The following is a 144,179-nucleotide window of genomic DNA, read 5'->3' as shown; positions in this document are numbered from 1 at the left end:
GTGTTTCCTTGTATGCTTATTAATTTTATAATTTTTCCAACAACACCATATATTTTTTTGGAATGGTTGCTGCTGTTTTGTGTCACTCACTGCATGGCCTTGGCCTGTTGTTCCTTACTGTTGCTACACCTGCTGCCAGTCATGTGACATAGAAGTCACATGATCTGTTGTGTCATCATCCGCTACATATTTATGATGGCAGATTTCTTTTGAAATATTGAATCAAGGACACTGAAATAATGACAGAAATTAGTTATGAGTTATTTAGCATTTTGGTTTTGACATTGATACTGGAAATTCTCTGGTTTTGACTTTAGTTAGCTCTCTGATCAACACCATCTCTTGTTTCATCTCTTATGCTACCTCCATATTCTGTTTCTTTTTTTTTCTTTTTTTTAATTTTATTTATTAATTTTATTGTAATCATTCCATACAAATAGATCAATTTATAACAAAAAAAAAACTGAAGACAAATCAAACCCCACCCCTGAGAAGGAGAGCTTAGCCAAAGGAGATTGCTTAGGGCTTTATAATAAGGCAACAATAAACAAAAGAAAGGAAGAAATATATATAGGTAAATAAAAAATGGGGAAGGAAAATAAATGCGGTAATAGTTATTTCTCTTATTCTAAAACTAGCAAAATACCCGCGCTTCGCAGCGGAGAAGTAGTGTGTTAAAGAGGTTATGAAAAAAAAGGAAACATTTTAAAAATAACGTAACATGATTGTCAATGTAATTGTGTTGTCATTGTTATGAGTGTTGCTGTGTTTTATATATATAAAATACACACACACACATATAAACATATATATACATATACACATATATATACATATCTACATATATATATATATATATATATATATATATATATATATATATACATATACACATCCACATATCAACATATATATATACACATATATACATACACACACGCTTTATGGGTGATGATTGTTTTACTGTTTTTATGTTTATTTTATTTTATTGTAGAATCAACTCCTATCTGCGCACAGCAGGGCAGCCGTGGGCGGATGCGTATGGTGTATTCACTCCATGTTATCGTGCATTGCGCTGTCAGTGGTATTTTGATAAAAGAATTTGAACAACATATAAGAAGCGTATAAATTATTAAACAGTAAAACATTAACATTTAAGAAGTAAAGTTACATTAAGTACTACTGCAGTGCCTTCGGGTATACCTCATTTTTTGTTTGCCCATTACATGCTTAAATGTATACATTTTTTGGTGCACCTACCGGAGAACACGCGACATATAACCGAGCGTGGGAGAAGCATGGATTTTAAACACGCGTTGAGTTCATCTGCTGGTCTCCGTCGTGGAATAACTGGTAATGTTTGACTAAAATCTACAGCGAGTAAAACGACATTACCTCCTATTTTTTTTTTTACGATCTGTGAGATCTTGCTTTTTTCGGTTAAAGGCTTCATAAGCTCTTTTATGTTGTATGGTGTACTTATCCCAAACCATCATCTTTGAATGTTGCAAGACTTTCGCCTTGTATGTAGATCGGGGTAATTACATTCATTGCATTCCTAGTCTGAATCACAATCTGATTGTATGGGTGGTTACCTGGCACTGTAGGGTTGCCACCCGTCCTTTAAAATACGGAATCGTGCCGCGTTTGAGAATAAAAATTGCACGTCCCGTTTTGAATCAATACTGGACGGGATTTATCCCGTATTTTTTTTATCATTTTTTTTTTAAAGCAGCGTCTCATGCAAATCATCCCACACGCATTTTATGAAGATGCCTCCTTTCCTACTTTTGATTGGGTAATACTTGATGTGATCGTTAGTTTGATTGGTGTTTTTAACTGTCCAGTGAGGAGGGCGTGTCTTTTAAGTACAGTCTGCAAAGTGTTGGCACTGAGATGTGGCGTCAGCGCCATAGTTGAAGCCCCTAACGTTGCGGTCAGCAAGTCGGCTAACATCCGCCATGTGCCGTCTTTCAGTTGCGAGAAGCAGATCATAGAATGGTTGAAACTGTTGCCCCTAACGTTGCGCCACGGCGTGTGGTTCGTTTATACCTCGTGTCTTCTCATTAAACTTTTATCTCGCGAATATGTTATTGCAGTCCGCAGCGGGAGCGTTTCTATAAACTTAATTTAAACTTACGTTTTACACCGTGCTTTGTTTCCCTTATGAACATGCTTGTATGCTTAACTCGCTCCGTTCTCAATTGTTTAATTAATTTTTTGCTCTTCGCTGTTTGCGGGTCTTCCTCCATTTCCCCCTACTTCGTTCTTTTATCTCGCGAATATGTTATTGCAATCCTTAACGGGAGCGTTTCAATAAACTGATTGAAAATAGTTTTGCATTTACCTTTTTAGTAAAAGGCGAGCTTTTAAGCCTGAGAAATCACCCCGTAAATGCACACGTTTAATTGGACATGTGTTAATATGTATGGTTACACAGTATTAAAAGACAGTGAACAACGTCAGTTACCTTTGTTCCCGCGTTTGATAAAAGGTGAGCTTTTAAGCCTGAGAAATCACCCCGTAAATGCACACGTTTAATTGCACATGTGTTAATATGTATGCTTACACAGTATTAAAAGACAGTCAAAAATTAACGTCATTTACCTTCGTTCCCGCGTGTGACTCGTGCTGTAAATGTCTACCTTGTTTTTAGTTCACGTGATTACGTAGGAGGCGTGATGACGCGATACGTGACTCCGCCTCCTCCATTACAGTGTATGGACAAAAAATATGTTCCAGTTATGACCATTACGCTTTGAATTTCGAAATGAAACCTGCCTAACTTTTGTAAGTAAGCTGTAAGGAATGAGCCTGCCAAATTTCAGCCTTCCACCTACACGGGAAGTTGGAGAATTAGTGATGAGTGAGTCAGTCAGTGAGTGAGTGAGTCAGTCAGTGAGGGCTTTGCCTTTTATTATTATAGATAATATTGATTAGATCCTGCCAGGTTTTGAAAAAATTCTGTACAGATCCTCTAAATTTGATTTTTTCCAATTTCAAATAATATAAAACATTGGTTTCCCACTAACTTATCAGAGGAGAGTTAGGATTCTTCCAATTTAACAAAATAAGTCTGTGTGCCAAAAGTGTAGTGAATGCAATCACCGTTTGCTTGTCCTTCTCCACTTCAAGTCCGTCTGGAAGAACACCGAACACAGCTGTTAATGGGTTAGGAGGGATTGTGACCGCAAGGCTGTCTGAAAGGCACTTAAAAACTTTGGTCCAAAATGATGTTAATTTGGTGCAGGACCAGAACATGTGACCCAGTGAGACAGGAGCTTGATTGCAGCGTTCGCAGGTTGGATCTTGCCCTGGAAACATTTTGGACAGTTTTAAGCGAGACAGATGAGCTTGATATATAATTTTTAGTTGAATAATTCTATGCTTTGCGCATATGGAGCTCGAGTGAATTCTCTGCTTTGCTACCTTCCATTCCTTTTCTGATATATTGATTAAGAGATCTTCTTCCCAATGTTCTCTTGGGTCTTTGAAAGTTAGGGACTCTAATAGGATTTTATATAGTGAGAAAATGGTGTTTAATTCCTCGAAATTGAGCAGTATTTTTTCCAGCATGGTGGAGGGTACGAGGTGAGGAAAATTGGGCAGTTTCTGTTTAACAAAATTTCTAAGTTGAAGATAGTGAAAGAAATGTGTAGCTGGGAGGTTGAATTTGGAACGTAATTGTTCAAAAGATGCAAATATGTTGTCTATATAAAGATCTCTGAGCATTTTAATCCCAAAACTTTTCCAGGTATTAAAAACTGGATATGTTTGCGAGGGTTGAAAGAGGTGGTTCTCTTGCAGAGGTGCCACTGATAAAAGATTTTCCATCTTAAAATGCTTTCTAAGTTGGTTCCATATTCTGAGTGAGTAAAGCACAATTGGGTTATTAGTATATTTGCGATAACTTGCATTTATTGGAGCGCAGAGCAGGGAGTATAAAGAAGTACTACAGGATTTTACTTCTATTGCGAGCCAAGCCTGTGTATGTTCATTTATTTGTGTCCAGGTTTTTATGGCTTATATGTTTGCTGCCCAGTAATAAAACTGAAAATTAGGTAAAGCCATGCCACCTTCTGCCTGAGGTCTTTGTAGAGTCGCTCTTTGGATACGTGAGTGTTTTGAATTCCAAATGAATGAGGTTATTGTTGAATCTAATTGCTTAAAACATGATTTATTGATATATATTGGAATGTTTTGAAATAAAAAAAGAAGTTTAGGAAGGATATTCATCTTAACAACGTTAATTCTTCCGGCTAGAGTGAGATGAAGGGTTGACCATCTATGCAAGTCTTGCTTAATTTTTTCCATACAGATGGCAAAATTTTGTTGATAAAGAGCTTTATGTTTACTTGTGATATTTACCCCAAGGTATTTAAACTGGTCTGCTATGGTAAAAGGTAGGGTGTCCAATCTAATATTATATGCTTGTGAATTCGCTGGAAAGAGTATACTTTTATTCAGACCGGATATCTTTTGAAATTCTGTTAGTGCTGTTAGAACTGCAGGCACAGTGTTTTCTGGGTCTGATATATATAAAACCATATCATCTGCATATAGAGAAATTTTCTGTTCCAGTCCTTCTCTGACAATCCCCTTTATCTGAGAAGAATTTCGACAGTGGACCGTCAGTGGTTCAATAGCAATTGCAAACAGCAGTGGCGACAAGGGACATCCTTGTCTGGTACCACGTTCTAGCTTAAAGTAGTCTGAGCAAATGTTGTTATTACAAACTGAAGCTTCTGGACTGGTGCACAGTAGTTTGATCCATGCACAAATATTGGGGCCAAACCCAAATTTCTCCAATGCAGTGAAAAGCTGGTTTCATTCATTCATATCAAATGCTTTTTCTGCGTCTAATGATAGTACGGTAATATCTCTGGGGTGTTTGATTTTGCTGGTGAATATATAACATTAAACAAGCGTCGGAGATTGGAAGATAGGTGTCAGCCTTTAATAAATCCAGTCTGATCCTGTGATATTACCGAGGGCAGCACTTTCTCCATCCTTCTAGCTAGAATTTTTGAGAGTATCTTAACATCATTATTCAAGAGTGAAATTGGTTTGTATGATGCACATTGTAACAAGTCCTTATTTTGTTTAGGCCAGACGGTGATTAATGCTTGACGAAATGTTTGAGGTAGTATTTGGTTGTCTCTAGCTTCTGTAAATGTTGCCAATAAGAGGGGAGCTAGCTGAGTGGAGACTTTCTTATAAAATTCTACGGGGTAACCATCAGGGCCTGCTGATTTCCCGCTTTGAAGTGACTTTATAGCATCTAGTAATTCTGTTAGTGTCAGAGGTTTATCCAGTTCCTCAGCACTTAAAGTGTCTATTTGTGGTGTCTGTAATGTATCCAGAAATGCATTAGATTGTGTGTTGTCTTCTTTGAACTCAGTAGAATATAAGGATTTATACTAATCTCTAAATGCGTGCATTATATTTTTATGGTCAATGATTTCTTCTCCATTCGTGTTAGTGATTACTGGTATTGCATTGCAAACTTCTTGTTTGTGAATTTGTTGAGCTAAAAGCTTATTAGCTTTTTCTCCGTGTTCATAGTAATGATGTCTTGACTTACAAATAAGTTGTTCAGTTTCTTTAGTTGTTAAGATATTAAGTATTTTGTTTTTTCTATTGCTCAAAATAAAAAAATTAAAAAAAAACATCTCTGAGCACCTACTTGTAAATTTGGCAGTCGGTAAAGAAGGGATGTGCTTTGTGGTACCTGGCTCGAGTTTCTTTTCCTATTATTTGTTTTTTTGGCTATCTTTTTAGTTTAATATGTGTAGGGAACAGCCCAGACACAGACAGGTAGACATGATTTAAGCACCACAACACGTTTATTTACACTATTTACACAGATGCAACCCAGTGCCGCAGCACCAATCACCCCAAAGTCCAGGCCCTCAATACAATGCCTTTCTCTTCTGGGCCGCCTCCACTCCTCTCCTTCGAGCTCTGTCCTCTTCCACCCAACTCCAGCCATCGAATTAAGGTAGGCGGCCCCTTTTATCCCCACCCGGATGTGCTCCAGGTGCCTCCCAATTGGCTTCCGCCGGCACTCCCCAGTGTGGTGGAAGTACCGGCTCCGACCCGGAAGCACTTCTGGTGTCCCTGGTCTTCTTCCCCCCAGCACTTCTGGGTGTGGCGGAAGTGCTGAGGGCCAGAGCTCCTCAGGCATTTGAGCGCCCCCTGGCGGTGACCACGGGCCCCTATAGGGTTGAGTTTCCAAGCTCAGTTCCCGTGGTCCCCAAAGCAACCAGGGTGGTTGCCCCATCGTGGTCTGGAGGATGTGTAAGCCCTCCTCCGGTTCTTCCGGGCATCCCGGCTGGGTGCCACCGCCAGCCGCTTGCCACATATGTTATTGGCTATATTTTCTTTCTGGTTATCGTCTCAATGAATCTTTCCTAAATTTTTAGTTTTACTCAATACATACCATTCCTGAAGGTTTTCCTTCAAAGTTTTAATTTCAAAGCTTAGATGCTGTGCTATGCATGCCACGCTCTTTTTGTCATGGCTACTCTGATGTCACAGGTCATGTAACATAAGCATCACATACCTCAAAACCACATAGCATCATAGCAGCCAACATTTTAAAAATAGCAATGCCTGTGAAACAAACAGACAAAATGCATATGCCAATAGAAAACAATTTATCAAAATGAGATGCGATGATGACCCTGTGCTGCAGAGCTACGTGAAATGTTAAATCAGTTCGTCCTATTTAAGTGTTTTATTTGTCAACCTTTTTATTTGTACAAGAATCTGGAAATGCTCTTATGGCGATTAAGTTCAGCATTTATCACTTTAAGCAGATGGGATTTCCTGTTTTTCTTGCCATCCACTTCCAGAGTTCATAGTTTGAAAAAGAGTGCGTCTATGATCCAGGGGAGATAAAAAGAGGGAGAAACATCTTCACTTCAAACATCATGATTATACAAAGAATGAAGAAAAACCCACCAGCACTTCTCTGATTACTGTCCGCAATAAGGGGGTCTGTTCCCACTGCTGTCAACTTGCTTTCTGGACTCACTGGTGAGACTGTTTGGGTTTCATTTTTCAGAATAGCTCTGTTTCAGTTGTTTTTGTTGACGCGTCAAGAATTTAGCTGCTTTCATTCATTTTCATCTTCTACAGTAATCAAACTCTGTGTTGAACTTTCTGTGTTCATTGTTGTTTGTTAGTTGTGTTCTTATGTTTCTATTTTTTACTACTGTATTTAGGTATTTTGAATTAAGTCTACTGTATTTACACGTGTACCACGCGTGCATTTTTTTCCCGAAAATTAGTATTAGAAAATCAAGTGCGCGTCATACATGAGGAAATTTTTTTCTGTAATGTTTACTTCTTCTGCTTGGGCTCTCTCTCACTCTCTCTCTCTCTCTCTCTCGCGCACTCGCTCTCTCTCGCTCGTGCTCTCTCTCTCTCTCTCTCGGTCGTGCGCTCTCTCTCTCTCTCTCGCGCACTCTCTCTCTCTCGCTCGCTCTTTCGTCATGCAACAAAAACAGAAGGGCATTTCGTGGAAAATGTGCCCTAAACGCTTCCTATACAATCACAACGTGCGTCGTACATGGGGCAAATTTTTTTCACAATTTTCCTTGTAAAAATTAGGGTGCGCGTCTTACACGAGGGCGCGTGATACACAAGTAAAAACGGTATACAGTGATCCCTCGCTATATCGCGCTTCGCCTTTCGCGGCTTCACTCTATCGCGGATTTTATATGTAAGCATATTTAAATATATATTGCGGATTTTTTGCTGGTTCGCGGATTTCTGAGGACAATGGGTCTTTTAATTTCTGGTACATGCTTCCTCAGTTGGTTTGCCCAGTTGATTTCATACAAGGGACACTATTGGCAGATGGCTGAGAAGCTACCCAACTTACTTTCTCTCTCTCTCTCTCTTGCGCTGACGTAGGGGGTGTGAGCAGGGGGGCTGTTCGCACACCTAGACGATAGGGACGCTCATCTAAAAATGCTGAAAGATTATCTTCACGTTGCTACCTTCTGTGTGCAGCTGCTTCCTGAAGCGACATGCTGCACAGTGCTTCGCATACTTAAAAGCTCAAAGGGCACGTATTGATTTTTGACTTTGTTTTTCTCTGTCTCTCTCTCTCTCCCTGCTCCTGCCGGGGGGGGGGGGGGAGGGGGGGGTTTGTGAGCTGCCGTCTTCAACAGCTTTGTCCCGGCGGTGCTTCGCATACTTAAAACAGCCCTATTGATTTGTTTGCTTTTCTCTCTCTGACGCGCACTCCGTTGAAGAGGAAGATATGTTTGCATTCTTTTAATTGTGAGACAGAACTGTCATCTCTGTCTTGTCATGGAGCACAGTTTAAACTTTTGAAAAAGAGACAAATGTTTGTTTGCAGTGTTTGAATAACGTTCCTGTCTCTCTACAACCTCCTGTGTTTCTGCGCAAATCTGTGACCCAAGCATGACAATATAAAAATAACCATATAAACATATGGTTTCTACTTCGCGGATTTTCTTATTTCGCGGGTGGCTCTGGAACGCAACCCCCGCGATGGAGGAGGGATTACTGTATATTTCCTGTATATAATATATAAGGGTAGAACCCCAAAATACTCAGAATTGTTAAAAAAAAACAAATATAAAACTTGTAGCAATTACTTTTTAGTCACCCTCAAAATGCTCTCCTTGAGGTAAAATACATTTGTCCCATTTCTGGAAACATTTCCTGTACTCCTGTTTTGCTACCGTGTCTAAAGTTTCCTGTGTTTTCTCATTTATTTCTTTCATGGTAGCAAATCTTCTTCACTTCGGTCTCAGTTTTAATTTTGAGAACAAACAGAAGTCACAGGCAGTGAAAACAGGGGCTGTGAAATAACAAGCACGTTGTTTTTTGCTCAAAAAAATCATTGACTGACTAAGCAGTGAGTGCAGGTGTGCTGTCATGGTGCAAAATCCAGTTTTGGTTCACCACTACTCCGGGCGTTTTTTTCCTGATGCTTTCCCATACAAGCCTCAGCAGCTGAACAGTTTGTCCACAGGTAACATACTTTTTATGAACCAGTCAGTGTCAAAAAACTCAATCATCACTGTCTCTTAAAAATGTGCATTGGTGGCTTGGAGAAAAAAAATTTCCCAAGTCCCATTCATGGTTGTAGAGTAAACTCCAGAAATATGCAGATGATCAACTCAGCATGAAGCTGCTCGGCAGACTGATCAACCAGACTGTAGGCTTATGATACCTAACAGTATATTCGATAACTACACTACATTAGATTTTTGTAATTTACTGAGTCACTGCTTATCTGAATCAAACACTATCTTAACATGAATAAAACAGACATATTGTTATTATTTCATCAGTGACAAGTATTCTACATCACAAAATAAAAGATTTAAACAAGATAATTGAAGGTCAGCAATCAAAACTAGAGATTTTAGTTGTACTAGCTAACAGCTATGGGCGGCACAGTGGGTAGCACTGCTGCCTCGCAGTTAGGAGACCTGGGTTCACTTCCATGGAGTTTGCATGTTCTCCCCTTGTCTGTAAGGTTTCCTCCGGATACTCCGTTTCCTCTCACAGTCCAAAGACATGAAGGTTAGGTGCATTGGCGATTCTAAATTATATCTAGTGCGTGCTTGGTGTGTTTGTGTGTGCCCTGTGGTGGGCTGGCACCCTGCTCGGGGTTTGTTTTCTGCCTTGCGCCCTCTGTTGGCTGGGATTGGCTCCAGCAGACCCCCACGACCCTGTAGTTAGGAGATAGCGGGTTGGATAATGGATGGATGGATAGTTAACAGCTGTTTGTAATCTGGCAAATGTCTTAAAATACCAGACAACATCAACTGATTAGTCAAAATTGTTAGGCATTTTGCTGGATGGTGAGCTGCTGTAGGGTAAATGAAATGCTGTGACAGGTTGATCAGATGCAGTTGGACATTCCATGAGTGTAATTTCTTGAATGTTGAAGCTGTACAAAGAAACAAAGTCATTCAAGTCTCAAAAAAGGCTGGTTGCCCACGTAAGACTAGTAGAGGAGCTCACCAGTTCAACGCCACAGCTGGACATGCTCGCCAATTCAGTGCTGAACAGGGCCAGAATTTGTCTCAACATACAGTGTCTCGTCATCTGAGAGAATTGGGACTGAAAGCCCACTCCGCAGTGACCGAGCCTCTCATCAGCAAGAAGAATAGAAAAGCTAACATAGTCTTGGCTGAGGAGGATGTTGTGTGGACTGAAGAGAACTGGTCCAAAGTTCATTACAGTGACAAAAGCAAGGTTAGTTTAGTTGATTCAGATGGGAAACATTATGTTTGGTGTCAAATTGGGGAAAGACTGAACCCAAAGTGTGTGAAGAAGTCAGTAAAGTTTGGTAGAGGAAACATCGTGGTATGTGGGATGTTCTCTGCAGCAGGACTCATGCCTCTCATACAGTTACATGGTAAGGTGAATGGTAATGTGTCTCAGAACTTCCTTCAGCAACATGCAGTTCCATCCTTGGTGAGCATCACCCAATCAGCCAGCCATTTTTACATATGACAATGCCCCTCGCTACAGTGTGAAACGGGTGAAGCAATTCTTAAAAGTAGAGACTATCAAATTGTCGAAATGGCCGGCTCTGGAGAATCTCTGGAAGATAAATGGAGACAAAAGAAAGTTATGGCAAAGAAACCCACTACAGTTACAAAATTGTGGAAGAAGCTATAAGACTTATGGAACAAAATCAAGCCAGAATAGTTTAAGCAATTGGTCATGTCCTGTGGATGCCGATGTGTCAAAGCCTCTACACTTCCTATTACATTTTGAAAGCTGTAATCATCAAAAGGCTTTGACAAAATTCATTTGATCGCATCTTTTGTAATACAGTTGTTAACAGTTCTGGAATTTTGATCACTGTAGTTTTCCAAGATTAAATGTTTTTTCTTTTGTCTTGTTTTCTTTTTTTTTAAACACTAGAAAGATAGTAATCATACCTGCAGATACTATGACTTTAAATTTTGAGCAGTGACAATCACCAATATTTGAAAGATACAATTTTTCCTAAATTGTTCTCTAGTTTTGATTGCTAGTGTGCTCCCTAATCCTAAACCCTTGACTGATTCTGCTAATTTTTTGGTCACCCAACCCCACCATCTAACCCCCCCCAACCTCCCCCCCTCCCCCGATTGTTTTTATTATTCTTTACACTTGTTGTATTTTTCGATGTCTGGGACCTGCTTGTGTGAAGGTGGTTAACATCCATGAGATAAGTAAGGACTGACATGGCCAAGTCCAAACTGTGGCATGTAAATAGCTAATCTCTTTATTACAACTGAAGCAATGTAAAAGAACATAAACAATTACAAAGTAAAATCAATAGCACATTAAAACAAAGCAAATTGCATTAATAAATTAAATATACTGTTCTGAGAAAGCAATGCCAGTACGTCTGTGTAGTAATTTGTGCTTGTCCAGCTTTTGTCGGTTGCTAACATTCCACATACATTATTTATGACATTATATATAAATATATTGTCGGTGTACGGCAGTCTAATATGTCAGCCGATAAAATATGGGAGTGTTTGTTACAAACAAATGGGCTGAGTGGCAGAGGTCTGAAGTGCTAATGAGACAGACAAAATGATTGATCTTTCAAACAAGCCTGGGGCAAATGTAAAATGCAAAGTCAAGAGAAACAAAGTCATAGCTCCTATAATTCTTCCACATGTTCAATTTCTTTCTAGATCTTAATGTCCTTCCTTTTCAATAAAAGTTCAGGAAGGGGGCCCACATTACCTCTTCCATATACAAGATAGCAACGATTAACATCAATAATTCAATAAATGTGTCATCCAGCCACAGCAGCCACATGCCCAGTAAGCACCACAACAATCGGGTGGTAAGTAGAGATTTGCTACACAAGGAGTGTGATTAAAGGTCCACTTCCATCATCGGGTGTGGGTGTGTACATGATGGCACTCGATCTGGGGTTGATTGGGGTGCTTGGTTGATTGCGCACTCACGTGCAAATGCGAGTGGGTCAGTCAGGTGCCTCATTCACACCTCGGCTTAGGCAGGAGACCACGCCTGCACCCAAACAAGCAGGATGAAAGGAGCTTGAGATGGTAGAAACCAAGAAACAACAAAAAAAAGAAAGAGTACCATGAGAAACCAGTATCGGCTGGTTAAGCAGAATGAGCCCACGAATGAGCAAAAGGTAGCGCAGTCGTTAGCCCCACAAAATGGCGAATGTGTTGATGAAATAGCGTCCCCACTGATGTTTCAGAGGAGCGGGTGTAATGCCAGTGGAGTCCTTCTCAGGGGAGAAAAGGAAGACAGGAGAATAAGTGACCCCAAGTGGTCTGGCAGATGGCGACAGAGGCAGCCAAGGTGGGTGTCGGTGAAGAGGGCCGCAGCTGCCAGTCTCCGCTGGCTTCAACGCTTGGGTGTTGTGTGGGGCTCATATGGGACCAGAGGATGAGCATTAAGAACCCCATGACTATGTTTTATTCTGCTTTTATTCTTGGATTATTTAATTGGTTTTAACTCATGAACTGTTCACTGTTTGTATCCATCCATCCATCCATCCTCTTCTGCTTATCCGAGGTCGGGTCGCGGGGGCAGCAGCTTGAGCAGAGATGCCCAGACTTCCCTCTCCCCGGCCACTTCTTCTAGCTCTTCCGGGAGAATCCCGAGGCGTTCCCAGGCCAGCCGGGAGACATAGTCCCTCCAGCGTGTCCCGGGTCTTCCCTGGGGCCTCCTCCCGGTTGGACGTGCCCAGAACACCTCACCAGGGAGGCGTCCAGGAGGCATCCTGATCAGATGCCCGAGCCACCTCATCTGACTCCTCTCGATGCGGAGGAGCAGCGGCTCTACTCTGAGCCCCTCCCGGATGACTGAGCTTCTCACCCTATCTTTAAGGGAGAGCCCAGACACCCTGCGGAGGAAACTCATTTCAGCCGCTTGTATTCGCGATCTCGTTCTTTTGGTCACTACCCATAGCTCATGACCATAGGTGAGGGTAGGAACATAGATCGACCGGTAAATTGAGAGCTTTGCCTTATGGCTCAGCTCCTTTTTCACCACGACAGACCGATGCAGAGCCCGCATCACTGCGGACGCCGCACCGATCCGCCTGTCGATCTCACGCTCCATTCTTCCCTCACTCGTGAACAAGACCCCAAGATACTTGAACTCCTCCACTTGAGGCAGGATCTCGCTCCCAACCCTGAGAGGGCACTACACCCTTTTCCGGCTAAGGACCATGGTCTCGAATTTGGAGGTGCTGATTCCCATCCCAGCCGCTTCACACTCAGCTGCGAACCGATCCAGAGAGAGCTGAAGATCACGGCCTGATGAAACAAACAGGAACAACATCATCTGCAAAAAGCAGTGACCCAATCCTGAGCCCACCAAACCGGACCCCCTCAACACACTGTTTGTGTTGGATTATTTATTTAATATGGAAGATGTTTATGCACTGTACCGTTTGCAGTTTTGTTTCAATTTTAAATAAAAGCACAGAACATTTTTGCACCAACCCCTTGCTGAATGTGTGTGTCCTCATTTGCCCGACTCATCTCAGTTCATAACAATCGACGGTTACAACTTGAAGAGGCTTCCACAGTAAATCATTAATAAATACAAAGAAATAAGAAAATAATTAACTGGGACTACTCTATAAAAATAATAACAAACGTAAATATCATCAAGTAGAATTGGACACTGGGACCAGAGGCGTAGCTAGGGTTTTCAGCGCCCGGGAACAACTGAAATTTGGCACCCTCTAGATGCTGCGCTCAGGGACAGATGTCCCCTCTCGTCTCCCCCCCACTCCCCCCCCCGCCCCCAGCTATGCCACTGACTGACCACAATATGGAAAACAGTCTACTAGTTGAGAGGTCAGCTATATGAGGAGGTTATATACAAAAAATACACAACAAACAGACCACTTCCTTTGGTCGAAAATTGTGGGAGCTAGCTAATTAAGATTTGATAATGGTAACTAAACACAAAAACGATCTGGAGGATGTCATATAGCGGGTCCGCGGCTCCGAAAGAATGGCATTTTTTTTAATAATCCATTGGCCATGTCAGTTTCCGTGGGCACGCTCACGCAGCCACACGGAGTTGATAAGGTAATTGGGGCGAGACACACCTGCATGTGAAGGTGCGATCATTCTCAATCGCTTCATTGACTTCCTGCAGTGATTGAGACACTGCGCCCACGGAGTCGTATAAGTACGGGCCGGCACAGAAGGAGAGAAAAACATAGAGGAAGAGAAGGAAAGGGAATGGAGGTTAAAGAGAGAAGAGGAAGGCAGGAGGAGAAAAGCACCGGTGCGGGAGCGAGTGAGCGAGCGAGTGAGACCAGGCTTGCTGGATAGCAGGCAGCTGGGAGGAGAGCCCCTTAGGAAGAGTGTTTGGCCGACACTCGGTGGAGGCAGTAGGAAGCGGTCGCTCCAGCTGAGAGGTTCCAAGGAGCTGGAGTGACCTGGAGTATGGACGGCTCGCACGTAAGGCCGAGAAGGCAGTGGGAGTCGATGAGGCTTGGGTGGGTTAGCCTCAGCGTGAGCGCCCTGGCCATAGGGGAACCCAAGTCTCGGTCTGGTAAGGTAGCTGTACGGAGTCAGGGGACAGAAGGCAACTGGACAGAAATAAGGTCAGCTGCACCTGCTGACTGAGTGACTGACTCCTCTGTTGCAGGTCCCATATGAGAGAAGCAGGGGAGCCGCCAGTTAAAATGGAGAAGGCACTGAGTTTTTTTTTTAAAGGACAACTTCCTGCCATAGTTTTAACCTCGTTTTAAAGGCTTTGTTTTTTTGGGTTTTACCCTCCATTTTTATGGATTATTTATTTATTAACTTTGAGCACTGCACTTTATTTGGAAACTATTTAGTTTTGATTGTTTTTAATAAAAGCACTTTGCACCTTCCCCTTGCTCCAAGAGTGTTTTGTCCCCATTTGCACAGCTCATCCGGTTACATTCCCGACGGTGTCGGGTTCGAGAAGCTCCCAAATGGGAAAAGGGAGCAGAACCTGCACCATCACAGAGGACCCCCCAACCTCCCTCAAGAGACTGCAGCCTCCATCTTCTTCATCAGTTCAGTTGGCCATTGCTCAGCTGCTTCCCAACATCTCAGCTGTCTTACCATGAGTGAGGATTGTGCTGCTTGCAATCCTTACCTTGAGTTCTCCCTAGCAGAAATGTTGGACCCAACCAACCACACAGCCAGTGCCTGTGCTGCCTGTCAAACCAAACAACAAAGTATGGTGTATGTCAGAACATTGCATTTCATGTCCTTCAACTGAGTTGATCCACCACTAGGTTCTTCTCTCTGAGCTCAGTTTTTAAAGTAGAGTGAGGATCCAGTGCAGTGACATCAGGGTGTTTATCATTTACTGTTTGTGTTCCACATCTTTAAATGTGCAGCCAATGCTTGTGTTTTGTGGATGGAACCCCAGAAGGGAGGGCCACCCTAATGTCACCACTGCTCGCTCCTCCCCGTGTCTGTATGTTGAGGTCAGGGAGAAGAACACAACAGTGGAGCATTGATTGCTGTATCAGTTTTGTAAGAATTGCATTTTTATTTCTTATTTCTGGTTATTGGATTCTTTACTTGTGTTCATTGACATACTTTGGGTTTGTTTGTTGGGATGTGTTCACCTTAAATCGCCTTTTAGGAAAATCATCCATCCATTATCCAACCCGCTATATCCTAACTACAGGGTCACGGGGGTCTGCTGGAGTCAATCTCAGCCAACACAGGGCACAAGGCAAGAAACAAACCCTGGGCAGGGCGCCAGCCCACCGTAGTAGGCAAATCATTTTTAAATTTTTGTGCATGTTTTTTTTTTTTTACTTTTTCCTGATTCTTGTTAATAAATTCTCAGTTTATAAAGATTCCTGTTTAGACTGTCTCTACAGGCCAGAGTTTTATGTGTTTCTCTCCCTTGTGCGATATATTTGGACTTTAATTGGATTTCCACTTTCACAACCAGCTCCCAATGTTGGGCCTGCATTAGCCAAAGCTTGCTGGTAGTAGTTGGGTACTGTCTTGGGTAAGGCCATATCAGGCCAGGCTGTTGAAGGTCCTCACCTGTTTCTTTTTTAGTATTTTTAGGAGATTTTATACCCTTTTTGTCAGGTCTGATAATCCAAATCATAATAAAGCCAGCAGTTTTACATTTTCCCTCTCCTTTAAAGGGCATTTTTGCAGATGTGGGAAATTTAAAGCATACTTTTAAACTTTAAAAGCCTAAGCCTCATTTTGGGCCTGTGCAGGCCTTGAAGCCTGTCTGTCATCTCTCTTTGCATCAAAGCTAAAAGAAAATGTCGGAATTTAGTTGTATCTGGCCCCTTACCAAGATTATATAGAGGGGATGTGATTTATAGCAGATTGCATTCCCTTCACTGCTGGCTAGAAACCTGGTGTGCAAACAAAAGCATAGCGTTTGTGAACAATTGGGATGATTTTTGGGAAAGGCCTGGATTTTTCAGAAGAGATGGTCTTCATCCTAACTGGAGGGGATCTTATGTATTATCCCAAAATATGGCAGCAAAACTGCCTGGTTGACTGATTAGAGCACCATCCAGGCCACAGTCATGTGATCTTAAATCACAGGCTGTTGTTTATCCCACCTGTTACTTTCCTGAAGCTGTTACCCATAATCCTTGTCTTGGGGCATCCAGTAAATTTAGTCTTGATACAAACCTTAAATTAATTGATAACCAAAAAATAAGGTGTATAATTAGACCAAGGGATAAAACCAGACCCTCCACCAGGGGCATCTGTAATAGAAATTTACTTCAAATTAAAACCAAAAGTATATCACCAATTCAGAAAGAAGCATACAGTTTTAAATGCTGCTTATTGAACATTCGCTCTCTTGGCACTAAAGCTGTTTTGGTAAATGATATTATATTAAGTACAAAATCTGATCTGTGTCTTCTCACCGAAACCTGGCTTAGTAAATGTGACACTGTCCCCCTAGCTGAGGCGTCACCAGATGGATACTCGTTCCTTCATAGGTCTAGAGATTCAGGTCGAGGAGGGGGCCTTGGAATAATTCATTGTAACAAAATGCAAATCACTTCTAAAAATTTAGGCAACTTTACATCCTTTGAAGCATTCATTTTAAATATTAAAACAGATTCCAACACAATTATAGTGCTAGTCTATAGACCACCAGGGCCGTATTCATTGTTCATGTCTGAATTTAGCAACCTTTTATCTGACTTGGCTATAAATTATGATCACGTAGTACTGATGGGAGATTTTAATGTACACATTGATGTGGAAACTGACACTTTTAGCAAATGTTTTACTTATTTGTTAAATTCAGTAGGATTTTGTCAGAATGTCAAAGGTCCAACTCATAATCATAACCACACATTAGATTTAATTATAACTTACAAAGTTGAAATTCAAAATTTAATTATTACTCCATTAAATGAAGTTATTTCTGATCACTACTTAATTACATTTGATTTGGTCCTGCCCTTGCGAACACACTCCCAGATTAAAACAAAGACAGTGCGACATCTGGATTGTAATTCTGCTTCAAAATTTATAGATACTTTGAGTAAGTCGAGTGTAATTGTGGAAAACCATTTAGATCAGTTAACATCAAATGTAAACACAGAAAACAATTTAGATGAGCTAACATCACATTATAATGTGACCTTGAGAGATGCTCTGGACACAGTGGCACCCCTTAAAACAAAAGTGATCAAAGCACATAGAAACTCTCCCTGGTTTAATGAAAACACTCGAGCTCTTAAATTAGAGTGTCGAAAACTGGAACGCAGATGGAGAACAACAAAGCTACAGGTCTTTCAAATTGCATGGACAGAGAGTGTTAATAAATATAAAAAAGCCCTCTTTAAAGCTCGGTCAGAATATTATTCTACATTAATAGATAGCAATAATAAAAATCCTCGGGCACTGTTTAGAACAGTGGCTAAATTAACAAATGGAAATTCAGATCAACAGTGCAAAATACCAACAGACATTAGCAGTACAGACTTTATTAACTTCTTCAATGAGAAAATTAAAAATATAAGATCCCAGATCTCTGCATCACAGTACAAACCAAATACTAGCTTAGCAGACCCTGTCTCACATTGCACTCAGCACTTTAGTAATTTTAATCCTGTAACTGAGCAGGAAGTCTTAAGTTTAATTTCTAAAATGAAGCCCACTACTTGTTCCCTAGATCCAGTGCCAACAAAACTAGTAAAAAGTGCAATGCACTTGCAGCGCCTATCCTAAACATTATCAATAGTTCATTATTGCATGGCACAGTACCAGATGCACTAAAAGTGTCAGTCATTAAACCATTACTTAAAAAGTCAGACCTTGACCCACACATACTTAATAATTATAGGCCTATTTCAAATTTACCGTTTCTCTCTAAAATACTAGAAAAAGTAGTCGCCAGTCAGCTTCAGACACACCTTACGCATTACAATTTATTTGAGAAATTCCAGTCTGGTTTTCGCACTGGTCATAGTACAGAAACGGCACTAACACGGGTTGTAAATGACATTCTGATATCCTCTGATGAAGGAAACTCAACTGTAATTATGTTGTTGGACTTAAGTGCAGCATTTGACACCATCGACCATTCTCTTTTACTGCACAGGCTAGAAAATGATGTTGGGCTTACAGGCACCGTGCTCGCTTGGTTTAGTTCTTACTTATCAAATCGATTCCAATATGTACAGAAATGTGCTGACAGTACTCCATCATTATACACAGAAGTTCAATATGGTGTCCCGCAGGGCTCAGTACTGGGACCTTTACTGTTTTCACTGTACATGCTTCCACTGGGATCTATCATTAGGAAACATAATGTTGATTTTCACTCGTATGCAGATGACACCCAGTTATACCTTTCATTTAAATCAAATGAAGTTTCTGCAATGTTGTCTTTAATTAGTTGTGTTAGTGAATTAAAGGAGTGGATGAATAAGAACTACTTGTCTTTAAATACAGATAAAACAGAGATGTTAATTGTTGGAGGGAATGATGCTGATCACAATAATATTTTGTCATCATTTAACTCAATGGGAATCCCAGTCAATTTTACTGAATCAGCCCGCAATCTAGGAGTTATCTTTGACTCTAGCATGTCATTTAAAGTGCATATTACAAAGTTGTCCAAAACATGTTTCTTCCATCTTAAAAATGTTAGGAAATTAAGGCGCTTTTTAAATAAACAGGATTCTGAGAAACTAATTCATGCATTTATCTCTAGTAGGATTGACTACTGCAATGCGGTGTTCACTGGATGTTCAAACTGTTCTTTATACAGCCTCCAGTTAATCCAAAATGCAGCTGCAAGAATTATTACAAGAACAAGAAAATACGAACACATAACTCCAGTTCTTAAATCCTTACACTGGCTCCCGGTTAAGTTTAGGGCAGATTTCAAAATCCTTCTTTTAACATATAAAGCATTAAATGGCCGAGGTCCAGCTTACTTGTCTGAACTTATCATGACTTACAAACCAGAGCGCACATTAAGATCTCAAGATGCCGGTCTGCTTATGATTCCAAGGATTAATAAAATAACAGTGGGGGGTCGAGCTTTTAGTTACAGGGCCCCTAAACTGTGGAATGGTCTGCCTGCTACTATAAGAGATGCCCCTTCGGTCTCAGCTTTTAAATCCCGGCTGAAGACTCACTACTTCAGTTTAGCATATCCTGACTAGAGCTGCTGATTAACTGTACAGACTGCATCTCTGTTGTTAGTCATTAGCACTTAAACATAAGTAACATGATAGTTAGAATTGGATACTAACCCTCACTTATTCTGTTTTTCTTCTCGGTACTCAAATGTGGCACTTGGTGCCATGGCCCACCTGCCAAGTTGTTTTGCCTGTCTAAGGAAAAGTCATCCCAGATGGAGGATCGCAGGAATCGTAGGAGAGAGGGGTCCTTTCATCGGATTGGCTGGCCCAGCACTGTTTCAGCTGTGGAATGGCCAAATGGGGGAGGCAGCTTGAAGGATGAGGTCTCCAGGACTCTATACAAATACAAATCTTATTATGGGATATATCATCTACTGTTAAATTCTGCTCTGTACTTTTAAAATTTATATTTTTTATTTCCTACTATATTGAGAAATTGTTCTGTGTACTGTACTGTATTGTATTGTATTGACCCCCTTCTTTTGACACCCACTGCACGCCCAATCTACCTGGAAAGGGGTCTCTCTTTGAACTGCCTTTCCCAAGGTTTCTTCCATTTTTCCCTACTAGGTTTTTTTGGGAGTTTTTCCTTGTCTTCTTAGAGAGTCAAGGCTGGGGGGCTGTCAAGAGGCAGGGTCTGTTAAAGCCCATTGCGGCACTTCCTGTGTGATTTTGGGCTATAAAAAAATAAACTGTATTGTAAAACTGTATTGTATTGTATTGTTATGTATAGGTTGAGACTGTCTAGCCTGAAGCAGACTACTGAGGCACTGATTTGGCCTATTTGTGTATTTTGTGTCCTGCACCCGCTTTTGTCATTTTGTGCCAAGTAAATCATAGCAGATAGCTTGGCCAAAATCTACACAGATGGTGAAAAAAGGGAATTGAAGCCAAGTGTCTATTAAATAGATAGATAGATAGATAGATAGATAGATAGATAGATAGATAGATAGATAGATAGATAGATAGATAGATAGATAGATAGATAGATAGATACTTAATTAATCCCAAGGGGAAATTCACATACTCCAGCAGCAGCGTATTGATTAAAAAATATATATTATTAATAAATTATATATTTAATATTATATTATATAATATTAAATGTAATATTAATAAATAAATTAATATTATTAATAAAAACGTATTACTATGAGGCAACACCATTAATCATTGTATAATCATTGCTGCCCATGTAGTAATTGTAAAGGTCAAATGTGAAAATGGATTGCTTTTGATGTTGTCCCTAGATTATTGACATGAATGAACTGTTTAGCTAAAATAACTTTCTTAACCCTTTTAACACCTTTATGGAACGAGTTACACACTACCAGACTTGCCTCACTTCCTAACCCATCTGTCATACTTTTCCCCAGGCTCTTTGAATTGACCCAGTGCCAGAGTCCAAATATGAAGCTCGCCAGCGGCCACACAGCAAGTCCGATGGGTTTTACAATTGGATAGATGCATCCAAAGATTGGTGTTTATTTATGGTTGCCTTGCCCCCCAGTTTTAGGGGGGAATTACAGCATGGGAGAGAAAAATAGGGTGAAGTGTTTCTTGGAGGAAATATAGGGGGATTCCTTAAACAAGTTTTTTTTTCATTAATGTGAATTACCTTCCTATGGAAATAGACTTCCATACCTTCCACATTTTCCCCATATTCAAATGCTTGATAAAACCTGCAGGTGACTACTTAATATGCCATAGCTCCAGCCACTCATCTCAAAGCTTGTGTATGATTGGTTAGGCATCAAAGTGGTCTGGGATGGACAGGCCACAGCCAGGGTTGCCAGATGTGAGGTTTTTTTTTTGCCTAATTGGCAACATTTTTGAAAGTGCTGATGCCACCCAAACCCCCAACTCCACCGGTCTTGTCATGTGTTCAAAACATCAAGTGGGACCCACCAGTGTGACAAGTTATGTATCTATGGTATCAAAAGTTCAAGGGTAATATTGTGTATTACAGCCCACACAGACAATATGCCATTCATTGGGCACCTTTAGGTGGGCTTTGAGTTGTCCTTGAGCTGAGGATTCTGGCAGGGCATGGCAACTCTGGCCACAGTCATACTTACTATGTTTAGTTTTTAAAACTTTATTAACCAGAGTCAGAGTTCTGTCAGTCAGTCGGTCATTTTCCAACCCGCTATATCCTAACACAGGGTCACGGGGTCCAGGGGTGGCATTAGCTTGCAGAGTTCTGTAAAATTGTCAACTTAGATTTGTAAGATTCAACTTGAAGCTTTTGTGTACCTTTCAACACAACAGTCACCATGCATAATGACAACTTCCAGAGCATCAAGCTACAGACAGAGATTTAAAAATAAATGGAGTACAGGGAGTGTCTTTATGATTTAAACGATTACCTTTGCTTTTGTAGATTTTTTGTTTTTTAAATCAAACTGTGTCAACATATTATATTTTGGGATATACACTTTTTAGAGTTGTTCCATTTTAAGATGAAACCGTTCATAGCAGAGCACAGAACACTGACTGTGTTTACATGTTTAGATACACTAATCTGGATCTTCTGGAATACTGTCGTCTGTATCTGAAGCATCCTCTGCTTCTGAAACCTCTTCCTCTGTTCCACTGTCAGATTTGTAAATCAGGGTTAGGACTTTTTGGACTGTCAGTCTTTGTGAACCCATGTTCATAATGTCTATGAAGGTTTCCTATTCATCCAATAAACTCCTTTAGTTACAAAATCATAGCCCACTGATAATTGCTCTGCAGTGGATAAGCCACTGCCACTGGTGAGAATTGTACATGGGGTCTGGATCATCTAAAAAGAAGTGTGAATTGTTTTGATGGTTAAGGGTATATTGAACTAGCTGTACCCCTCGACTCTGCCCACGTAGTAGTGAAGCAGGACAAACCTTAAAAATCAATTAAAAAAATGTAATTCTGGCTAAGCAGAAGGTAGGTATGCTCTAACGTCAAACGTTGCCACTGTATCTGATCGTGTTCAGCTCTAACTGGAGAGCATCCTCCACTTGAGGAGTAAAGCACATGGCCGTGATATCTCTGCCAATCAGCAGCTACCCTCTACAACACACATAGCTGTGATCTCTCTCTCAAAAACATCAAACGTTACTCCATAACAATCTCTAGATGATAATGTCTATTGAAAAAACAGGTATCGCTAGCTAAGTGGAGGCAAGGCACACTCCAACATGTGGTGAGAGGTAGACTGACTCACATGGAGGCTGGCGCATGAATGAGGAAGTCCTCACCCCTCGGACCGCTGAGTGTCTCTCGGATTTGTGCAAATAAATCGGTACTGCAAGCGAACTACAACCCCAATTCCAATTAAGTTGGGACGTTGTGTAAAACGTATATAAAAACAGAATACAATGATTTGCAAATCCTTTTCAACCTATATTCAATTGAATACACTACAAAGACAAGATATCGAATGTTCAAACTGATAAACTTTATTGTTGTTTTGCAAATCTTCACTCATTTTGAATTTGATGCCTGCAACACGTTCCAAAAAAGCTGGGACAGGGGCACGTTTACCACTGTGTTATATCACCTTTCCTTTTAAACAACACTCAATAAGCATTTGGGAACTGAGAACACTAATTGTTGAAGCTGTGGAGGTGGAATTCTTTCCCATTCTTGCTTGATGTACAACTTCAGTTGCTCAACAGTCCGTGGTCTCCATTGTCATATTTTGCACTTCATAATGCACCACACATTTTCAATGGCAGACAGGTCTGGACTGCAGGCAGGCCAGTCTAGTACCCGCGCTCTTTTACTACGAAGCCACGCTGTTGTAACACATGGAGAATGTGGCTTCGCATTGTCCTGCTGAAATAAGCAGGGACGTCCCTGAAAAAGACTGCTTGGATGGCAGCATATGTTGCTCCAAAACCTGTATGTACCTTTTAGCATTAATGGTGCCTTCACAGATGTGCAAGTTACCCATGCCATGGGCACTAACACACCCCCATACCATCACAGATGCCGGCTTTTGAACGTTGCGCTGGCCCGGAGGACATGACGTCCATGATTTCCAAAAACAATTTGAAATGTGGACTCGTCAGACCACAGCACACTTTTCCACTTTGCGTTAGTCCATCTCAGATGAGCTCGGGCCCAGGGAAGCCGGCAGCGTTTCTGGGTGTTGTTGATATACTGTATGGCTTTCGCTTTGCATGGTAAAGTTTTAACTTGCACTTGTAGATGTAGTGACAAACTGTGTTAACTGACAATGGTTTTCTGAAGTATTCCTGAGCCCACGTGGTAATATCCTTTACAGAATGATGTCGGTTTTTAATGCAGTGCCGCCTGAGGGATCGAAAGTCATGGGCATCTCTGCCGCTTACGTGCAGAGATTTATCCAGATTCTCTGAATCTTTTGATGGTATTATGGACAGTAGATGATGAAATCCCTAGATTCCTTGTAATTGTACGTTGAGAAATGCTGTTCTTAAACTGCTGGACTATTTGCCCACGCAGTTGTTCACAAAGTGGTGAACCTCGCCCCATCCTTGCTTGTGAACGACTGAGACTTATGGGGATGCTCCTTTTGTACCCAATCATGACAAACACCTGTTTCCAATTAACCTTTTCACCTGTGGAATGTTCATAACAGGTGTTTTTTGAACATTCCTCAACTTTCCCATTCTTTTGCTTCCCCTGACCCAGCTTTTTTGGAACGTGTTGCAGGCATCAAATTCAAAATGAGTGAAGATTTGCAAAACAACAATAAAGTTTATCAGTTTGAACATTCGATATCTTGTCTTTGTAGTGTATTCAATTGAATATATGTTGAAAAGGATTTGCAAATCATTGTATTCTGTTTTTATTTACGTTTTACACAACGTCCCAACTTCATTGGAATTGGGGTTGTATGATACGTTGAGCAATGAGAGAAGTTGCAAAATCAACCAGAATGTTCAAACAAATTATAGAAGAAAGCTGATCTGAATCTGTTAAGTAATTCTCATGTGAAAAGCGGAGAGACATACAGACAGACAGACGTTGGATTTTATTATACTGTATACTGTAGACTGCGGTGGGTTGGCACCCTGCCCGGGATTGGTTCCTGTCTTGTGCCCTGTGTTGGCTGGGATTGGCTCCGGCAGACCCCCGTGACCCTGTGTTCGGATTCAGCGGGTTAGAAAATGGATGGATGGATGTATACTGTAGAGGTATAGATGTATTGTATTTTAAGGAAAGGTGGTGACTTTAGTGCACATCTCGCATCTCTAAACCGATGGAGTGGATTACGTCACCACCTGCCTGCCACATATAACGCAGCCTAATCAGCCGTTCCCCTGCTCATCAAAAATAATGTACATTTCTCTTCACATGAATCAGAGGAGCACATAACACCCTGAACAGCCCAGGCAGATCTTTCTGTTTTGGGTCTGGGCTCCTTTTTCTGTACCTTAAACTATCCGAGTCAAAGTGACCCACAACATCATCTTTGTTTAAAACTCTGTACAGATTTCCTTTGGCGCTTTAGGGTGACCACACTATGCATATAAAAATATGGCCCGACAGGATGAAAGGTCAAGCAATATGAGGGGGAAAAATTGACTGGTACCCATATTTTAGACAACTCATAAATAGAAATGGTTCAAATTGACCCATGACAGTATAGGAGGACTAATAAAAAATACAGTACATTAAATATTATGCCTCAGCTGTGCAGTTAAATTTTAAATGTAATTCTGCTGCCCTCTAGTGTCATTTTACCATTTTGAAAAAAAGCAAATCCATCAGCCCTTTATGCAAGCTGGCTTATTTAACTTCAGGACACGGGGAGCCTAAGCAGAATGTTTCAATCGGGTAAAATCAAAACCTGTGGATGGAGACACACGTAAGCCTGGTCACCCCAGAGCTCTGCTTTACGTGGTTATTGAGCTGGGTGTCCTATTCCTGTCTGTGGGAATTCCACCTGTTCTCCATAGCTGAAATACGGAATTGTGAAAATTGCTGCTTTCTCCATATATGAAATATGGAGGAGGTATAAATAAAATATGAAGCAAAATAAATGTAATAATAATAAAAAGACTAGAAATTACATAATCTTTATATTAGTCGCATTCTGTTATGTAACAAGACCTTCACAAAGGCTTTGTTTGGTGTTAATAACACTTGATAAGCATCAGTAAAGTGGCAGGGTGGCATATTAAGAGCTTGGCATAGGCTGGTAAAGTTACTTGTCAATATGAGAGCTTCATTTGGTATTTTTAAGCACAATTATCTATCTGCTCTATGACGCTTATTCCCCTGCGGACAAATAAAGTGGTATCTGTCTATCAGTCCCAAGCCCATTAACTCTACGATGGTAGCACTGGGTTCAAGGCAGGAAGAAATATTGGACAATGTATCAGTCCGGGCGGCACGGTGGCGCAGTGGGTAGCGCTGCTGCCTCGCAGTTGGGAGACCTGGGGACCTGGGTTCGATTCCCGGGTCCTCCCTGCGTGGAGTTTGCATGTTCTCCCCGTGTCTGCGTGGGTTTCCTCCGGGCGCTCCGGTTTCCTCCCACAATCCAAAGACATGCAGGTTAGGTGGATTGGCGATTCTAAATTGGCCCTAGTGTGTGCTTGGTGTGTGGGTGTGTTTGTGTGTGTCCTGTGGTGGGTTGGCACCCTGCCCGGGATTGGTTCCCTGCCTTGTGCCCTGTGTTGGCTGGGATTGGCTCCAGCTGACCCCCGTGACCCTGTTTGGATTCAGCGGGTTGGAAAATGGATGGATGGATGGATGTATCAGTCCACACCTGCCACACTCACATCCGCTCATATGAGGCAGTTTTACAGTCACAAGTCATCCTAATCTAACACGAGCAAGGAAAGTGAGGTATAAAGAGAAAAAAACAACGTGGACAAAGGGAGAAGATGTAACGTCCATTCAGCCACTGGTCCAAACTGGGAGCTCAGTCTGGGCCTGTGTGGCTGTAAAGTAGTAGTGCTTCACACTGAGCCACCATGCCACACTGTTCATTATAGCACTACTCAAAGGGACTGAAGTGATCAGTGATTAGTGCTGCCACCTCACAGCCCCAGAGTCCACCCATCCGTCCATTATCCAACCCATTATATCCTAACTACAGGGTCACGGCGTCTGCTGGAGCCAATCCCAACCAACACAGGGCGCAAGGTAGGAAACAAACCCCGGGCAGGGTACCAGCCCACTGCACAGCCCCAGAGTCCTGGCTTTGAATCCCAGCCTAGTCATCATTATCTTTCTGGGGTTTATATGTTCTATTAATACCCACATGGGCAGTAAAATTCTAACGTGCATGTGCTAATCACTAATCAGCATGGAACATGTTACCCCTCTCCATCTTATTAGGTGAAGTAGCGACTTTAAACTGGCCTCCCACAAGCAGAGGTGTAGCTAGGGTTTTCAGCGCCCGGGGACAACTGAACATTTCGTGCCCCCTCCTGTTTGCCAAAATGCAATGTGGAAGGGTAAAAAAAAATTTAAAATGGCACCCCCTGGATGCTGCACCCGGGGACAGATGTCCCCCCCTTGCCCCCCCCTAGCTACACCACAAGTGTGCGCAGGTGGGTGTGCAAATGTGCCCTGCAATGGATGAGCACTTTCTTTAGGGTTGGTTAAAGCCCGGTAGTGCCAGAAAACTCTCCAGCACCCGAGTTTCTAAACAAGTTGGGCAATTTCCTAGAGCAACTTGAAGATGATCTCCTGGAATCTGCCTGCTTTGATGACTACCAGGTCACGGTAGCCTGATGTAAGATGAACAGATCCATATTACTAACCGAGAATAAACCGGATATGGACGCAGGTACACGGTGATGGGACCATGAGACATACTGTGCAGGCGCCTACAGCGCACGCCTCATAAACCGCAAGCGAAGTCTTATCCACCGCGAAAGAAGGAGTCACGGCCCAAAAACGAAAGAGCACAACTAACGTGAATGAGAAAAGAAGCAACAACGCGCCCATAGCTAACGACTAACGACACAGCCACACAAAAAAGAGGATTCTGCGCTGCACCCCAGAGTCAAACGGAAGAGGCTACGGAGGCCCCACAGGTCCACAAAGATAGTACGGAAGGCGCAGGAAAGTACGAAGCAACAACGCGCCACGAACTCTCCGTATTAAATGTATGGCATCCTCACACGTCCAAACCATATAGCATATGTGAATCACATTACAGTCACGATAATGGCTCCAAAACGATCCAGCTCATCTAACGGAGCTACAAAAGCGAGCCCGCATGGATAAAAACAATAGATGTAGGCGCCTACAACGCGTGTCTGAAACCGCGGAAGCAAAACTGTCTCGGCTCCAAAACCAAACAGCTCCACATGAACAAATGCAATGTACATAGACGCCTACAACGCGCGTCAGAAACTGCGGAAGCAAAGCAGGCACGGGTTCAAAACGAAAGACCACAACTGGCGGAGATACAAACACGAGCCCGCCTGGATATAATCAATGAACGCAGGCGCCTACAGCGCGCGTCTGAAATGCCGAAAGCAATGCAGGCACATATCGCATACATTCATCAATGTATTTCGGGTTACGCCAACAATAATCTCTTTCAAATCTATTTCGGGTTACCCAAGACCAGGGGTTGGCGAGCGAAGCGAGCAAGGGGCAGAGCCCCCTAGTATTAATATAAATGACTCAGTTGCAAAAGACTATGGAAATGGCATGGAATTCAACAATTACTGCAGCATGCGTAGTGGTGCGGCTCTGTGGTAGGGATCTGCACTGGTAATCGGAAGGTTGCCGGTTCAAATACCATAAATGCCAGAAGTGACTCTACTCTGTTAGGCCCCCCTGAGCAAGGCCCTTAAACTGCAATTGCTTCATCCTGAGGTATGACGTTAATCTGCATCCCGCCAACCTACAGGGAAAAACTTGGGGGGAGGAAGGGGGTTGGTGGCACTCCAGCCACCATAAAAAAAATCTCACCCTGTTCCATTCCATCTGAACTAGTGTGGTGCGGAGGTGTCACCCATTGCATGTCTCTTAATGTGCTGTATCAGTGCGTACTCCTAACCTCTCCTCTCTCTGAAGCTTGAGAGCTTTCATTAAGAAGTGCAGATGTTTGTTGAACCTATGCACCTGCAAAGCCGATGAAGCATTAATAGGCCTTCATGTCTGGTAGTCTTTCTCTATCTCCATTATCAAAGTCAAAGTGAACTTTATTGTCATCTCAACCATATACAAGTATACAGATAGACAAAATTGCGAAGCTCAGGGTCCACAGTGTAACAACATGAAGTGCACATAAAAAATTAAAAATTAAATTAAAATTAGACTTAAATTTAAAACTTTAAAATTAAAATTTAAAATTAAAACACAAACAAGACAAGACATTGTGCAAAGGCAAGACAAGGAAGTAGCAGCAATATTGACGTGTAGTAAGCAATATGAACATTGATGCAATGTATGGAATTTGCAATCTAGATACATAAATATAGTCAATAAATATGTAATATAATAAATAAATAATAGATATAGATAATATAGAAATTATCAGTGTATGGTAATAGTTGTTGAAGACATTATTGTTAGTACATCAACGTGACAATGGTAGCTCCCACACTGCTGCTTTCTTCCCCATGGAACTCCCTTGGAAATTTCAAAATGCAGCCCAAGAGTGGAAGAGGTCCAGTTTGGTGGCCTCAAGATTGCATCTCTGCTTTTTGTGGATGATGTGGTCTTGCTGGCTTCATTGAGCTGTGACCTTAGATATACACTGGGGCGGTTTGCAACCAAGCATGAAACGGCTGGAATGAGGATCAGCACCTCCAAGTCCAAGGTCATGGTTCTCAGCTGGAAAAGATTGGAGTGTCCTCTCCAGGTTGGGGATGAGGTGCTGCCTCAAGTGAAGGAGTTTCAGTATCTCTGGAACTTGTTCACAAGTGAGGGAAGAAAGGAGCGAGAGATCGAAGGGCAGATAGGATAGCGTCCGCAGGAATGCTGATGTTGTACCTGCTAGTCATTGTGAAAAGGGAAACTCTTGATTTACTGGTCAATCTACCTAAAGCTTTGGCTAGTGACTGAAAGAACTAAATTTTGGATACAAGCAGCAGAAATGAGTTTCCGTCACATGATGTCTGGGCTCAGCCTGCGATGTTTAGACATTTGGAAAGAGTTCAAAGTAGAGTCACTGCTCCTCTGCATTAATGAAAGGAACCAGTTGAGGTGGTTCGCACATCTGAATAAGATACCTCCTTAAGGAGGTATTGTAGGCATGCTCAGCTCAGAGGAGGCCATGGGGCAAACCCAGGCCACGCTGGAGAGCTTACATCTCTAAGCTGGCCTGGGAACACCTCAGTATCGCCCCAGGGGAGTTGGAGGAGGCGGTAGGGATAAGGAACATCTGGGTATCATTGCTTAGACTGCTGCTCCCATTACTTGGATCCAAGTATGTGACAGAAAATAGATGGATAGATGGATGGAAATCCCCTGGATGAGCAATTTTAAAGAAATGGATGGAGGAAGAGATGGATTTTGCATAACCTGAAAATGTGTTTATATGAGATGTGAATCATGTCTCTCACTAAGAACCCAGTTGCAATACTTTTGCCATAGAAATCATGTAAAAATGACACATGGAAAGCATTTTACAAATGATTTTGCCTCTTACTATGTAGCTTTATTATTTTACAACCATACAATGGAGAATTACAGTACTTTAATTAGCAAGTCCAAGCGATGAAGAAGAAGAAGTGGCAGATAAGTGAACATGCTGAAAACATTGTTATATATGAGATCTTCTTGTAAATCAAACGTTTTCTTGAGGTGCAAGAGATGGAGGGAGATAAAGTTGTCTGTAAATTATGTCCGTTTACTATGGCTTTTAATTGAGGACTGAAACTTCTTGTTAGTAAACTTATTTATTGACTTCATTACTGGATATATACAAAAATATGCCTTAGAAATAAACGTATTTAACTGATTTTGTTTCCTTCATTCAACACATGACAGACACGCAGATTTGACGGTCACAACGAAGTACATTCTGGGTCCTTTGACTTATTCCTTTGTCTGCAGTCAGCGTCGTTTTTATCTTGAACGTTTTTGAAGGTTATGACAGATTACGAGGTGTAGATTTGTTGAAGGCTGTTTGCTGTTTGACTTTTCACAGACACTTGAGGAGGAAGGAATTGCAGGAGGTTCCTCTGGGACAGTCGCAGAGCTTCCCAATCCGGGCGCCTTTTCTCACGGCACACTGGTCCCCCGCATCACACTGAAGAGCCGCAAAATAAAAAAGAGACAAACAACTAGGGTTAAAGACACGGATAATGCACTCTGATCGACATCTACAGTATATTGCTTCTGATTTAAAATCTTGTTTTGGAAAGTATCAGCTAATGATTCTGACAGTAATTAACTGGAGCAGATACACGGGTGAGAGGCCCGCATCCATTTATGGTGTCACACTCAGTGCAAACCAGTTTTGCCAGTTCTATGGGAAAAAAATGACATGGGAGGATTTCTTAAAAATAAGGGAATTTTTAATGTGAATTACCTTTCCATGAAAAAGGGCTTTCGGATCCTCAACGTCTTCTCATGCGCTCAATGTAAGTCTTATCCAGCAATAACCATCGTTTTGGATATTGTAATAGCCTACCGTCATTGCTCCGCCCACTCATCTCGAAGCTGATATATTATTGGTTAGGCGTCGGAGGGCGCGAACTGGGACGAAGGATAGGGGAGTGCGGGTGGAACAGTGTTGACAGATGGGCCTCCGACACTGCAGGTATTCTTATCCCTAACAAGATTCAGTATAAAGAATACCATTTGTGACGATAACTCCCAGAGCATCAAACTACAGGAGGGGGTAAAGGATTGCCGAGGCAGTGCCATTATTATTTTAATGACTGCTTTTGGTTTTCTAAAACTATTTGGTATTAACAAAAATATGATTACATTTTGGATCAGTACTATCTAGAGTTGTTAAATTGCAAACTTAAAGCATCTGTTCATATCAAAGCACATAACATCGCCATTATATTGTAACGATCCAGGAGTATGAGGGAAAAAGAAGCACTATGCGCAATGCTGCTTCTGACTGGCCCTGAGAAGATCCGCTGGTTTCTCCTGCGGGCCACCAGACCGACCCGTTACTTCCTTCATTAGCCGCTCCTCAGAAGCGCATGTTTGGAAATAGCACTGGTGAATGACATTTCTAAAATAATATGCTTTCAATATTTTTCTTTATGGGATGTGTGTCAGGATTTTTTTTTGCCACGTTTTTCTACTAAGACTCACCCATGGGTTTTTACGTAGTTTTAAAGACTTTAATTTATTACAATAAATCCCGAAACGTGTGGTCTATTTGTGACAGGATCTTTGGTCCGATCCACTTCACATTACTTGAACTTGAGGTTCCCTCCCCCCCATATTAGATAGATAGATAGATAGATAGATAGATAGATAGATAGATAGATAGATAGATAGATAGATAGATAGATAGATAGATAGATAGATAGATAGATAGATACTTTATTAATCCCAATGGGAAATTCACATTCTTCAGCAGCAGCATACTGATACAATAAATAATATTAAATTAAAGAATGATAATAATACAGGTGAAAAAAACAGACAATAACTATGTATAATGTTAAATATTAACGTTTACCCCCCCTGGTGGAATTAAAGAGTCGCATAGTTTGGGGGAGGAACGATCTCCTCAATCTGTCTGTGGAGCAGGACAGTGAGATGCGTCTTCCCACATTGAAAGCAAACCAAAAAGCCGCACATTTGTTAAATCCAGCGAAAGTTACTTTTATTTGACTGTGTACAGAAATTATACATGTTAATATTAAAAGAGATAAATATAATCTATATATATATAAAATCCCTATGTGCGTCCAGGTGTCCGTGTGTGGGTGTCTTCTGATGAAGTGCGCATGCGCAGGGCACGGTGCTATGCGCGATATTACTGTCGGAGAAAGTTAGAGGCGTTTTACGGAAACACAAACCAGTATTACTGCGAGAGGAAATTAAAGGTATACAATACAGTGACGCAAAATACAGCCACATACAAGCCAGTATTACTGTCAGAGGAGATTAAAGGCATATTACTGACGCGCACGCCTGTATTACCGCCAGAGAAAATTAATGGTATATTACGGACGTACAAGCCAGCGAACGTACAAGACGGTATCCTTCAATAAGGGTGCGCACAAAACGGCGACCTCAATTGGGCGCAGCGAATAAAGGCGCGCGTAAATAAAGATCTGCACCTTTGTTGCTCTTCACATATTCCAGAGCCATTTGAACTAAATTATCTACGAACGCCTTTATTCGCAGCGCTCAATTGAGGTCGTCCCTTTGAAGCTCGCCTTTTTGTGCGCGCCCTTACTGAATAGAGCCGTACAAGACAGTATTACTGTCACAGAAAATTAAAGACACGCAATACACGGCGGCAGCCCACGAAGAACGGTCAGCTCAGCAAGTAAACATCAACAAAAGAAAGAAAAATACGACCAACAAAAAGAATGAGGTCAAAGTCTCTTGCTATTTAATACAGACTGTTCCTACTAATGTTTATGCACTACTGTTCTAGCGCCCGTTATTGTAACGGGCTAAATGACTAGTTAAGAAATAACTGTTAAAAGACGAAGTCTGACTGTAGTACTGCAAATTACAATTAAATAATAAAAACAACGTAGAAATTTCAAGCGACAAACCGGGTGCTATACTTATGAATCACAATATTGTAGCGTCCCTGCCTGGTTGAAGCCGTTTGTTTTTTTTGACTTACTGTTAGGTCCGATTGATGGAGGGCGGAGTACAGCACGGAAGACTGACAGCGGAGTATTAATTGAGGCGGTAAGGGGAGGTTCGAGACCCGGGATGGGAGGAGGGGTTGGAGAGGGTGTTTAAAAAGGGTGTGTGTTTGGGGTTACGAGGTCGGCGTTCTTTTTCTTGATTGCGCAAGTAAAAACTTTTTGGTGAGACTTTACTACGTCTGTCTGTTTTTCCACTTCTTCTCTTTTCGAGCCAGATGCGGTGGTCGCTACAATATTAAACAAGATCGTAAGGTTTTGTAAATAATTTGAGAAACAGAAGCATTCGGGGAAAAGGAAATGCCAATTGTACAAGTCGCGACCAGACCGTGCTGCAAATGGACTTTATGCTCATCACGTATTTTTGCTGCCCACGTTTAAAAACCTATAGGATTACACGTTTGTTCATTTCCCACCTGTATATGCCCCTACAAATGTAATGGAGATCAGAAAAAAATCAGAAAATCACAATTATGAAATGTTGCAAACTCCGGATGGGACTATTTGATGGGTACCCCAATGTGGCAGAACACCTGCGCTGAGCTTCGACGTCTTATGTATTACATCTTGCCTGAAGAAGGGGCCTGAGTTGCCTTGAAAGCTTGCATATTGTAATCTTTTTAGATGGCCAATATAAAGTGTCATTTTGCTTGGCTTTTCTCCTGATTCATAATGGCTAACACGGTACAACACCCTAGTACTACAGACGTCTTATGTAAGAAGCTCGAGCCGCGCGCCCTTCACGTCACTACTGGGCTCAGCGACGTGCGCACGCGCACTAATGACTTTCTGTCTGTCTATCTAACCCATCTATCTGTCTATTGGACCCCATGCGGAGTGTGAATAGCAACCGTCTTAACAAGTCGAGGCAAAGAAGAGCTCTGTCAGTGGAAGTGACTAATCCGGCTTGTGACGGTTTCATCTTGCCAGAGGATTTGTTCCAGTTGAGCCCCACTATGCGCACTCTGCAGTATTATCACACTAATGAGAATTAAAGCTGCGCTGTATACGGCAACGGATAGCACTGCATAGCAGACGAGAGCTTTTATTGATTGGGCGGTGTCAGTTACCTGTAATGTTAAGAACAGGAGAATGAAGCAAGTATAGACGGAGTGGAGACAGCTATCTGACTTGCAATGTCTGTGGGTATCCGTCGGTTCAAGTGCTTTAAGAGAAACGCTGACCAGGGACCGAGCACTCCGCTGCGCTGATGATTTAACGAAGAACACCACCATGGGGATGACCGGTCGGCGGAGAGAGAAAAGCATGAGCAAGGTGTCCTCCCTGGACGGGTGGACGAAATTGAGAAGTCGTGGTTCTGCGGGGTACAGGACGGGGAGCTGCGAAAAGACTGAGAGTGCGTTGTTAAAAGTAATATCTGTAAAATGTCACTTTACTGGGTTGTGTGGTTCAACTTTGAACCCTTGCTTGACAAACAGCCATTTCATTCCGTGAGGGACTCTTTGCATACAGAAAATAAAGTAGCCCTGACAGATCATGAAAATGTGAACTCAGCCTGTTATTGTATGGAGCAAGAATGTTGGCAAAATCAAGAACCCTTTGGTGTTTCACAGATCTGTTATTATCCATTCATAGAACCGGTTATATATCTAAATTAATGAAGGTTCTTTCTTAAACTTTCAAGTGAATGGTCCCTCTGCTCTGAAGAACCACCTGTGTGTCTTGAGGCGGCGAGGGAGTCAAGACCCCCAAATATTCACGTGCCGGAGGAGGAACAGGTGGCCACAAATTTGCAGGTGTCCAGCTGAGTGCGACAGAAGGGCACGTGAACAGGGGACAAGACGACGTGTCCGGGTGCGGATTTGATGCTTTGGAGGCATTCCCAGTGGTCCCCAATACCGGGGTTTGGGTGTATGTGTGTGTTTGAGGGGTTGGTTGGGGTCTGCTTAGACAAGCGGGTAATGAAAATGGCATTTCCTTTGTCCAAAAAAAAAAAAAAAAGGTTAACGTGACAAAACAAGCACACAGAGTTGTTCGTGCATTATCAATCCTGCATTTATCAGACAAAAAAAAAAACAGTTTACCATCGGTAGTTGGCCGATCTTTTTCTCGTAATAAGGAATTCGCTTGTTTTTCAGCTTTTCAAGAACCTCCTGGAGCGCATCAATCTGTAGAGTGAATGGACAGTTGGACACCATTAAAAGATGAACATCACAAGACATTCCCTTCTGGTCAAGTTCAGCTCATGTCAATAATCTCCAGACAGAGGAGCAGCTTCAGCGACAGACTGCTGTCACCGTCCTGCTCCACTGACAGATTGAGGAGGTCGTTCCTCCTCCACACTATGCGACTCTTCAATTCCACCCGGGGGGGCGGGGGGGGTAAACATTAACATTATACAAAGTTATTGTCTGTATACCTGCATTGTTATCACTCTTTAATTTAATATTGTCTTTATCAGTATGCTGCTGCTGGAGTATGTGAATTTCCCCTTGGGATTTATAAAGTATCTATCTATCTAATGTATTTGCTCAATGATATGAAGAATTTATTTTCTTGCTGTGACCTACGGGAGGATGTATTTCTTTAATTTAACTCGGTTTTCCAAATATAACCTTGAAAGTAATCGTTTTTTAAATAGCACTTTACTGGGTCGTGTGGTTCCTCACAGAGCTGTTGCTTGACCAACAGCCATTTCATTATTGGAAGAGTTATTTGCATATGAAATTGTTTTTTGAGGGTTTTAATATATGAAGAAAACAGTATACAGCTCAAGAAAACCTGAACTTGGCCCGTGTTATTACGGTAAACTGCAAGAGTTCTTTTAAAACCATGACACACTGGTATTTCATGAGCTGTTATAATTTATTTATGGAGCTTGTTACGGATCTAAATAAATAAAAGGCTCGGTCTGGAACCTTCATGTAGATAGTTCTTTTGGGAAGAAAGATGATTTCACAATGGCATTGCTCCGAGGAACCACTTTGGAACCGTATATTTGTAAGCGTCTACACGGTGGCAGGTATTTAGTTATCTCAGTACCAAATGGCTCGCGTCAGGAAATAACACTGCCAGACATAATAATGCATTGAAGGAGGAGGAGATTGGGAGTATGCACTGCTACAGCGTGTTGCTGCACCCACCAAACGAAGAGCCACCTCAGGATCCCAAATCAAGACCCCAATGCAGCCGTGCAGCGGGTGACACCTCAGCACCACACTAGTCCGAATGGAATGGAACAGCGTGAGGTTTTTTCACAGTGGCTGGAGTGCCAGTCCTGCAAGTTGGATTATAGGTTACAAAAAAAAGTTCCCAGGACTTGTTCCTGCCTTACACCCCCACACTTGGAATGGGCTCCAGCTGCCCCACGACCCTGCTTAGGATAAAGCGAGTATAGAAAGTGTATGGAAGGACACTTACTCATCCTTTTTTGGCATGTCCGGATAAAGTATTCAAGCAAACGTTAATCAACAGAGTCGTATTGGGATCTTATAAGCTAATATTTAAAATCCTTTAATATTACAAACAGGGTGCTAGTCGAAGGGTCAAGGAGGCAAGTGGAGCACAAAGCCCACTCGCACAGGGCTAAGTCAGAGAGTACAATAACTTCATATACTGTACAAATGGAGTGTATTTAGGGCCGGAATTTGAATCCAGATCTGAGGAGATAAGAAGCAGAACTGAAGCGGTGGCCACAGCAAAGTTAAAAATAAAGGAAATAAATTTTACCAAGACAAATAATTATATTGAGAAAAAACGGCGCAGTAAAGCTTTCCGTTTTCTCATTGAGCATTTCACAGAAAAGATCATCGCATGAACAAACAAGAGAACAATAAGCAATACAAGCGCTCCGGGCACATTAAAGGCGATTCTCACACACGGAATTCACAGACAGCGCACACTAACAAGGCGGCATCTCCTAACCGACTTTACCTGCACATAAACGTACATTAACATTATTAAGGAGTTTCGGTGGTGACAGAAGTAGTGGTGGTGAATTATAAACACGCATTCAGCCGATGATTCATTATAAAATAAATACCGACTTATGCCGAGGACGCTTCAGCCCGAAACCTAACAGGCTGCAGCACTAAACGCTTCAGCCACAATAGTAGAAAAATATTACAATCATAGTCAAAAGGCTCTTCAGAGGTAGATATTTCACAGAGGTCTGTGTAATTTTACATGATTGTAAGACGCATTATTGTAGAGAATTACGAACAGAAACTGACGGCAGTCCGGGTCCATTATATCGGTGCTTTTAAAAGAATTTGGTAAGTTGCTTATAATCAGTTAATCTATTAGTCGTCAGTTTAAGCTAAAATAAACAAATAAATAAATCGGCAATCGCTTTAGTGTTTTAGAGGACCACTAATTGTTACAAAGGGTAATTTTGCAACTACATACTGGGAAACTGGAAAACTGACACAAGTTACGATGCAGATGACATCCTGGTATAAGTTCAAACTTCATTAAGAAGGCTAACGAACATGGACAAGTTCTTCAAATGCCCCGCAACATCACCTATTCCTAACGCTAGCAATTAGGTATTAGCCTCAGACAATTCATCCTAAAAGACTGAACCAAACGAGTCTGTTAAAAACCGCGAATTACTTTTACTGTGAAGCGTGGTGAGCAACGGCCATTGTGCGTTGTCTGAGGTTTGGTGCCACTAAACAAAAACATGAAGCCTTCTGATATAAATACATTTGGATACAAGCATGCTATTTACAGAACTAATGCATTTAATTCTTTAAAATGAAAAAAGTTAAAATCTTCAAGCTTTACAAAAACATTCTAGCGTCTTTCAAGCCAGCAGGTACTCGGGGCATCGTCTCATTGCTTATCGATTGGTTAAATATAAAAAAGCGCCCACAATCGTAGAACAGCTCATCTTGTCTTGGGCAATGGATGTGTGCACCAAAATAAAACCGGCATTCCTCTTTTGCACTCTTTTCGCTCAATCCCTGATTTCGACGAACTTAGAAAATCAAAGAAGACCAGGTTATGCATGAAAAAGACAAATTGACACCAAATATGATTGCAGTATTGAACACCTGTGTGGGGAGAATTTTGGATGACTAGCGTGTGTATTTCATATGTGCACTGTGTTTAAATATTGAATATGCATTGTTTTTACTGTAATTTGTTAATGGATACCATCCAGGGGAAATGCTGGTTAGTTTACATTCATTAAAATTACTGCTAATCACCACTGTTGTAAATCATACAGAATAACGAATGTCTGATCACAGTTACAGTAAGTTCTACAGTACTGATTTATTCCACCAAAATAAGCATCTTTACTCTTTAGTTTTTGAGGAAGAACTTTCGCTTACGGTTTTATTCCTCTTTAACCAACTGATACACTTTACACACACATTATTTATATAACCAAACAAAGCAGCATTCTAAATTAAAAATGAGACATAATAGATATTTGATAAAACTATAAAACAATCGCGACGTATTCTTTTTTTTTTTTAAATACCTGTTTCACATACCAGTTGCTTTTCATTAGACGAGTCGTCTTTCATGTAGTAGTCTACAGACCGCGTGTCCAGTTCGACGTCCTGACAATTGGAGTGGAGCATCAGGGCTGCGCTGACCAAGGTGAGAAGGCAGATGTGGGTGCTGTCCATGGTGCTGAAGTCTCTTGTTGCGCTTGGGTCTTAACCACCGTGCCTCTGCTCCCTTTCTCGCGCCTTTTATATCGAACGGTTGAGATTGAACACAGTTTTGTGTGTGTGTGTGTGTGTGTGACGTCTTAAACTACTCACTCACCCCAAATTGCGTCTCCATCTGATTACAAAAGCCTGGAAATATCGACTGGAAGAAAGGTGTGATCCAGCATCAATAAGCGTGGGAGTCGGTGAGTGTCACGTACATTATAGCTCTTGCCGAGCAGCACAGACCTCGACTGGCTTTTAATTATCCATCCATCCTTCGACCATTTCATATATATTTGCATTTAGAAGATGACTTCTCATTAGATGTTGCCCTGGTATTCTGTTGATTACTGATTCTTCTGCCCTTGCCTGAGTTAAACTGCTCCAATGCATAGAAAATTCAGTATTCAAAATGTCACAAAATGAACAGAAATCAAATATGAACTTTCCAAAAAATACTTTTTTTTTTTTAAACCACATTTTTTTTAACTCATAGCAGGCTGAAGTTCTAACCAAAGGATGAATGATTTCCATTTATGATTAATAACTGAATTCACATCAAACTGTGAAAATTATTTTTTAAAGAAAGGGTTCCCAGTCCTGGAGATGTATATTGTGAAGGTTTCAATAAGTGAAATCACTGAAAGCAGAGGATGAAGAAAACTCCAGAAGACCACCAAATGAATCAGAGTAAGACATTTTTATTAAATTTACTGAGATTAATTACTTAATGCTGCTGACACACTGCAATAACTCAAATGAAGTAAAATGTTTTGCTGCCGATTTTCATTTGTTCTTGTCATCTAAGGCTTCTCAGCTCAGTGTCCGGCGATAGCTTGTCCAGCATTGATCGATTCTACTTGCCCAATTAGCTCTTTTGAATTGTTGCAATATCCTGGGAAAAACGTTTCACCATGTTCATCGCTGATTACAGCAAGATTACCAAGGAGGAAGTCCAAGGGTGAATCTTTAGTGACATGTTGCGTATTTCTATGCTTGAAGCAAGTTGTCAATCAGATGAACATAATTTGATTCACTGAAATTACCAAGAAAATTCTCAATATTATCAATGAATGCCTTCCAAGTGATTTCCTCCAACCCCACCAGATCTTTGAACCAGTTGTCACTGATAATGGGTGTGATTTGTGGACCAACAAAAGTGCCTTCCTTAATCTTGGCATCAGTTATTTGTGGAAATATCTGTCTCAAATATTGAAATCCTTCCCCTTCCTTGTTCTTCAGCTATATGAAATATTTAACCAGTCAAACTTTTATATGAAAGGGAGGCAAACATATCTCTGGTGGGTTGACAAGTGGTTTATGTGACACACTTTTCTACGGCCAGTTCTTTTTAATGTAATGAGACTCTTTAGCACTGCTATCCCATTCACAGTACGAGGTATATCTGAGCTGCATTCCTACTAGTGGTGCCACTCCTTTTAGGTGTTCCAGCTATAGTTGTATTGGATACTTATGAGAGGAAATCACAGAAATTGGTGACTGCAATAAAAAGGTACATGATAGAAAAATATAAAGGTGATTTTTGTTATCAGCAGGCCAAACTATGTAAGAAAAATGCAAAAGTCTTCAGAAAGCAAAATCTTCACTGTCCAGCGTTACTCCAACATAAATAATGACGACGTAAGCTTAACATGCAAACACACAGAGACTGACCATACTCTACAGAAATGCTGTGCAAAGTACTCTGAATAAAGTAGCTGCACCCACAGTTATTACCATGATTATAAAGTCATCTGTGAAATGTTAAAGGTCCTTCCTAAAACAGATAATGTTCATTACATTCTTTTTTTTAACAGTATTTTAATAGTCACCTTAACCAGAGCCACCTGATTGTATCCTTATTATTTATTCCTGAAGAATCTTAAAAGTTTTTGTGCTCTCTAATAAGGTTTCAGATTTACGACGTGGATATCAATGTTGACATCTGAACAAGCTCTTAAAGGTTTTTTAATTGTGTGATTTATCTGTAAATGCAAAGTTTGTATAATTTAATAAAAATGGACTGTCTACCAGTTACACTTCATAATTCCCCGTCTATAAAATAAATTTAAGACCATTAAGGAAGCCCATCTAAAAATAATGAAATCACTCAAGTAGCCGAGAAGTAAAAGGTTATATTACCCATCTGCCACAATCTGACATACAAAATTGCTACAGCTTTTGCTGGCTGATCCGGTACACATCTGAGGGTCTATAAAAAAATAAGAAAGTGTTAACTTTTATATGTTTAGTATAATGAATTGCACGTACTCTATTCTCCCAATGAAGACCTTTCATTTAAGATAAAGCTGAAAATCTATCAAACTTTAATTTAATAATGAATGCACTCAACACGAATTTCTTATCTACAGTATATTACAACTAAAAACTGCTATAGAATAGTCCAAACAGCACTTTCATATTAGTGTACTTTACTGATACCAACGTTTTTTTATAATCTTTTCTACTGTACAAAAATATAAAATTAAGTGCATTAACTTATATTTACTGTATTATACACAAAACAATCTGAAAGAAAAGAGTTTGAGGAGGATGTGCAGGACAAAGCAGAATGGAGAAGTTTGATCAAACACATCAACTCCACACAGAAATGAGAAAAGATGAACAGGAGGAAGAAGGAAGAAGATGTACCCAAATAAATACTGAGTAAAATGAACAGGAAATTAAACTAAATGAACAACATTAGTAATATTTCATTGGAAACTAAACAGAATGGGCCAAATGAAGTAAACAAGATAGATACATAGGTTCCTTTTGGTTTTGCTAACATTTACAAAGCATCAGTAAAGTGGTCATTCACCTTTGTGCAATGTGCCATATTGACTTGCTGGTGCAATTAATTGTAAATATGAAGGATTCAAAGGTCTTGTACTCAAATACGCAATATCAAGAGACACGTGTCTCAGTAAAGCCATTTCAGACCAACTCCAAAGTGAAGTTAAGTTGGTCACATTGCAAAGACGAATAAACACTTCATTGATCCTTTGTGTTGTTAAGACCAAAAAAGTGTTCATTACTCTCTTGTTGCATAATAGTAAAAGAGTTATAGATGCATTTTTGCAGTACCTAATGTTTTTCTGAACAAGACTAGTGAGAAAGACCACCAATTGGCCGACGGTAACTATGAAGGAGTTGCAAGTTACAGTGGCTATGAGTAAAAAGAATGTGCATACAACTTGCCTGTGTGCTTCACAAGTGGCAGCATGATGGGAGAGTGGCAAAGAGAAAAAAAACGCACATGACATCTCAGCTACAGTTTGAAGAAGTTACATGAGAGACTCTTAAGTCTGCTGGTAGAAGGTTCTATTGTCTGATGAGATGTTTAAACACTATACATTAGCAAAAACACCATCCCTACCTCAAAGCATGGTAGTGACAGCATCATATTGTGAGGTAGTCTCTTTCCAGCAGGCCCTGGAAGGCTTGTGAGGGCACAAGGAAATCCTGGAGCAAAATCTGATGCAGTCTACAAGAAACCTGTGCTTTTAGAAGACTTGTTTTTTTGGTAAGGCAGCCCCAAGCATTGAGCCAAAGCTACACAAGAATGGCTTAAAAACATCAATGTTAATATCTTTGAGCAGCTGAGTCAGAATCCAGATCTCAGTCCAATGGAGAAATGAAAAGGGCTGTTCACTCAAAATTCCCATGCAAACTGTCAGAGCTTCAGCAGTTTTGTAATGAAGAATGAAGAAAAAGTACAGTGTCCAGATGTACAAAGCTGATAGACAGAGAGAGACCTGTGCACACAGATTCAAGGCTGTCATGGCTGCCAAAGGTGCATCTACTTAATACAGACAGCAAGGAGGAACATACAGTACATTTGCAACCAGGTATTTTGTGTTTACATTTGTAACTAATTTAGACCACTTTGCAGAGATCTGTTTCCAGTTTGACATTAAAGAGTCTTTTTCTGTTGGTCTGTATCAAAATAGCCAATTAACTCCGCTGTCATTCAATGTTGTATAACAATAAAATATGAATAGTTCCAAAGGGGTGAATACTTTTTTAAATACTGTATTTTCCTCCTTTTTCCATCACTACTTAGAAAATCAATAAATAAAACTTCATGTGCTTTAAAAGTAGTAGTATATATAAAGTAAAGGCTCCACAGCAACCTATTCAAAGACTTACTGAAACAGTTGTAATTAACTGAATTTACTGACTGGCAGCACATCGGGACTTTGACTATTTGATTTTACTCTTCTGCTCAGCTAAATGAGGTATAGTTTGACAGATTTAAATATGTATACATTGACAAAACTTAGTTAACTGTGTCGCTGTTTTACAGGCAGGTATATGTGTCATTTCAGAATGGCTTCGTAATCATATCCTAAGTCAGGCAACCACAAAAAAATGTAAATTGAGAGGGGAGAAAAAAAGAGTAACTTTAAAATGAATAGATTAATATCGTGCACAGTTTATTATTCATTGTTTGAATATACTCACATGTGTAAATAGGCTAGGTTTTAAAATTTGTTTGAATTAGCTTTTCAGCAAGACCAGACAGACTAATTTTAATGTTGTGTTACGCCGTTAATAAAAGATTTTTGCATTTTTGCACCTATGTTTCTTTCAGATTCAAAAATTCAGGAAACATAATCTTTGTGAAATATTATACTCCAAGTACATGAATAATAAAAGAATGTAAGTTTATTACTTCTGTATGCATTAACATTTTACATGATTAAGACGAAAGGCATCTTCCTGTTATACTGTATTTTGTTTGCATAATCCTTAGAAAGAAAAAAGTTTTCATTAAGGTCCATTCACTTTTAGTACAATGGTAAAACATATAAATAAAGTACAATATTGTATGTTCCATAAAATGTTACTAAATACTGTATTTTATAATGACAAGAACAGTCATTAAAATGCACTAAATGATTTATTAAAAAAAATAGTATTTTTTTACATCACTGGTGAAAGTCCAGATCCACAAAGTGCAAATATTTTGAAGCAGCACATACTGTAGAGGGGTTACATTCTGAAAACTCCAAAATGTGTTTCTTCTGTAGGAGCATTTAGAGCAGAACTAAGACTCAAACCAAGTACTAATCTGGTGTCTGCAGGATCAATTATTCCATCATCCCAAAGCCTATGATGAAACAAAGAATACATAAACAAAACAAAAAAAAATTAAATTAAAAAACAATCATTTCAGAAGAATAATAACAGCAAGAAAATTCACATTACGATATGATCAAATCAAAACTGACCAGTTTTATTCAAGAGATATTAAGAACTTCTTATGAAATACACAGATAGTTTTAAAAACCTATTAATTTAAAATTCTTTAGAAAGACACTCTGGAAAAGACAAACAGCAAAAACTAATTATAAAAGGATCAATGTCTATAAATACTTTTTCATTGCCCCATATAAATTTAAATCATAATTAAAAAAACCTGGTGATCAGATTAATTGTATTTCAAGTTAAATGGTAAAAGTAATACTTTTCACTCCATTTTACCAGACAGCAGTAAAAATAAAAGCCATAAACAAGAATGGTGTTTAGCTCCCAATGAATTCAGACAAATTTTTAAAAACATAATGCCTAAGCAGCAATCACACATACAATAACAGCTTGAACTGATTTCTGTTATATTTTTATCCAAAGCCTTTATCATGTCAAGTTTTATTTATTTTTAATTTTACTGAAATCGCACAACATTCCATACAAATAGATCAATTTTACAAAAATAGGATTGAACACAAATCAACCCCCACCCCTGAGAAAGTGAGCATGGGCAGCAGAGTAAAACTTGTAAAAATAAGTAAATAGATGAATTAAATAAGTGAGTAAAGATAAATGGAGAAGAAAAAGAAATGGGGAAGAGAATCTGCTTCCTCAGTGCTTTGAAAGCTTATTCTAAAATGTTATTGATTAGATCCTGCCAGGTTTTGAAAAATGTCTGCACAGATCCTCTAAGGGAGAATTTGATTTTTTCCAGTTTCAAATAGCATATAACATCAGTTACCCACTGACTTAACACTAGAATTACCAGAGCCTACGAAAAAACTCGTATATCCGGCCCACCTTAAATCGCTTCTTAAATCCGTTCACACGTCTCCGCCAGCATCCTTTGTCCTCTAAATGTGCTGATAAAAGACAAGCTGCCAGCAGCCGGCTATTCCATCCCCCCACCGACTTAGAACGTGAGCGAAGTTTTCCCAGCTCACGCCTTGATTGATTATGTGGGAGTGAAGTGGAGTTTTACAGTGGAAATAACAGATCATTATTCTAAAGTAATCTGTGTAAACACATTGTTAAAACAGAAACTTTTTCATATTTTAGTAATAAATGTTACAAAATGTAGTAGGCATAAACTATAGAATATATAAAGCCCGAGTTCCAAAGATCAAATAAACACTTTCACAAACGCTTCAAGAATGATTCAACAGCTTCTGTGGCGTAGCGCGTTAAGACTTGCCTCTTAGCGCAGAGCAGCTTTTCCTTGCCTTACAGACCTGAGTTCGATTCCCCGCTGGGGATGAAGTGTTGCTTTTTTTTTCTTTTCTTTTAAACCTCAAAAGGACATAAAATTTATACATTGGTATGCACTGTCAGTTACTGAGATCGTTATACTTTCATGTGGGATGCTCCTTTTCAAATATTTTTTTAACAATTGAGACTGCAATTAACAGGAACAACTGTCCTTATAACTTATTTTTAAGATCCATAACACACAGACAGACAGAGCACTGCGTAATAGAGAGACAGACAGGCAGAGAAGTCACTAGATATATAAATAAACAGGGAAGCCACGTGTACTGAAAGAAAAAAAGAACAACATGTGCGTTGTCCCAGCTGCACTGAATAAGCGCAGGCGCTCTAACATCACCCCTCCCCCGATCTTACTTAGAGAGTCAGGGACAACGCACATGTTCCATTCAATCATATCAAATGCTTTTTCTGTGTCCAAGGATATCATCATCTCTGGAATGTTTGACTTTGCGGGTGAATATATTACATTAAACAGGCGTCAAAGATTGGACACTAAGTGTCGTCCTTTAATAAATCCAGTTTGATCTTGTGATATTACTGAAGGCAGCACTTTCTCCATCCTTCTAGCTAGGACTTTGGAGAGTATCTTAACATCATTATTCATAAGTGAAATTGGTCTGTATAATGCACATTATAATATGTCCTTATTTTGTTTAGGAAAGACGGTGATTAATCCTTGGCGAAAAGTTTGAGGTAGAATTTTATTGTCTCTATCTTCTGTGAATGTTGCTAATAAAAGGGGAGCTAGCTGAGTGGAGAACTTCTTATAAAATTCGGCAGGGTAGCCATGGTGGCCTGCTGCTTTCCCACTCTGAAGTGACTTTATAGCATCTAGTAATTCTGATAGTGCCAATGGTTTATCCAATTCCTCTGCACTAAGAGTATCTATTTGTGGCATCTGTAATGCATCCAGAAGTGCATTAGATTGTGTCTTGTCTTCTTTAAACTCAGTAGAATATAAGGATTTATAGTAGTCTCTAAATGTGTAGATTATATTTTTATGGCCAATGATTTTGTCTCCGTTTGTGTTAGTGATTGCTGGGATTGCATTGTGAACTTCTTGCTCGTGGATTTGTTGAGCTAAGAGCTTATTAGCTTTCTCTCCATATTCATAGTAATGATGTCTTGATTTAAAAATGAGTTGTTCAGTTTCTTTAGTTGTCAAGAGGTTGAGTTCTGAATGCAGAGCCTACCTTTTCCTATGAACAGCCTCACTTGGACACCTGGCATGTTCTTGATCTATTCTAGTAATTTCGTTGGTTAGCTTTGATAGCTTCTTGGTTTCCAAATTATTTCTGTGGGAAAGATGAGATAATCTATCCTCTTAAGAAGGCCTTCAGGGTTTCCCAGAGTATTCCTGCAGGGACCTTAGAAGATAGATTTGTCTCTAGAAAAAAACTGATTTGTTTTGCTATAAATTCTGTACAGTTCTCGTCTGCTAATAAAAGTGGGTTAATATGCCATCTGCGAGATGAGTATGTGGAGTATAATGATTTTAGCTCCAAGATCAGAGGGGTCTGCGGTGGGTTGGCACCCTGCCCAGGATTGGTTCCCTGCCTTGTGCCCTGTGTTGGCTGGGATTGGCTCCAGCAGACCCCCGTGACCCTGTGTTCGGATTCAGCGGGTTGGAAAATGGATGGATGGATCAGAGGGGTATGAAATAACAATAGCGTTGTACTTTAGGGATTTAATCGTAGGCAAGAAATTGTTATCTACAAAGAAATAATCAATACTTGAGTAGCAATGATGCACTGGTGAATAGAAGGAATATGCTCTTGAGTTTGGGTTTAGAAATCTCCAGGGGTCTGATAAGTTGTGGTCAGTTACAAACTGTGTAATTGTCTTTGCAGTGTTAGATGTCATCACCCCTGTTGCAGGAGACCTAGCTAGGTCTGGATTTAAAACACAATTAAAGTCCCCAGCCATTATAATTTTATGAGTGTTCACATTGGGAGTGGATGCAAATACATTTTGGATGAAGTCCCTATCATCCACATTGGGTGCATAAACATTTATCAAAATCACTTTACAATTAAATAAATTACCCATGACAATCATGTATCTCCCTTCAGGATCAGATACAACATCTGATACTAAAAATGAGATTGTTCTATGGAAAAGAATTCCCACACCTCTAGTTTTTTTTGTAAAGCTGGAATGGAACATTTGGCCAGTCCAGTCTTTTGTAGCCGGAACTGATCCTTGCTTAATAAGTGGGTCTCCTGTAAAAATACTATTTTAGCCTTTAGACCTAATGGGTCTGAGAAAACTTTCTTTTTAATTCGTGATTCAGGCCTTTAACATTCCAGCTCACAAAGTTTACTGTCCAGTCTTGGAGACATTGATTCTGAATTTTTGATCTCACTTTGTAGTCTTAACCGAAAGTGAGACAGCTTTGACCTTAATTTCCAATTTTCCCAGGGGTTATTGCCATGCAGTCTATTGTTATGTTGGTAATTAAAACCATAAGGATTAAAAGGATAGATTAGAGATAGCTTGCTCTCTTTCTCTCCCCCCCTAGTTAACCCCCCCCCCCATTTTGCCTCCAAATGCAAGGCTGGACCCAGTCCTCTGACATATGTAGAGACAGAGCACGTCCAAAACAAAACAAGCCCCCCAGCTGCGGCGTATGAGGATTAAAATTGAGATATCTATTGCCAATACAGTCTAAGTGCTATAAGCATAAAATATAATCTTCAACAGTCTTGAAATATTAAGATAGTAGACCCAGGGAATGGTGTTAAAAAGTGGCCCTGGATAAGCATAGTAAATCCCAATACAATAATAACAACAACAATAAACCAAGGGTATGATGTTTAACAGTCTCCTTTAGAATAGTAAAAAGAGAGAGGAAAAAAAAGGGTTACTAATTTAAATTTCTTACACACATACACACTGTACATAAACGTGTATAACTTTAATTAAATCAAAAACAGAAAGTGACCGAAAAGGGAAAAGAATGCATAATTACAGTACCAGTATCACTGCAAGTGGATCAGACAACCAGTGATATCTTCTTTGCGATACCATGACAGGGTGCGACTCACGATCGTATTTCAGGAAAGTGTTGGGATTAGCTTTCTTAACTCTTTATCTGCTTCCTCCGTAGTGATAAAGATGTAATGTTTGCCTTGAATATCCACTTTCAGTTTGGCGGGATACAAGAGGCTGTATCTGATATTGGCTTTCCGTAAGCACTGTTTAATATTATAAAAAGAGGCACCTTTAGCAGCTGTTGAGGGTGAGACATCAGGGAAAATACGAATGAGGTTATTTTTAAATATAATCTATTGTTTCTGTCTGAGAAGTGACATTACATTTAATTTAGATTGTAATTTCTCGAAGCGCACAACAAAAGCCCTAGGTTTAAAAGGTGTTCGATCCCCATATGCGGTAAGCTGCTGCTATCTCGGTGTCTGATTTAAAGTCCTCTCCAATTATTTTGGAGAGTTCAGCTATGAATTTCACTGGATTTCAACTTTCACGATTCTCAGGTAGACCTTCGATTCTAATATTATTCCTTCTGCATCCATCTTCCAGAGCAGTAACTCTGTCTCAAGAGTTTTCTGCATTTGGAATTCACAGCTGTTGCTTTTCCGTCAGCAGTGGATGCTAAATGTTCAGCTGTTTCAATTCGAGTCGTGAATGTCTGCTTAACGTCTTCCAGCTGATCGGCAAATGCTTTCAGTTTAGACACATTTTCCTAAATGTGCTCCTCAATTTTTTCCAACATACCTTTAAAGGCTGTCTCAAAGCGATTATATACGCATTTCTCCAAGTCTTTATTATCCTGTTGCAGCTTCTCGCTTGTCTTGAGCATACCATTTCTTTCTTTATCTCTTGCTTGAGCTCAGTAATCATTTCCTTCAGTTCGGACATATCATTTCTGCTTTCGTGCACTGTAGATGAAGCGGTGAGCCCTATTACAGCCAATGCTCCCGGCTCGCGAGTAGATGAAAGCATGGACTGCAAGGCCTTTTCCAGTTTCAATTGATCTTCGGGAATCCATGAGCTATGTCTAGGCGTGGATGTAGCTTTAGGTTTCTTTTCCGTTTCTTTCTGAGCCCCTTTCTTACCGGTCATGTTTATATATCCTTGCATGTACTGTAATAGAACCTCCTTGGGTTGGATAAATACAGAATACTTCAGGATAATAAAGAAATAATAGAAAAAAATAACACCGCTGCTAACGGAGCTCCACTTCAGACACCCATCTCCCACAACGGACGAGACCAATATCATGTAAAGTTTTATACGAAAAAATATGACATTGATTGGGGTTACCTGAACACCATTAATATATCAAGTGCATATTGGGATTAAGCTTAATTATCATATTTCAAAGAACAATAATAAATTGTTAACTGCTCTTTTAAGATGAAAACCAAAAAACAAAATTCATAGAATTTATGAATATCTATATATATAAAATCCCTATGTGCGTCCAGGTGTCCGTGTGTGGGTGTCTTCTGATGAAGTGCGCATGCGCGGGGCACGGTGCGACGCAGAATATTACTGTCAGAGAAAGTTAGAGGCGTTTTACGGAAATACAAACCAGTATTACTGCGAGAGGAAATTAAAGGTACACAATACAGTGATGCATATTACAGCCACATACAAGCCAGTATTACTGTCAGAGGAGATTAAAGGCATATTACCGACGCGCACGGCAGTATTACCGCCAGAGAAAATTAAAGGTATATTACGGACGTACAAGCCAGCGGACGTACAAGACGGTATCCTTCTATAAGGGCGTGCACAGGCATCCTTCAATAAGGGCACGCACAAAAAGGCGAGCCTCAAAAGGGCGACCTCAATTGGGCACAGCGAATAAAGGCGCGCGTAAATAAAGATCTGCACCTTTGTTGCTCTTCACATATTCCAGAGCCATTTGAACTAAATTATCTACGAACACCTTTATTCGCTGCGCTCATTTGAGGTCGCCCTTTTGAAGCTCGCCTTTTTGTGCGCACCCTTATTGAATAGAGCCGTACAAGACAGTATTACTGTCACAGAAAATTAAAGACACACAATACACGGTGGCAGCCCACGAAGAACGGTCAGCTCAGCAAGTAAACATCAACAAAAGAAAGGCTGAAAGAAAGAAAAATACGACCAACAAAAAGAATGAGGTCAAAGTCCCTTGCCATTTAATATAGACTGTTCCTACTAAATGTTTATGCACTACTGTTCTAGCGCCCATTATTGTAACGGGCTAAATGACTAGTTTCTTCATAAAAATAGAATCCACATTGTCAACAAAGCTACTTAAAAAGTTTTTCCAGATCTCTCAATTAACAAGTTATTTTCTTTTTAAAATTAATGGCAAACCAATGAATTAATTATTAATGATTTCCAAAATAAAAAATCTTAAACATAACAATGACACACCTTTGTCACAATAAAGCTCTTCACACTAACTAATGAAGCACTGTCATGGTAGCAAGAAACTGCTGAGGAACATAAGCACCATCAGTTTAGTAGAGGAAGTTTAGCAGAGGACAGGGAAGCTTTTACACAGCTAGAAGTAAGTGAGAATTACAGGGCAAACTGTAGTTACTGGAAGTAACACCAAAAAAAAGAGAAATCCCGCACCATCTAAGGAGAAGATTTCACCAAGATGCTAGAGGATAGGTGACCCGATTGGTCATAGAGGGTTTTCACCTAGTACACTGAGAAAGAGTGATGCTCCATCAAAAAAAACCTTTTTCATATGTCATTCTTTACTGAGTTTCACTTCAGCAAATGTTTACCATTAATACATAGATACACAGCTAGAATGATAATCATCCATCCATCCATCTCTACTGGCTTTCTCGCCTTCCTGTCTAAATTCCTGTCTTGCTGCTATCTTCCCAAGTCTGTCTCACAACTGGCGACATATCAGGCATGAAGAACGGACTGAGCTGCTACCTTGGGAAAGAGAGGAACACAATTAAGTTCTAGCAGGAAGCCAGAATTCCTCCAGGATGCAGACCTTATTCACTAAAGGAACAACAGTGTCCACTAAAGGTAGTGCTAGCCTAGTATTTCTAGGGACAAGGATGGATGATATAGACCCTAGAATTAATTGTAGGATAGGACTTGACTTGGAACTGAAGGTATAATATCACTTTCATATAGACATTGCATGAAGAGTTGTGGAGGGTGGGGGTTGAGGTAGCAGAAACACACAGAGAGGAAAGTTAAGAAAATACAAAGTCACAACAGAGAAAATATATATGGGGGGGAAGTGTGTTTACAGTGTTATTTTTGAGGTGGGCAAATGAGCCAGCCATTTAACTACACAGACTGGGATGCAATTATGTGCCAGAATGACCAAGAGGGCAGCTACTGAAGGATACTATTGAAGGATATACCATTTCCTTCAATACCTTAAACATACTGGCAAACTCACATTTATGTGTTTTATTGGAAAATAGGCATCTGCCTTTTGAACCTTTTTATATACCCCCAGTTTTGGCATTACCACTATTTTTATGCAATGAGAGGCCTAAGTAGGATGACATTTTAACTATTGTGAATACCCCATATTTAATGCTTGTTTTGCCTTTTTCTTACCACTGTTAGCTTCTCCCAACAAAGATTATCCACAAAAAAATATTTAAACTGAAAAGAAAGCATTAGTTCATTTATTTATTTATATACATAACACTAAATTTTTACATAAAAACATTACAGCTTCAAAATAAATAGTGAAAAGTAGTAATGAATACTGATGTAAAATCTATATCCCTATAAATCTCATTTAACGTTATACTACTGTTTTCATTAAGATCCATTTATCTACTTTCCCTTGCTTATTTAGTTCATTAGGTTTAAAAATGATGTTTGATTAAAAGGAAAACCTAATAAGGATGAAATAAGAGTTAAAATCATAACCTTCCTTTGCCCAGGGTTGACTTGCGCATTTGTGAGTTTACATTTTATTCCTCGTTTACCTCCATAACACAGAAATATTTCACTCTTTTCAACACACATGGTCAGTATATACAGTATGACCCATAAAATCACCCCATATACAACAATAATCCAAACAATAAATCTTACTGAAAAGATCTTTCAATGTTATTTCTGTAAGACAGATAAACGAGACATGGGCAAGCAAGTAATGGACCTCAAGGATCATGAAATGAGCTATTTATGTGCTGTAGGCAACAAACATGTACACCTAAGCTTATGGTGTCTAGCTAGTAATAAATTACTTCTCTTACTAGAAATGAAAGAAACAATTGGAACATCTTATATTAAACTCAGATCAAAGGAGGAGGTGGTGGATAAAACTTTAATGCAGTAAGTCCTGGGAAAATAACCAAGAGAATAGTTGGCTCACATTTCTTGTATTATGCCATAAATGTGCTATTTTGTCATTACGTTGCATTTACCATTTGTTTGGTTATATAAAAATGTACACATTTGTTTAATGTTATGAAAAATGACTCTCTGACCTCCACTGGGACATACATCCCAGTTTTTCAATTAATTGTACATCAATCTACAGTACAGCTCCTCATTATACTTCTAAGAAACACTTACTGCCTTGAATGATTAAATACTATAGTACTGCAGATCTGTGTTTAATATTTTTTTTTTTTGGTTAGGCACCTACATGTATTTTGCTTTTCTGGTAGATAATGTTAATTAATGCAACTTTACTGCAACTAAAAGAGCATATCTACAACATTCCAGAATATATAACTTGATATAAAAATATATTTGTAACTCAGACAAAACTCTTTGATGCCTGTAATCAGATGGAACAGACTAAACCCCTTAAAAATATGCAGGACTTTTTCTTGCTGAAGCACCTGCTCCAACTAAAATACATCATATAATGTGTATTTCAAATAACAATTTAACAACAATTAAAATTGGTACTACTACAAGGCCTGAGTGGGAAGAAAGAATTTACAAGGTGATAAATGATCTGGCCACATGGCACCCTGGGTGTGAAGTCACCAGGAAAATAAAAGTAAAAAAACACAGAGCATTATCTTTGGGGATATGGGAGGAAAACCATGAGGAAACACACACAGACAAGAAGAACAAACAATCTCCACATCTATGATAACTGAATGAAGGGTTTGAAAAAAGTGCAATGGATCCATGAAGCAGCAGCTCCATCTATGGCACAATGGACTATTAAGGAATAGAGCAAGTGATTTCTACTTGGTGGCACTTAAGAGATAGATTAAAAGAAGCCATAAAGCTTCCTGTTTGACATAAGGCAATAAAGAGCCTTTATTTGGAAGCTGGGACCAGGTTGCCCATTACTGGCTGGACCAATATGAACTTTAACAACATCTGTATTCTCCTGGCCAACTGAAACGAGGGCAGTAGACAATGCCTGACTAGAAGCTGTACAGCTGTGTTGTTCCTACACAGTCACACAGGTTTCATGGAGACAGAAACACCAAGGACCAGTGACATATGACCAATAAAGAAATAGGGCACTTTTGATAGTACTATGGAGATGGCCAAGTAGGCAACTCACTCTTACAGACAGTGGGGGTCTCATGCCAAGACACATTAGGCCCAAAGATCAGATACATTCTTTTTCTCTTTTCCAGTCTTTGTTGTGTTTAGCTTGGTTTTATCCACAATTTACATATTTAATTGTTTTTAACAGACATGTCGACTTCTGATACACTTGAGTCTCATAAGTTTTATTTCATGTTTGTAAAGTCACCAGTATGTTACTCTGTATTTATACAACACATACAAAAGGTGACGCATGAAATCACAAATTATCAGCTGTACTAATGAGGATGTGCAAATAAATAGTAAATAATACATAAAAGAATGCAAAACAATGCAAATGTTTATAAAGCTTATGACAAAAAGGGTGTACATTGTTAATTTCAGAGATTCCATTTACTTTTCTATGTATATACAGTACATTTCAATTTGTATACTATGCATACTATCATGAAGGAACTAAAACCTCATAAATCTAGGCTTATGAAATATGGGAAAGCAGTGTTTTTATTGGGAGTACACCTGAAATTATTATAGGGTAAATAGGATTAGGCTAACTTTTGTTGATATTTAGACAACCATTTTATGACATCAGATATTCGTTTAAGAAAACGTAAGTCTATGTACTCATACTTACTGTAAGTTATACGGTCGTTTAGTGTAAATAATTCATTCATTTCAATTACATGTAACATTCATTCAAACAAGGGAAGAATAAAATTTAACGGAGGCATCTAAACTAATGGTATTATCCAATGTAATTTATAAGACATTAACCCATTACAAGTAGTTTACAGTAGTCTTTCCAGGGATGTTATACACCACAGTAGTAATTATACAGTTCAACCTATAAAAAAATCTACTGATTGAAGAAAATGAGAAAACCTAACTTACCGAGCACTAGAATAGTAAGGGCTACCTTCTTCCTCAAATCTTGCTATTATTGGTTCTTTCAGGGCTGTTTCTTCTTCCAGTGAAAACTGGAAATATTAAAGGAATATCATCTCTATAGAATAAACCATAACTATAAAAAAATCACTTAATTGGGGGATTGAAAGAGTAGTAATCTAATTTGTTGGCTATTTATACATTTAATGGTGACCCAAAAATGTGTCAATTTTTTTGTTTACTATTAAAATATATTGTGTTCCATAATGTTTAGGCTTTTTTAAAGAACAGACAATATGGTTTGCTGCAGTATGGTAAATTAAAAAAAAAATCAGTCATAACATTATATTCAGAACAGCTGTCTTAAATAGACGGTAATAGTTCTCATATTCCTAGACAGGTTATGAAAACATGGAGAGCTGATGTTTTTATTCAGTTTCAATTTGCAAAACAAACATAAAAAGTCAAATAAAAAAATAATGTAAAAATCCTTAAACATCCAAAAAGTGATTTTCATGACATTATGAAGTTTTTACCACCTATGGAAATTATTCATCTGAAAACATCTGCACATATGAAGGTTGGAATTTTTTTGCGTATTTATTGTTTTTGATTATAATTTGAAGGCATTACCTTTAACATGCAGGCTAATTAATACTGTACTGGATAATGAGAGTAATTAGTTTTAAATGAAGGTAAAAATGTACTCTTAGAGAGCTGAACTTAGTAGGAGCATGTCTTAGGAAGGGCAAAGGCACCAGGATTTGTTTTCACTACAACTTTTACAAACATCAAAAAAGGTAGTTGCTATGCTTATTTATAAATACCTATTCTTATAAAATCGCTTAGAAGTGTTTAATTATGTATGTATTTGACTCATTATTAAAATTAACTAAAAAAAATGATAAAATTAGTGTAAATAATGTATAAATAGTAGAATAACAACAAAGGCAGCAAATTGGACAACATTAACTTTTTTTTACCTGTTTCCCTTCTCTAGCTTTTTGGTCTTTTGTAATTGTTGCCAAAACAGTTGCTGCTTGCTCTCCTCCCATTACTGAAATGCGTGCATTTGGCCACATATACAGGAACCTTGGCCTGATGAGGAAAAAATATTTACTACTGAGGTCCTATAGCAAAATTATGAAGTTAAATCTGGCATCACACACGCTGATGAAAATGGAAATTGCAATACCACAAAGACATTTTCTAATTGACTCCAAGTTTTGCTTGCTTAATACTTCTGGATACCTTCAGAAATAAAAACTGTTTCAGCACATCTGAATTAATGTTAACCTATTTTTAACTTAATAATGCACATGTTGTACAGTTTTTTGGACTGACCTCCAGGCTGATAATTTAAATAGTCTCTATTTTACTCACTGATAATGGTTGTATACACTAGTACAGTTGCATACAGGAAGAAACAATGCACCTATCAGCTATTCTTAAAACCTTTTTTTTCAATTTGCTTTAAAACACTTGTAATTAAAATCAAACCCAAAATGCAGGCATGGATTATTTCACAATATACAGCTGCAAATATGCACCCAATTCTTCCAGGTTTGACATTTTCTTTGAGTATCCCTGAACTGGGTAAGGCTGATCAGAAATTGGACAATCAGAACATAAAGACTGGCAAATGAAAAAAAAGTACCTTTATGGTTAAAATTGACTGAAAAGTATTTATTACAAGGTCAATAATCTGAAAAACACCTCACATTCTTATAAAAGTCTAATTCGCTGTTATAAATGGAACAAACAGCATAATGAATTCTGTGCTATAAAGGACAATGACTGTAAACTTCATCAAAACATGACAGCTTTTAATATTTTTGATTTTTTAAAAGAAAAATAAATAAAACAGTGTGGTTAGATATGGTATGCAACATACTAATCTTTTATCAAAATTTTGGAATAAAATTTTTTAACAAATGCTTTTTTACATTGGCATAAACTTTGATTAAAATTTGTATATTTTTCATATCTACTTAATATAGATTACACAATAGTGTGGTGTAGTGGGTCCACAGCTCATGTCAAGAAGGCCACTTTTTAAATAAATAATTGCCACCTTCGCGGCTTAGAAAGGGGGCGGGGTAGTGTGGCGGATCGGTTCCCGGAGAATTCGTGATGCGGGTAATCCTCGCTTAAGTGCACAGGTGAGGAGTTGTCCGCATCCGTAATTGTTCCCAGGAGCTGCTGTCACATCTGATCCACGTCCCCGTGATATAAATAGAAGCGCTAGGCCGCTAGGGAGAAGAAAAGAAAAGAAAGAAATGGAGGTTGCAGGAGAAGAAGGCGGCAGGAAGCAGGGAGAGGAAAGCCGGTGTAAGAGTGAGCGAAGAGCGAGCAGTGAGCCTGGGTGTTTGACCAGCAACCGAGGAGCAGTCGATTCTGGTCGCTCCTGCTGAGCATTTTGAAAAGCGGGAGAGACCAGAAGGTGGATGGCTCGCCGCATAAGGCCAAGAAGGCAGCGGGAGTCAGGACTTGAGATGTGAAAGCCCCAGCGTGAGTGCCCTGGTCGCTGGGGAGCCCAAGTCACAGTCTGGTTTAAGCCTACTGGAGCCAGGGATTGGCGAGGCGAACAGACCAGCAGGAGAACACAAAGAGAAGGTCGCTGCAGGTAGGGTGGCTACCCTGGTGCATAGCCTAGATGGGAGAAGCAGGGGAGTCACCAATAGAAAGGCACCAGGTTGTGTTTTAAAAGACTGCTTCCAGCTATTGTTTTAACCTCGTTGTTTTTGTTTGTTTTTTTAATTAATTTTATTGTAATCGTTCCGTACAAATAGGTCAATTTTTACAAAAAATAGGATTGAAAAACAAATGAAACCCCACCCCTGAGAAGGAGAGTATGACCAAAGGAGTAATACTTAAGGCTTGTAAACATGCCTAAATTATTGAGTTTAATAGGGCAAAAAAGATAATTGGAGAAGGAAAAAAATGCAGAAATAATTATTTCTTCTTATTCTAAAATATTATTGATTAGATCCTGCCAGGTTTTGAAAAATTTCTGTACAGATCCTCTAACTGAGAATTAGATTTTTTCCAATTTCAAATAATATAAAACATCGGTTTAGAGAAGAGTTAGGATTCTCCCAATTTAACGAAATCAGTCTGCATGCCAAAAGTGTAGTGAATGCAATCACAGTTTGCTTGTCCTTCTCCACTTCAAATCCATCTGGAAGAACACCAAACACCACTATTAATGGGTTAGGAGGGACTGTGACACCAAGGCTGTCTGAAAGGCACTTAAAAATTTTGGTCCAAAATGATATTAATTTGGTGCATGCCCAAAACATGTGACCCATTGAGGCAGGAGCTTGGTTGCAGCGTTCGCAGGTTGGATCTTGCCCTAGAAACATTTTGGACAGTTTTAAGCGAGACACATGAGCTCGATATATAATTTTGAGTTGTATAATTCTATGCTTTGCGCATATGGTGCTCGAGTGAATTCTCTGCATTGCTACCTTCCACTCCCTTTCTGATATATTAATTAAGAGATCTTTTTCCCATTGTCCTCTTGGATCTTTGAAAGGAAGGGACTCTAATAAAATTTTATATATTGCAGAAATGGTGTCTAAGTCCTCGAAATTGTGCAGTATTTTTCCCAGCCTGGTGGAGGGTACGAGATGAGGAAAATCGGGCAGGTTCTGTTTAACAAAGTTTCTAATTTGAAGATAGTGAAAGAAATGTGTAGCTGGAAGGTTAAATTTGGAATGTAATTGTTCAAAGGATGCAAAATATTGTCAATATAAAGATCTCTGAGCAATTTAATCCCAAATTTTTTCCAGATATTAAAAACTTGATATGTTTGCGAGGGTTGAAAGAGGTGGTTCTCCTGCAGAGGTGCCACAGATAAAAGATTTTCCATCTTAAATTGCTTTCTAAATTGGTTCCATGTTCTGAGTGAGTGAAGCACAATTGGGTTATTAGTATATTTGCGATAACTTGCATTCATTGGAGCGCAGAGCAGGGAATATAAAAAAGTACTGCAGGATTTTACTTCTATTGTGGACCAAGCCTGTGTATGTTCATTTATTTGTGTCCAGGTTTTTATGGCTTGTATGTTTGCTGCCCAGTAATAAAACTGAAAATTAGGTAGAGCCATGCCACCTTCTGCCTGAGGTTTTTGTAGGGTCGCTCTTCGGATACGTGAATGTTTTGAGTTCCAAATAATTGAGGTTATGGTTGAATCTAATTGCTTAAAAAATGATTTATTGATATACAGTATATTGGAATGTTTTGAAATAAAAAAAGAAGCTTAGGAAGGATATTCATTTTAACAACGTTAATTCTTCCAGCTAGAGTGAGATGAAGGGTTGACCATCTATGCAAGTCTTGCTTAATTTTTTCCATACAGATGGCGAAATTTTGTTGATAAAGAGCTTTATGTTTACTAATGATATTTACCCCTAGGTATTTAAACTGATCTGCTATGGTAAAAGGTAGGGTGTCCAATCTAATATTATATGCTTGTGAATTCGCTGGGAAGAGTATACTTTTATTCAAATTAATTCTGGGACCAGAGATCTTTTGAAATTCAAAGTTAAAACTGCAGGCACAGTGTTTTCTGGGTCTGATATATATAAAACCATATCATCTGCATACATGTATAGAGAAATTTTCTGTTCCAGTCCTTCTCTGATAATCCCCTTTATCTGATTAGAATTTCGACAGTGGACCGCCAGTGGTTCAATGGCGATTGCAAACAGCAGTGGTGACAAGGGGCATCGTTGTCTGGTTCCACGTTCTAGTTTAAAGTAATCTGAACAAATGTTGTTAATACAAACTGAAGCTTCTGGACTGGTGTACAGTAGTTTGATCCATGCACAAATATTGGGGCCAAACCCAAATTTCTCCAATGCAGTGAAAAGGTAGTTCCATTCAATCATATCAAATGCTTTTTCTGCATCCAATGATAATAATATCTCTGGGGTGTTTGACTTTGCTGGTGAATATATTACATTAAACAGGCGTCGAAGATTGGAAGATAAGTGTCGGCCTTTAATAAATCCAGTTTGATCCTGTGGTATTACCGAAGGCAGCACTTACTCTCAAAAATTATAGCTAGAAGGATGGAGAATCTTAACATCATTATTCAGAAGTGAAATTGGTCTGTATGATGCACATTGTAACAAATCCTTATTTTGTTTAGGAAACACGGTGATTAATGCTTGGCGAAAAGTTTGAGGTAGAATTTGATTGTCTCTAGCTTTTGTAAATGTTGCCAATAAGAGGGGAGCTAGCTGAGTGAAGAACTTCTTATAAAATTCTATAGGGTAGCCATCAGGGCCTGCTGATTTCCCGCCTTGAAGTGACTTTATAGCATCTTGTAATTCTGATAGGGTCAGAGGTTTATCCAGTTCCTCAACACTAAAAGTATCTTTTTGTGGTATCTGTAATGTATCCAGAAATGCATTAGATTGTGGGTTGTCTTCTTTAAACTCAGTAGAATATAAGGTTTTATAGTAGTCTCTAAATGTGTGCATTATATTTTTAGGGTCAATGATTTCATCTCCATTTGTGTTGGTAATTACTGGGATTGCACTGAGAACTTCTTGCTTGTGGATTTGTTGAGCTAAAAGCTTATTAGCTTTCTCTCCGTGTTCATAGTTGTTCAGTTTCTTTAGTTGTCAAGATGTTGAGTTCTGTATGCAGAGCCTGCCTTTTCCTATGACGAGCCTCACTTGGACGCCTGGCTTGTTCTTCATCTGTTCTAGTAATTTCGCTTCTTAGCTCTGACACTTTCTTGGTTTCTGATTTATTTTTGTGGGAAAGATATGAAATAATCTGTCCTCTTAAGAAGGCCTTTAGAGTTTCCCCAGAGTGTTTCTGCAGAAACCGCTGAGGGTGTGTTTGTCTCTAGGAAGGAGATGATTTGTTTGGATATAAATTCTGTACAGTTCTCATCTGCTAATAGAAGTGGGTTAAGACGCCATCTGCGAGGTGAGTGTGAGGGGCATAATGATTTTAGCTCCAAAACTAGAGGTGCATGGCCAGAGATAACAATTGTGTCGTATTTGCAAGATTTAATCGTAGGCAAGAAATTATTATCTATAAATAATCAATTCTTGAGTAGCTATGATGCACTGGTGAGTAGAACGAATATGTTCTTGAGTTTGGGTTTAGAAACCTCCAGGGGTCTGATAAGTTGTGGTCGGTTACAAACTGTGTAATTGTCTTCTCATTGTTTTTAAAAGATTTTTTTCTAATGGATTTTAACCTCCATGATTTCACATCTGTTTAAATGGATTATTTATTTATGGTTTGAGAAGCACTGCACTTTATTTATTGGAACACTTTTATTTAAAATCAACAAACAAAAACAAAGTCAAGGCACTTTACACTTTTTGCACTATCCCCTTGCTATGTTGTGCCTCACTGCCTAGCTCATCTGTGACATTACCGACAGTGTCGGGTTCCAGAGCTCCCAGAAGCAAAATGGGAGCATGGAGCAGAACCTGCATCATCACAAATAGGTCTCAACATGAGCATCTAAATATAGCTTACATGAAGTGATGTTGCTACACCTGCTTAGGCTTCTCAGAGTAGCACTGAAGGGAGAAATCATGTGGGGAGGTGGCAGACTGTCAATTCCATTTTTTTTTTGTTTACCAGGAGATGCTCTTGTTTACCCTACAAAAATACTAAAGGATGAACAACAAAATACTTGCAGCCCTTCATCCTGGCTTATTCTCTGTTCCTATCATTCCACATCTACATTACTTCCTATAATTATTTCTTTAATAATTATCCTCTGGGTTATCAGCTGGTAGTGTCAAATCAATTCATAAACACATTCGATTCATTATTTATATCCTGGTTTAATGCTAGAATATTTGCAGGCACATCAAACATTGCCTTGACATTTATTTCATACTAGATTAATCTTGGATGCACAATTTTTATGCAGTACTGCTTTCTATGTCTTATAAGCTTTGCAGAATTATCTTGGGATGGTGCTTCCTGTCAAAGGGACTATAAAATGTAAACTGTTAAATGAACTTTTTTTTCCTGCCATGAAACTACCGGGTCAAAAGATATGTAAAGCAATTTTAATATTGTCTGCCTTATTTAAGACATGCTAGGTGTTACAAGGTTACAACCTGTTAAAAGTGTCGTTTTTAATCTTCTGTTCACCTGTTACACAATCTTGTTAGTAGAGAGAAATGAAGGTCCATTAGAGTAAGTTGTCAATATTTGTGATTGATGTAAATTATGGACCATGCAGGCTATTTCTACGGGAGCAGTGGGGCAAAGCTTTACCAGCAGCCATACCACATACACTTTAGAAAAGGTCATCCACATGAAGCTAAACATGTTCGGGGCTGACCGATACTTGGATGAGAGACCATCTAAGAAAAGCTTGGGTTGTTGCTGGAAGAGGTGTTGATGAGGCCAGCTGGGGATGCTTACTTTGTGGTCTGAATGTGGATTCCAATGACCCAGTGCAGTGATGGGGAACCTGTGCTATAAAAATGGTGCCATCCTTCAGATGAGATGTAAAACTAAGGTCCTGAATCTGCGTGGTCATAAAAGATCCCTGGGAATCCTTCATAAAGAACAGGGTGTATCTTGGTAACCAGGCTAAATTGCCTTCCATGGTCTAGTCATTCTGCCCCCCTAATTATCCCGTCTCTAATTTTCCATCTCTCTCACCACTTAACCACCTAATAACTCATGTATGGTAAGCATACTAGTGCAAAAATGGCTGCTGTCACATCTTCCAGGTAGATGCTACACATTAATGGCGGTTGAGTGGTTCCCCACTCACTAAAAAAAGCGCTTTAAGTAGTGATAAAAGCACTATATAAATGTAAAGAATTACTATTAAAGTCATATAATTGGTACTGGAACAGCTAAACTCAAAAAACAGAGAAAAGCAAAATAAATTAGATATTATGACTTACCCATAGGCTCGACCACACATTCCATAATTTCCAGCACCATAAGAACCACCAATGATTACAGTAATTTTAGGAACATTAGCACAAGCTACAGCTGTTACCATCTTTGCACCGTCTTTTGCTATCCCTCCAGCTTCATATTCTCTTCCTACCATGAAGCCTGTAAAGCAAAGTAGGATGGACTTAAATAAATAATAAATGTGTAATTACTGAGGATTATTATACTAATAAATTATTTGTTTAAGAGAGATAATTTAGCACCAAGAGAGAATGCAAGAAAGAAAGGTGCTTCATGTGCTGTAATAAAAAAAAAAGTTTACAATAGTACAATCACAATTACTACTAAGGTTGAAGGTAAGTCAAAAAGTAAAGGAAATTTTAAAATTATGCAGTAACTGCAACAGATAGAACCTGATTCGATACAAAATGTTCACAGTGCATAATTGGTAGTTTGAACGTGCACAGCGCAGCACTTAACCATTAGTCTTGTTGAAGTCAAGGTCAGATAAACATGGACACTCCACTGCGGGACTGCACTGTTGTTTAACGCACCATAGTGAGAGTGTAACCTGAAGAATTCACAGAAGGATGTTGGCTCAGTAAGAAGATGAAAACAGCATGACTCAACAAAAACCTTATGAAAGGGTAGAAACGCTTAAAGCGGAAAGAACAAATGTAACCAAAGAAGCTTGATCTAGTCAATCATCAACATGGCACACGCAAGCCCTTATCGACATGGCAAATACCTTTGTTAGAGGGAAATGACAGATTATATTGTTTGCTGTTGCTGCACATTTGGATATCAGCTATGGATCTGCACATGCCATTGTGTATGATGACTTGGGGGTACTATATATTTGAGCAAGACTAGTACTCAAATAGCTTACAATTTGTACAAGCAACAGCACATGGAGGTTGTGACCCAATTCTTGAAACTTTATGAGAAAGACCAAAGTATTTTGGAGTGGGTTGCCACCTGAGGTGAGACATGGGTCCCTCACTGTGAGCCAGAAATCAAGAGACAAAGCACGCAAAGCATGTCAAGAAAATCATGATGATCTTCTTTTGGGACAGGAAGAGGCCTATTCTGATGCATTTTCAGGAATACGGATAATCAGTGACCAGTGTAAGTTACTGTGCTATGCTTTAAGAGAAACGGAAAGGGGCAATCACAGCAAAGGAAGAGGAAAGCTGTCAAAAACAGTCTTGCTGCTCCATGACTATGCATGTCCCAATACAGTGGCCACAACAATGTAGGCAATTCAACAGCTGTAGTTTGAACACCTAACATATCCCCCTTACAGTCCTGATCAAGCACCACGTGACTATCACATCTCTGTTCCTCTTTAAGAGGTTCTACATGGTTGCAGGTTCACCTCTGATGATGAGATTAAGGAAGTGGTGCAGATCTGGATTCAGGAGCAGCCAAAAAGCTTCTTCTCCCAAGGAATAACGAAGTTAGCGGAAGTTAGGAATAAAGAAGCTCGTGGAATGATACATGAAGTGCACAGACCACGAGACTATGTGGAGAAGTGATGTAACTGTTATGTTTATCTGCTCACAGTTACCGGTGTTAAAGGGTAAGATGCTTTTACATTTTGATTCTCCCTTGTATATAATTATTCTACATTTGTCTACAAAAATTAAGTAAAACATAAGCTTATAACCAAACGTTTGGCTCCTTTAAATTAATGGAAACATTGCACTTATACTGAATATTTATATATAAAAAGCACTACCTTTTTCTGATTGACTCACTGACAAGGCATTTTTGGCTATCTGCAGATAATCAAAACAAAAACTGTTTCTCCTAATGGCTCAATCTCATGGCTCTAAAGCCCAGAAAATCTCACAGAAACGTTAATGCGATTGTGGGGAAAAAAATAAATAAATAAATAAATCACTGAAGACCATGACACGTTCACATTTAACAAAAAAAGCAATCTGAATACTGGTGGCTACGGTATAGCACAGATGGTGCTATGGCCGACTGCAACACAATGGCATCATGGTTCAAGTCACACTTGTATCCTTTCCTTAATCATGAACTTATTGATATTTTGTATGCAACAAATATCACAAAATAAGAATTATAAACACTATGTAGGTGTTATAAAAAAAAATAAAAAATGGCCTTTTACTATAAAATTCTTTCTTATATTTGAAAAAATATTGTCACACATTGTAAAAAAAGTTAAGTTAGTCGCACCATTCTGTCTTTACAGCTATGTTTCTTATGTATTAATATTTGCATTTGGTTTGTATTATTTTATTATCTTTAAAGTATTACAATAATATTTGATTTCCTTTGAATTTTACATTGATATCCTCAGTGCTATATAATTTAAACTAAATACATAACCTTTGTTCCTTAAGAAACAGAATCCTCACCATCTCTATTTTTCCTGAATTGTTCTGTATTAGTTCAAATGTCTGACTTATTTCTGCAGTTATTTAGTTGGAACTTTAAAATTATCACTCCAGTTCAAAAGTACATCATTAGTACTGCATACATTTTTTTTTTTCTTCTGTATGTACTATCATGATAACTGTGTTATCCATCCCACAAGAAAAATGAAATGGGCATGATATCAAGCCTTAACTTGTTAAAAATACTACTAAAAGCTACTAAAATAAGAAAGGAACAAAACGGCCTCTAAGTAAATTATATTTCTGGTGAAAGACAGCTTGGGTTCAGAGTGGCTGTATGTAACTTTTTTAATTAGATGTCCTTTAGCAGATGTTTACAGAATTCGCAATAAATATTGATCTTATATTACTTAAATGAACTTTAGGAAATATCAATATCCCCTCACATGTACCTAATTATGAATGCACAAATGAACTGACAATTCACCTATTTATAATTGTCTCAATAAAAAGAAAACAAAAAAGCAAAAACTTAAACAACTAGCACTACATAGGATGTCAGTCTGTTACTTGAGACATTATTGTGACATTTTAATATTATTATTCATTTCATAAGAAGTGTAAACAACTAGGCTAAAGCTTCAATAATCTTACAATTACAAACAATACAACCTGTATATGAAGCCAAAAGGCACTATGTTACCAGTAACACCAAATCAATTGTTAAACTGTGATAAAAAACACACTACAGCAAAAAAAGAAATTTACACAGAGAATAAAAGATTTTTGAGACTAATATATCATTGCATATCTTCACTTACAATTTACCAGTTACAAAACTTGGGTACCAGATAAATGGTGGAATCTATAAATGAAGAAAATTAAAACTAGTTTTAAAACATTCACTAGATGAAAAGAAAATGTATGCAGCAAATTAATCCACTGAAATAGTCATATCAGCAAATCCTGTTGTATCCTAATGTACATCACTACACAAAGGCTTCTGTAATAAGGTAATGAAAATAAAAATGACAAGATTGTTGTAAAAAATTTTGGTTTCACATACAAAATATTTTTTGGGGTTTGAGGTGATATATGACATAGAATTTGAGAAGCTTTGTGGGCCACAAATAGTTTGATACCTGCTTGAGCCACTAGCTGAACAATCTGGGTTTAGGGGTCAAATACAGTAATTTCCAATAAATAATTTTTTAAAGCTTTCAAACTTAATATTAAGTTTAATGTGATTAAAGCATTATTTTTAAAGATGCTACTGCAATTTACAAATGTTTCATAGATAGATAGATAGTTACTTAAACCATGCATGTAGTGAAAAGTCAAGCAAAATGACACCTTTTATTGGCTAACTAAAAAGATTACAATATGCAAGCTTTCGAGGCAACTCAGGCCCCTTCTTCAAGCAAGATGTAATATGACACTGTATTTGCATTAGATGATTTAATGCTATTTAATACATCATTCAAATGAATTTGGTTTTTCTTCAGAATTAAAACAATTTAATTTTTTTAACTGAAATCACTTTAACTGGGGATTCATATGAGCAAACGTTAAAAATGTAAATAAAGTAAATTTACTTATTTTTACTTGGTTGACACCTTTATCCAAGGTGACTTACAACATCTGCAATGCAACTAGTTACATTTATTTTGGTTTTCTTATTTGAGCAGAGGCAGGTGAATAGGCTTGCTCATGGTCAGCACCAGGAAAAAGTAAATATCAAACTCAATATTAAAAAGCAATTGGTTTTATGTAAAACATTTCTTACAAAGACTAAAATCTTTCAATGTTCAATCAACATTGATGCTACAATTATCAATGTACTGTACAATAAACATATGTATTTTATAGAGCTTTGTTTTTTGTCAGCAGTTCATGATGAAAGTACCATTGCAATGTATTTTCTAAAGTATAATCATTACCTATTAAGATACAATCTCTTAATTAATATACATGTATACCTTCAAAAATATTAATTTATCAATGGTCACAATAAAGTATTTATAGTGAAAAGCATTTACCAACTGCTCTCAAAATTTCTAGCCATTTCAGTGCAGACTAAAAAATCTTTACAAGTTTGAATCACCTTTCACAAAAAGTAACCATATAATAAAAGCAAAATTTTATTGCATATTGTACGAAAACAGCAAAGCAAACTAAAATCACATTTGTTTCAATTTCTACTCTACAGTGCTTGCATTTGTTACAGTAACCACACTGTTTAATTACTGAAGAAAAAAAGTATGTGAAAATGAAACTCCATACACTAAAAACACAAATCTCAGTCTTATGCACTTGAAAATGTATAATAATGACAAAACAGAGTGGCTACATGTTCCATTCGGATAAGAATTTCATCATATGCTGCACAAGTGGCAATACTACTAAAACAACAACATTTCCTTAAATTATATTTATATATTAAAAACTAAATAATATTTTAATCAGCTGTATTAAAAAAAATGATTAACTTAATACACAAAAAATGGTGTGGTTACTTCTGTTACCTCACACCTCTAGGGACCTGGGTTTGATTCCTAGTCCAGTTTCTCTTGATGGAGTTTGCATTATCTGCATGTGTCTGTGTGATTTTTCTCTGATACATCATTTTATATCACATCTCAAACAAATACATGTTAGGATAACTTGTGACTTTACACTGGTCAGATTAAAAGTGAGTATGAGTGTGCGTGTGACCCATTCAAAGCTGGTTACGGTTTTGTACAATGTAATTTTACTTTAAGATAAACTCCACCTCATTATACTACAAGTCTGTGCTGGAAAACATAGGTTTAGAAAAAGGACGGTTACTGCAATACTAACACTATCCAAATGTTTTCAAATTAGTTGTTAAATCAAACAAGTACAAATATTCTAACTGATCTAAGCTAAAAACATGAACAATTACAAAAACAGTTTTTAATTAATTAACATAGATTGGTAACATACCTGTGATATTCTGCAAGAAAATGAGTGGGATATTCCTTTGGCAGCATAACTGAATAAAGTGAGTTCCCTGCAATCATATTCAGGTTCATCATTAAGCCACTATGTTAAATTGTCAATCCTTAAAAAATAAAAAACACACACACACACACACACACACGCACACACACACACATTATATATACATATTTTTGAAAGAAAAAATTTAATACATTTTACAGAAAACAGACAAAAATGGAATTAAAGTGTAAAGTATTTTCAAGTGTAATGTAGTACACAAGTGTGTGTAAAACAACCAAGGAAAATAAAAGAAACTAGAAGCTAGCTTACAGCCAAAAATCACTGAAAATACCCAAGGAAATATGCAAAACATATAACATATTTGTGTGTGTTATAAACAAAGTTGGTAATATAATGAAAAAATACAGTATAAGCAAGAAATCAGTACAACAGAGATGAAAACTAAAACAGCACAAGTCTTTACTATGAGACACTTACAAACTGCTCTCACAATTACAACAATAGCCTTGCTCAGACTACAAAAATTATGCTTTCAAGCTACTGTACATCAACAAAACACAACTCCAACTATGAATTTTACTTTGGATTTGACTATATCTGAAAATCTAGTGAGTATTTTTCAAAATGAATTAATTTTGAGGGGTCTACTTGAGTTTGTGTTTCCCATGAATGTGTATATTTACTAAAAAATACCAAAAAAGTGTTTTACACACATACATATAGAAATATATATTCATTTATACTTAAGAATTTATTAATGTAAGCTGACATTTCTGTTCAAAATTGTTAATAGCTGGACCACATTTCATACACCACCTTTAAGGCTTAGTGATATATTAAAAATATATATATAACAAAAACAGAAAATAATAAGAAAAATAACACATTATGCTTACCTTTTTTGCAGACTCTGAAAATAAAACGCCATTGTTTCCAATTATTCCAACTGGGTAACCAAATATTCTTGCAAATCCTAACAAAAAAAAATGGAAAAATTTTAGTATATAACATATGAATAAGTAATGATGCATGTCACAAAATAAACATGCCAGAGAAAAGAAATATTCCATGCCACTGTTAACTGAAAACTTTTGTCCAAACTGTTATTTACATGTATATAAATTACTTTATAAAGCTGGCCTACCTGTCACCAATGTGTCTCCATATAAGGCCTTGAATTCATCAAATTTACTGCCATCTACCACTCTTGCAATAACCTGACAAAAGCATGTAAATAATTATAAGTATCCGGTGCATTGCAAAGACATTCAGTCCCTTAAGCAATTTTATAGTTTTACTAAATAACAAAAACTACACTGAAATTTTGTTCTCTGACATTTTATTTCAAAGCACTAAAACTCTAAATTATATTTCAATATTACATTTAAGAAAAAAGAAAACATGTTTATGTAGGTATTCAGTCTCTAAATATTAATTTTTTGCAGTGCCCTCTTTTAAAGCAGTAACAGCTAGAAGTCTTTTTAGTACATACCAGCTTTCAACAATCTTCAAGTGTGATTTATGTCCTTTATTTTAGGTAGATTTGCTCCAGGTTGCTCAGGTTATCCAGGTGGTACTTGTACCCTACAGCTTTTTTTTTTTTTTTTTTTTTTTTTTTTTTTTTACACAATGTCACAAATGCTTATTCTGACTGAGATTATAGCTTTGGCTGGGCTATTGTAGAATGTTCATCTTTTTTGTATTTCAGAGCAAGGTTACTTCAGCCCTGAGTTTGGGATCACTATACAGCTGAAATACACACTTTTATACAAACTTCAGTTATTTTAGAAGACTAGAGCTGGTTCTCTTGTAGTAATTGCATGTAAGGTGTTTTTGAGCTGTGGGCAGCATTATATTTGTACAAGTATCTCTTTGAACCTTGATAAAAATGTTCTATCTTGGCCTCAATTGACCACAAAACCTTTCATTTAATGCTTTTTGGTAAACTTTCACACGGTTCTTTTGTGCTACCCTCTTAGTTTGGCTAGAGTAATACACTAGTGCACCTTTAGTCCAGTCTCACCTGCTGAATTCTCTAGTGTGTTTAAAATTATTACTGGCCTGCCTATGGATTCTTTCACAAGTTTTGTTCTTATTTGCACTCTCAGAGATGGATTCGGAATATGGCAGCCGAGTGACAGCTGCTGATATTATATAAGCATTACCATGAAATAACAGCTATGTATGAATGCAGCAGACTGAACTGCCAAACAAGATGATACAATGGTTAACAGGATGTCCTCAATTCATCAATGTTTGGTCAAAACACTCCTAAAAACAAGATGATGTAATATCTCCTGTTTTGGTGGTTTGCTGTTCAAAAATGTTTCTTGGATCACACCATTGTGTATACATGTTCCATGTACAAATCTACAGATAATCAGCTCTAAGGGAGAAATTACCTTAAACCAATCCATTCAAATCTTTCTCCAAGAAAATGCTAGAAGTTGGAACATTTCTGTACATGATAAAAAGCAATGATGCATCTCCCAAAACATTCTCCAGTCTTTTAATTGTGTGGTTACGTAGGGTCTACCAAATCCTTCACAGAGGGTGTGATTGCCTTCCTGCAACCATCATTGCCAACTTTCTTACTTTGTTCTATACACACAGCCAACATGCATCACAAAGTATTATCCTAGAAGATAATCAGTAAAGTAGCCACTACAAAATTGACTCAACTGGCGAAATAGTATGAGTGTCCTAAGGTTACCAAAAACCAACTCTACTCTTACAGTAAGAAGATGATAGCCAGATAATGTATGCCCCCCCCCCCCCCCCAATCTTCTCATTTGCATACTTTGCTATTCTGATAGCTTCTGTTGTTTTTTTACATTAAGTAACCATGGCTGCTTCTGGTTGCAAATACTTTTTCAAAGTGTGTATATAAAGTAGTTTGAAAATGTAACCATATTCTCTTTCAATTCTAAGGCTTTATAAACAGGAACATAAGGGACAATCATCTACTTCTCACTAACTTCTAAAATCTGATAAATTTAACCTCAAAAACTGAACAGTGTAAAAGATTTCACTTTGCTACTATTTAACAGAAACGACAAGCCAACATGCAAATGCTATGAGTTTAAAAACCATACTCATATTTCTTCCACATAATTTAGGATTAAAACTACAGCATGTTCTACAGAATAAATACATTTATTCAGCTGATGATTAATAAGTGCTACCAGTACTATATAAAAGCAGATCAGTCTGGAGCATTAAAGTTTACATTAAAAACACAAAGCACTAAAGGTATTAAAAATAATCTCAGAGGAGCACATATTGCTGCTCATGAATCTGAGAAGGATATAAGGCAATTAAAAAAAATAAAGTTGCTCACTGCAGGGTATCTACAATCCAAGATGAATGTAACAACCTTCCAATCTTGTACCTGTTTAATACATTTTAAACATTACATCTGTTTATAACTTAAGATCAAGGCACACAGTTCTCTTCCATATATAAGGAAAGGCATCCTAAAATAAAGAACCCATACTTCTAAATAAAAAAAATCCAGACATAAGAATTTAAAAATAAAATTAGTACAGTATTAAATATAAAGTAAAACAAAAACTGTAATAGATTAATTATGTGTTCATGAACTCCAAGGACACAGTCGAATTTTAACTTATTCTTTAGGCTGTTACAAGCATAGCTTTTTTTTATTATAATTTAGAATGCTATATATAGTTTCATAAGCCGGTGGCACATTTTAGGACATCTAGTCAGAGGGGATTTCAAACTTGAAGACTATATATGTTGCTGATCTTATCAGCTTAGGATGTCAGATCACATGACTTGATTTTGTAGGGCATGACGAGTTACAAGATTATGTGACGACTTCCCAGTACAGCTTCACGTTTCCAAAGTGATGTGAGCTTCACCCTTTTTCTGATAGCCAATAACATGCTGAGTGGCAAAGCTGGTGCTGTACAAATGCTTTCTAGCTGCACAGCTACAGCAAGTTTAGCCACAGTGTTGGTCCGTTTTTTTTTTTTTTTTAAATTCTGTTGTAATATGTAAAATACAAGACATAACAAAGACAAGGCTTTCTTCTGTTTAAGAGCGCCAAAATATCCATGTTCCTTATTCCTCATAGCTGCATTATATGCACTGTACTTCCACCAACTGAGTGCGCTTCACCCTCGCAAACACAGAGACCAGCCCATGAGTGAAGATGTTATCAAACCTGTTTAATTGTGTCTGGATGAAACAGAAAGTTTGGTTTGATTTGCTGGGTTTGTCAGAAAACATGACTTGTGGTCTCAGAAGTGTGCTGTGACTGCCTCCAACTCACTAAAATTATGTAAATGAAAGGTGTGACAGAAAAATCACAGGTTAAATCGGGTAATGTGACAGGGACTGTACACACATACATTTCTATCCAACTTAAAGCATATTTCTGAAAAGTCTAATATACAGTATTTAGATTCTAATTGTTTTAATTTCACTGTTCTAAAAAGAAATTGTTTATGAAACAAAACAATACATACTATAGCAAGAGTATATAAATACAGTACACTGCATTCCCACAAATACCTCTCTTATGTCAAAATTCCGTTTTAAATTATCTCCAACAATGCCATATATTTCATCTGTTGGGAACAGAGGTTCCTCTGGCTGCTCTATGGAAACCTGTGCACAAAAGAGAAAAAGACAAAGCATTGGCATATTTAAAATAAACACTCCATATGACTAAGAAGAGTCTTCATTAAGATATAAATATGATAGTTACATTAAATGGCTAAAAACATTATAAAAACAATTTGCAATATTAAATCATTTAATCGAGTCTGAAAAATGTAAGAAGTAAAAAGGGCACTAAAAACAGACATAAACCAAAGAAGCTGCAGGATTAAGAAGATCAATTTTAATTTTATTTGAAGTAATGGAAGTGTGTGAGTGAGTTATACTTGTGAATTTCCCATTGGGATTAATAAAGTATCTATCTATCTACTCAGCTTCCTGTCTAATGTGCCTTTTGACCAAAACCAATGTTGCATAGAGAACAAACATATCTTCCTCCCTGGAGCACCATGATATTTTTCAACAAAGGCATTTGTACAACTCAGACCTTTTGTTATTAGCTATTGGATTTTCTTTTTTGACAGCAAGACAGTAGTAAAGCTGAAGTAACATATCTGTAAAACTCATACATTGTGTATGAATGCCCTGCAGGGTTGAATGTTATCACTGTTCCTTTATTTGTTGAGCATGAACACATTTCACACATGAATACGCGAGGAATACTTAATTTCATGGTTGTCACCACTACTGTAGGGTTAATTTCAAAATATGCGGAGTCCTTGTACAGGATTTAAGTAAACTATCTGGTCAAATGGTACAGCCTATATAATTTAAAACTAAAGGTAGTAATTGGTGATGGACTCAAAACTATACATCAATGGCCAGCCTGTACAGGTGCTTGAGAATTTCAAGTTCCTGGGCACCACAGATTCCAGCACTCTGATGTAGGAGGTCACCAGAACCTTAAGGGTTATTAAGATACATTTCTAAGATGATTAAAGAAGTTGGGAGTATCACAGGAAGCAGAAATGGTTTTCTGCAGGTCTATAATGATAACCTAAGAATAAAAGAATAAAAATTGCAGGTAGAGAATGTGACTTGCACTATCCCTAAATACACACTATGCTACTTATCTGTTATTCATTTATTATAATCTTCCAAAACACAACATAAATTAAGTGAGATCTTATATGTCCTGCAGAATCCCAACTATTATTTACCACCTTTCCTTCTATCTGGTAAAGAGCATAGGTTGAAAAACTTTAAACATGGCTAAAAACAAGCTGTGAAATAAATTGACATCTTAATCAGAGCTTCCAGCACCAATTTGATCAATAGATAAGTGACCATGTTAAAGTGGTTCCTTATGAGCTTCTGTGGAATGATGAGTGTCATTGTTCCTCTTTCTTTAGGTTGCACTAATGTTTTATTAACAAACCAACTGAAATTCCATGCAACTGGCTACTATTGTGGTAAAATAAAGTTCTTTAGTTATTTAAAAAAAACTATTATATATTTATTTATTACCAGTCAAAAGTTTTTGAACACCTTAGTTTTTCTTCAAATATAATCAGGTGAAATGCAATGAATGATCCAGAATGGTGAAAAATTAAGCAGTAAACTGCCAGAGGTTTTCATTTAAAGTTTAGGTCGGCAAAAACTTTAAAAAAAAAAAACTCAGAATATTACAAATGGGCCTTCTTCTGGGAACAACTAATAGGTTACAACATATAGATATTCTGCAGTAATTTAAGTAAATTGAACCTTGCAAATTCAAGCAGATAATTTGCACAGGTATCCCAACTTCAGTTGATTAGTTAAAAACCCTCTGTCTGTCTTAAAGCAGAGTTGGAACAGGCTGTGTTCACCCTCTACACCCTAGAAAGTTGTAAACTTCCAGTTGGCACTGGAAGTACTCCTGGGTCTCAGATAAAAGGAGACACCCTGCCTCATCCAGGCAAGTTGGAGTTGAGTGGAAGACAGACAAAGCTAGTCTGGTGGAGTGGAAGGAGAAGGAAGAGAAAAAACAAAAAAAGTTGTGCTTGTGTTTATTATCACAAAGAAGCCTGTTATTGAGGTAATTTATTATAATAAACCTTTTATTTGAACCCGGGACTTGTGTTTGCATCTAGGGTGCAGCCATGCCCCCTACTAGTCACAATAGAAAGACTGATAGATGCTAACAGATGATTATGCTCTGAAAAGTACTATGGGATGGCTAAGTATTTTGTGGCACTCTGCAAAGGGTGTAGTAGTAACTTAAAAGATTTGCTTCAATTCAATATAAATGTAGTACATAGTAGATTTTCTCATCTTTCTTCATAACTTTAACCACATAAAACTAGATATATTCAATTGGGTCAAAATATCTTTATTTAAATTTTTTTGAAGGAATGTATATTAAATAAAGAAAATAACACATGTCACAAAAATTACTTTATAGCTAAGTTATTACATTTATATTACCCTGGGGCTAGAATAATGCCTCCATTCTTCTTGTGTGTCATAATAAAAGTGACTGAGAGAGATTGGTATTGGAAATACGCTTTCTTAGGGGAGCAACTGGCCAACCTTGGACAAATGGAAATTAAATCAGCAGAGGGAGAGAGTGGGAAAAGCTGTACAGAAATGGTATCTATATAAACAAATAAATACATAAATACACACTGAAAAAGTAGAACTCAAAGCAAAGAAAACTAAAGCAAAGTCAGCCAGTTCACTTTTTGTAGAACTGATGCCAGCACTTCTTACTCGATTTACCCTATAGCAAATATTTTATTAAGAGCGAGGTAGTTCAAAATTAGGCAACTTGAAACGCAACTTTAAACTTGTTGCTGAAAACTGCTATGGATATACTGTCTGACTTTTAATTCACATAAAGTAAATAAAAGTGCAAGAAAATGTAGAAGAATTGAGGAATCCCTTTATAAACAAATTAAAACCCTAGGAAAGAGCTTTATGCTACTGTGACTACAACAACCTTAGGAATGAAATGACTTACTTACTGTGACAACCTAACAAACGAACTAACACTGTTAAGTACTACATAGATAAATACTGCCAACAGCATCTTACTACATTTTCTGATTATCTGTTGTAATGTATAGCAAGTAAATCAACTTCAACTTTAAAACATTCAAATGCAATTTGTACCAACTGACTCAAATGTGTATGGGTATACAAAAGTGCAATTAGTAAGGCACATAATATTTTTAACTTTCTCACCAACAGCTTCAACAACATACTTACATTAACTTTCTTCACATAATTCAGGTTCCTCACAATTTTTCTGGCTAAATGAAGAGCATGATTGTCATCTATAGCATAATGATCTGTGACACCAGACCTCCTGTGAATAAGATAATGCATTAAATAATGCTTTTAAAATTTCTAGAATTTCAATAGTTCACTAGAATGTCATTTAAGCTTAGGCAAACAATGTCAGAAAAAGACAATTGACTAGAAATACACAGCATTACTAATACAGTTATTATATTATGAGAAAGCTTTTCTGTAGAATACAATATGAAAGTGGTTATTCAACAAAAAAAAAAAGTTAATACTTTAAACTGAAACACCATTCATTGTGCAAAATGTTTTGAAATGATTGACAAAAGACTGCATTAGTTCACTTTCATAATCTTGCTATTAACTTCACTCATTCAGTTATTGTTCCCCCTCTTAAATATTGTGAATGGCCTGGTAAACTAAAAGAGTATATTACTGCTTTAATTAGATTGGATCTATCACTTATCATAAGTAATTCTGTGATTTACTTCTAGAAACAAGCTTTTAATCCAGTGCCTGTGCTCTGCTGGAAATATTAACTATTTAACTAACCTGACGTCCGAGGTTCAAGATCTGTAAGGGGTAGCTAAGGTGCATACACATGACGAGTCCCAATTAGGGCAAAACGTGTTATGTACTCTTTGTATTATTTGCCAGGTACTGTATTACATATCTATGATCTGCTTCTCACAACTGAGACGAAGTTTCGGATGTTTGCCGACTGGCAGTCCAACCACAAGCAATCTAAAATTGTGATTCAGACCTATAAACAACAGGTCAAAAAAAAGGAACACTTTGAAAACACATCAGATCTCAATAAGAAGAATAATCATGTTGGATATCTATACTGTTATGGATGGTAATGAGTTAGGAATGAAAGGATGCCATATCGTTTGATGGAAATGAAAATTATCAGCCTTCAGAGGGCTGAATTTAAAAGGCACCCCGAAAATCAAAGTGAAAAAATGATGCAACAGGCTAGTCCATTTTGCCGAAATTTCACTGCAGCAACTCAAAATCGTACTCAGTAGTTTGTATGGCCCACACGTGCTTGTATGCAAGCCTGACAACATCTGGGCAAGCTCCTAATGAGACAACGGATGGTGTCCTGGGGGATCTCCTCCCAGATCTGGACCAGGGCATCACTGAGCTCCTGGACAGTTTGAGGTGCAACCTGGCGGTGTCGGATGGACCGAAACAATGTCCCAGAGGTGTTCTATTGGATTTAGGTCAGGCGAGCATGGGGGCCAATCAATGGTATTAATTCCTTCATCCTCCAGGAACTGTCTGCATTCTCTTGCCATATGAGGCCGGGCATTGTCGTACACCAGGAGGAACCCAGCAACCACTGCACCAGCATAGGGTCTGACAATGCGTCCAAGGATTTCATCCCGATACCTAATGGCAGTCAAGGTGCCGTTGTCTAGCCTGTAGCAGTCTGTGTGTCCCTCCATGGATATGCCTCCCCAGACCATCACTGACCCACCACCAAACCGGTCATGCTGAACGAAGTTACAGGCAGCATAACATTCTCCACAGCTTCTCCAGGCCCTTTAATGTCTGTCACATGTGCTCAGGGTGAACCCGCTCTCATCTGTGAAAAGCACAGGGTGCCAGTGGTGGACCTGCCAATTCTGGTATTCTATGACAAATGCCAATTGAACTCCACAGTGCTGGGCAGTGAGCACAGGGTCCACTAGAGGATCTTGGGCCTTCTGGCCACCCTCATGAAGTCTGTTACTGATTTTTTGGTCAGAAACATTCACACCAGTGGCCTGCTGGAGGTCATTTTGTGGGGCTCTGACAGTGTTCATCCTGTTCCTCCTTGCCCAAAGGAGCAGATACCAGTCCTGTTGATGGGTTAAGGACCTTCTACGGCCCTGTCCAGCTCTCCTAGACTAACTGCCTGTCTACTGGAATCTCCTCCATGCCCTTGAGACTGTGCTGGGAGACACAGCAAACCTTCTGGCAATGGCACATATTGATGTGCCATCGTGGAGAAGTTGGACTACCTGTGCAACCTCTGTAGGGTCCAGGTATCACCTCATGCTACCAGTACTGACACTAACCGTAGCCAAATGCAAAACTAGTGAAAAAAACAGTCAGAAAAGAGGAGGATGGAAAAATGTCAGTGGCCTCCACCTGTTAAACCATTCCTGTTTTGGGGGTTGTCTCATTGTTGCCCCTCTAGTACACCTCTTGTTAATTTCATTAAAACCAAAGCAGCTGCAACTGATTAACAACTCCCTCTGCTACTTAACTGACCAGATCCATATTCCAGAAGTTTCACTGACTTGATGTTATACTCTGAATAAAAAAAGTGTCCCTTTAATCCTGCATTACATTACACTTTAAAAAGATGAACCTATTAATGAAATGTTCCTATAGAATTTATTTTAATACTCTGACATAATGCTTGAATGAAAACTTATTTTGCACTCAATTAAATTCTGATTATAAAAATACAAATAAAAAAATGAACACAAATTATGAGAAACCTTGTGTGATGTAAATATAACTTTAAAAGATCCAAGCAAACAAATACAATTAAAAAGTATACAGAAATAAAAAGTCTTTATGGTAAACATTTCATAGTTGGGTTGCAGTGGTTGGCAGACGCTTCCTTGTAAATCTTTACAGTTATTATTCCAAACCACAGAAAAGGGCTGTGATGTGTTGCAGTAGAGGTTAGGATATTGTATAACTTACTGACACAGATAAGATATGAAACCTTTTTAGACCAGGTGGTTTTTTCCTACACAAAACTTTTTTTCTAGCAAAGTTAATACAGTACTTTTGCAATATTCCTGAGTGAAACTTATCCAGAAAATAAATAAATAAAGTAAGGTAATTTAACATAAAATATTAAAACACACCTGCAGTGCAGATCTGCACCACCAAGATCCTCTGCAGAGACTTCTTCTCCAGTTGCTGCTTTCACCTTTAAAATAAAATAATCCTTATGACGCAAATAGTGAACCAGTACTTCAAAGCAATTAAAAATATATTATTTGATCTTCTCTGAAAAATAAAATAGCAGCTTTCCTTGTGAAATAATATTCAAGACTAAATTTAATTGCAGTGATTGTCTTTATTACATCTCTCTAATAATATTGCAATAGTATACTATCACTGTAAGTCATAGAAAAACTACTAACATAATTATTTTCACCTAAAGCTTTTGCACTTGGGGGAAACAAAACTGAACCAATGTAAAAATGGTTAATAATTGTACAATGATCTCAGAGATTTATGTGACTGAAACTAGCAGACAATCAATAAAGTCGTAAATTATTTAGTTCTGTTATTCAGCCAGTACTATTGATTTGTACTGATCCCAGAGTGTGAAGCACCTTCATGTTTACTGATCAGTGCATAGAAGGGTCCAATTCCCCCAATTTCTATATTAAAGGTTGTTGATTACAAAAATTACTATGATATTTGCAGAAAGCTTATAATCCTAACAGTTTGTCAAAGACAGGAACCTCTTTAAAAAATGCATTTTTACTGGAAAATTCAGAGAAAAAAAAACAACTTAATAATCCCTTCATCCATCCAATTTAAAACCCACATATCCAATTCAGGGACATAGGTGATTGAATATTGAAATTTTGCCTCTATTCTTAATATCCAAATACCAGTATTAGAGTTTATTAGATGTTTCAATTTGCTTTTCTTGAATTTCTTGGCTACATAAATGGATTATACTGTATCTATTGCTCCTATTGCTTTAAAACTTTGTCGATGGAAAAATCCAAATAAATTTATCTTTTTGGCTCTAGAAGTTTTCACTTTATAATTTAATGCTTTTAGAGGCATCAGCTTCAAAAATTAACGGGACATCATATTGCATTAAAATACGTGAGGGTATTATGAAGGAAACTAAAATCCAGTTGTGGGGTGTTTATGGTTTTTGTTTTGATTTTGATTTTATGAATAGATTTGTGGTTTTGCTGTCCCTGTTGAGAGGGCATCCTTGGGTTCCGGATATGAGTTTTCTCGCTCTCTAAGGTCTAGCATCTTGAATATTATGATTTTGCTTCCATCTGTTTTTTGCATTTTTTTCCTTTGCTCTTAATTATATGTATTTTTATACACCACCACCCCCATATTGTTTTATATCCCATCTTAATTTCAATAAATAAGAAATCACAAAAATCCTACAAAGGATGCTACGCATTAAAGAAAAACATTTATATGTTCTTCCATTTATACAGTACACATGGGCATAAGAAAATTACAATTGAGTCATCTTCACAACTTTGGTTACATGGAAGTCTTCCTATACCTTCTTAATGAACAAGTGCTTCCTGATTTCCATCTTAAATGCACTTCCCTTGTTTATAATGCACGACAAGGACATTCCTTAATTTAAACTGTTCTAACATTTTGTTCACCACTTTCATAGCTCTGGCACTTTGCATCGAGGATGTAAAAGTTGTGTGAACATAAACTGTTAACTATGGATTCTCATGGATAAGTGTCTTTGTTAATCACTAGATCTCCATGCCAGTCACCTACACAATTGCACCTGTCCTCTGTAGCTCCTCCAGGTCGCCAAACTGTTCTGTCCTTGGGGTTGTCTGGTCAGGAGACGTGGCTTATGTGAGAGCATCCTGGTGGGAGTCTTAGAGAAGGTCTTTACTGTTCATTGGGCCAGTGTCATTAGGACATCAGTCTGTCTGGCCAGCATGTGGGCACGCATTCTATTTTGTCCAGTTCTAACTCTGAACGAGATCAGATCTGTTCAGATGGCAGCAGCTGTCATTCAGGTCAAAGTTTGGGTGCTGCTGTTGCCACTATCACGATGATGGCCTTTTCCTCATCATACAACATGCTCTTGTATTGTCCTGGTCTAACTAATCAGCCTTCTTTGCCAACCTGTCAGCTGTATCATTTCAATTAGACTCCACAGTGTGCAGGAATTCACTGGAATGTCAAATTCACTCTGTGTGGCTAATACTGACAGAGTGGATGTGAATGCATTCTTTTCCATGTTGTTGGGGTCCTTAAGTACACACAGCACAGTATGTTGTCTACGATGCATTTATAATTAATGTACTGCATGTAGGATTTTGTGCTTATTAACTCTGCATTAAACTGTAATTTACAAGTGCTTGGCCAGTTTTGAAGATTGTCCAGGAATTTCTGAATTGTTTTGCTACTTTCAGATTTATATTCCACAGGAATCCCTGCTAACACAATGCAAAGCATTTTATTTTATCTATACTTTTTCTCTCTGCAATTAATCAGCTTAAAATACTATTATACGTCATCTCTCATGCTAATGATTTCTACCTTCACAATTAACCTTCAGAGTGGACTCTTAAACACTTTTAAAAGTAGTCTGTTATATCATATATTTTGCTTTTGTCTTCCATCTCAGTTGCCTGTTCAGAACATTAAAAAATATTTTTTAAAGAGATATTTTTCCTCATAAACCAAAGCTGTCTGTGATTTAGAATAGAATTTTCAGACAAATGGTCTTATAGTTGATTTCTGACTGTGTCTTCCATATTTTACTAGCAATAGAAGTAAGCCCTATTGGTTGTTTAACATTACAGAACTCAAATTTAGTTTAAAGTAGTGATTACCTGAAGAAACTTGTAATGCTGAAGGAAGATTAACATTTGCACTTTCTATATTAATCACACTTCAGATGTTTGATTGAAATTGTATTGTAAAGAAATAAGCACTTGTTTTGATATACACTACAGTACATATGACACAAATCTTCATATTAAATAATTCAAATGAGTGTTCTTTGGAATGTTAACTTTCCCAGTTGTCATTGACACACACATCTACACTCAGACAGGACCAGTTTGGTGTCCTAAATCAACCTAACAAGCTGATCATTGGGATGAGGGAAGAACTTATTCTACCAGGTGAAAAATCAACACAGAGACTGGGAGAAAGTGTAGATGATCAATGACCAGCCATGGAATTAGAACCCAAATGCAGGAGACATTAATGCTAATTACAGAACCAGTGTGTGGTACTTGTAAGACTATTACTGTTAATTATAAGTGAATGTATTTACTGATTTGATCAGTAATCAAAACAGTGTTACAAAAGTGTTCACTATGCTGAATGATGTCCACTTTATCTGAAAATAATATTGTGAGCTACTTAAAAGTAGCCTAATGCTGTCACATTATATAAACGTTTTAAGATGGTAAATGATTCTAAAATAAAACCAAAAAAAATAATTGAGATAACAGAATTCATTTTCATGAAGCTACAAGCATTAGGACACATAAGTTACAAGTTTAATGGCAGAAAGTACAAAACACATCTATACACTTGCTGCACACAAACACACATCTCAAAATAAATGCACTGTTCTTACCATATTTTTATACATTAATTTATTTATGGCTGTGGTGTTACAGAAATCCTGCCATCTTTCACTTAAATGATGCACTAAGTGCTTTTAAATAGGATGTTTCTTAAAAGATCAGGAGATTGGAGCTGAAATAATTCCTAAGAACAAAGAAATCAATATGATAATGCTTCTCCCTGTTAGTATACTATGATTAAATGTGGTAATAAATAACAGTCAGCCTGCTCTAGGTAACCCCTTTAAATTCTACTGCCTTAAGAGGTGCCCAAAATTCTGCTCCAGACAAACTCTTGCTATATATTTTTTATCATTATTATCCTGAACCTTGTCCTATTAACTTTAGGCATAATTGCACCACAGAAAAAATTCCATTAAAAACTTATAATGCAGTAGAAGCAAAAAACCCTTAATTATTGCCAAGGGAATTGCACAAAATTTAATCTATCAGGTCAACTGACATACAATTAACAATATTGATTTTGCTGTACTTGATATGACTTTTTACATATACTCATCTATTTGTACCAATCTACACCACATACCTGTTCATCCCATCCAACTGTGCATTATGAGCCTTAAAAATAAAAATATTTACAGCAGATGGTCACAAAAAGTAAGGATATTACACTAAATAAAAAGTGCTATACTGCAGCTTGAACATTAATAGGGATATATCAAAAAAATAAGACTACTGCAACCATCAGGAGTCAATCTTTTCATTTTACATACCCTCACTGTAATCAAATATCTGCACACTATGTAACACATATTGAACTACACTAGCAACAATCAGTCATTTGTGTTTTTAGACGTTCAAGTTACCAATGTCTATAAGAGATTAGCATCTTGCCTGAAGAAGGGGCCTGAGTTGCCTCGAAAGCTTGCATATTGTAATCTTTCTAGTTAGCCAATAAAAGGTGTCATTTTGCTTGGCTTTTCTCTACATTCATAATGGCTAACACGGTACAACACCCTAGTACTACAGAGATTAGCACAAAGTGCAGAATATTAATTTGTCACGTAAAGTGTGCCTATTTCAGAGAGAGAAGAAAACGTTACTAGTAATAGACTGAGGCTGTGTGCAATGAAGACAGAAGCACTGCTTTTGAGAACATAAAAACCAGAAAGCTTTAAAAATGGTATTGGTAGTATACTGTAACCAATCAGGGTGCCTTTTGATTAATGATGCTTAGAAATCCTAAATGAATCCAAGAAAAAGATGGATAACTATAACCAACATGAAGACACACTCTTTATGGGCAAATTACAGAGAGTAAAGCAATAAATATAGGTTTGAAAGGAATATAATACTGAAAAATTAGCAAGACTTCTATCTGAAACCAATAGAACAACTACTTTAAACGTTTTTTTACAATCTCTTCAAAACTTTAGAAAGTAAATAATGATTTGACATTTGCCATTTCTTTACAAATGTAAGCACCTACCAAAGGTGGACCTCCAAGAAAAATTGTGCCTTGATTTTTGACAATGATGCTTTCATCAGCCATTGCAGGCACATAAGCCCCACCTGCCGTACAGGAACCCATGACAACAGCTACCTAAATGGAAATGAAAAGAAATTACACAGATTTGTTGAAATTAAAAATACCATAGCTCTTACTTTGAAAAATTTACACACAAGATGTGCCTTTCAGCTTTTTCAGGTTGTCTAATGAATGATAAGGTAAATTGTCAGAATATCTTAAGTTGATTTTTAAACAATATCAAAGTTCTGTTTCAGCTGTACAACACTAATAGATTTTGTGCATGGTTTATGCAAACAATGAATTCTTAATTCTCACTTTCAATACTCCCTGCTTTATTAACATATGTTTCAGTATATGTGTTCTGAATCTTGTGTTCAAACTGAAGGTCATGACATGTCTGGACCTGTGTACAGTGCTATAAACTTGACAACTGGAAATGTGTGTTATAACAGTAAAATTAATTAGAGCTTTTGCAGCTAAAGACTAAATTCAATTAGTGTGTACAAGTTTTACTACAGCTGTGTCTTCTATTGTGGCAGATCAACCAGCTCTGCACAAAATACCTGAAATGTGTTCATAGTATTAGGCAGTATCATTGGAAGAATGAGAGCATAGTATAAAAGGTGAAACTGTAAATCTTTCCATAATTTGCTTCTGGTAGGTTAGTTTCCCCCAAATCCCAGTGTGAGACCTTTTTAAACAACTTGGGAAGAAAAAGAGGCAGGAATAATCTTGGTAATAAATGGTTCAATACCAGTAGTATTCTTATGCCAATATTATCAAAAGGTATGGACAAAAAATGTTTCAGACAACACAGCAATTTACAATAGTCTAACTATATATCTTTGACTATGGAGAAAGCAGGTTTCTTGAAAACAAATCTCACACAAATCTGAAGAAATCATGCCAACTGCACACAGGAGGCTTGCTGACTAGTAATCGTCCCTGGAGCATAAGTGTTATGTACTAGCAATACTACCTACTGAGGTAGTCACCAGTTTAGCATTTCTCACTTATCCACATCAAATATAATTTTCTATCTGCCATGGTAAGAAGTCTTTGTGAATTTTTATTTTGCTGTTTCCAGAAATACTATTTTGCTTCTGCAATTCATTTACAACATGGGAATTTGTAACATTAATTTTACCTTTTGCCTTGATTACCTATGGCAAAACAGATAGATGTTCAGTTCATTCAAGAACCCAAATACTTAGCCATTAAAAAATAAAATCGGAAAAAATATTCATATAAAATATAATGCATAAAAAAAAACTATTTTTTTCCTCTGCTTATAAATATTATAGACAAATACCTAAGATTAATCTTTACCTGTGATATGCCCTTTGAAGACATTCGGGCCTGGTTAAAAAAAATGCGTCCAAAGTGATCCCGATCAGGAAATACATCTGCCTGACGTGGCAAGTTTGCTCCTCCTGAATCAACTATTTTTTAAACAAAAAGTAGCAAATTCAATTTCACAGAAAGTACCTTTTACCTCCCATTGATGGACACAAAAACACATCAACATATCATTATGTCTTTGGAATATGAAGCACAAGAAGAAATCTACGCCACTAAATTGGCAACAATCCAATTCTGAACAAATAGTATTTAGCCCTGGATTGGAACAAGGCATTCAAGTACTGGTAAACAGTGGCTCCAGTCACTATGTTGTTTAACATTTTATATTATAAAAGAAAAAAATCAAATTTGAGCAATTTTTCCCTAGTTTTATTAAACTTATAAATCCCGTCACAATAAGTAAAACATGGCTCTGTCAAATATACAATAGATACTATCTTCCAAACAATTACTTGTTAACACTTACTTTTCAAATTAAAGTAAATTAAATGAAGCCCAATAACCCTCCCCTACCCAATTCTTGAACAAGGAAAACTCATCTGACTCAATATGCAATATGTCATGGATCTCTCATCTAAAAGGTATAATTTTTGGAATAATTTTATTTCTGAACGCCTCTTAGTAAATCAAATTAATCAACAGATTAGCACAATGAAAATATGTACAGAAACTGAAGAGAACAAACTGCAGCTGGATAGACGTTTAGAGCAATGGGGTCTCTGCCCTTCCACATACTCATCTGATAGTAGCTGCATACTTTTGAATTATGACGAAGTATAAACTTCAAAGCACATGATATCATGCCCACTTTTTTCTTAAGGCAAGGCTGTCTAATCTATAGTAACAGGAAATAAAAAAACAATTTTGCTATAAAGTATGATTTTCTACATAGTTTCACTCTGTATCAAAGCTTCCAGCTGTATGATCTTTATATATTTATTTCAGAGCTGTTCACTTTTCATCCTATGGAATCTCAAACCTTTTGGAAATCTATTTCTGGCATCAAGCTATTTATTAGTAACCATTTTTCAATTGATTCTCTGTCTACTTTCTTTCCAAAAAATTTAAACTTTTAGCCCAGGAACTGCGTTATCAAAAGCAGATATGAGAAACAACATCATAATAGTTTAAATATATATGTGCTACAGTGATTACCAGTATAAATTTGAGGATGTTTTGTTCAATCACTATATTAAAAACAAATAAAGTTCTGATTCACTATAATGAGTCAACACAGTCCTCAAACAGCATATCTCATGCTCATTAAAGCTCAATAATCTCTAGCTGGCTTGATGAGCTTCATTTTCTTCTAATGATTTAAGATAGGTCTCAAAAACATAAGAGTTCCCATAATACTTAGCTCTTGTGTGATTTTTTGCTCACAAAAAGTACTGGTTTCTGTATGAACAGAACACTCAAAATATCAATAAAAAAAGAGAAGTACTTGCCCGGAGTAACAAATAAACTGAAAAACAACAAACACAAAATATGATTAACCCCTAAAAAAACTCAAACCAAAATCAGGGAGAATCTTCTTTGATGTCTTAAATTCAGTCGGTCACTGACCAGCCAAGAATCATTTGTCGACTATTTTTTGTGTAGTGTTATAATATATGTTTGATAAATGCACTATACTTTCCGAGAATGACTTGCCAGATGTATATTGGGATGTACAACATTTGAAGGTTTTATAACAGTTCCAAACTCTAATATGAAATTTTCTCCCATATTCTGCTATTAACTATATGAGATTAGGATTACATTTTAGAAATTTTAAAAAGTTCAAGAAAACAGAATAAAATGTTTGACAGATATCTCAAACATTTTTACTTACCTAAATATATACAGGGTAGGCTATTCTGTTGCGCAATTTCTTGTGCCCGAAGATGTTTCTTTACTGTGATGGGATAATATGTTCCACCTTTGACGGTAGCATCATTAGCAACAATAACACACTCTACACTGAAAAAATTAAAGAAAAAAATACACACTATACATATATACTCACATACTCATAATCAGTTACATTTGTAACAAGTAATCAACAAAATTACATTTTTCTCAACTATTCCTTTAATCATTCATTTTCTGAACTTGTTTTTTCCAGTATAGGATCATGGAGAAGCACAACCTATCCTATTATCATTGGACACTGGACAAAATATGTGAAAAAACAATGGATAGAATGCTAGTCCATGGCCAGGAACATTCACAAAGTCATTGTATATTAGAAATTACAATTGATCTGGCATACAGACCTTTGTAATACAGAAGATAACACTTTCTGGATCAGTAAAAAGTAATTTTACTGGTTTAATGCTAAAAGTCAATTGTTTGCTTTATCAAAGCATATCTAGTCAATATTAAAGATACTAGGTTTTTTTTTTCTGAAAATTGATTTACAAAAATATACTGAAGATCACCCAGGCTTGTTAAAGAAACAATTTTGTTCTCAAGTCTTAAGAGAGTAAGCAAAAGAACAGCTATCCAGCACAATGCACCAATAAATTATGTCTGTGATGCGTGTATAGCTCTCCTTGAGCTTACCAAGCTGAAAATTAATTTACATTATCAAAAAGCCATAAAATATACCCAATAATTTATTACTTTTGTCTTATCACACTACACACTTGTCCCTTACCACTGTTTTCAAATGTAAGGCATCTAAGCAGCAAATCCTTAAGTTATAAATGGTGTGTTGAAGTGCTCCTAGTTGTTGTATGTGAACATTTTACATAGGTTTGAAATACAAACATATGCTTCTATACTGTGAAAATCTTACACACGTGTCTGACCAACATGTAACAGGTTATCAGCCTTCAGCACCATGATAAACAAAAATATATGAAAAATATATATTTATTTTTTAATTTTATTAAAATCAAATAACATTCCATAAAATAACTCAAGTTTTACAAAAAAAACAAATCAACACCTACCCCTGAGAAAGACAGCTAGGCCAACAGTGTAAAACTTTATGGTAGAAGAAATAAGTAAATGAATAAAGATAAATGGAGTAAAAGAGGGGAGAGAACCTGCTTCCTCAATTTAAATGCTTATTCTAAAATGTTATTGATTAGATCCTGCCAGGTTTTGAAAAAATACAAAACACATACTCGCTTAACTGATGTATTCCTCAGTTCCTGGAAAATCATTTGAAATATAGCCTATGTAGGAGGAGAAGGGGCATCCCACCCAGGAAGGAGAAGGATTCATTATCCAGACAGGAGGTCACAGCAGAACAGCAAATGAATTGGCCAGCGAGAAGGAGAAATAACTTTGTGCCCAGCCTGTATCTTTTAACAGATGGACTAACAGATGCCGAGAATCGGGAGTTGTTCCTTTCCCAATATGTCAGTGGAACTCAGTTGGGACACCGGAAAGGATGCTTGGAATATGGAGTCCGTAAATGCAGCCCTGTCGGGGACCCTACATAATGATAGAGGGTGATGTCAGGGGAGGACATCTGTACTTTATGGCATGGAAGAGCTTCCCAGAAGACATGGTGTAGCACCAGAAACATTCCTGGGTCTGGCATAAAATTAAACCCTCAGCAAAGGTAGAGAGGAGGAAGAATAGTTGTTATTGTGATTGTGCATTGTCATTGTAGGTGACTGCTGGAGAGAAGCAAATTGTAAGAATAAAAAAAACCTTTATTCCAATATATGGTGTATTATTGTGTCTTGGGTTTGGAGCTCACGGATTCCCCCTTTTGGTAACACCTATTAAGTTATTCAAAGATTTCCCAACACTATATGCAACCAAAAAGGTAAATGATCAGATTTAAGGCACCACTTAACAAAGTGGGGACTTCAAGACAGACAGAACAGCAATAATAATACCAGATCACAATGACAATGCTTGCTTTACTGTGGAAGCACCATGTCATACTGTATCTAGTACTTGAATGTAATGGCCTAAAGAATGTGCAAGTAGGCCTACTTCTGTATTCACCATGAAAAAAACTAAATCTGGAGGAAAAAAAAAAAAACTCATGATTGTTTTGTTTGTATTTCAAATTGCAAAATATTGAAATGTAAATCAAGATGGAGTGCCAATGTGTTTTATGGCCTAAATTAAAAAGGCCTGCCATGGCAATCTGAAGGACAAATTTTTGTAATTTTTTCCAAAGAAAGAAGAAATAATGTCATCTTAGCAATTACTCACAATACAATGTTTAACTATTTTGTCAAACTACATAGATATTGCAAGTTACTTTGATAAGACAGTGATATCTGTGTCATTTCAGATCATTACATAATCTTTTCTGAATAAAATGAGAGAATCCCTGAGAGGACAATAACCATGATTAACCTCTCATCCCATAAAAAATAGCTTGAAATTTGGGGTACCTTATGGGTGAGTGTGTGCCCTACAAAGCATCTCCATGGTTGGTTTTGGCCCCATTCTCGATGCTACCACTTTAGGTACTACATCTCCACAACCCTAAGCTAGAGAAGTGCATTAGAAAATGAAAAGATGGATTATTTTAGGTATTTCAACCTTGGATAACTTAATTTCATAAGTTAGTCTGGCTCCCATCACTGGATCTACACGTATAGTTCATCAGATTATTATCACCCCTCATCCAGGCAAAATCATGCACAGGGCAAACCTTCAAAGTGTGGTTGTCCAGTACAGGCATTATATTGCACACTAGATCAACCGTTCTAACTTTCAGATTTGGTTAAACTCTACAAAGAGTTGTGGGGGTGTTGATCAAGCCTTTCAGCAAAGGACTTAGGTTTAACCTACTTTTTCCTCTGTTGTGAAGCCAGTATGCTATTGTTTTCCATTTAAATTTGGAAATATTGTCTTCTTATAATACAAAACCGCCTTAAGAAGGCTCTTTAAAGACATGTCAGAATGTGACTCCAATTATCATTCTCTCTAACCTGACAAGTGCACCAGAATGCACCAAAACAGAATGTCACCATGACAATTTTTCACACCAGGGACAGTCTTCAGATGACTACTGAGCATGTGCTTTACATAAATCTTGAATTGTTTCACAATCAAATCCACCTTATTTCATCAGATTAAATGCTTTTTCCCCCCACCTACTCTCAGTCTTTGGCAATGTATGTTTTGCTGTTCCCTAGATTTATGTTTCCCCATAATTTACTACAGGGGTTCCTTAGCTTTCATGTTGGAATGTCTGCATTACTTCACATACTGTTGATTGATGGATTATAAGCACGCAGTCTTGGTGAATCTTTTACACAGACTTTTCTTAAGGTAACACAGGAGCCACTCATCATTGGCGGGGCATGTGTGGAGAGGGTCCCGGTGTTCAGGTTTCTGGGTATGGAGCTGGAGGATGACCTGACCTGGAGTGCCAACACCAAGGAGCTGCTAAAGAAGGCGCAGCAGAGACTGTATTTTCTGAGAATTCTCAGAAAGAACCACCTCCCAAAAAATCTGCTCCTTGTTTTTTATTATTGTTCCATTGAGAGTGTGCTCACGTACGGACTGTGTGTGTGGTACGGCAGTTGCACTTCCTCAGAAAAGAAAGCGCTACACAGGGTTGTCAGGATAGCGGAGAGAACAATTGGTTGTACCCTCCCCACTCTGGAACAAATCTACACCTCCCGAAGCCGCAAAAAAGCAATAGACATTTCACAGGACTCATCACATCCCGGTCATTGCCTCTTCCAGCTTTTTTTAGCCATCAGGCAAGAGATACAGAGCTATGAAAACTTGGACAAACCGCCTTAAAAACAGCTTTTATCCGAAAGCAATCATGGCCCTGAACTCAAAATAAAACTGCTCCATATTATTCTTCCAATGTGCAATATATACCGTAAGTCAACAAGTGCAATTTGTATATTTATTACTATTCGGTTTGTTATTATATTCTGTCTTTTTAACTCTTATTCCTCACACTGAGTTGATTGCACCTTCAATTTCGTTGTTCCTTTGTAAAAGTGACAATGACAATAAAGATCTATCTATCTATCTATCTATCTATCTAATAAGGGGGTAGACTCACTCAGACAACGGTCCCCTCCTTAGAGTGGAAGAACAGTGGCTGGAAGACAGCTAATGCCACATCCTGTTCAAGATTCGCCTCTTTTTGTTTGATGTTCTTCCAGATGGGCTTAAAGTGGAGAAGGACAAACAAACTGTGATCGCCTTCACTACACTATTGGCACGCAGACTTATTTTGCTAAACTGGAAGAAACCTAACTCTCCTCTTTTAAGTCAGTGGGTAACTGATGTTGTATACTATTTGAAATTGGAAAAAAACTAATTCTCAGTTATAGGATCCGTGCAGAACTTTTTCAAAACCCTGCAGGATCTAATCAATAACATTTTAGAATAAGCTCTTAAAACACTGAGGAAGTAGATTTTCTTCCCATTTCATTTTCTTCTCCATTTATCTTTATCCGCCTATTAAACTCATCAATTTACTTATTTTTACTAGCTTTAAGCTTTACTCCGTTGGCCATGCTCTCTTTCTCAGAGGTGGGGTTTGATCTGTTTTCAATCCTATTTTTTGTAAAAATTGACTATTTGTAAGGAACGATGACAATAAAATCAATAAAATAAAATAAAAAAATAAAAAAGATTTGCCTCTTTCGGGGATGAAACCGATAGTCTAGCAAGAACTGTCTGTTATTCAGTCAGATAAGTTAGAACAGCGAATTTGTTCCAGCAATTATTCACAAAGTGCACCAGAGGGCACCAAATCCCTGTTTCTCAACACAGAGAACATGTATTGCCGTTTTCATTTCAAGTCAAGTGGCTTTTTTGTCATACCATCTATGCAGAGTATTGCAGTATACAGTGGCATGAAATACCATTCCCCAGAACTGTGCTGCAACATATACAAAAACACAGGACAAGTGCAAGACAGGTAAAGAACTATACTATACTATAAATAGATAAATAAATCAATAATAAATAATAGGTAAGTTAATAGATAGTAATAATTCTATTGAGCTCATTTATCTCGATTAAAACTATGCAAAATGTTTCCAAGGCAAGATTCAGCCTGTGAACGTTGCAATCTATCCCCAGCCTCACTAGGCAACATGTCTTAGGTGTGCACCAAATTAACATTGTTTTGTACAAAAATCTTTTAATGCCTTTCAGAGAGCCTTGGCGTCACAATCACTCCTAATCCATTAACAGCTGTGTTGGTGTACTCCCACATGGGCTTAAAGTGGAGAAGGACAAACAAATCGTAATTGCCTTTACCTCACTACTAGCACATAGTAGTATCTTGCTCAACTAGAAGAATCCCAACCCACCACCTTTATGTCAGTGGGTACCTGATGTCCTATACTATCTGAAATCATAAAAAATCAAATTCTCACTCAGGATCTAATCAATAACATTTTAGAATAAGCTTCGATGTCAGGGAAAAGGATACTCATCCTGCCTAGCTGCTTCAAAGATTTGCTTTGTTGGCGGGCTCTCTTTCTTTTGGGTGGGGGTTGAATTTTGGTTTGGTTAGGTTTGATTTGATTGTATGGATTGTTATTTGCTTTCAATTAAAATAAATAAAATAAAAAAGCGTAATAATTTAAAATAGATAATAAAAATAATAACAACAACTAATAATAAAAATCAACAGTAGTAGCAAGTGTAACAAATGTACTGCTTATAAATTAGCTATTAGGAGCAGATCTGAGGGCAGCACTGAGTTCAAAGTCTGGAAAGCCTAGAAGAAGAAGCTGTTGCAGAACTTGGGAGGACTGGTTTGTGTGCTACACTACCTTCTGCCAGATGAAATTGTAACAAAGAGACCCTGGAAGGGGTGGAAGCAGTCCTTCACAATGCTATAGTCTTTACGGATTCATAAAGATGCCTTTAATAAAAGGCACAAAGGTCCCAGTGACCTTTTCTGCTGTGTGCTCAACATATTGTGGGACCTAACGGGCAGAGAAACTGCAGTTCCCAAACAAGACAGTGATGCTGCTGGTCAGAGCACTCTCAATGGTGCCCCTGTAGAATACAATGAGAATGGGAAGAGTTAGCTTGCCTTCTTCAGCTGCCTATACCAGGGGTGGGCAATGTCGGTCCTGGAGAGCCGCAGTATGTGCAGGTTTTTGTTCCAACCCAGTTCCTTAATGAGAACTCAATTATTGCTGATGAAGCACATATTGCTTAAGTGACATTTTGATGCTTCACTTTAGTGGTCTCGCTTGTTAAGATTCTCCAACCTTAATTGCTTATTTCAATCTTAAACTGCTGCATTCAGTGTTTTAATTGCTCCTTATTAGCAATAAGATGTAAAAGACAAAGCAGCCAGCAGTTCTCTAGCTAGCTTTTTTCCAATTACATCTGTGTGTGTTCATCATGCACTGTTTGATTTAATAAAACACTTAATAGAAAAATGTGACAGACTGAAAATGATCTGTTTTAGGCTTCAAATCATTTGGATGATATCCTTGGAAAGGAAAAATATCTATGATATAAGAGCCTTACATTGCACAGACTAACAAGCCATAAAATTAAATAAGGTCCGAGATTGGCAATGATTGGTTTCTAATTAAGCAATTGGGTTGGAATGAAAACCTGTAGCCACTGCGGCTCACCAGGACCGATGTTGCCTACCCCTGGCCTATACCATTTAAAATGTTATGACTTTTCTTAGTATAAACTTGATAGTAAAAAGTAATCTGCGTAGTTAAATAAGACATAAAAATTATAAATAACACTAAAGGTGCTAATCCCCAGTAGTTTTGTAGTGTTCCATTTAATACATCATTATTCCACTGCCTTTAAACTGTAGCTCCAAAAAAAGAGGAGACTGAGGCCATGTGCTGTTACATGCTTTCTATCAGAGCAAGGTATTCCTTAAAATCATGCAATTTTATTAGTAAACTTCATAAGACAAATTTATGAACTTGCCACCTTAATGAAAACGTGAGAAATTCATTGCATGTTGCCGTATCTCTTTTCTGTCTTAATTGCCCATCAAGCCTGCCTTCTAGGCCACAATTATTTTTTAAACTTTTGGGTTAAGTAGAAATTACAGTACATAAGAAAACTGAAAAAAAAATACTTAAGAGTAAACTCTCTGAAAAAAATAATTCTTTCAAATTGAATCAATGTCAGATTTTGTCACCATCTTAAGATTTAGTCCATTGCCACCTTTTCCTGATATTTTATATTAAATGGTTAATCAAATAGTTCCTTTCAAATGACTTTTTTTCTGTTAAATTCATGGGAGAGCTGCCATTAGCAGTTTCCTGCTGGGCAAAGCAGAGGATTTCAGGCGCTGTTTCTCAAAGGAAGGCTTTTCTAGTTAGGTACTAATTTCAACTCACACATTTTTCCCGGTTGCATTAAAGGTTTCCTCTCCCACATTCGTTCAGTCTTCCTGACTGTATTATGCAGGACAAAATGAAGAACACACTTGGAAAGAGTGCTTGTTAAATGGAATTGTCGATCATGTTTTTACACAACTTTTGGAGTTATACATTTACATAATGTACTACTCTAAATCCTATTCAAAGTCAAAACTAGCCATTATCTCTGTCTGATTTTTTTAACAATTTAAAATAACAAAAAACATGGAGGGGAGCTGTCATAACAGAATAATTGTAGAAATTGAATTTAGACCACCAGTTTAGTGTGCACCTGCCTTGTAATGTAGGAGTGCTGACAAGAGAAGAAAAAACAGCTACGTTGCTTACTGGGTTTGTGCCGGGTCTCTCACTCTACTGAGCTTATATTTAAAGGTTAAATTTGCTATGCAAGTTTAAGTAATATATACATTTTAAAAGAATTAATACACATTTAAATGTTAGAGTGAAATGCTTTCTGAAAACTGCTTCAAAAGTGGCAACCTTTGTTGTCATGTTAGCTGACAGCTGCTGCAGTACCCTATCAGCTCTAAACAGGAACTTGTAGTAAGCACAGGAAGAAACTGTGCCCTGTAAAATAAAGAAACTGCAACATCCGAATAAGTGTTCTTTTGCACATGCTAACTGACCTTTCTGTTAAAAATGGACTGCTGAGAAACAAGTGCACAACTCACTGACCAAGGTCAGTTAGGACCATTTAAGGTATTACCGTTCTGCCATGTCCTGATGGCAACTAGAACTTATGTTATGAGTGGGGACTGAAATCTGATTTTGGAATGTATAAAAGGATGCAGTACGAGTTCCTCTTTGTAAACTTTCCTTTATTGCTTTACTGATTTGTATCTTAATGAGTGTTACCTCTTGAAAGACTTACAAGATAAAAGAAGATTGATTGACACTTCCTCCTGCCTGTATTTATCTTTCTTCAACAGAGGCAGGGACCGGTACATTTCTTCCACAGCATCAATCCCCCACTCAGCTAGCTTTGGTGTAATGATTTTTTAAATTTATAAAGAAAACCAGAAACACAAAATTATATTTTGAATTAAAACTTTTTTTTTTTTCAACACTTCTGTGTATTATCTGATGCTGCAATGGACTTGCTCTCAATCTAGGGTTGTGTGCCTGAATATGCACCTGCTCTCCATGACTCTGAACTGGATTAAATTGGTTTAAGAATGTATGTATATATTGACAGGGTATTAAAATGAACATCAAATGTTTTTAATCATTTTAGTCCAACAGCCCAAATAAGACCAATTTCATTAGTCAACAAGCATTTTGCTATTGGGATTCTTTCATCTGTACTTTAACAAATTTCACTTGCTGACTCCAAATCTGAAAACCATTTTCATCCAGCACGTCCCATTTTTTTTAGTTGTGGTGTTCCAGGTCTTGGACAACTAGGGTGACTGGATAGTAAAGGCGATGCATTTCACCATTTAAGAAATAAGTTTGGTCTCGAGAAAAGTGAAGCCAAAATTAAGGAAGGAGTTTTTGTTGGCCCTGAAATAAGTGAACTGATGCTTGATAATGAGTTCAAAAGGAAACTGAAGCCAACTGAATCAGAACCCTCATTCTTGCAGGTTGTCCAGAATTTTCTTGACAGTCACAGAGCAGAGAATAATTACACTGAGCTTGTGGAGAATATGCTGAAAGTATATTAGCTTACAGGAGCCAGAATGTTACTGAAGATGCATTTTTAACATTCTTATCTTGACTTTTTTCCACCAAATCTACGCAATGTCAGAGATGAGCATGGGGAAAGATTTCATAAAGATATAAAGGTGATGGAAAACTGATATCGGGAAAAATTCACTCCAAGTATGATGGGTGACTACTGTTGGTTCTTGCAAAGATGTGCAGTACAAGCACAAAAACGAGTGCCTCCAACATTTTTGGTCATGCTGACCTCACTTTTATATTGAGGTAAATTGACAAATATGCTTTAACGTGTCTCTGGTATCATCTTCTGGTTTGTTTTCAGAATAAACACATCAAAACAATTTTGGTGGGACATAGTCCAAACTCCAGATATCGTGTTGATATATTATATTGATATTTAAAAGTGTCAAAAAGTTAATGATGTGTATTTCAAAAACCTGACATGCTAGCTTAATTCCGATTTCATATATGAAAGTGTAAAAAACTTAATAAAGAGATGCTCTGAAGATCCCAGAAGCAAACAAAATATATTTTTTGTAGACCAGTGCAGTGAAAATAGAAAGTTTTTAAGCATCTATTTCACCATAACAGAAATAAGTAAACATGCATTTATACATTGTGAAGGAAATACTGTAAGTGTTTTAATTATAAAGTTTATTTTTCAAAAGAATATACTTTAATCTAGTTATGAAAAAATGAAATGAAACTAATCAGATTATCTATTTCTGCCAATTTTAAATACTGCACCTGCAAGGATTAGTTTAGGTATCCATTATAAAACAGCTTTTAACAGTCTATAAATATTTTAATAACTCTTGTTACTAACAATAACACATCATTCATTAAAATAACAAGACTCTAGAAATGTGCTACTCTCATTTTCAAAGTTTTATATCATATTAAAAACGCTTATACTTTTCATAAGCTGCTATTAACAGTCTACATGCTATTACGGATACTTAAACTATTACTGGGTTATTCTTATCTTCATAAAAAACAAAATAACACAAGGCTTGATAAAAAGTAACATACATTTTTCTAGTTATTTTTTTTTACCATTGGTGTGACCAATGAAAATAAATAACAAACATCCAACATACTGTGATAGGATTCAAACCCTGTGGAAACAGAAATTATCATTAGCATGTTTCTTTGGTTTGACTTCATTAACTTTTTATTTAAATTTTAACTTATGTTATAGTCAGGTTTAAACCATCTAAAAACACAAAAAAATGGCATTTCATATTGGGAATATGAAATTCTAACATGGATCACAGTGTTCACCACTATGATGGTGAAGTGACCCACACAGCCCAATTAGACTCAGTTCAAAAATGCGGACAACGTTTTGGCAAAAGGTAAGATACAAGAACAATTCTAGTTTGGCAATAAGTAAGACAATCACTGATCTAGGCATACTAGACTTTGGAAATGGAAACTAACTCCTGAGACATGAGATCTTTGGAATCTGTAAGCGAGACTGAATAATACTACTAACAGTCACATATCACCTTGTTGTGATGTGAAATTTTGCATACATGTTGATAAATATTTTGTATGTCTTTATGTGTAACTTAGACAAAACAATGTAATATTAGTGTTACATTATAGATAATAACAACAATGGTTTGATGATTTAAGAACCCCTTCCCCCTATTAGGAATGAGTTTCTTTATAATTTTATGACAGGGTTGGTGGAAGTGCCTCAAACCAGTTTGGCAAGTGTTTCTCTGCTAAAGTCTCTCTCAAACCTCACAGGAAAGCCAGGCTGCCTACCTGCCAAGCTTTACATTAACAAATAGTTTTGTAGGTAGGTGTCAGGGTATTCTATCCCCCCATTGGTCTGAAGTACGGCTGTTTGGAACTGTCTTGTATCAAAAGCTTTTAAAGTACTATGATGCCCTATTGGCTGGAGGGGTTGGACAGAAAACCTATAAATTTGCTTGCTTTACCCAGCTCTCTCTCTCTCTCTCTCTCTCTCTCTCTCCCTCCCTCTCTCTCACCAAACTGATGAAAGACCATCTCACGCACCATGAACTGAAAAGGGCACAATGAAGAGCACAGCTCGGCAGCCATATTGAGACAGGCATGCAGCCTGTTCCGAAGAAAGCTGACCACAAAATGATGCCTTAACTCACGGATGTCGAACTCCAGGCCTGGAGGGCCGCAGTGGCTGCAGGTTTTCATTCTAACCATCTTCTTCATTAGTGACCAGTTTTTAATGCTAATTAACTTCTTTTGCTTTAGTTTTAATTAACTTGACTCAGGCCCCTTAGTTGTCTCTTTTTTTTTTTAATTAGCGGCCAAACAATAATGAGACACAACGAGCCGCCACATGACGAGCTCACCTGTGCCCATCACACAGAATTTGAAAATAATGGAAAGTGAAGTTCTCTGTAAGGTTGATCTCTCAGGTCATCAAAACATTTTGACGAACAGAAAATTAACAGTTCTGGAAATGTCTGCTGTGGCAGAATGAGAGCAGCAACAGGCCACAAAATTAAATAACAGGCTTAATTAACAGCAAGAATCCGCTTCTCATTAATACACTGGTTGGAGTATGAAATCCCAGTTTAGCTGCTCATCTGTTGGCTTGTTTCATGTCTCATTTCTGTTTGGCTGCCATTTCATGAAGAAACGAATCAATTCAGGAGACTGAATCCTTAAAAACAGGGCTATTAAAATGAAGGGAAAAGGTGTTAATTAGCAGTGAAAACTGGTCACCGATTAGAAAAAGGGTCAGAATGAAAACCTGCAGCCACTGCGACCCTCCAGGCCTGGAGTTTGACACCCCTGCCTTAACTAGAGACATTTTAAGTAACTAACAAGTCTGTGTGCCACCTGAAACTACACATCACTAATTATCAGGTTGTATGGTTGCCAATATTCAAATGTACTTTGCATATTGTTATTATTTATGAATATTATCAATAATACATTATTTAAATTGTAACTTAACTCCAGCTTGTCTTTTACTACACCTAATTGCCTGAGGTTGCCTATTCATGTAGAAGGGGAGGTGGGGAGAAGTTAAAGTCATATGAAAAAGTTTGGGAAACGCCCCCTCCAGCCTGCATAATAATTTGCTGTACTTTCAACAATAAAAGATAGACATACCACTGTTATCATTTCCTAGGAACATCTGAGTACTGGGGTGTTTTCTAAACAAAGACTTTTAATGAAACAGTATTTTGTTGTATGAAATTAAATCAAATGTGAAAAACTGGCTGTGCAAAAATTTGGGTACCCTTGTAATTTTTCTGATTTGAATGCATGTAACGATATTGTAATACTGATTACTTGCAACACCAAATTGATTGGATTAGCTCGTTACGTCTTGAACTTCATAGACAGGTGTGTCCAATCATGAGAAAAGGTATTTAAGGTGGTTAACTGCAAGTTGTACTTCCCTTTGACTCTCCTCTGAAGACTGACAGCATGGGATCCTCTAAGCAACTCTCAAAAGATCTGAAAACAAAGGATTGTTCAGTATCATGGTTTAATGGAAGGCTACAAAATGCTATCTCAGAGGTTTAAACTGTCAGTTTCAACTGTAAGGGATGTAATCAGGAAATGGAAGGCCACAGGCATAGTTGCTGTTAAACCCAGGTCTGGCAGGTCAAGAAAAACACAGGAGCGGCATTTGCGCAGGATTGTGAGAATGGTTACAGACAACCCACAGATCACATCCAAAGACCTGCAAGAACATCTTGCTGCAGATGGTGTATCTGTACATCGTTCTACAATTCAGCGCAATTTGCACAAAGAACATCTGTATGGCAGGGTGATGAGAAAGAAGCCCTTTCTGCACTCACATCACAAACAGAGTTTCTTGTTGTATGCAAATACTCACTTAGAAAAGCCAGATTCATTTTGGAACAAAGTGCTTTGGACTGATGAGACAAAAATTGAGTTATCTGGTCAAAACAAAAAGCGCTTTGCAAGGCAGAAGAACAACACCGCATTCCAAGAAAAACACCTGCTACCTACTGTCAAATTTGGTGGAGGTTCCATTATGCTGTGGGGCTGTATGGCTAGTTCAGGGACTGGGGCCCTTGTTAAAGTCGAGGGTCGGATGAATTCAACCCAATAACAAATTCTTCAGGATAATGTTCAAGCATCAGTCACAAAGTTGAAGTTATGCAGGGGTTGGATATTCCAACAAGACAATGACCCAAAACACAGTTCGAAATCTACAAAGGCATTCATGCAGAGGGAGAAGTACAATGTTCTGTAATAGCTGTCACAGTCCCCTGACTTGAATATCATCGAAAATCTATGGGATGATTTGAAGCAGGCTGTCCATACTCGGCAGCCATCAAATTTAACTGAACTGGAGAGATTTTGTATGGAAGAATGGTCAAAAAACCTCCACCCACAATCCAGACACTCATCAAAGGCTATAGGAGGCGTCTAGAGGTTGTTATATTTGCAAAAGGAGGTTCAACTAAGTATTGATGTAATATCTCTGTTAGGGTGCCCAAATTTATGCACCTGTCTAATTTTGTTATGATGCATATTGCATATTTTCTGTTAACCAAATAAACTTAATGTCACTGCTGAAATACTACTGTTTCCATAAGGCATGTCATATATTAAAAGGAAGTTGCTACTTTGAAAGTTCAGCCAATGATAAACAAAAATCCAAAGAATTAAGAGGGGTTCCCAAACTTTTTCATATAACTGTTGTAAGAGTTGCCCGGACACCATCAGACAAACTGTCGTTTATTTTCTTCTCCAACACACAACTGTCCCGCACAACACGCTGTGCTCCTTGCATCAACCACCGTTATTCCGGGCCTTTCTCTCACTGTCCGTGGGCCGCCTTTCCTCTCTCCACAGGAGCTTCGTCCTGCTCCTGCTCCCGACTCCAGCTCAGTGATTGGAGGGAGGCGGCCCCTTTTATTCTCACCCGGATGAGCTCCAGGTGCTCTGCCTGACGTCACTTCCTGGTGTGGCGGAAGCGTCAGGAGAGCACCCAGAAGCACTCCAGTTGTCCCTGGAAGGATCAACGTCTATGGGTGTGGCGGAAGTAAATGTCTCCCGGGCTCCATGTGGCTCAGGGCGCTCCCCAACGGGCTTGAGCCTCCCTGCTCCCCTTCCGTAGCCCTCTTCTGGTCCAGGGCGGTTGCCCCCTCGTGGCCCGGAGAACAAACACGCCACCTCCCGGTCCTTCCAGGTGTCCCGGCCGGGTCTGACCCCCAGCCTCCTGCAACACTGTATATGGTACAATACCCTATAAACTGTGGTATGTCTGGGAGATTTGAGGAATTCTGACAAAGGCAACATAATAATAATACAAAAGGTGAAAAGTAGAGTAATATATTACTCTACCAAGACATAACACACCTTTATTCACAACATTAGAATTAGAACTAGATCAAATAAGGTCAATTGCTGTGTCAATGTCTTGTTCATTTAAACTTCTGCAATAATATATTACCATGAATTCTTACCCTGATACTCGCCCAATGCCTGTGATGATCCCTCCTGCTGGCACTTCCTCATTGCCATATAATTCATAGGCTGCAAACTGGGAAAACTCCAAAAATGGGGAGCTGTAAGAGTTTTACAAAATATAACTATAAATATAATTCTTAACAAAATTTGTTTATAAAGTAATTTTCTGCAAATCTCAGCCTCTGATCACATCTTGTACAGAGAACTAAAATTATATAAGAATTTATTATTAAAATTAAGAATTGTATTAGATATTACACTTTAAAATGTACATTTTTATTTCTACTTTCCCTTTTAACGTTAAAGGGGAGATAAAAGGTAGGCAAAGATATTCAAAATAGACTACTATTTTCTTCTTCTTCTGATAGTATTACATATTTTAGAGTTCCATGATTTATTTATTTACTAAGCACTTAAACACTATATATCATCTGCCCATAAACCATCCTAACCCAAGTGATTGCAGGTGACAGGCACTCAAGGCCTGTAGACTGTAGGGCAAAACTGTCATCCCCAATGCAAACATATACAAACAATAAGACAATAAGTAAAGTTCATCTATTTTTTTTTTTAATTATAAATCCCAGACTTTGACAGGGCAAAGTTTAAAACTGAATTTTAGTGATGAATCTCAAAAAGTCAATAAAAACACACTTTGTTCAACAACTGCTTGATAATTAGTGCACATGACTGATGACACAATAAAGGATTATTCCAGAGGAGAAACAGCAGAGAACAACAGAATAATTTATCCAAGTGATAAAGTGAATTCAAGGATCAGTTTTTAAAGTGTTTACTCAAGTCTGTTGAATTTAATGAGACCATAATCGAAGAACTAATCAAAACATTCAATAGTACTTCTCTGGGCACTGTCAATTCTTCAAACATGACAAACATCCATCCATCCATCCATTTTCCAACCCGCTGAATCCGAACACAGGGTCACGGGGGTCTGCTGGAGCCAATCCCAGCCAACACAGGGCACAAGGCAGGGAACCAATCCTGGGCAGGGTGCCAACCCACCGCAGGACACACACAAACACACCCACACACCAAGCACACACTAGGGCCAATTTAGAATCGCCAATCCACCTAACCTGCATGTCTTTGGACTGTGGGAGGAAACCGGAGCGCCCGGAGGAAACCCACGCAGACACGGGGAGAACATGCAAACTCCACGCAGGGAGGACCCGGGAAGCGAACCCGGGTCCCCAGGTATCCCAACTGCGAGGCAGCAGCGCTACCCACTGCGCCACCGTGCCGCCCCCATGACAAACATGCAAAATGTAAATGTTTCTTCAGGGAAAATCAATTCCAATGAAACCGGACAGCTACTCCAACAAATCAGTTTTACACTTCCTAATTTACCTCTTTTACATAAATATAAAATAAATTCAATAAATGCTATCTTGTTTCTATTGTATAATGTGAGCTGCCGCACTTGAAGGGACTTGGTTCTTAAACATGGTACATTAGGTAGGGTAGCAGAGTTATGAGTATTGCTACATCACAGTAAATTTTTAAAGAAAGAAATTTAATAATGTAAGTCAATCCTAAACAAACAAAGTCAGAATCTAAACCCAATAAAAATATTGGTACAATACACAACGTGGGCTGTAGGTGGAACTTGACTGATTAATAAGAATACACTTAAAAATACTCTTTTTTAATAGCATGTTACTAGTTTGTGTGGTTCCCCACAGAACCTTTGCTTGACAAAGAACAATATCATTCTGTGAAAAGTTCTTTGCATATGAACTTGGTTCTTTAGGCTTTCCTAATATGTGGACTAAATAGAAACCTTTAACATATAGTGGGCTAACTAGCAGGATACTAACTGATTAAGAAAACCAGAATATAGCCTGTGTTATTCTATATAGAAAGAGTTCTTTCAAAATCATCAACCTATTGATATTTTATAGGTCTATCATCATCTGCATGTGGTTATTTATGGAGCCTGTTAAGAGTCTAAATAAATAAAGGATGTCTATGGAGTCTACATATGGATGGTTTTTTCGGGAACCAAAAAAGTTCCCCTATGGCATCACTCTAAAGAACCGAAACAACTTACTGAATAAAAAAAAAATAGTTTACAAATGATAATTCTTATACACCTAAGGCATCAAATTTACAAACAAGCACATAGAATGAAGCAGAACTATGGAAGCATGCGGAGTATAAAGTTTCATTATATTGATGAGGCATTTACACTGAAAAGCTGATTAAATGAACGTACCTTGTCTTATGATACATTCTTCAAGAATGGAGACAACTGCTCAATAACCTAGTCTGGACCAGACACTAGAGCTCTGACTGCAGCATATTAACAGTGTATTAACATCTAAATTTTTCTTGAGCTTGTTATATATGAATACAGTAATCCCTCGCTATATCACGCTTCGCCTTTCGCGGCTTCACTCCATCGCGGATTTTATATGTAAGCATATTTAAATATATATCGCGGATTTTTCGCTGCTTCGCAGGTTTCTGCGGACAATGGGTCTTTTAATTTCTGGTACATGCTTCCTCAGTTGGTTTGCCCAGTTGATTTCATACAAGGGACGCTATTGGCAGATGGCTGAGAAGCTACCCAGCTTACTTTTCTCTTTCTCTTGCGCTGAGTTTCTCTGATCCTGACGTAGGGGGATTGAGCAGGGGGGCTGTTCGCACACCTAGACAATACGGACGCTCGTCTAAAAATGCTGAAAGATTATCTTCACGTTGCTATCTTTTGTGCAGCTGCATGTCAGCTCGAAGGGCACGTATTGATTTTTGCTTGAAAAACAAACTCTCTCTCTCTCTCTCTCTCTCTTTGTCTGCTCCTGACGGAGGGGGTGTGAGCTGCCGCCTTCAACAGCTTTGTGCCGGCGGTGCTTCGCATACTTAAAAGGCAAACAGCCGTATTGATTTGTTTGCTTTTGTCTCTCTCTATCTCTGTGACATGATCTGCTCCCGACACCACTCCTTTGAAGAGGAAGATATGTTTGCATTCTTTTAATTGTGAGATGGAACTGTGATCTCTGTCTTGTCATGGAGCACAGTTTAAACTTTTGAAAAAGAGACAAAATGTTTGTTTGTAGTGTTTGAATAACGTTCCTGTCTCTCTACAACCTCCTGTGTTTCTGCGCAAATCTGTGACCCAAGCATGACAATATAAAAATAACCATATAAACATATGGTTTCTACTTCGCGGATTTTCTTATTTCGCGGGTGGCTCTGGAACGCAACCCCCACGATGGAGGAGGGATTACTGTATTGTAAAATGTAATGTAATGCATTTAGGGCGGCCTGGGTTCGCTTCCCGGGTCCTCCCTGCGTGGAGTTTGCATGTTCTCCCCGTGTCTGCGTGGGTTTCCTCCGGGCGCTCCGGTTTCCTCCCACCGTCCAAAGACATGCAAGTTAGGTGGATTGGCGATTCTAAATTGGCCCTAGTGTGTGCTTGGTGTGTTTGTGTGTGACCTGCGGTGGGTTAGCACCCTGCCCGGGATTGGTTCCTGCTTTGTGCCCTGTGTTGGCTGGGATTGGCTCCAGCAGACCCCCGTGACCCTGTGTTCGGATTCAGCGGGTTGGAAAATGGATGGATGGATGGTAATGCATTTACATATCTATATAACAAAACTGTCCGGTAGTATTTACATTTACTTCTTAATCTTGCACTACTGCTATTTAAGATTTTATTCTGTGCTTTAATATTTACATATACATGCAACTTTTGTTTTCTAAGTACAACTAATCCCCAATCTAACATTCCCATGTTTAAAATTTTTCCACATTTTACAGAGGTGAGAGATGGCGATTGCTCTGAGAGAAAAAAAAAAAAAAAAAAAAAAAGAAGGCTTGTGTTATATTTACTTTATTTCACAATTATTTGAATATGATCTACTCGAATACAAAAATTGTGACACAAATATTTTAATATGTGCACTGTGCTTTATTTAAGCATAAAATAGAAAAACATTAAACAACATTAATTTTTCAACTAATCCACTGTTTCACATTAACACATGTTTAAGTGGTTTCCTGAAAAATGAAGCTTCTGCTGAATTGGGTGTAAACAGAATACAGCATATAAAGCTGGTAAGACAAAGTACATATTGCACTGTAGTGCTGTTAGTTGAATTGCAGTTATTCATTTCAATTATCAAAGGAAATAATTGTCAATTATTAACTTTGCCATAATCATGTCCACCTATGTAGATATAATTTTACTCATATTTTAATATATTCAAAAGATTTCTATTTACTTCAGAATTAATATTTAAAACTGTCTTCTCTGTGTTTAGATAAACCCAAACTAACAGAAAAATATCATTCATCTTACTTGCAAAGACTTTTGATTTTTCTTCAATTAACTGCATGTATGAATCCATTCATTCAATTAATAATCTTCAAAATAGCGGAGTAGGGTCTTTGAATCTAAGCGGTTCAAATAATACAATGACAACTAGCAAACTAGAATCGCTTATTTTGTATTTGTATTTTTAATAACTGACAATAAAAAAAGGAAATAATCTCACCCTGGATCAAGTAGCCTGTCAATACGTTCTCTTGGGAGCAGCTTTCCTCTTGATGTGTGCAAAGCCCTGGCCTTTTCTCCACCACCTTTAAAAAGAAGAATACAACATCAAGCAGAAAGGCTAAGAGCAAGTCAGCTTTACCAAGGAGATTTCAAAACTACAGTGCTAGTTGTTGAATTGTTCTGCAGAACATGCACAAAAAACAAAACAAACAAAAAAAAAAAAAAAAACAACCTTACCTAGTCTGATTTTTTCAGCACGTTCTTTAAGCTGGGTAACTAAAGCATTCATTCGTTCATAATTTTCCTAAGGAAGAAAAGAAATAAATTTTTAAGCAGTTTTTCAAGATTTCTAAAAAAATAAATAAACAAAAAAATAAATATATAGCTGGCCTTTCAAAGGCACACTAACAGTGCAGTTATAGCAAGTAATACTTGGATGTGAGATTAGGGCAGTGTTACACTACACACAATACCTCAATTGACAAAAGTTTGCAAATAAGGCTGTTCAATGGAAAACTGGTATTGAATTAACAATATGAAATATAAAGGGAAAAAAACGAATTTTAAAAATATATACAATAAAATGTATGCATGTTTATAATATAATGGAACAAAGGAAACTCAATATGGCCTTGAATACCAAAATCAGAGACTGGAAATACGCTAATAAAATGTTGCTTGTATCTTTCACAATCTTTGAAAGTATACAAACCATCACACCAGCTCTAAAACTAAAACTCCTTGGAGTAAATGTCTGTATTTCTGATTACGTGAGTTATGTCAGGTACTGTGACATTTTGGGTACTGCAAAGAAATGATTTAAACCTCTTATTTCAAATGCGAATTTAATGTTGGATGGGTTTTGTCAGACTGTGTGGAAAAAGAGAGGAGGGGGACTGGAGAGTTACAGCATTCTGACTGACTAAGCAACAGAAATGATTCAGTCTGGACTAATACCTTAATGATGAATCATTTTAAATGCTGGCAAGTTCAAATGAGGAAAGAAACATCTATCAATATGTTTCAGTCATGCACAATACAAGCAGGACTCGCTCTATTTAAAGGTTAATGCCTTTTAATGTAAGCCTGTGGTACATCTGGGTAGGTCTGTCTTACTCCCACCTACAACCCTGATATTGACAGTAGGAGTTCTGTATTATCTAAGCCAGAGGTTATCATGTGAGGTTGAGGGGGCTTGTTATATTGTTTTTTATAATAGCTATATATCTGTATAAAATATGTATATTTTCTGAACTTCTGTAAAAATTTTATTTCCTCTTAGGGACAAATAAAGTACAATGGATACAGATGTGAGCAACACAAGGAACAATCCTTTCTCCTTTTCTATTCACTCTATACACCTCAGACTATAAATAACACCAGGTCATGTCACTCCATAAATGCTCAGATGGTTCTGCACTTATGGGGTGTATTGATAAAGACTGTATAGGAGTCGGGTAGAAAAGTCTGTTTCTTGGTGCAAAGAGAATTTCATGCATCTTAACATCGGCAAAACCAAGAAACTGACTATTGACTTTCACTGCACCAAAGACCCTCTATGTCCAGCCACTATTCAAGGAATTGATGTATAGGTGGTCCACACCTACATGTACTTCAGGGTCCACATTAACGACAGGTTGGACTGGTCTGGGAACACAGAGGAACTATATAAGAAAGGGCAGAGCAGGCTCTTCTTCCTTAGGAGACTGTGTTCCTTTAATTTGGGAAGCAACATTCTTCACATCTTCTATAACTCTGTGATGGCCGGTGTGATGTTCTATGCTGTGGCATGCTGTACTGTAATATCACTTCAAGAGAGTCACACCAAATCAACAAGCTAATTAAAAGTACAGTCTCAGTTATAGGACACACTCTGACCCCCTAGGAGATCGTAACGAAGGAGAGAAATAAAATGCTGCACATCCTCTCTCTGACACACTAACACTGAGGACTTTCACCCAACAAGAAACACTGTGGGGGCTCCTCCATGCAAACAGCAATATGTCTGCATAATGCCTCACTTGGAACTGTGACAGCAATGTCAGAACTTTTTTTCTTTTGAATTTTCTTGCTTTATAGTCATTCTGATGTGACGTGTATATATATTTTTTATTTACTTAGCTATCTATTTATTTATTTATTTAAAGAGCTTCTGTAAGAAGTCAAATTTCCCACTGGGGACAAATAAAGTTCCATCTCTCTATCTATAATCTAATATTGCATGAATTTGTGAGACACAAAAACAAATTAAACCAGTTTTGTAAATATTCCTAACCCAGAATGTTCCAAATGTTTATCCAGTTGCCTAAAATTCTGATGATTGCTACTGTAGCTCTTTCATTAGTCCAAAGTAACCATCCATCTTAGTTCCCCTGCAGCTGAGCTGTTAATGCATGGCATGTCACTTTAGATGCCAGTATTTTCAATATCTAAGCCTTCTAGGCGCTGGGTTCTTAAGGGTATTGATTTAATGGTTTTTAACCTTCTTTCGGAAAAGGTAAACTGATTTATTTGTTTGCATGGTGTCTAGTGTAAAATGACTTTTAAGCTCAACTGACGAACACAAAAACCTCTTATACACTCAGTTCTCTGAAGTGTTGGCTTATTATGCTGCACAAATTCATTTTTTCAAGAAACAAAGTAAACTCCTCTGTACAAAATTCTACAAGATAACACTATAACAGAAGACAAAACAAGCATTGATTAATGAGGCTCCTGATATAACAAACATGGGTCAACTTGGAGTAATGAATGGTGAAATGAATTTCACAAGTAAATTACATTCTTCCAGAAAGATCTCTAAATTGTCTAAAATTCTCAAACAGTTCTCAATAATAATGTTGGAATTGGTGTCAAAAAGGTCTGGCAATAAATTATAGTACAAACATTTTATTGTGCATGTTTCTTGGTTTTATTCTTATTTATCAATTAGAACTTAATGTGTAAGTTATAATAATACAACCTCTGAATTTTCTGAAGCAAAGTTTGGGGTACCCCAGCATAATTTCTTTGTCATTGGCTCTATGCTTTTTTACTTTCTTGTATATGAAGTATAGGGAAAGTATTGTAATTGTCCAAAAATTATATGTTGAGATTTTGATGAATCTCAACATTTTAGACCTCCCTGACTTTCTCGTACAGTAATCCATCCTCCATCGCGGGGGTTGCGTTCCAGAGCCACCCGCGAAATAGGAAAATCCGCGAAGTAGAAACCACATGTTTATATGGTTATTTTTAGAATGTCATGCTTGGGTCACAGATTTGCGCAGAAACACAGGAGGTTGTAGAGAGACAGGAACGTTATTCAAACACTGCAAACAAACATTTGTCTCTTTTTCAAAAGTTTAAACTGTGCTCCATGACAAGACAGAGATGACAGTTCTGTCTCACAATTAAAAGAATGCAAACATATCTTCCTTTTCAAAGGAGTGCAAAGCAAGCAGTCAAAAAAAAAATCAATAGGGCTTTTTGGCTTTTAAGTATGCGAAGCACCGCCGGTACAAAGCTGTTGAAGGCGGCAGCTCACACCCCCTCTGTCAGGAGCAGAGAGAGAGTTAGAGAGAGATAGAGAGAGAGATAAAAAATCAATACGTGCCCTTTGAGCTTTTAAGTATGCGAAGCTCCGTGCAGCACAGCATGTCGTTTCAGGAAGCAGCTGCACACAGCCCCCCTGCTCACACCCCCCTACGTCAGCGCAAGAGAGAGAGAGAGAAAGTAAGTTGGGTAGCTTCTCAGCCATCTGCCAATAGCGTCCCTTGTATGAAATCAACTGGGCAAACCAACTGAGGAAGCATGTACCAGAAATTAAAAGACCCATTGTCCGCAGAAACCCGCGAAGCAGCGAAAAATCCGCGATATATATTTAAATATGCTTACATATAAAATCCGCGATGGAGTGAAGCCGCGAAAGGCGAAGCGCGATATAGCGAGGGATCACTGTATACCAAGTTTAGGGAAAGTATTGGACTCCTCCAAAAATTCAATTTCAAGATTTTGATGAATCTCGACATTTTAGACCTCCCTGAGTCTGAAAATATCATTTTTGGAATTATGCCTGTGTCTTTGTGTGTATGTAAACACGATAACTTGAGTATGATTTCAGTTAGGTCAACATTTGCATAAAAGTATTAGGTACAAAACGTAGACTTCTATCAACTTTTTAGCTATTTCCGCTAACTGGGAGTGGTCTGATTTATTCAACTTTACTTTTATTGCAATTGTTCAATAAACTATTAACTTGATTTGATTTGTTGATGATGGCTCTTTAATGTACATAATATAAAAATATAATCATTGTCTTGCGGTTAACTCCTCAAATATCCATCCCTATATCTGAGTACACAAGACGTAGACTACCTATAAGCTCCTCTTGGTGACATCATTTGTAAATATGGTGTTCATTTTCATTTATATGCTGATGATGCACAGCTATATATTTCCCAACTCCAGGATTTAGTGGTATGTCTGTCTGAAAAAAATGGATGGGTTTAAACTTTCTGTTGCAAAATACTAATAAAACAGCATTCATAGATGTTAAACCTGCCAAATATGGAGACTTGTGTGAGAATTTGAGGGTTAATATTGATGGCAGTAGCATTTCTGACATTTCAAAGTCTTGGGAGTGATTTTTGATACTCGTATCACATTCAAGTTTCATATCAGGGTTATTACCAGGGCAACATGTTTTCATATCAGTAATATTGCAAAAATCCAATCTAGTTTATCTTTGCCTGATGCTGAAGCATTACTAAATGTTTCTTCTAGACTTGACTATTGTAATGGCCTTTTTTCTGGTCTTCCTATTTGTCTTACTAGAAGTCTGCAGCTTGTTCAGAATGTTGCCACTAGAATCCTGACAAAAACAAAAAAAAACAAAAAGTGATCATGTACAGGGGTGTCGAACTCCAGGCCTGGAGGGCCGCAGTGGCTGCAGGTTTTCATTCTAACCCTTTTCCTTATCACCGACCAGTTTTCATTGCTAATTAACTCCTTTTCCCTTCATTTTAATAGCTCTGTTTTAAGGATTCAGTCCTCTGAATTTATTCTTTTCTTCATTAATTGAGAGCCAAACAGGAATGAGATGTGAAACAAGCCAACAGATGACCAGCTAAATTGGGATTTCAAACTCCAACCAACTTTCACTCCAACCAGTCTCTTAATGAAAAGCTGATTCTTGCTGTTAAACTCGTTATTTAATTCCACAGCTTGTTGCCGCTCTCATTCTGCCACAGCAGACATTTCTAAAACTGTTGATTTTCTGTTTTTTCTAAGAACATTTTCAAAATATTTTGGTGACCTGAGAGATCAACCTTACTGAGACCTTCACCTTTCTTTATTTTCAGATATTGTGTGATGGGCACAGGTGAGCTGGTTATATGGTGGCTTGTTTGTCTCATTATTGTTTGGCTACTAATTAAGGAAAGAAAGACAACTAAGGGGCCCGAGTCCATCCATCCATCCATTTTCCAACCCGCTGAATCCGAACACAGGGTCACGGTTTGTCTGCTGGAGCCAATCCCAGCCAACACAGGGCACAAGGCAGGAACCAATCCTGGGCAGGGTGCCAACCCACTGGGGCCTGAGTCAAGTTAATTAAAACTAAAGCAAAAGAAGTTAATTAGCAGTAAAAACGGCTCAGTAATGAAGAAGATGGTTAGAATGAAAACATGCAGCCACTGCGGCCCTCGAGGACCGGAGTTCGACACCTGTACAAGCTTGAGCCGATTTTAAATTTCTTCTTTCAACTTATAAAGCCTTGCACTACCTTACTTAGTTGACCTAATTAGACTCCAGTACTTTCTTTTTGCTCTCTTAATGTTGGTCTCCTGGTAATTCCTCCAATTGAGAGAAAAATCAGCTGGCCACAGGATTTGCCAACTGCACCACATCTTTGGAATGGCCTTCCGTTGTGTGTTAAAGAAGCACACTCAGTTGATATTTTTTAAATCAAGATTAAAATCATACTTTTACTCACTTCATTTCAACCTTTCTTAGAATTCAGTATGGTCTATTATCTTGAAACAGTCTCTAAAATGCTTAAAATTGTTAATTTTATTTGCTGACATCCCTTAACATGGTGTTATTTTTAATGTCAAATTATATTTGCTGACATCCCTTAACATGGTGTTATTTTTAATGTCAAATTATATATATACTGTATATTTACTCCTTTAACATTGATGTCGTTGTTTAATTTCTGTTTTTCACTTTCTTACTGTATTTTTTGTGCCATGTTTTTTTCTTATTATTATTTATACTGTGTATTGGGACCATACTGCGTGATAATTTTTGCACTTTAAATAAAGTCGATTGACTGATTACGACTCATGAAATGTATTATTGAAATCAGAAAGGTGGACTGTTTTCACCGTGCCCATTATTCTTATTATTATTTTGGCCTATATCCCATAATTCTGAGCAACTTTCAACCCTAGCTGTGACATTCATTTCAAGTTTGCTGCTCTACACGCAATGACCTACACTGGAGGACTACTAAAATAAAGCAGCACCCCTTAAAACATGAACATTACACAAAGATTACACAATGACATAAAAAATCTAATTGAAGTGCCACTGACAAGTACCCTACAGCGATATTTCGCCGGGTCTCTCTCCTGCAAGACAGCCTACATCCCTTCATTCTCCTACGGATCTCAGTGAATACAGTGTTACGAGGCAGAAATCAAGGCCTACCTGGAAAAGCGCCGAGTTGTAGTCAAACTGGGAACCGATAGCTGCAACACTGTCACCGTGATACAGCCGAGGCAAAGCCGGTATTAGCGTTCGAGAGCCTCGCAAGAGGTACCACAACGGCCTTACTCTTTGCAGCATCGCGTTTTCTTTTAAAAAGATGTACAAGGACTTCGCTTTTTAATGTTTTTATTTAACGATATAATGCTGCATCTCTTTTGATCGGCAGTTAAGTGGTTAATCCTAACAGCCCGCTTGAGTCCGCCCCGCTTCTTGATAACCCAATCAGAAAACAGCTTTCGTAGCCGCCCACCTGGATGGCTTTAGAGTTGAAACAAAGTTCTGCATTCAGAGTCGCGCTCGAGTGAGTCTGTTGATAAGCACAGCTTTATCTTGGAAACACTGCTGGGCGTATTTGGGATACGTAAGACTACGAGCTCACGCCAAGTACATTTATTGAAACGTGAATCAGCCTAAAGTGCATCTGTATGTGTGATTTGCCAGAACGCATGATAAAGATCCCATGAAGAAAGCTGGGTCAGGCAGGGAAAAGAGCAGATAATTTTGAATTACAAAATAACCAATTCTCTCCCTAGAAATGTATATTTGCACTTTTTTTTAGTACTTTATTAGTTTTAATAGTAAGTATTTTATTATTATTGCTGTTATTTTACATTATTTTATTTTACACTTTAAACTACTTTGTAATTGTTTACTGCATTCACGGTTTCTAAATTGGACTCTATGTAAAAAAAGAAATCAAAAGAATTAACCGGCAAATTTGCAAATATTAAATTACCATAAGTTATTAGGATACACTTTCATTTTCAGCAGGGTCTGTTGGCGGATTTAAGCTAGTCAGCCTGATTCTAAGGAGCCGTTGTGGTTGAAGTCTTTCATTCCAATTAGCTTCCTGATTTCCTTATGTTAATAGAGCACCTTGTTTAACTGGATAGAAAGATGTGCGAGCCAGTCTACAGTTGGTGTGGTTACTGTACTAAGAATGGAAGAGTTGATTTTTCACTTCTTCGTGAAAATTGGAAATCTAAAACACCGTCGCATTTTTCAAAGTATACAGTGTGTGAGCATTTTTCAAAATAATAAATTCTTCAGAGGGATAACATAGGGAAACCATTTTTGGTTCCCTAAAACCATCCACATAAAGCTTCCAGGTGTATTTAAATCAGTACCAGACTCCATAAATAACAATGAATAAATAATAACAGGTTTTTAAAATATCACTGGATTCCTAATATTAAAGAACCCTTGCTGCACAATAACACTGGCTAAGTTGCAATTTATTTTTAATCTGTCAGTACTCTGCTAAGGTAGCCTATTCAACAGTATATATTCAGCTTTCTCCATATATATATATATATATATATATATGTATGTGTGTGTGTGTGTGTGTAAACATATGCAAACTTAAGTAGAAAATGTTCGTAATAAAATGTTACGACGTGTGTGTGTGTGTATATATACATATATATATATATATAGGTGAACCATTTCCCATGCTTCAGGTTCTCTTCAAATATTTCCTTGCATTAAGTTCCGTCCATTCTTTCAACAGGATTTCCAACAGGTATTTTTTTGATTTGATATATTTTAATAATCCTTTTCGTGTGACTTTTAGGGGCCAGATGAAAAGCATTTACTCAGCATTATATTTCCACCACTACACTTCACTGCAGGGATGGTGTTTTTTGAGGCATGGGCAGTGTTGGGTCTGCACTAAACAGAGTTTTGTATTTTGCCTAAAAACTTCTATCTTATCTGACCACAAAACCTTCTCCAAAATTCTAGCTGGGCTCCTTTCACACACTGTGGTAACCTCCAGATGTATATTGTGATATATTCCTGAGTAATGGCATCATTCTTACCCTCTTCCAAAATATGTCTCTGTTTTGGAGCACTTTTGCTATTGTGGGGTCATACACATGTACCCCAGTTTCAGCAGCTCACTTCTATAATTCCTTCAAAGTGATGTCCAACTTCTTTACTGCTTCCTTTAACCTGCCTATGTGTCACTTGGGCACTACATTTTGATGGACGGCCTTCTTTAGAGTGACTGGGTGGTAGAATATACCATTCACATCCTGATGAATGATCCAGTGGTGCTCACTGGGACATCCAAGCACTTTGATATTGTTTTGTGTTGTGTTCTCAACTTCTGCATTTGGATCACTTTGCTGGACTTGTGTATACAGGTGCTGGTCATAAAATTAGAATATCATGACAAAGTTGATTTATTTTAGTAATTCCATTCAAAAAGTGAAACTTGTATATTAGATTCATTCATTACACACAGCCTGATGTATTTCAAATGTTTATTTCTTTTAATATTGATGATTATAACTGACAACTAATAAGTCCCAAATTCAGTATCTCGGAAAATTAGAATATTGTGAAAAGGTTCAATATTGAAGACACCTGGTGCCACACTCTAATCAGCTAATTAACTCAAAACACCTGCAAAAGCCTTTAAATGGTCTCTCAGTCTAGTTCTGTAGGCTACACAATCATGGGGAAGACTGCTGACTTGACAGTTGTCCAAAAGACGACCATTGACACCTTGCACAAGGAGGGCAAGACACAAAAGGTCATTGCTAAAGAGGCTGGCTGTTCACAGAGCTCTGTGTCCAAGCACATTAATAGAGAGGTGAAGGGAAGGACAAGATGTGGTAGAAAAAAGTGTACAAGCAATAGGGATAACCGCACCCAGGAGAGGACTGTGAAACAAAACCCATTCAAAAATGTGGGGGAGATTCACAAAGAGTGGACTGCATCTGGAGTCAGTGCTTTAAGAACCACCACGCACAGACGTATGCAAGACATGGGTTTCAGCTGTCGCATTCCTTGTGTCAAGCCACTCTTGAACAAGAGACAGCGTCAGAAGCATCTCGCCTGGGCTAAAGACAAAAAGGACTGGACTGCTGCTGAGTGGTCCAAAGTTATGTTCTCTGATGAAAGTAAAGTTTGCATTTCCTTTGGAAATCAAGGTCCCAGAGTCTGGAGAAAGAGAGGAGAGGCACAGAATCCACGTTGCGTGAGGTCCAGTGTAAAGTTTCCACAGTTAGTGATGGTTTGGGGTGCCATGTCATCTGCTGGTGTTGGTCCATTGTGTTTTCTGAGGTCCAAGGTCAACACAGCCGTCTACCAGGAAGTTTTAGAGCACTTCATGCTTCCTGCTGCTGACGAACTTTATGGATATGCAGATTTCATTTTCCAACAGGACCTGGCACCTGCACACAGTGCCAAAGCTACCAGCACCTGGTTTAAGGACCATGGTATCCCTGTTCCTGATTGGCCAGCAAACTCGCCTGACCTTAACCCCATAGAAAATCTATGGGGTATTGTGAAGAGGAAGATGCAATACGCCAGACCCAACAATTCAGAAGAGCTGAAGGCCACTATCAGAGCAACATGGGCTCTCATAACACCTGAGCAGTGCCACAGACTGATCAACTCCATGCCACGCCGCATTGCTGCAGTAATCCAGGCCAAAGGAGCCCCAACTAAATATTGAGTGCTGTACATGCTCATACTTTTCATGTTCATACCTTTCAGTTGGCAAACATTTCTAAAAATCCTTTTTTTGCATTGGTCTCAATTGATATTCTAATTTTCCGAGATACTGAATTTGGGACTTTCATTAGTTGTCAGTTATAATCATCAACATTAAAAGAAATAAACATTTGAAATACATCAGTCTGTGTGTAATGAATGAATCTAATATACAAGTTTCATTTTTTGAATGGAATTACTGAAATAAATCAACTTTGTCATGATATTCTAATTTTATGACCAGCACCTGTACTTATGAAAGTTATGTTTCAAGATTAAGGAATGCCTACACACACATATATTATTATGTATTCTTCATACTGTATTTTCTGATTTTGTGAGCCACGTAGAAAATACTATTGTTGTTTTTTCAGCTGTTCTGTATAACTGTTATATACTGCATGCCAGGACTAGGGATAGGGTTAGGGTTTGTATTAGTAGTATTACTGTATTAGTTATTAGTTAGTGTCACTGTATTAGTTTCACCAGTCCTTACCACTTTGGCAGCTCAACCAGTGACAGCCTCATATGGTCAGACCATTCACTTCAATGATGGTAGGCCACTATCAACACCCTAAACATGAGTGCATTTTAGAGGACAATGGACAAGACTAAAGGATTTATTAGCTGTGAACAAAAGGACAGGTTGATTATTAATATATTCACGCCTTTAGACTATTTGTAGGCTGATGGTGAAAAAGTGCTGTCATTATTATTTATTTTTTGCAAAATTGTTTAGTCCCATTATAAAGCAGAGTGGTGGCTCTGAGGCTGAGGATCTGCACTGGCAATTGGAAGGCTGCCAGTTCAACACCCATAAATGCCAGTGCTCCATTGGGTGATTGAGCAATGCCCTTAACCTGCAATTGCTCCATCCTGGGTATGACGTTAACCTGTATCCAGTCCTGCAAGCAGGTCCCCCAACTTGCACGGAAAACAGGGAGTTGGTGTCAGGATTGGCACTCTAGCCACTTTAAATAAAAATGAAAAAAAAAATCACATTGTTCCATTCCATTCGAGTTAGTGTGGTGCTGTGGTGTCACCCATTGCATGACTGTGCTCAGGTCCTAATTTGGGATCCTGAGGTTTTTCCTCATGTGATTGGTGTGGCAACGCGCAGTATCAGTGCATGATCCCAATGTCCTCCTCTATTATAAAGTGCACAAATGTGTTGTTTTATTTCTCGAAATGGTCAAAAATGCTGGAATTGTACATAGTTCTGGTAGTTAGGCTTTTTACTAAGATTACATATTTATTTTTTTCTTATAATAAGACAGTGCTCATTTTAGCATTATATAAAAACATTATTTTTTTTCCACTGGAGATTATGAAATTTTATTTTGGAGAAGTCAAGATGAAACCCAATGTAATTGTAAAGAATCCAGCAGTAATCATTTGATTCACAATGTGCAAAATAGAGTAGATTTTCTGCCATTTACCCAACTATGGCATGGCTGCTTTTGCATATTTAACCTCAATAAATAAACAAAAATTATATACTGGAACAAATTGTCAACAAGAACAGCAGGGTTTAACTACTTTCCCATTTTATGGCATGAAAAGCACACAATCAGGCCAATCAATACATATGCAAAATTAATGTGCTTTTTTAATAAATAACAGTATCATATGCATTACAAATGATACATACACATTTGTGAGTCTGAAACATATATACAGGTCCATCAGTCAGTCATTTCCCAACCCGCTATATCCTAACTACAGGGTCACGGGGGTCTGCTGGAGCCAATCCCAGCCAGCACAGGGCGCAAGGCAGGAACAAATCCCAGGGCAGGGTGCCAGCCCATCACAAGGCACACACACCCACACACTAGGAACAATTTAGGATTGCCAATGCACCTAACCTGCATGTCTTTGGACTGTGGGAGGAAACCAGAGCACCCAGGGGAAACCCAGGCAGACACAGGGAGAACATGCAAACTCCATGCAGGCAGGACCCAGGAAGCGAACCCAGGTCTCTTTACTACAAGGGAACAGTGCTATCACTTCACCACTGTGCTGCCCATATATACAGGTTCAAAACTAAAAATTTACCTCCAAAATAGAAACACAATATATGCAAAATATACAGATACAAGTAAGCCCGCGATTCGCTAGCGAATCGGAAATCCAAGAATGGCATTCAGTTTCTGTTCCGTCCGATATCTGGATGGATGACATATCATGGAGGGTGGGTGCGTCTGGGGAAATGTCATTTAATTACATAAGCATATCTGTACTAAAGCGGTTTCATTTTGTGGAGACGTGATTCCGTTGCCTTTGCTGACACCGACTGCTGGCAGAGTGGAGCACAGCAAGTTTAGTTTACAGGTAGTGGTGTTTGTGTGCCAGCCACTGAGACTGGGAAACTGCTGGGTTAGAGTCTGTGACCGTTATGTGATCTATATTACTGGCACAGTGGATTAGAGCAAGTGTAGCTCACAGGTTGTGTTGTTTGGGCACCACCTATTGACTCTGGGAAGCCGCTGCGTTTGACTCTGGGGCGGGCGCCACGGCGCATTACGTTGTGTTATTTGGGCGCCACCTACTGACTCTGGGAATCTGACGCGTTTTGGGAAGCCGCTGCGTTTGACTGTACAGGTTGTGTTGTTCGGGCCCCACCTACTGACTCTGGGAAGCCGCTGCGTTTGACTCTGGAGCGGGCGCCAAGGCCGCAGTGCACATGCGCCTCGGTGCGTCCGCCGTGCATATATTAACTGTGGTTTAGTAAGATAGACTAGCCAACCCGTGGCGTAGTATACACCGCATAATTATTTATTGATGGGTGAACACTTCCTGAAAGACACAGTTGTCCAAATGGGGTGGGTTTGAGGATACGACTGTGAGTGAATGAAAAGATGGAACTCTGGAGAGAGCAACATACCTATGACTGAAAACTGGTTTTGGCAGACACAGGCATATCTTTTTGAAAGTTTGGCCCTGTGCCTTATTAATTGTCATTGCAAAGGCTAATCTAACAGGAAATTGTCTGCGTGTAAAAGTAAAAGGTAAATTTGAATCTGATGGGGTCAGGGAAATCCGGGGAATAAGGACAGTTTGTGAGGTAGCACCTGCGATAGTTTTACATTCCAGTACATTGTGGTGAATGTTGGTAACAGTTAGCCTAGTGCCATTACAGAGACTTCTTGCTGGCATGAGGTTTCTGAGAAGCATGACGACTGAACCAATTTTAATTTTGAGTTTATGCGGAGACATGCCAGTGGGAGTAAGACTGCTAAGAAATTCTTTGGGGAATGAAGGACTTTCTCGGAAGTTAATGGTGATAGTAGCTGGAAGTATTTGGGACATCGCCACAATTTCTGCCTCGCCCCCATAAACTCTGGAAGTATTCATGTAGTCAGCGTATTGTTGAGAAGACTGTATGACTATGCTTCTGTGACTAAGAACAACGGACAGCACATCGCCGAAGTTATCGCAATGTTGGCAAACAAAAGTTACAGCCATGTTGCGAAGTTCCGAGAGCAACAGTTTCGTCGATGACATTTTTCCAGAAATATCCGACTGATAGAAAGAAACAGTTACCTGATGCAGGAATTTGTATAACCTTGAAAGAAGAGTTGTTTCCATGAAATACATGTGAAGCAGTGGCCATGTTAGGAAAATGAACAGTCAACGTGGCTCAGAGGTAGGTGCATGTGGACTGTAGCACAGACCAAAGCGACTCAGGATATGTTTGGTGAGGAGTTGGGGGCGGGCACATGAGCAGGCAGTGTGCATGCCTCGAGAGCAACGGTAGACGCGGGAGGAGGGTTAGAGTTGGTGGGCGGGGCTCTGTCGTGTGTACCCCATGCGCACTGCCTGCTCATGCCTCGAGAGCGAGGGTGGACGCAGGAGGAGGGTTACAGTTGGCAGGTGGATATGTTTGGTGAGGAGTTGGGGACGGGCACATGAGCAGGCAGTGTGCATGCCTCGAGAGCGACGGTGGACACAGGAGGAGGGTTAGAGTTGGCGGACGGGGCTCTGTCGTGTGTGCGTGCGTACCCCATGGTCGGGCGACTTGGTCTTTTATACTGTATATATAGATGTTGCAATATTAACTGTGATGCAAAAAAGCCATTTATCAAATGTCCAATTGTCGTCACATACCCATCAATGTTTTAAGATCTTTCAAACATGTACAAATACAGTTTACTAATTGTTTATGATTAGCGGTTCAGCACAGACATAATTAAGAAATCTTGTCAAATAAATTTTGCTTACCTCATTGGCAGATGTTTTTGCTTAACTGAAGCAAAACAACTCCTGTTTGAAGTTTTTTCTTTCCCTCAAGTTTTTGCATATGCATTTTTGAAGTGTGCAACAATTTCCTATAACAATCTGGAATTAGTAGTATTAACACCTGAAAAATTTTCATACTTTGTGCCCAAAGCTATTTTTAAAACAGCAAAAAGTCATACATGCATACAAAGTAGAAGTAGTGTATATACTTTCACTAAATCTCAATAGGCTTGAAGCAGATTAATGTTATGAGGGCTATTTTATAATGACAATATATACATATACAGTCATATGAAAAAGTTTGGGAACTCTCAGCCTGCATCATAATTTACTCTACTTTCAACAAAAAAGATAACAGTGGTATGTGTTTGGATTCAGCGGGTTGGAAAATGGATGGATGGATGGGTATGTCTTTTATTTCCTAGAAACACCTGAGTACTGGGATTTTTAATGAAGCAGTATTTAGCTGTATGAAATTAAATCAAATGTGAAAAACTGGCTGTGTAAAAATTTGGGTCCCCTTGTAATTTTGCTGATTTGAATGCATGTCACTGCTCAATGCTGATTACTTGCAACACCAAATAGGTTGGATTAGCTCATTAAGCCTTGAACTTCATAGACAGTTCTGTCCAATCATGAGAAAAGGTATTTAAGGTGGTCAATTGCAAGTTGTGCTTCCCTTTGACTCTCCAATGAAGAGTGACAGCATGGGATTCTCAAAGCAACTCTCAAAAGATCTGAAAACAAAGATTGTTCAGTATCCTGGTTTAGGGGAAGGCTACAAAAAGCTATCTCAGAGGTTTAAACTGTCAGTTTCAACTGTAAGGAATGTAATCAGGAAATGGAAGGCCACAGGCACAGTTGCTGTTAAACCCAGCAGGTCTGGCAGGCCAAGAAAAATACAGGAGCGGCATATGAGCAGGATTGTGAGAATGGTTACAGACAACCCAGAGATCACATCCAAAGACCTGCAAGAACATCTTGCTGCATATGGTGTATCTGTACATCGTTCTACAACTCAGCGCAATTTGCACAAAGAACATCTGTATGGCAGGGTGATGAGAAAGAAGCCCTTTCTGCATTTACGTCACAAAGAGTCACTTGTTGTATGCAAATGCTCATTTAGACAAGCCAGATTCATTTTGGAACAAAGTGCTTTGAACTGATGAGACAAAAATTGAGTTATTTGGTCATAACAAAAAGCGCTTTGCATGGCAGAAGAAGAACACCGCATTCCAAGATAAACACCTGCTACCTACTGTCAAATTTGGTGCAGGTTCCATCATGCTGTGTGGCTATGTGGCTAGTTCAAGGACTGTGGCCCTTGTTAAAGTCGAAGGTCGGATGAATTCAACCCAGTATCAGCAAATTCTTCAGGATAATTTTCAAGCATCACTCACAAAGTTGAAGTTATGCAGGGGTTGGATATTCCAACAAGACAATGACTCAAAACACAGTTTGAAATCTACAAAGGCATTCTTGTAGAGGGAGAAGTACAATGTTCTGGAATGGCTGTCACAGTCCTCTGACTTGAATATCATTGAAAATCTATCAAAGTAAAAGTGGGAATACATGCTTTTGTTTGTTTTTCACCCCCAATCCCCCCATATTTCACAAATGTAGTTAAGGTGGGATTAATTCAAAATTCATACATGTGTCAATAGTACTGAATGTTTGTACGTTTGTAAAATTGCATAAAAATCTAGATTACCGTTTTGTTATTCAGTGGCTTTTACAGATGCAGGTGTCAAAGCAAGAGGTTTATCCTTCCAAAGACAGCAAAACAATGAACAAGGACAAACTGAAATTGGAAAACTCATTGCTTAAGCTATATGTTTACTGTTGAGACAGTCCTAAAAAAGTCAACTCCTCTTTAAAACTAGGTAAGTCTTGCAACAGTCTCATCAGGAGGAGGACAGATTCTGAACAAGGACATTTGTTTAAAAACAAAAAAGAATATGCAAAACAAAAAAGAAAATTACATAAGTATGAAAGCAATCATGGGCACATTTATCAAATGAAATAATAAGGTCAAATATTATGAAAATAAATATATGAAAGTAGTAAACAGTTTTCCCCAATAGCCAAACAATATTCAGAATATTCATGCCCATGTAAGTGAATCAGTATGTTCTGTAAAAGTAACAAAATATTTCTGTGACTTTAATTCACTGAAGTATTCAACACCATTACTGTACCATCATCAGTGCATGTTTACTAACTAACATACTTTTGCTGAGTATATTGGGAGAAGTATGTTAAGGATGGAGCTGCCAGGTAAGAGGAAAAGAGGAAGGCCTAAGAGGAGGTTTATGGATGTGGTGAGAGAGGACATGCAGGTGATGGGTGTGACAGAGCAAGATACAGAGGATAGAAAGATATGGAAGAAGATGATCTGCTGTGGAAACCCCTAATGGGAGCAGACAAAAGAGGAAGAAGATGACTGCGTTGGCACAGAGCAATGAAGAGAATAACAGAACAGCCTAAAAGAATATTTGTCATTGTTGGATGAACCAACTGTGGACATCGTAAAAATGGTACCAAATAGAAATATATTAAATACTGTATTTTAAATCTCCGTAATGAGTGTCACGAGTTTGCAGTGGTTAATGCAATTGCCTAGTGCAAATAGGGCTAGGATTCACATTGTAGCTATAAGTCACATAACTGTAATTTATGACTCATACCAGTTTTTTTTTTTTTTTACATTTTTCAAAATTATTTTGCAAGCACCCCAAATCTGATGTGAGGATAGGTATCTATCCATCTTAAATGTATCCCCATCTGCACAAAATAAATATAGATTCAGAAAGATCCAACCTAATATGCAACATGTAGGCTGCTGTGCAACTTAATATGGTTTTCAGTATAGGACATCTGTGAATTTGAAATGGTAACAATGGCCAAGAGCAAAATAGAAAATGAAACACTGACGCTGCAGCTTTGAGTGCAATCATTATTACCATGCCTGTACACAGAAAAACCTGCAAACACAAGATGAGCCAAGATCGGTTGGAGTAACATATAGATAGCTTTGATGTAAAACTGGTTTGACAATTTCAGAATGACAAGGAGGACATCAGATTGCTTATGTTAATGCTGATCAGCAAAATTGTCTTAGAAAAAAATGCATTAGATTTGCAAATTCTGTCAAAAAATGCATAGCAATTAGGATATTCTGGATGACGACAAGATGTGCTGCACACATTCCAGAGTTGTAATGTCAGAGTACCTGAGGCTACCACAAGGTAATGGCCTTTGGGACGTCCAGTTGGACAGTGAAATATCCACACAATACTGATTCATTCATACAAATACAGGTCATATTCAAGTCACATTTGATCTGAAAAGTTCCGACTCCCTGTGTTATTTTGCTGTTCACACTTCTTTGAACAGATTACATCTCTACAAGGAGGAAATAAAATAATAAAAAGATAAGTTGCTAAAAGAAAACTAAAATCAACCCGTGACAGATGAAACAAACCATATTAGTGTAGCACTTATATTTATATAAAAAGAATAAAAGCAAAAAAAAAAAAAAAAAAGAAAAGAAAAGAAAGCACCACAGAGAAAATTTAAAAAAGCAGGGTCAAACCTGGGCCTAAGTAATGAGCCTTTAATCAATACTACAATCATTTGTTGTAAAAGATTTTTTCTAAAAATGTACGTACATTCATTTTATGTCACATTTTTTAAGGCAGTCTTTATTTTACACAAAACTGTTACTGGTAACCGAAAAGTAATATGAAAATATAAACTACAAGAATAAGTGGTCGATGCTGATCTTTATTTCTGGCTTTCATAAGTGATTCATGTATTCGGAAAAAGTAAAACAAGTGGCATGATCATGTACAAATAAAACCAGCTGGGTTGAAATACACATTTTAAAACAATGAAAAGAAGTTGATTTTCTTCAAGTATTCTTACGTACCACTCACATTCATAGACTATCACCTCATCCTTTTTTAAGTTTTACATATTTGAAACTCATTTTACAAATGCGTATCACTATGAAATAAACCCATTTTTCACTTGATGAAATAATTTTATACATCAGACAACAGTAGTATCATGTACAGAAAACACAGTGTCTACTGCATTGTGGGCAATATATATTTTGCTAATTTTCCCATCAAACTGAAATACCTGATTTGGCTGTCACATACTGCATGAGCTTCCTGTGGTGCTCTATTCTGTAATGAAAGCTACTTTGTCATGAAGATAAGAGCAAAAATGTAAATTATAGCAAAACAAATTTAAGTCAGTGATTCTTGAAACTGTACTTGTAAAATAATCCAAATGTACTGGAAGATGAATGAATGAAAACAGGCTAATTAAAATGTGTTTTAATGTTAGATGAATGAATTTTTTGTGTAAATGTACACAGTTCTCTGTTTTCTCTGAGTCTAGTTCAGTGCCATAGCGGTGTGCTTGTCTAGCAAATCAGAGCATGTACAGCAGGATTTTCATATGTAAATGTAGCAACTGGAAAATAAATGAATACTCTTTATGGTTTAAGATGGCAATTACTTATATCAGTTCACTACACTTGACCAATTTTGCAAATTTTATTTTATTTAGAATTTCTGTAACTCATTCATAATGTTTCATTCTTTTCAAAGCACTCATTCATCCATTTTTCATCTTCAGCTGTGCAATTCAGGCTGTCGTGGTTGTGGCACAACTTACAAACAGCAGATAAGGCACATCTCTCCACACTTAAGTAATTTTAAAGAGCAGTTCAATTATTAAATATTGATACTATGCTTAGCATAATAAATTGCCTTTTCAAAACAAAAGATATGCAGTATTTTACAACATAAATATCTAAATAAACATAGAATTAAAAATGGCCTGCAATTTTCCCAAAGGTAGTTTCAAGTCATTTTCTATTATTTTCATAAAACTGAAAAAGCAAAGAAAACAGCAGATTAAAGTTTTCAAACTTATGCCATCTTTAAAGAATAATATGAACCCTTTAAAAGAGGGAATATCCCCAATGTAGGGCAAATCATTACCCTATCATTTGCTTTCTAAAACGGTGTGCCTGCAGATCGCTAAATTTAGTCTTCTGCATATCATGTAAACACAGTAGTAGATTTTCTCTACTTCAAGCATTTCTTTAAAGCAGCTTCACAAAATGGATCTCTTCACCAGAATATTCATCAATCTGGCTCATCAACCTCTGTGAAAATATCACTAAAGAAGTACTGGGACACTTTTGTTGGTTCCTCATCAGTTTCAGATTCTTTCTCATGTATCGTATCCTCTTTGACAGACCCAGGACTGAATGAAGTCTGTTTAAAAAAAAAAAAAAAAAAAAAAATTGACAAATAGTAAAATTTACAATTTTTACTAAAATGTAATTATGTAATAAAACTAGGCATAGTTAAGGGAAGACTATTTTTCATTTATGTACTTATATGCTTAAAACACGTCACTTTATTTACACAAAAGCAAATAACTGTTTAATTACAGAAAAATACTAAGCTACAAGCAATAAAATCTAAAGTATACACTATTTAAATACATGTTAAATGTATATTTTTGTGCCCTTCACAGAACAAGAAAATGTATATAGTTGGACAACTTTGTTTATATGTAAGGGTTGGGGCGGAAATATGACATCACCATAAAATGCCACTCTGATCTTTCTCTGAATGCAGACCTCCATTTCCACTGAAATCCAGTCTTATTGGGAAACACATCAGTAATCAAACAGCTGATGAAAATCACTATACCAGATTGTTAGGCAACCCTGCTAGCTTGTGGATCTGTCTCATCCAGTCTTTAAAAACACATAATAGAAACATATTTAGACATATAATGGATGTCTCACTGGACTCATAATTGTAAACCATTTTGAATATAATGTTTACTTATTAGAAGTGCTAATTAGGCTGTTCACATTACAATAATGTTTGTGATATATTTTTCTTAAAATATTGTGATCATCACCAGTTATTATTAATCTGTTCCAATTCTTCCCTTTTCAGTGTCCTGTAGTGCAACTGTTAGTTTCACTTTTGAGAAAGTACCAGACCAGTACATAACATTATGATTATAGATTTCTCTACATTTTAATGTCTACAATATTGTAGGATTCCCAACCAGCTGTCAGGACAAATACAATCCTGACTCTTCTTAGTTCAAATGGTTTAAATGCTGAAAACTCTATACTTTCTCCAAGAATGCTGGTGTATGAATTTTTTGTTTTCCTCAGGTTGATATTTTAATCATGCAAGGGATTTTAATGTTTTCTTGAACATACGTGTTTACAGCACACATCCCAGACCAAAGGACAAACATGGATTATAAACTTGTTTAGCAGAATCTGTAAAACTGTAGATTTATAGTACTGTATATAAAAAGGAGACACTATATGAACCATGAACATTTGTGACAATAGAAATTGTATGGCACACACTCACAAAATATCATCAAATGGAAAAGTATAATCCTGAAAATTATATTTTTTCCTTTTTTTTTCTTGATTCATTTAACAGATTTTCAGTCACAGAAAAAAGGAAAAAAGAATGGAAATGTGCCACATCAGATAGTACAAATACTACCCCTGAAAATTATGGGAAATGGAAAGAAACCTGGCATTAAAAGGATACAATACTGAATATATTTGTCCCTAAAAACTAAAATAAATACTTAAATTGATAAAAATATACATGGTACTGTATTGGTTAGCACTGTTTAAGCTACATGGTCTTGATTCCCATCTCAGCATTACTCTCACAACCCAATGATGATACAGTTTGATTAACTGAACACGGCAAACTGACCTGGTGTGGGTGATATAATCTGAGTGTATATGTGTTAATATGTACTGTGATGGACTAGTTCTGTTTTGGTTTGCAAGGTTTTTTACTCAGTCCATGGTTTGTTCACACATCCCAATGATATGCATTGTATTATTTAGAAATATATTCACCTAGCCTGATAACGTGTTTTATCATAAGTGTGCTTTCCAGAGTTGGTCCAAGATTTATTTGCTAAGGCCCACTGGCTCTCTAATGGAAAAATTAAGTTTAGACAATAGGTGGATAGATCACAGAGTCCCATGTTATGCCATGATCAAAACATAAATTTTAATCAAAATTCAGTATACACTTACTTGAAGTGAACTACCTTCAGGCTGGGTCTTTGTACAGCTATCAGATGAACTTAATCTGACTTTTACAGCTTGTGGGGGACTTAATGTACAGGAATCTGTATCTGAGGAACTTGCCAACAAGCTGGATGTCCTCTTTCGATCACCTCCAATGGTGTTAACAACAGGTTTCAGAGTAGCCTTTCTTTGAGTTTTCACATGTGAAGCTGCATCAGAATCACTCTTATTTGAAATAAAGGACAGAAATCCTCTTGGTTTTCGGCCAGGTCTGGAAGAAAGTAAGAATTAAATTTACAAAGATATGAACTATTTATCTTACTATTCAAACAGATTATTTCCAAAAGAAAATATTTAATGTTGACTGGTTTAATTGTAACATACACATTAACAGTGTATATATATTTATACAGTGTGTGTGTATTTATATATATATATATATTTATATACACAATGGAACTTCGGGTCACGAACGTCTCGGAACCCATACAAATCAGGTTACGACCAAAAAGTTTGCCAAACTTTTGCATCTGTTCACGACCACACACTCAGGTGACAATCAAGCCAGTTTCCCTTCCGGTTCGTACACGCCGATGATTTCAGCACGTGTTCAGTCTCTCCCTGTGCATTTGCTGTGAACTCTTTGTGCTCTATTTAGTTTCTCTTCCGGTTTGTACACGCTGGTGATTTACACATGTGTTCAGTCTCTCCCTGTACAGTACATTGTTCTCGGTCAGACATGCATCACGCAGAGGAGACTTTGTGGTATAGCGGGTCCACAGCTCACGTCAAGAGGCCAGTTTTAAATAAATAATCGCCACACTTGCAGCTTAGCGAGGGGGCGTGGTGGTTGAGTGGCTGAAGCAGTTCCAGGGGAATTCGTGGTGTGGGCATTTCTCACCTAAGTGCACAGGTGGGAAACCGTCCACATCCGTAATTGGTCCCTGGGCTGCTGATTGCTACAGCTGCCACGTCCTCTTCATAAATAGAAGTGCGAGGCGGCTAAAGGGAGGAAAAAGAAAAGAAAGAAGGAGGTTGTGGAGTGAGGAAGTAAGCAGGAAGCAGTGTGGAAAGAACCGGAGCGAGCGAGCGTGTGCTCGCAGGCAGGCAGCTGGACAGTGAGCCCAAGCAGGGGTCTTTGGCCGACACCCAGTAGGGCAGAAGGAAGCGGTCGTTCCAGCTGAGCGATCAACGAGCTGGAGTGACCATAAGAAGGAAGGCTGGCCGCGTAATGCCAAGAAGGCAGCAGAAGTCGTGAGGCTTGGGCAGTGAATTCCCTGACGTGGGTGTCCTGGTCGCCAAGGAAGCCAAGTCTCAGTCTTCCAGACAGAAGGAAGAAGGAAGGACACTGCAGGTAGAGTGGCTCCCCTGTTGCGAAGCCTGGATAGGGAGAAGCAGGGGGGTCACCAGTTAAAGAATGCACCAGGCTTGTTTTTAAAGAGACTGCTTCCAGCATTGTTTTAACCTCGTATTTAATGAAGACTTTTTTCTATTGGATTTTAACCCCCACTTCACTTCTGTTTTTATGGGATTATTTATTGAAGGATTCTGAAAGCACTGCACTTTATTTATTTTGGACTTTGTTTTTGATTGTTGTTTTGTTGATTTTCATAAAAGCACTTGGCACTTAGGGTGGCATGATGGTGCAATAGGTAGCGCTGCCACCTTGCAGTTAGGAGACCGGGGTTCACTTCCTTGGTCCTCCCTGCGTGGAGTTTGTATGTTCTACCTGTGTCTGCGTGGGTTTCCTCCGGGTACTCCAGTTTCCTCCCACAGTCCAAAGACATGCAGGTTAGGTGCACTGGCGATTCTAAATTGTCCTTGGTGTGTGTGTGTGTGCCCTGCGGTGGGCTGGTGCCCTGCCCGGGGTTTGTTTCCTGCCTTGCACCCTGTGTTGGCTGGGATTGGCTCCAGCAGACCCCCATGACCCTGTAGTCAGGATATAGCGGGTTGGATAATGGAATGGAATGGAAAATGGAATGGCACTTGGCACTTTTTGCACCATCCCCTTGCTCCATTGTAGTGCCTCACTGTCGTGCTCATCAGTAACATTACTGACGGTGATGGGTTTAAGGGCTCCCAGAAGCAAGATGGGAGCATGCAGCAAACCCGCATCGTCACAGACTTTACCTCAAAACTGTAATCTCCTCTCCACCCAGTTCCTCCTCACTTCCTTCATGCAAGAATTCGACTCATGCAAGGTTAGTTTTTTTGGTTGGTTATGGCTAGTTTTTGTATAAGTTAAGGATTTTTCAAATGTTCATTTTTTTTTTTCCCTGTGCTTAAAACTTATTAAAAAAAAGTGTTTACAGTGAGCGGTTCATAAGGCTGTAGCGTGAACTCTTGCAATGTTAGTTTTCTCTATTCAAGGTTTTCTCAGTGTTATTCAATGTTTTTACATTTAGTTTACTATTACACTGTGCATTCTATGGTATACTGTAATTAACTATTTTTGAGCTTAAAAATCTTTAAAAAAATTTATTTACATACAGTTTGTATGGTCCGGAACTGATTAATTGTATTTACATACAATTCTATGGTGGAAATTACTTCGGGTCATGACCAAATCGGGTTCCGACCCGAGTTTTGGAACGAATTATGGTCATGACCCGAGGTTCCACTGTGTGTGTGTGTGTGTATATATGTATATGTATATATATATATATATATATATATATATATATATATATATATATACACATATACACTTTATACAATATACATACATACACTCTGTATATATCATTTTTGCAACTGGTTTGCATTGCAGTACATTTTAATGATTTTACCTTACTAATGAAGTGGCAGAAACAGAAGGAACATCTGCAGCTTTGTTCCCAACTTTGCTTGTGCAAGGGTCATTCTTGTGACTGTTTTTGTCTTCAGCAGTTGGTTCAGAAACATCAACTAGTATACTTTGAGCTGTTTCTTCTGCAGGAGGAACTAAATCCAAGTGAGGCATGTGATCAGCTCCATCCTTTAGATTGGCTGTAACTGGCATTACCAAATGTGGTGTACTTTTTGATAATCTTCTGCTAGTTCTAACAGTGTCCTCAGCTTTCTTTGACGTCTTGGATTTAATCCATGATCTACCTGTTTGTTGTAAAGAAACACAACAACTAAGAGGTCTACTACATTTTATACATTTTATTTTTAAAATATAGCTATCAAGAGGATTATTTTCCAAAATATTATTTAAACAGAATCTTTTACTGAATAACAAAATATGTCATTACCTAATGAACATATTTCAAACACTTATTCATACCCAATTTAACAACCATCGTCATAAATATTTTCTGAATTTAATTATATCTGATTATTTACAAAATCTCAAAAATAATTGACCATACAAGTATTTCATATTAATCAAAGTTAATACTTAGAAAAATCACCTTTGGGGAGACAATGTACTGCATGGATAATCCCCTGAACTTTAAAATATAAGGTGAGCAGTTAAAGTCCCAACCTTCAGTTTGTTGTGTGTCCCTGAACAAGTACCCTAGGTTCTTGTCTATAAGCCGGACTCGTGTATAAGCCGGAGACCAAAAATCATACGAATTTTTAAAATAAAATCTTATTATAGATAAGCCGGACTCATGGATAAGCCGAACGTACTATAACCTATAACTAATAGAAGAGAGGGAGGTCAGTGGTCTCACTCGCACCCATTTAATTTCTTTAAGGGGGGAGAGCGTGTGAGATTTTGGCGTCTCTCTCACTCCCCGCATGGGCCGGAGCGCGTTCTTTCTGCTCTGGGCGTCGCCGAGTCAACACGCGCGCGTAGCGGTCATTTAAATTGTGATTTTATATGTTAGCATATTTAAATATATATCGCGGATTTTTTGCTGGTTCGCGGATTTCTGCGGACAATGGGTCTTTTAATTTCTGGTACATGCTTCCTCAGTTGGTTTGCCCAGTTGATTTCATACAAGGGACGCTATTGGCAGATGGCTGAGAAGCTAGATTGCTTACTTTTCTCTCTCTCTTGTGCTGACTATCTGTGATCCTGACGTATGGGGATTGAGCAGGGGGGCTGTTCGCACACCTAGACGATAGGGACGCTCGTCTAAAAATGCTGAAAGATTATCTTCACGTTGCTATCTTTTGTAAAGCTGATTCCTGAAAAGACATGCTGCACAGTGCTTCGCATACTTAAAAGCTCGAAGGGCACGTATTGATTTTTGACTGAAAAACAAACTCTGTCTCTGTCTCTCTCTCTCTCTCCCTGCTCCTGACGGAGGGGGTGTGAGCTGCCGCCTTCAACAGCTTTGTGCCGTGGTGCTTCGCATACCTAAAAGCCAAACAGCACCATTGATTTGTTTGGTAGAGATTGTTTTCTCTATCTATGTGACATTCTGTGCTCCTGACACACACACCTTTGAAGAGGAAGATATGTTTGCATTCTTTTAATTGTGAGACAGAACTGTCATCTCTGTCTTGTCATGGAGCACAGTTTAAACTTTTGAAAAAGAGACAAATGTTTGTTTGCAGTGTTTGAATAACGTTCCTGTCTCTCTACAACCTCCTGTGTTTCTGTGCAAATCTGTGACCCAAGCATGACAATATAAAAATAACCATATAAACATATGGTTTCTACTTCGCGGATTTTCTTATTTCGCGGGTGGCTCTGGAACGCAACCCCCGCGATGGAGGAGGGATTACTGTATAAACCGGACTTATGTATAAGCCGATATTCTATTTTTTCATTTTCACAACTTTTTTCCTTAGATAAGCCGCGGCTTATAGACAAGAACTTAGGGTAAATATAATCCACTTGTTAAAATAAATAATACATACTCTATCCTAAACCTGCCCAAAAGTTGCCTTGGATACTTGCTTAAGCAAAACATATAACATTAATTCCAAACAGGGTATGTATGATAAAGCTTTGCAGACTTTGAACATCTAGATATATCATTTTTTTTGTTAACTACATCTCTGCAAAATTCCTCTAGATCCTTTACTCTGGATGCAGATTCATTTCCAATATGATGTCTTAACTCCTATAATAAAAAGTTTATTTTCATGTGGCCTAAGTTCTGAGTGTGAGTTATGCCACTTCCACACACCCATTTTCATACAGGGACAATTTAGACTTATATTTAATCTGCAAGTCTTTACAATGTGGAAGCGAAGTAAGAGTATTGAGAGAAAAACCTTTGCTGACATAGGCAGAACATGAAAATTTCACACACTCTGTAGCGGTTAGGCAATTGCATTAACCACTGTAAAATCGTGACACTCATTACTGAGATTTAAAATACAGTATTTAATATATTTCTATTTGGTACCGTTTTTACAATGTCCACATTTGGTTCATCCAACAAAGACTAATATTCTTTTAGGCTGTTCTGTTAGTCTCTTCATTGCTCTGTGCCAACGCAGTCTTCTTCTTCTTCCTCTTTCAGCTGCTCCCGTTAGGGGTTGCCACAGCGGATCATCTTCTTCCATATCTTTCTATCCTCTGCATCTTGCTCTGTTACACCCATGTCCTCTCTCACCACATCCATAAACCTTTGCTTAGGCCTTCCTCTTTTCCTCTTCCCTGGCAGCTCTATCCTTAGCATCCTTCTCCCAATATACCAAGCATCTTTCCTCTGCACATGTCCACACCAACGCAATCTCACCTCTCTGACTTTGTCTCCCAACCGTCCAACTTGAACTGACCCTCTAATGTACTCATTTCTAATCCTATCCATCCTTGTCACAACCAGTGCAAATCTTAGCATTTTTAACCTCCAGCTCTGTCTTCTGCTTTCTGGTCAATGCCACTGTCTTCAACCCATATAACATAGCTGGTCTCACTACCGTCCTGTAGCGCTTCCCTTTCCCTCTTGCTGATACCCGTCTATCACAAATTACTCCTGACACTCTTCTCCACCCATTCCACCCTGCCTGCACTCTCTTTTTCACCTCTCTTCCACAATCCCCATTACTCTGTACTGTTGATCCCAAGTATTTAAACTCATCCACCTTCGCCAACTCTACTCCCTGCATCCTCACCATTCCACTGACCTTCCTCTCATTTACACACATGCATTCTGTCTTGTTCCTACTGACCTTTATTCCTCTCCTCTCTAGAGCATATCTCCACCTCTACAGGGTCTCCTCAACCTACTATCGCTACAGATCAAAATGTCATCAGCAAACATCATAGTCCACGGGGACTCCTGTCTAATCTCGCCTGTCAACCTGTCCATCACCATTTCAAATAAGAAAGGGCTCAGAGCCGATCCCTGATGTAATCCCACCTCCATGTTGGATGCATCCGTCGCTCTTACTGCAGACCTCACCACTGTCACACTTCCCTCGTACATATCCTGTACAACTCTTATGCACTTCTCTGCCACTCCCGACTTCCTCATACAATACCACAGCTCCTCTCGAGGCACCTTGTCATATGCTTTCTCCAGGTCCACAAAAATGCAATACAACTCCTTCTGGCCTTCTCTAAACTTCTCCATCAACATTCTCAGACCAAACATTGCATCTGTGGTGCTCTTTCTTGGCATCTGCTCAACACACTCTCCTTGCTTGTGAGTACGTTTCCATCTTTATCCTTTATCACCCTAACCTGCTGCACATCTTTCCCAGCTCAGTCCCTCTGTCTAGCCAATCAGTACAGGTCCTTTTCACCCTCCTTGGTGTCCAACCTCTCATACAACACATAATACGCCTTTTCTTTAGCCTTCGCCACCTCTCTCTTCACCTTAAGCCTTATCTCCTTGTAGTCTTGTCTGCTTTCTGCATCTCTTTGACTATCCCACTTCTCCTTTGCCATCCTCTTTCCTCTGTATGCTCTGTGCCAACACAGTGCTAACCCTTAATGCACAACTGTACCAGTTATTAAACTTCATCCCAGAAATTCTGTAACATCATATTTTAATTATTCAACTTTAATTTAGAGCCACATGGCATTTATATATGTATTGACACATGACATCATAATGAACAGTTTTCTAACTAGATTTGTTATCTAATGACTGAGATCCTGCATGGCACAACAGCAAACAGTACATTTCCACAACACACGTATTAATACTTTTCTGTATCAATAATTATTAAATTCACTTATCAATGCACAATTTTAAGTTTGAATATTATTTTGAGGGCGGCATGGTGGCGCAGTGGGTAGCGCTGCTGCCTCGCAGTTAGGAGACCCGGGTTCGCTTCCCGGGTCCTCCCTGCGTGGAGTTTGCATGTTCTCCCCGTGTCTGTGTGGGTTTCCTCCGGGTTCTCCGGTTTCCTCCCACAGTCCAAAGACATGCAGGTTAGGTGGATTGGCGATTCTAAATTGGCCCTAGTGTGTGTGCTTGGTATGTGGGTGTGTTTGTGTGTGTCCTGCGGTAGGTTGGCACCCTGCCCGGGATTGGTTCCTGCCTTGTGCCCTGTGTTGGCTGGGATTGGCTCCAGCAGACCCCCGTGACCCTGTGTTCGGATTCAGCGGGTTGGAAAATGGATGGATGGATGGATATTATTTTGAACCCAGAAAATAACAAAAGGCTGATTAATACGATGTGACATACTGCAGTAAATACCTTATCATCAGAATTGAACATTAGTGAGTATAAATAAAGTTTGAAGATCTTTTGGCAACTTCTATAAAAACAAAATTATACGAATGCATGCGTTTTCTAGACACAAGGCAACATGTTTATTTTAGTCAACTAAAACAGGACCAAAAACAATAATTTAAACTGAATGTAAACAACAGGCATTGCATCTTAGCCTCATATAGAGAACAACAAAATTATTTTCATTTATAAGTTTTGGCTACAAATCCTAGAGTACTGTTAATTTATGGGTTTGGGATGCTCTATGGCAGGATTTAATGCTGCCACCTGTGCTAAAAACACAATCACAGAGAGAGAGCTGCTGATGCACAAGTACCATTTGGTTAGAAGAATCGCACTGGGTTCCACTGCACAGACAATTTAGCCAAAAAGAATTAATGTGTGAAACAAATTTTGGATGATAGTGATAATTATTGCAATCTACAGTAAAATAATGCGTTATGTATTCTACAGAAAGATGACTTTTTAATTTAAATATAATGAACAGGAATACTCACGAATCAGAAAGATCCACTAAGGCTGGTATTTTCTTAAGCAAGTAAGTGTAAAATAATACACATATGAATAAACAAAACTCAATATAAATAGTTTTGTGATATTTATGTAAGCTTATATATTTATCCTTCGCAGTATTTAATCTGAATTTTCCTATAAATAAGTTGAATGCCATGTGGTGAAACTTATCTATAAAATGCCATTACTAAAACAGATACTGCACTAGTGAAACATGCAAACCTACTGTTTTAAACTTTTTTGAAGTTCCAGGTCAAAAGCTTTTGATTAGGACCATGACCAAGGTTCTAGCCCTGTTAGCTTGCAAGTAATTATGTTACAGATGGACAGACAACAGCACTTTATATTATAGAGATATCTACAGGTATATCGCTACAAATATCTACAATGCCTATAAAAAGTATTCACTTCCTTGGAAGTTTTCACATTTTATTGTTGTATGACATTGACTTACAGTGGATTTAACAGAAAAAGACTCCTTAATGTCTAAGTGAAAACAAATATCTGCAAAGTGGTCTAATTTTTTTAGAAATATATGAATTGACACAGCATGACAAAAGATTGCCATTACCACTTAATTGTACTATATACCAACCTGCTCTTGATTTTTCTGAAGACTTTTTCTTGCTTTGTAATCGCGGTTCTTCTCCACCAGTGGGGCCAATATCCTCATTCAATGTTTCTACGGGTTCTAATACATTATTTACATATTCATTTTCTAGAAATACAAGCTTTAATTAATACTTTTTGTAAATATTGGTAATTAACAATCACAAAATTTCAAAATGTGTTGATGTCCTTTATAACTACATATTTTTGAAGATGCAATGATTTAACAATAAAAGCTGTTTCCATAGTATTAATTTCAAAGTACACTGAAAGACAGTTGTTTAAAAGAATATAATGGATGGTAAATTTCCATGCCCCATCTCTGAAACTATAGTAACACTTAGGACATAAACATGACTGTCAGTAACAGTCAGTTGGTGCTATTAAAAACGTACTCTGTTCTACGGATGTGAACACTCTGTTTCATAAGAGAAACCTAATACAAAATGTTGTAAAATGTTCACAACAAAACAGTTTACATCGCTTTTTAATTTTTTTTAACTTTGAATCTCTAAAGTCGAACCACTCCTCACATGATGAGTTACGTATTACTTAGTTAATAACTTCAATAACTGCATAACAAAGGAAAAATTATGCAACTGCAGCAAAATATTGCTGTTAAATTAATTCACAATCTTTAAAAATAGCATGAAATTCTTAACTGAGTGGCATAAAACTAACTTCAAGCAAAACAAGCTGTGCATACGAGCATAAAGTTAAATTTAATAGATGAATGTCTTCAGAGCTGAGGTATTTGGCAAAACAATATATAGTCTTAAGGACGATTGAGACAATTACTGCATATTTTCAAATGAGAATTGTTTGTATTTTTGATTCAGGAACTCATACAAAACCACCCAGGAAAACATCAAGATTTCAGTAAAGATAAATACTTCGAACATAACACTTCAATAATGTACATGTCAAGTTGTGGATCTAGCTCGCCAATGCACTAAAACAACTAAAATAATTTTACTACCATCTGGCAACTAAGGTCCTGTTTGTTGAAAGGAAAAGGTTTCCATAAAAGTTCTCTGTATATATTTGTTTTCAATTTAAACAATTATTTTGAACGTATAAGTATTTCAGCATACTTATCTTACTAAGGTTGATACTAAGAATCTATGATATCATTTTAATAATAATATTGTAATTTCATCAGTTCTAATATGTTAACAACACCCTGACAACTGTCAGTTTCAATTTCAGTGATGTATGACAAGGAAGAAATGTACAAAACAAAGTGTTAAAAATAAAATTGGTAAAAAAAAACTTTTTTTGAATTGGAACTGTCCAGAATAACAGGAATAACTTTCCTGTATAAGAGTCTCATATTTATATCAATGATACTACTGTTTATACATGTCTATATTCGTAAACATCAGAATCATTTTATGAAAAAAAGGTTTGTATATTTCTTAAATTAAAAAATAAATAAATAAAAGAACATGTATCAGTGACTCATACCATTTTGGTTATCTTCTTGGTCCAAAATGTGTTCCTGCCAAACAAGAAAATAAAAGTGAAAAATAAAAAAAACAAAAATAATTTATAGTGTATGCCCAATATGTACGGTGTGATTGGCTTACTGAAAACTAGTTTCTCAAGCAGAAAAATACATTAACATACCGTGTCCACAGACAAAAAAGATTCCATGGTTTTATCATAAACCACATGGTGATGCTCTTCGTTTTCAACTTGCTCAGTTGCTAAAAGAGATTTTTTGCTGCATTGTTCCATGCTGTCAGTTTCCTGTTCAAATTTCCTTTTCAAGCATGTTTCAGACCATTGTGCACTCAGATCACTGCAAACACTTTCTCTGAGTGTGTTACTTAAGCATTCTGGCATTGTTGGCATCACTTCAGTTGCAGAACTGCAAATAATAATTGTTTAATTATTTTCTATGAAAATCTGCAAGCAATATTGTCCACAACTGATAACTTCCATTAAAAGTATCCTAATTTATGCCAATAGAAAGCTGTTTTTAAACACACGGTGACAAGATGTTTTTCTAAGATTAAATGAAACAGAAATACTGTATGATGATCTCTTTTACTCATCCATGAGAGAATAATTAAGCAACATGGAAGCAAAATATGATGTGCTTGAGATATATATTTAAGGATGCAATCATGTCAGGCATTAAAAACAATAACCTAAATTACTGCTTTGATTCATAGAAATATTTTAGTTTTTTAACAGAGGTAACCTGGGAGTGGATAATTAAAATATAAGCAACTAGCCAACCCGCGGCGTAGCATACGCCGCATAATTAAGTATTGATGCGTGAACACTTCCTTAACGACACAGTTGTCCAAATGGCGTGGGTTTGAGGATACAACTGTGAGTGAATGAAAAGATAGACCTCTAGAGAGAGCAACATACAATTGTCCGTGACTGAAAGCGGGATTGTCTGTGACGAAGAAGGCCACACTGGTGAAGGTTACTTCGTCGGTAGGGATAAGTGTCAGTACTTGTAGATTAATGTGTAGCGAGTCTTCGTTGTTGACGCTTAATATAGCTTGCGTACTGAGATGTTCTGGAGTCATAGTTGAGAAACATTTTTTTAATGTCTTTTAAGCACAGGGAAAAAAATGAACATGTGAAACATCCGTAATGTAATAAGCCACCAAGAAAAGTAACATTGCAACAATGCTATCTACGACCTGATCGCTGTAAACAGAAGTGAAAACAAAATCGAGCCCGGTGCATTCCTTAACTGCCTTGTGGCGCAGTGGTAGTGCTGCTGCTTTGCAGTAAGGAGACTGTGGAAGATTGTGGGTTCGGTTCCCTGTTCCTCCCTGTGTGGATAGCGCTTTGAATACTGAGAACACTGCTATATCAATGTAATGAAGTATTATTATTCTTAAGAGTCCAGCCTTCCCTCTCTCTCGCGCGCGCCTGTAGCCTATGTGTGTGTCGCTCGCTCTCTCTCTCTCTCTGCCTCGCTCGCTCGCTGCACGTGTTCCTGCAGGCATACGCCGCATAATTATTTATTGATGGCTGAACACTTCCGGAAAGACATACAGTGCATCCAGAAAGTATTCACAGCGCATCACTTTTTCCACATTTTGTTTTGTTACAGCCTTATTCCAAAATGGATTAAATTCATTTTTTTCCTCAGAATTCTACACACAACACCCCATAATGACAACATGAAAATAGTTTACTTGAGAGTTTTGCAAATTTATTAAAAATAAAAAAACTGAGAAAGCACATGTACATGAGTATTCACAGCCTTTGCCATGAAGCTCAAAATTGAGCTCAGATGCATCCTGTTTCCCCTGATCATCCTTGAGATGTTTCTGCAGCTTAATTGGAGTCCACCTGTGGTAAATTCAGTTGATTGGACATGATTTGGAAAGGCACACACCTGTCTTTATAAGGTCCCACAGTTGACAGTTCATGTCAGAGCACAAACCAAGCATGAAGTCAAAGGAATTGTCTGTAGATCTCCGAGACAGGATTGTTTTGAGGCACAAATCTGGGGAAGGTTACAGAAAAATTTCTGCTGCTTTGAAGGTCCCAATGAGCACAGTGGCCTCCATCATCCGTAAGTGGAAGAAGTTCGAAACCACCAGGACTCTTCCTAGAGCTGCCCGGCCATCTAAACTGAGCGATCGGGGGAGAAGGACCTTAGTCACGGAGGTGACCAAGAACTCGATGGTCACTCTGTCAGAGCTCCAGAGGTCCTCTGTGGAGAGAGGAGAACCTTCCAGAAGGACAACCATCTCTGCAGCAATCCACCAATCAGGCCTGTATGGTAGAGTGGCCAGACAGAAGCCACTCCTTAGTAAAAGGCACATGGCAGCCCGCCTGGAGTTTGCCAAAAGGCACCTGAAGGACTCTCAGACCATGAGAAAGAAAATTCTCTGGTCTGATGAGACAAAGATTGAACTCTTTGGTGTGAATGCCAGGCGTCACGTTTGGAGGAAACCTGGCACCATCCCTACAGTGAAGCATGGTGGTGGCAGCATCATGCTGTGGGGATGTTTTTCAGCGGCAGGGACTGGAAGACTAGTCAGAATAAAGGGAAAGATGACTGCAGCAATGTACAGAGCTCCAGAGCGCTCTTGACCTCAGACTGGGGTGACGGTTCATCTTTCAGCAGGACAACGACCCTAAGCACACCGCCAAGATATCAAAGGAGTAGCTTCAGGACAACTCTGTGAATGTCCTTGAGTGGCCCAGCCAGAGCCCAGACTTGAATCCGATTGAACATCTCTGGAGAGATCTTAAAATGGCTGTGCACCGACGCTTCCCATCCAACCTGATGGAGCTTGAGAGGTGCTGCAAAGAGGAATGGGCAAATCTGGCCAAGGACAGGTGTGCCAAGCTTGTGGCATCACATTCAAAAAGACTTGAGGCTGTAATTGCTGCCAAAGGTGCATCGACAAAGTATTGAGCAAAGGCTGTGAATACTTATGTACATGTGATTTCTCCGTTTTTTTTTATTTTTAATAAATTTGCAAAAACCTCAAGTAAACTTTTTTCACGTTGCCATTATGGGGTGTTGTGTGTAGAATTCTGAGGAAAAAAATGAATTTAATCCATTTTGGAATAAGGTTGTAACATAACAAAATGTGGAAAAAGTGATGCGCTGTGAATACTTTCCGGATGCACTGTAGTTGTCTAAAAGGGGTGGGTTTGAAGATACAACAGTAAGTGAATGAAAAGATGGAACTCTGGAGAGAGCAACATACAATTATTGTCCGTGACTGAAAACTTGTTTTGGCAGATACATGCATATGGTTTTGAAAGTTTGGCCCTGTGACTTATTAATTGTCATCGCAAAGGCCAATCTAACAGAAAATTGTCTTCGTGTAAAAGTAAAAGGCAAATTTTCCGCGACAAACAAACTGTTTTACACGCTGCATACCAACCCACGGCGTAGCATACGGCGCATAATCACGCCGCTTTTTAAATGTTTTTTAAGCAGAGGGACAAAATTGAACATTTGCAAAATCCGTAATTTAATAAACCACCAAGAAAAGTAATATTGCCACAATGCACGCTACAAACCAACATACAATCATCGTTCAGTACGCACTGCCTGCTCATGTGCCTGCCCCCAACTCCTCACCTAGTCGCTATCGTCTGTGCACCTCTGAGCCACGTTGTCCTTTCATTGTTCTTTGAGGTTCCGGCTGCTTTTCTATATATAATCCACCAAGTCACCCGACCATGGTAGTAGTTGGGGGGGGGGGAGGTGGGGGGGGGGAATGCATACACAAGCCCTGGTCCCCATTACAAATGGGGTTCAACGGCTTACCCACGCCTATCGGCACCGGATAGACACACGTTGATCCATTCAGTGTAGGGCGCGTGCATTACCGGACATCCGCGGGCATCACACATCTGTTAATGCTCAATCTCACGTGTCTGAAAGCCACTTGTCCCTCTAAGAAGTTGGACGCCTACCGCTTGGCGATCACGTAACTATTAAGCAGTAGGGAGTCTCATTTGTTTTCGGAATTAACCAGACTAATCGCTCCACCAACTAAGTACGGCCATGCAACACCATGCACAGAATCGAGAAAGAGCTATCAATCTGTCAATCCTCTCCGTGTCCGGGCAGGGTGAGGTTTCCCGTGTTGAGTCAAATTAAGCAAGATTTATGTGTGGTGAGTTGTTGCGTCCGGGCACATGAGCAGGCACTGTGAATGCCTTGAGAGCGTGGGTGGATGCGTGCCGGGGGAATAATGAGTATCTATATATCTTCTTAGATTATAGACAGTGTCTGATAGTTGTGATGGTTTTACATTCCAGTACATTGTGGTGAACGCTGGTAACAGTCAGGCGGGCATGCGTATTAGAGTTGGTGCTCTTAGAGTTGGTGGGCATGTCTCTCTATCGGTTCGAGTTCTTGGGCGGTGCTCTGTCGTTTGTATCCCACGGTCGGACGACTTGGTGGATTACATATGGAAATGCAGCCGAAACCGAAAAGAATAATGAAAAGTCAACGTGGCTTAGTGGTGCATGTGTACTGTAGCAGAGACGAAAGCGAGTTGGTGAGTTGTTGCGTCCGGGCACATGAGCAGGCACTGTGAATGCCTTGAGAGCGTGGGTAGACGCGTGCTCGAGTTGGTGGGCGTGAGTTGGTGGGCTGGGCTTTGTGAGTTGACTGACGTGGCTATTTTTTGCGTATCCCATGGTTGTCTTCCGGCAGTGTGAATGCCTCGAGAGACAGGGCGTCCTTGTTTGGTGAGTTGTTGCATTTTGTGAGTTAAACGCTGCGATGGTTTCACACATTTGGTGAGTTGTTGCAGTGTGTGAGTTAAAAGCTGCGATGGTTTTACACGCTGGTAACAGTCAGGCGGGCGGGCAGGCGTTCTCGTCCCATGGTCTTCGAGAGAGACAGAGACCCGCCCACCAACTCTAAGACCAGGGAGTGTAAAACAGTTTGTGATGGTGGACGCGGTCGTGCGTCGTAACCGAAAATAATAATGAAAAGTCAATGTGGCTCAGAGGTGCATGTGGACTGTAGCAGAGACAAATGCGAATGACGCCGTGTTTTGTGAGTTGCTGCGTCCGAGTTGGTGGGCGTGGCTCTGCAAGCTTTTGTCGTATCCAATGGTCTTAAGAGTTGGTGGGCGTGGCTCCGTCCTGCGTGCTTTCATGGGTGTCTTGCTTGCGCTGGTGGCAGCTTAGTGAATTATATATATAGATGCTTGAATAAACTGGAGCCTTCACAACTTAGTGGAAATAAAGATGCTAAAATAACTATACTAAAACAAAAGCGCCATATAACCAAACAAATTATCCATTTGTTAAGTGTGTTTTAAGTGTGTTGAAAATGCCATTTAGATGAGTAAACCTCCTTCTGTAAGACGACATTGATAATGTTTACTGTTCTGATGAAATTATAAAAGAGAGTTACTTTCTATACAATATATATAATGTACTTAATTACTCAAAACAGTATTTTGAAAGTAAATACTGACATCCAGTGTAGGTGCTGAGTGGTAAGAATTCATAATAATACCTCTCCAAATGTTGCATGGCAGGCTCACAGGGCAATACATCAACACACAATGGAGGAGTTAGGATCTCAGCTGTAATTGTGTTTAGAGTGGTGGTATCATCTTCATATGGATGAAGTTCAGCATGTGGGATTTCAAATAAAGTCAAGATGAAGGTCTGCTCTTCCTGTTGACTTCCATTTGTTGCAGGGATTGCTAGGAGAACGAAAGACATTAAATAACAAATATTACATTTTCCTATAGGTGCAAACAATTTTAACTTTACAAGTACAAGATTACTGAGAGTTACACTGATGCCCTCTGTAACTTCTGCAAAAACCTGGACTTAATATTAGATAAAAACAATTATATATACAGTATGTTCACTGTAATTTCTTAAAATTGGAAAGGTGTGATTTAAAATATCACTTATTCTACTTACTTATGCCCAAATATGCAAATACCCTTAAGATGAGTTATCATCACTTTTTCCCTCAATTTAGTACATAACAAAACAGCCTTTGCCTCACTTTAACATAACATAACAGAAGTGAAACCAGACAAGTAACAGATTTTTAGCCCAAGAGACTAGTATCACCAGGAGTATAACTGGTCAAAAAGTTCAAAGATAAATACCTTCATTCTGCTGTGTAACTGAAGCTGAAATGATTTCTTCTTCATTGCTAGAAGCTACCAACTTAGTCTAAAAAGATCAGAAACAATTTGGTAAAACATTTCTAATT

The 144,179-nt window shown here is 38.2% G+C and overlaps 3 protein-coding genes across 9 annotated transcripts in view; all 3 read right to left on the bottom strand.

Moving 5' to 3' along the window:
• Positions 1-30,235: 30,235 nt before the first annotated feature.
• On the bottom strand, positions 30,236-39,611 carry LOC114654836 (cocaine- and amphetamine-regulated transcript protein). The gene is made up of 3 exons (XM_028805655.2): positions 38,865-39,611; positions 35,445-35,528; positions 30,236-30,848 (listed from the first exon to the last, which is right to left on the bottom strand). Exons 1-3 carry the CDS (start codon positions 39,000-39,002, stop codon positions 30,741-30,743), a joined length of 330 nt encoding a protein of 109 aa, XP_028661488.1. The 5' UTR covers positions 39,003-39,611; the 3' UTR covers positions 30,236-30,740.
• Positions 39,612-39,710: 99 nt separating this feature from the next.
• Positions 39,711-113,156, bottom strand: mccc2 (methylcrotonyl-CoA carboxylase subunit 2). 2 transcript variants are annotated; one of them, XM_028805654.2, is made up of 18 exons: positions 112,853-113,156; positions 106,397-106,463; positions 106,158-106,242; positions 101,637-101,738; positions 87,030-87,157; positions 85,163-85,275; positions 83,792-83,905; positions 78,877-78,941; positions 75,962-76,061; positions 72,725-72,820; positions 69,330-69,402; positions 69,082-69,158; positions 68,168-68,234; positions 62,834-62,990; positions 55,904-56,018; positions 54,927-55,012; positions 44,018-44,145; positions 39,711-41,241 (listed from the first exon to the last, which is right to left on the bottom strand). In XM_028805654.2, exons 1-17 carry the CDS (start codon positions 112,988-112,990, stop codon positions 44,028-44,030), a joined length of 1,701 nt encoding a protein of 566 aa, XP_028661487.1. In that variant the 5' UTR covers positions 112,991-113,156; the 3' UTR covers positions 39,711-41,241; positions 44,018-44,027. The 2 variants fall into 2 exon arrangements, with proteins under 2 accessions (XP_028661487.1, XP_028661486.1); XM_028805653.2 differs by lacking the exon at positions 39,711-41,241 and having other exon boundaries at positions 43,919-44,145.
• An 11,033-nt stretch (positions 113,157-124,189) lies between these two features.
• The window catches only part of LOC114654834 (transcription factor TFIIIB component B'' homolog), a 113,957-nt gene continuing 93,967 nt past the window's right edge, over positions 124,190-144,179 (bottom strand). For 5 of the 6 annotated variants that reach the window (XM_028805648.2, XM_051929602.1, XM_051929605.1 and 2 more), the window contains 8 exons: positions 144,073-144,139; positions 143,460-143,652; positions 138,104-138,347; positions 137,942-137,975; positions 136,461-136,583; positions 130,565-130,868; positions 127,782-128,046; positions 124,190-125,952 (listed from right to left, as the gene is read on the bottom strand). In XM_028805648.2, coding sequence (XP_028661481.2) covers positions 125,821-125,952; positions 127,782-128,046; positions 130,565-130,868; positions 136,461-136,583; positions 137,942-137,975; positions 138,104-138,347; positions 143,460-143,652; positions 144,073-144,139 — 1,362 coding nt within the window. In that variant the 3' untranslated portion in view covers positions 124,190-125,820. The remainder of the gene's footprint in view (positions 125,953-127,781; positions 128,047-130,564; positions 130,869-136,460; positions 136,584-137,941; positions 137,976-138,103; positions 138,348-143,459; positions 143,653-144,072; positions 144,140-144,179) is intronic. The other variant, XM_051929604.1, reaches the window with a different exon arrangement.

Source organism: Erpetoichthys calabaricus, chromosome 7, assembly GCF_900747795.2.
Source record: "Erpetoichthys calabaricus chromosome 7, fErpCal1.3, whole genome shotgun sequence".
NCBI lineage: Eukaryota > Metazoa > Chordata > Cladistia > Polypteriformes > Polypteridae > Erpetoichthys > Erpetoichthys calabaricus.
Note: the sequence above shows the minus strand (reverse complement) of the source record. Positions and strands in the feature narration are given on the sequence as shown.

Excerpts from the sequence above, each read along its gene's own strand:
- mccc2 (XM_028805654.2), bottom strand. The coding sequence starts at position 112,990 with ATGCTGCAAAGAGTAAGGCCGTTGTGGTACCTCTTGCGAGGCTCTCGA. Across the intron at positions 76,062-78,876 it reads GGTGCAGATCTGCACTGCAG|GAGGTCTGGTGTCACAGATC; the intron begins GTGTGTTTTAAT and ends TCTTATTCACAG. Across the intron at positions 69,159-69,329 it reads TGGAGACACATTGGTGACAG|GATTTGCAAGAATATTTGGT; the intron begins GTAGGCCAGCTT and ends TTTTTTTGTTAG.
- LOC114654836 (XM_028805655.2), bottom strand. The coding sequence starts at position 39,002 with ATGGACAGCACCCACATCTGCCTTCTCACCTTGGTCAGCGCAGCCCTG. Across the intron at positions 35,529-38,864 it reads CGTCTAATGAAAAGCAACTG|ATTGATGCGCTCCAGGAGGT; the intron begins GTATGTGAAACA and ends TTCACTCTACAG. Across the intron at positions 30,849-35,444 it reads AGATCGGCCAACTACCGATG|TGTGATGCGGGGGACCAGTG; the intron begins GTAAACTGTTTT and ends GCGGCTCTTCAG.